General features: G+C 41.1%; 4 protein-coding genes and 1 long non-coding RNA gene across 6 annotated transcripts; 3 read left to right on the plus strand and 2 right to left on the minus strand.

Annotated features, from left to right (window-relative positions):
* Positions 1 to 14,627: 14,627 nt before the first annotated feature.
* Positions 14,628 to 28,231, plus strand: E2F8 (E2F transcription factor 8). Of its 2 annotated transcripts, none has more exons than XM_075188441.1 (13): positions 14,628 to 14,715; positions 17,719 to 17,792; positions 17,879 to 18,106; positions 19,401 to 19,557; positions 20,172 to 20,462; positions 20,894 to 21,055; positions 22,792 to 22,929; positions 23,713 to 23,910; positions 24,031 to 24,115; positions 24,613 to 25,003; positions 25,432 to 25,549; positions 25,841 to 26,127; positions 26,958 to 28,231. In XM_075188441.1, the coding sequence occupies exons 2-13, from the start codon at positions 17,775 to 17,777 to the stop codon at positions 27,114 to 27,116; spliced, it is 2,232 nt and encodes a 743-aa protein (XP_075044542.1). In that variant the 5' UTR covers positions 14,628 to 14,715; positions 17,719 to 17,774; the 3' UTR covers positions 27,117 to 28,231. The 2 variants fall into 2 exon arrangements, with proteins under 2 accessions (XP_075044542.1, XP_075044543.1); XM_075188442.1 differs by having other exon boundaries at positions 24,034 to 24,115.
* A 9,713-nt stretch (positions 28,232 to 37,944) lies between these two features.
* On the plus strand, positions 37,945 to 46,074 carry CSRP3 (cysteine and glycine rich protein 3). Its single transcript, XM_075188444.1, has 6 exons — positions 37,945 to 38,048; positions 40,794 to 40,921; positions 42,955 to 43,123; positions 43,888 to 44,017; positions 45,017 to 45,110; positions 45,746 to 46,074. The coding sequence occupies exons 2-6, from the start codon at positions 40,810 to 40,812 to the stop codon at positions 45,820 to 45,822; spliced, it is 582 nt and encodes a 193-aa protein (XP_075044545.1). The 5' UTR covers positions 37,945 to 38,048; positions 40,794 to 40,809; the 3' UTR covers positions 45,823 to 46,074.
* Positions 46,075 to 47,149: 1,075 nt separating this feature from the next.
* Positions 47,150 to 70,752, minus strand: ZDHHC13 (zDHHC palmitoyltransferase 13). Its single transcript, XM_075188443.1, has 17 exons — positions 70,662 to 70,752; positions 64,578 to 64,717; positions 62,227 to 62,349; positions 62,052 to 62,129; positions 58,664 to 58,808; positions 58,344 to 58,408; positions 57,656 to 57,818; positions 57,272 to 57,397; positions 54,197 to 54,330; positions 53,248 to 53,350; positions 52,769 to 52,891; positions 51,631 to 51,693; positions 51,450 to 51,543; positions 50,680 to 50,763; positions 50,436 to 50,593; positions 50,064 to 50,161; positions 47,150 to 48,642 (listed from the first exon to the last, which is right to left on the minus strand). The coding sequence occupies exons 1-17, from the start codon at positions 70,671 to 70,673 to the stop codon at positions 48,504 to 48,506; spliced, it is 1,848 nt and encodes a 615-aa protein (XP_075044544.1). The 5' UTR covers positions 70,674 to 70,752; the 3' UTR covers positions 47,150 to 48,503.
* A 3,122-nt stretch (positions 70,753 to 73,874) lies between these two features.
* On the plus strand, positions 73,875 to 120,854 carry LOC142104017 (uncharacterized). Its single transcript, XR_012679490.1, has 4 exons — positions 73,875 to 74,253; positions 80,734 to 80,802; positions 105,450 to 105,523; positions 120,782 to 120,854. It is a non-coding gene; the product is annotated as an uncharacterized LOC142104017 (long non-coding RNA).
* DHCR7 (7-dehydrocholesterol reductase) lies at positions 83,417 to 100,479 on the minus strand. Its single transcript, XM_075188445.1, has 8 exons — positions 100,384 to 100,479; positions 89,905 to 90,007; positions 89,447 to 89,669; positions 88,672 to 88,762; positions 87,550 to 87,763; positions 86,303 to 86,507; positions 85,677 to 85,808; positions 83,417 to 84,294 (listed from the first exon to the last, which is right to left on the minus strand). The coding sequence occupies exons 2-8, from the start codon at positions 89,997 to 89,999 to the stop codon at positions 83,830 to 83,832; spliced, it is 1,425 nt and encodes a 474-aa protein (XP_075044546.1). The 5' UTR covers positions 90,000 to 90,007; positions 100,384 to 100,479; the 3' UTR covers positions 83,417 to 83,829.
* Positions 120,855 to 121,896: the final 1,042 nt, after the last annotated feature.

The following is a 121,896-nucleotide window of genomic DNA, read 5'->3' on the forward strand; positions in this document are numbered from 1 at the left end:
GAAAGGATAAAATGTACAGTATTAAAGATTTCTTCACAATACATCCAGGTTAAGAGCAGACCGGTAAACAGTCTCCAGCTGCCAGTTTGGCTTAGTATACACGCACACATTTGAAGGCGTCAAAGGAGCTATTGAATAAAGATATCTGATACTACAAGTCTGGTGAGTGCGCTCAGTTTTTCGTTTGGCTGAAGAATTTAGAATGGACTTTCTCTTTTTTTGGAGGGGATGCCCCTGAGGCATCAGGAAAGGGTTTGCCTTTGATAAAATTATTATTGCTTACCTTCCAATTTATACTTTTGCAGTGGTCTCTTCTGTCTTCTTCCTTTTAGGGCATAAAACATTGTAATCAAAAATCATTCTAAGAATGTGAAATTGGCCTCATAATATTTTTTGGTTATTTTGCTACTCGTAACCTAGGCGTGCTCTACATGGATATAACAAGGTCCGTTTGAGAAAGCTATTTTACAAATATATATCATAACCAAACATGAGGCAGTGGAGAGCTCGCTTCCCTACAAGGATAATTGAGAATACGACTTGGCTGGGCAAACAAATGTTGATCGGCTGCAGGTCCAACTGAAGCCCCCCCCCCCCCTCACAATTATTAGACACATGTTGTGGACCTGTCCTGAGTATCGATCAACTTACAGCAGGTATTAAATGTGCAATTTTATCTTTATTTCCTGATCAATAAACTCACTTGTTCGATAGGAGTTTCCATTACTTTGTTGCTAGCGGCTTCTGATTATATACAAACATCACTATCATGTGTGTTGTAGCTGTCCTGACAGCTATAATGTAGGAAACCTCTACTTTGAGAATTGTTCATATTATTTCCATTTGAGGAGAGCAACAAAGTTTGTGGTCCGCACGAGGATTAGCAGTCTTCCCTATAAGATATGATCTGGATCAAAGCCAAGCCCCCCTGAAGCTCCATTGGTGCAGTTGGCCAATGACCGCGCACAGAGGCCAGCAGCCAACCGCATTATTAGCTGGGAAAGATAGAAATCCAGAACTTTTTCAACCAAACTTGTCCATCTTTCATGGTTGTGGAGCGACTAGTTTGGCTGACAAAATCTGTGGCTCGATTAAACGTTTGAGGAGACCATCAGCATCCGCTATTTATATAGCGCCACTACTTCCGCAGCGCTGCACAGAGAACTCAATCACATCAGTCCCTGCCCCATTGGAGCCTACAGTCTAAATTCCCTAACACACACACACACAGACCGGTAGAGACTAAGGGCAATTTAATAGTAGACAAGTAACCTACCAGTATGTTTTTGGAGTGTGGGAGGAAACCGGAGCACCTGGAGGAAACCCACGCAAACACAGGGAGAACGTACAAATTCCACACAGATAAGGCCATGGTTTGGAATCAAACTCATTACCTCAGGGCTGTGAGGCAGAAGTCCTAACCACTGAGCCACCATGCTGCCCAGACCAGAAGTTTAACTTCCATCCCTGGTAGTTATACTGGTCACATATGCACTTATTTTTCTTTTTGTTTCAGACTGGACATTTTAAATGATGATCAATTAGATCTATGAACAGTTTAGATAAACCTGGAATCCAATTTAGTTTCCCAAGAAACTAATGATCACCACACACATAATATTGATTCTCAAGGGGTGATTTAGGATAGTTTTTAGTTGAATCAAATGATACAATGTAAACTCTTCCCAATGGTCGCATTTAAATGAAATATTTTCCCTCCAGGACAGTCAGATTATTTTAGATTTGGTTTTCCAGATATCGTTGGTTCATTTGTCACATACAATGATCTTTTAACAATTCGATGAAAATAATTGTATTGCGCAACTAAATTGATTCCTGTGGCCAGATTTACTTAGTATCAGTAATCTAAGAATTAGATTATTGTCAGTCAAATGGAGTTGAAGCTTAAAAATAGACCTCTGCAATTACGTCTTACAAGCCCTGTATTCTTTTAGTGGTGTTCTCTTTAATTAAAGCTTTCAGACTGTCCCTTATCTGTAATTTGATTCTGTCTGGTGAGCAAAGTGTTTTCAATTGCTTTTTTTCTTCAGTGTCCCTCCAACATGAGAGGTCTCCATGCTGCATTCAGCGTTAGCTGGCTTAGTCACGCTCATTTCTCTTACTAGGTATTACAGGGATACTCACAGCTACATACAAGCTCTGAGATTTGATATATTGCAGCAGTGTGCAGATCACTGCTTTACAGAAGAATGTCGGAGCTGCAAACTCAAACTACATTCATTCATTTTGTTGTTTGGGAACCAATCCGTTTTTTAACTTGTCCCAAAAAATAATGGATGCATTTGTTACCCAGTATATGTTTATTAACTGCATATGGAAGATTGCAAATCATGTACAGGCCCAAGTACCGGATTTTGCATGGTGGGGGATTCCAATTGTTAAAACATTTTGTAGAATGGGAACTATCACATGAGAACACACAGGATTCCTCGTCAACTATTTTTGTTTTTCAAGCATGTGTATGCGTATCATACATAATATACAGTACAAAATACATTGCCTTGTATAGTATGTCTGAATCCTGCTCTTGTATAGTCTACAAACTGCACTCCACCATCTGGTCATAAGTGGAACTGCAGCTCTCTATTTTCTTTCTAATTATTTTTAGACCATATGTGTTCTCCATGAAGGTTATAGACTCCTGACGTCCCCCTAATTCTTGTGCTAGTGTCACAGACTGCTGTTACATTCACCCCTAGTACTTTGGTCCCTATTTATCTAAATGAAACGATAGGGCGGATAATAATTTAATTAAAAAGGTTGTCACTATTGTGAGTAGCAGAGTAATAAGTAGGTTTGGTCAGGGCCGGATTAACGGAATGGAGGCCCCTGGGCTAAGGGGGCCCCCATTTCCCCGTGAGCCCCCCCCCCCCCCCCCCCCCGTTAGCAGACTGGCCCCCCTGTTAGCCGACCGCCCCCCCTCCAAGCGCTTACCTTCTCCTGTCACTGCAGTCCTCCTTCCGCGGCGCGCTGTAAGCTGCTTACTGAGGAGATCTCGTGACACTCTCGCGAGATCTCCTCAGTAAGGAGATTACTGAGCGCCGGAGAAGGAGGACTGCAGTGACAGAGCTCAGCATTGATCGGGCCGGGGGCACCCCCGCCTCTGTCCCGATCAATAATTCTGCTGAGCTCTGTCAAGGGCCCCCTGGATGCCCGAGGCCCCTGGGCTGTAGCCCAGTTAGACCTCGGGTTAATCCGGCCCTGGGTTTGGTACATCGTTATATGTATTTATTATTTTGGTGAATTGATCAGTCTAATGCTAAGACTTTTTATGGGAAAGATGTACGTTAAATGTGTTAATTTTTGGTCACTTTAATAATGCACATCTCGCATAGTCTTGTTTTAAAATTATACATTTTTGCAATGAATGTTTCATTGACTGCAGATTTTGATTAAATTGGGTCTTGACTGAATCTTATAAGTCCTATTTATCCCACATCTATATGTAATGAAACGGTTTGCAAAACATAGAGCAGCAGGTGACTCACAGACCAGAGAAAGATCACAGGGACAAATGTCAACTAAAAAATGTTATTACCATGTGTGGGTTGTGTTGAAATAACTTGCGATCGTTGTTCTATATTGTGTAAATTATATATTTATGTTGAAGAGACTATATCTTTAACTGTAACTGTGGTTCATTATTTTAATTTAGTTGTAATTTTACAAAATATATGCTTTAGATAATGCAGTTAGTTTTTTTATTATTATTATTTTGATTCTCTAGGCCTAATACTTATCATAGGGAACTGTAAAATTCAACAAAGTGCATTATAATTAAGTAAACATGGCATGTTGGGAACTGTAGTAGATCCAGCGAGACAATATCACATGTTCTATGCTTAGTTGCATAAACTTCGTAAGTGTACCCGAAATGATTGTGGAACAAGAAAGCTTCAGCTTATTCCTTAGACTAGGGGAAGAGCCTGTGTGTTACATTGTACACATCAATCAGGTGACGGTAAAGTATTTTCTGTAATAAAATGTGAGCACTGTTTGTTTGCAATGCTGCCCAGTTATCCCAGGTATCAGTTGCCATGGTAACACTTGTCATATCAGCGAATACGTACAATTATATGAATATAACAATGCATGCTCCGTTCCTACTTCAGTGTGATTAATCCGCATGTTTTGAAATGAATATAAATATTACTACAGGCTCATAATGCATTGCTTGATATGAATACATCTTATCTGTACTATGTTTGCAGCCTAATTCACTGATGGAGTGTTTACATTACAGGAGCATCGTCTCAGATACATGAGCATGCTAAAACTCCAGGAAACATACGCACAGTATACAATTACTTCAACCTGACTGTGTCCAGAATACATTATTCCTAATCAGAAAGGAAATTAAAAATGCAAACAGTGTTTTCATTTACAAAACATGATCCACCTGTGAGAGCACCAATATTTACACATCAGACAGCACTGGAACGAAGGGGTTCCTGGGCACAGAACAATTTGGGGCAAGCACCAATCAATTTAATTATAATATACAATCGATTGTATGAGGTGATGCTTATAACTAAGTGGATCCATTTCTGAAGCACAAAAATGGTTGAATCTCAAAAAAATGACTTGTTTGGTATTATGCACTATAATTTTTGTAATCGCAAAGGTTTGTGTGCCCTGGCAGAGGAAGGGAAGACTGGGTAGAGTTGGGTGTTCCTCTCTAAGTGCTGAATAATTGCCAAAAAGAGATTTCATTTGGGGAGGTAGATTCTTGAAATAAGATAAAGAGATGGAGAGGGCACATTTTTAGGATGTTTCCTGTTTTGTAGAAGGGGCAAAGCTATTTTCATTATTGAAGCCCTTGAATTTTCAACAAGCTCTGAGATAGCGGTTTAATAGGATGTATTTTACTGGGCCTAATGTACAATTAAGTTTTGAAGTGTCACATGTAACAGTCCCGATGCCCCCTCACTCTTATGATTTATGTGTATGCAATAAATGTGCCTAAACTGTAGTTGAGGATAAAAACTGAAAAGATTAACTCAATGTGAATGGTTGGTCTAAAGGGGTCGGAGGTGTAAGTACCACCAGAGCAGCAACTATGGGACTCAGCATGGAGGGGGTCCTTGTAATGTGTCTCTTTGCTCTATTATTTGCCACGACTTTACGTGGCAAACACCGTCCTGTGAATAAAAATGTTGTTTTTGGAACTTAACTGACATTTTACCAACATGATTTCAACTCCTTCTCATGTAAATATGAAGAAACAAACATTGCAATGGGAAGTACTATAGTGTAATTGTTAATATATCATGCTAATTGTATATATACAAACAGAAATAATGGAGTAACAAACGTTATCATTCGTAGCCGCTTCCAGCTGCTCCGAGCTTTTTACTGCAATGTATGTTTTAACAGATGACAGATTAACGATTTGACTTCAGACGATAATTGTAATTAATGAAAACCATGTTCGCATTGATTGTCTTTGCCTGACACAACCCTTGACGTGCTCTACGTGAATAGTGTGGAGTTGAATTATGTTTTGTGCTTTAATTACACTCTAGCTGGAATTGACTGAACTGACGCCCTCTGGCACAAATTATATTAAATAAAACAACATCACTGTTTTTGCATTTAATGGAAGCATTGATAGATTCCATAGTGCCAGAAATCAGGAGGAAAACAATTTAGCATCTGTGACAGTATGAGCGATGACATGATGTATGAATATAAGACTATTACTATTGCTCTATCCTCAAATCACATTAACGTAGACCAGTGGTTTTCATTCCTGTCCTCGGGACCTCTTCATATGTTTCCAAATAATCACAGATAAAATCTAAATCGCACTTCTGCATGTTTTTGGAATATACAACCTGCGACTTGTAGAACTTCAGTCCCAGCCTTTGGCTTTCAGGTTACTACAGCTGGACAACCATGTGTTGATAAAACTAATTTTAGAAATACTTAAAGTCACCTTGCCCCAAATTGCCCACCTTTTCCAGTCTACCTCCAATGTGCAGGGATTCATAGAGAAGCTCTGCTGGAGAATCACGGTTTCCACTTACTACAAGTAAATCCATCGTTGCCTGGGGTCCAGTGAGCGAGTGATTGAACAGGGGACTGTATAAAATGTCGCTAACAAAGACATCTAACTTGTTTAGAAACAAACGTTTAAAGAAAAGAACCTGAGATAATCAGCCCATCACAACTGGGCAGCGGTGTATGCAGTCTCTGTAGTTTATTGTTGTGTATATTTGTGAGATACAGGCCCTACACACATTGACCATTGTTTAGTTACCTTAAATTGCAGGTTGTGACCTGATTTTGCTTTTTGTGTCCTTAATTTGCTTTTTAAAATGTTAATAGATTTGTTACATGTATCAGGTCCATGCACGTTATATTTAAATGTTGCCAACTATGCTCCAGGTGAAGGTGGATTCCTTTTCTAGTTTTCAGCTATTCACCATGAAGAGAGAGGGTGAGTGGCGAAATTGGTTGTCGCAGAGAAGTTGCAAGACAAGTTCTCTTTTCCTGTAGTGGTCTTTTAGTTTGTCTGTGCTGGTAAGATCTAAAAAACATGCACAGGTTAAAAAAACATCTACAAACCTTCCACAATGTATAATTTCAACACGTACAAAGCTGTCTATCTCTGCTTTTCCAACTTATTTTATAATTATAGTAAACTGGGTTGAAGTAATAAATCATAAAGATGTTTTAAACATCATAGTCTGACATGTTTGTGTGATGTATCAAGACAGATGCAAATATGCCTATATATAACATCAGCTTGGTTGACCCACTTACGTCTAAACGTTGTTAATGCTGCAGTATTTTGTGTATTGCGTATAACGTCACATAAATGTTTGTTGGCTTGTATTACAAGATGTGTCTTTAGCTAACTTGTGTCCAGATCTCTGCCTATTTATGTCATATTAAGGGTATAGTTAAAAAGCGAGTAAAGCCACTATGTATCATTGAAAACAACGTCTGGGCGTGCCAACATGGCCTGTGGTAGGCTCTGTATACTGGGTACCTGGGAGAGGCTGTCTGTGGCTCACTTGTACCTTCTGACCTTTGTCTGACTCATGATCTCACCTGATTACAGCTTACCATGACCTTTGCTTTGACTCTCTAGATTCTGGGTTGGTTCCTCGCTATTCATATTATAATGCACTCACCTGATCTTCAGTTCAGTTTTTAGTTTCAGTGAAATGCCGCAGATACTCAAATGTGTCTGAGTTCAGAGAGGGAGGCTGCAGAGAGCCAGGAGTGTTAACATACAGGGGTCTGTCAAATAGGGAAACGTGCTAAATTTAGGGCTTCTCTTCTCTGCCGGTAATAGCTTTCACTGGCTTTTGTAGAAAAGCCTATTTTACATAGACATGGGCAGCATGGTGGCTCAGTGTTTAGCACTTCTGCCTCACAGCACTGGTGTCATGAGTTCAATTCCCGACCATGGCCTTATCTGTGAGGAGTTTGTATGTTTTCCCCGTGTTTGTGTGGGGTTCCTCTGGGTGCTCCGGTTTCCTCCCACACTCCTAAAAAAAACATACTGGTAGGTTAATTGGTTGCTATCAAAATTAACCCTAGCCTCTGTGTGTGTGTGTGTGTGTGTGTGTGTGTTAGGGAATTTAGACTGTAAGCCCCAATGGGGCAGGGACTGATGTGAGTGAGTTCTCTGTACAACGCTGCGGAATTAGTGGCGCTAAATAAATACATGGTGATGATGATGTGTTACTGAGGATTGATACATGGTGCACTTAGATTGGCAGGGCACTGTATAATACATAATGCACACTGCAAACAGCATACATACAGAATTATGCATGTCTCGTCAGTAATAAACCAAATTTCTCCTTAGTCAGCAATAACAGACATGACAGGTTGTATAAACAGGCAAATGTACAGATTTGTTTCACAACTATTACTTATCGAAGATATCTGCAACACATACATAACATTATTTGGAAACTAGCACACGAACAGATAGAAATATTTTTATTTGACAAATTTGATTGGTTTGTCATTGGCATCCAGAATAGGCACACACCTTACAATTGTATTCAGTGCAGTTTAGGTTACATTTATTAAATATTAAATCATTTTGGAGAGCAGGACTAACATCAATTTAGAGAGCTGTACAAGCAACAGCATAGACTTGCAGGGTTTCCCAAACCCAGTCCTCAGGGCACCCTAACAGTGCAGATTTTCCGGATCACATGTGACATAATTAGGACCACCTGTGGATCTGTTACAATGTGTCAGTCAGTAATGAATACACCTGTGCTCCAGCAAGGAGGACTGGGTTTGGGAAACCCTGATAGAGGCAAGTGGTATGAAATATTTTTATTGAATTGCACTTCCTCCCTTAGCAACAAATTCCCCCCTTAAATAAAATCCCCCAGCCGTTCAAATGCTTCAGTTTCTCCACTAGCAGGCGCTTCCCGTCTCTGGCTGTTATGCAAGTGCATGCACATTCGTCAGTGCAAGGCAGGGGCAAATGCAGGATTTGTAGAGGGGTTTCCATGGCACACCGCCAGTGGGTGTGACCAGCGTGCATGGGGGCATGGCTATCATTTTAGACAGTTCTTGACTGCTCTCCAACTCTTCCTATCCCCATCATATACACTGGCAATGCTGCATGCACTACTGTTAGGGGCACACAGCTCTCCCTTTTCGAGCAGAGCTGTGTAAAGCAGGACATACCTCCCAATTGTCCCCACAATCAGGACAAAGTCCTGATTGAGTGTATCAGAACAGTTGACAGACTGTCCTGCTCTCTCCTACCTGTTCTTGCTGCTTTCAATCCTTGTTGGGGAGAGATGGCTGTGAACAGTGCAGACAGAAACAATTTGCACACAAGCTGCAAAGTGGCTGGTCCCGGGGCAGGGTCCAGCCACCTCAAGCATACAGTACCCCAGGCTGGGAGGGGGGTTTCAGGCACTAGGAAAACCCCACTCGGTTAGCCTATGCAAGCTGCCCACACCTCTTCCAGGCTGGAGACCACAGGGGAACAGCAGTGAACAGGACCTCATAGAGGAGTGTAATCCATTTGGGCTCTTGCATGTTTGAACAGCAGAAGCTAAGGAGAGCCAGTTTGTGGAGAAGCTGTGTTGAGACAGGGATACTTAGTTGGCAAGGGACTTGGGAATACATTTATTTCATATTTAGGATTACCGGTCCTTTCAAACTAATTTCGAACCTATGAAATGTGATGCAGGAATCAAAATGTAAGGTACAAAGATTAACCCCATCAACGGGCTTTTAGAAATTTGAAGGGACGTCTCATGGGAAGATCGTAAAGAACAGATAATTATTTCAGCGACTATCGGACAGATTACCACAGCTGGGTCCTGGAAACAGAGTAATAATGGAGAGAGGGAATTCCAAAGAGGTGCAAGACCTTCCATCATCATCTCCGCATGTAATCCTATCTGTAACAGCTCTGGAATCCAGGAAATAAACTGGTGTAATGGCCAACAGGGAGACGAGATGTTCCACGAATATATGATGAATGGAGGTCCCTCAAGGTTACTCTATCCCTCACCAAATGCCCTTATTAAATTGATTGAAAGTGACCCAGGGGGGCTTCTGTACACAGTAATATGAAGGAGTCTCAAAGATGCGCATTTATTATTAATGCAGCACTATCTGCTCATTGGTATCTAAACACATTATGGTAAAGTTAGATTGATGTAATGTCCTGTGTAACAACTTCACAATGCACTGGGCTTATAAATGATCTACTGAATCTACTTATTTCAAGGACAACTATATGGTACATAGAAAACTGGTTCTGAACAAAAGATTCCTTTGGTCCTCTAGGGTGTAGTGCAGACAGTGTTCATGTCTCTGGAGAGGTGTAAGAGCTCTAATAAGCAGGTCTGCCTTATAGCTAATGGCCAATTCTATCCCTCTACTTTACAGTCCGTATTCTAGAACACCACTGTCATCTTATTAAAAAATATATTTTTATTATATTTTTTTTCAGGTACCCATAATTTGCGGATTATGTATATATTAGCTTTTCTATAAATCTTTAAAACGTTGCCCTGTTCCTACCACCCAGTAATAAAAAACTGATGCGTTCTATATAATAAGAACAGATGGAAATAAACCTCAATATAATTTTTTATATTTATATACAAAGTCACATCTTATGTATGGTGGGGTTTTACTATAACATGAATGATCAATGAAATAAGCCGTTTTCTTTGGTTGGTCCCCCCCCCAATTACTATTATGGAGATCATGCAACTCTGGCAAACAATCTGATGAAGGTTTCCAGCCTGCAAATACTTCCCCAATACACATGAATTAAGCTGGGTACACACTACAGAAATTTCGACCAACTTTTTATGCTAAGCGATTTTACATGCGATCGATGGTCCGATCGCTCGGTCCATGGACTGCATACACACGAGCCTTGTTTAGGACAATAAAGGGAAGAGCGGACGTCCCTTTAGCGACTTTTTACAGGCATGTTGTCGTGAGCAATGACTGTAATTTCGTACTCACTGTTATGGATCGGTCGGAAGTTTATACACACTACACAGCGGAAACGAGATTGGAACTAAAATATTAAATGGTACGACCAACCAAATGAGGCGATAATCGTCTATTTGGGCAGACTTTCGACCATCGTGTCACTGCACACACTGACCCGACTTTTGAACAAGCGGTCGTATGTCGGCTGTTTGAGCAGATTATTGGACGAAAACATTGTAGTGTGTACCCAGCTTTAGTCAGCGTTATCAGGGGCATGTGATTGAGTCTGCAAGGTCACTTCTGCCCAACACAACAGACCTTTTTATGTTTAGATTGGTACTAGCAGTTCTGTTGTCCAACTGCAGAATCTCACAGTTCAATCTCCTGGAACCGAATGTGAAATGGCAACTGTGCCAAACATGTCGCTCTTACTCAAACAGGTTGGCACGCAGAGCTGTAACTTAGAATTCTAGCGCCTGGGGCGAGAAAGACAAATGCCGGCCCCCCTAGCACTTAATTTTAACCAAATGAATCTAAAATATTCCTAAACTGCGCCCCCTTTCAGCGTTGCGCCCTGGGCGATCGCCCCTGTCGCACAGCCCTAGTAACGGCCCTGTCGGCACGTTTTCTAACTTCTGCGTAGATTCGATGAACTGGTTTGAAAACTTTTCAAAATGGTTTGAGCATCTCTATTAATTTATGCATCGCCGACATACACTCAGGGTGGAGAGCAGCAGACCTTGCTCCAATGATGTACTTTCTGACTTCTACTGCTGGGGCCTGGGCCCCTGCTCTGCTACTTGCCAGAGCAGAGATGGACAGCAGGCAGCCCGCCCCGCGTTCCGCTTGTGGCCACCAACCGCCTGCTCCCGATTGGATTAGAACTTAGACTTTCGCATCATGTGACCTCTGCACAGTGCAGGGAGGTCACACGGCATACGTGGAAGAGGAGGGAGCGCACTGTGTAATTCCTCTGTGCGGCTCCTTTGAAGGCTGCAGAGCTGCCCATCACTGTGCTAGAGGGAAGCACTGTCATTAACCTGTATCTTTCAGATCCCAGCGCGCTGTTTTGAGGAGTCAGCATTAACAATCATAATAAAAAAACACAAAATTAAACAAGACAAAAGTATATTAAAAACTATTAATGATAAACTGATATGTGCAGACTTGATAGACCAATTTTTCATGGAATTCTGTTTCTGTTAGTTGACCGACGGTAGCCTGTATGTTGCTCTGCCTGAAAAGCAGCCTCCGTCACCCACTTTCATCAACAATATCCTGTTGTTTTTCTACCAGGTTTCCTGGATGTAAATTGGGTGGTGGCTCAATACACCCGTGACACGGTCATGCATGAAAGCCCAACAGTGTTGTTGTTTCTGATGCATCCAGGCCTCTGCATATTATGTCCACTACCATACTGCCCATACACCCAATCTGGCATGGGTTTTAAATAGCATTGTCTTTACATACCATTCTGTCACTGCCTGGGAAGGTAATTCCTTAATATAGTGAGCACTCATTGTATATACACAGATATGCTAGACACACATTGTCATGATACCCGTCTGTGTATGCAGCACTCACAGATTCTTGTGACATGGTCCAGCTGCTCAGCCTAAATATCAAATAATTGGGTTTTATCCAACATGGCCGAGCTAAAGGATTGGAAAGTAGTCTTGGTGTAGCCATTTTTGGAACAGCCGCCGGGGTACGTGAAGGCATAAACCCCTTGGCCTACACATGTTGCTTTGATAAAAGCAGATGATAAGCTCACTCGCGCAGGGCCCCCTTTCCTTGTGCCTACACAATGATATCCATCCGTGCTGTGACATCTTACCTGGACCTTAGCCTCAGTCCTCTGTGTTGGTCTATATGTAAGTTTGCTGTATCGGTTTGTATTTCTGTAATTCTGTTTGTTGTGCCTTAGAAATAAAAGGTAATAAAATAAGATGGGTGTGACCGCATGCACCAAAAGGAACCTGTGTGTCTGAAGTCACTTTGCTCAGCCTTTAATATGACTCAGGTGGTGTCAGGAATGGGACTGATTTTTTTGTGTCACCTCCTTACTGACTCATTAATATGTCTATTTTTAAACCATTTTTTTGTTAAAAAAAAAAAGCACAGGAACACTTTTATAATTGTACCTGACTATACTAATATAGGTATCCTGTACATGACTCTACTAACGTAGGTGCCCTGTATATGACTATACTAATGTAGGTATCCTGTACATGACTATACTAACGTAGGTGCCCTGTATATGATTATACTAATGTAGGTGCCCTGTACATGACTATACTAATGTAGGTGCCCTGTATATGATTATACGAATGTAGGTGACCTGTACATGATTATACGAATGTAGGTGCCCTGTATATGATTATACTAATGTAGGTGCCCTGTATATGATTATACTAATGTAGGTGAGCTGTACATGACTATACTAATGTAGGTGCCCTGTATATGATTATACTAATGTAGGTGCCCTGTATATGATTATACTAATGTAGGTGAGCTGTACATGATCATACTAATGTAGGTGAGCTGTACATGATCATACTAACGTAGGTGAGCTGTACATGATCATACTAACATAGGTGAGCTGTACATGATTATACTAACGTAGGTGAGCTGTACATGACTATACTAACGCAGGTGACCTGTACATGACTATACTAACGTAGGTGCCCTGTACATGACCATACTAATGTAGGTGAGCTGTACATGATTATACCGATGTAGGTGAGATGTACATGATCATACTGATGTAGGTGAGATGTACATGATCATACTGATGTAGGTGAGCTGTACATGATCATACTAACGTAGGTGAGCTGTACATGATCATACTAATGTAGGTGAGATGTACATGATCATACTAATGTAGGTGAGATGTACATGATCATACTAACGTAGGTGAGCTGTACATGATCATACTAACGTAGGTGAGCTGTACATGATCATACTAACGTAGGTGAGCTGTACATGATCATACTAACGTAGGCGAGCTGTACATGATCTTACTAACGTAGGTGACCTGTACATGATTATACTGATGTAGGTGACCTGTACATGACCATACTGATGTAGGTGACCTGTACATGACCATACTGATGTAGGTGACCTGTACATGATTATACTGATGTAGGTGAGATGTACACGATCATACTGATGTAGGTGAGCTGTACACGATCATACTAATGTAGGTGAGCTGTACACGATCATACTAATGTAGGTGAGCTGTACACAATTATACTAATGTAGGTGAGCTGTACACGATCATACTAATGTAGGTGAGCTGTACACGACCATACTAATGTAGGTGAGCTGTACACGATCATACTAATGTAGGTGAGCTGTACACGACCATACTAATGTAGGTGAGCTGTACACGATCATACTAATGTAGGGGAGCTGTACACGATCATACTAATGTAGGTGAGCTGTACACGATCATACTAATGTAGGTGAGCTGTAAACGACCATACTAATGTAGGTGAGCTGTACACGACCATACTAATGTAGGTGAGCTGTACACGATCATACTAATGTAGGTGAGCTGTACACGACCATACTAATGTAGGTGAGCTGTACACGACCATACTAATGTAGGTGAGCTGTACACGACCATACTAATGTAGGTGAGCTGTACACGATCATACTAATGTAGGTGAGCTGTACACGATTATACTAATGTAGGTGAGCTGTACATGATCATACTAATGTAGGTGAGCTGTACATGATCATACTAATGTAGGTAAGCTGTGGCTCTCAGAGACTTGTGATTTGGGGACTTGCACCATTACAGCTGGGATACTACAAGCTGTGTATGTGCAACTCTCACACTGCAAAGTACACACATAGGTCATAGTGCAGTACATTACGCCCCGCCCTCCGGTGACTTCGTCCTCTGATTGGTCGGCTTAGATGAGTCGCTGTTCTCTGATAGGCTCTCTCCCCTCCACGGAGAAGGGGCAAATTGAAAAAAAAAAAAAAAAAAAAGTATCTTCTGTTTGGCGCCCGAGAAACTTAGTGATCCCGATACACCCGCCGATCCCCACGTCACCCGGGACACCCCGAAGTCACCCGCCGGTCCAGAGACCCCACGTCACCCAGGACACCCCGAAGTCACCCGCCGATCCCCACGTCACCCGACGATCCAGAGACCCCCAGGTTACCCAAAAGTCCAGCCCTTCTCCCCGACTGACTTTGCCAGCACAGGATAGGGGTCACCGGGAGGAGGTGAGTGTCACTACCCGGATATCTCCGGGGATTATACAGCAGCTCAGTGATACAATATTCTATATATATATATATATATATATATATATATATATATATATATATTTATATATTTATAACATTGTATCACTGAGCCTCCATATACTGAGATATATAACATTGTATCACTGAGCCCCCATATACTGAGATATATAACATTGTATCACTGAGCCCCCATATACTGAGATATATAACATTGTATCACTGAGCCCCCATATACTGAGATATATAACATTGTATCACTGAGCCCCCGTATACTGAGATATATAACATTGTATCACTGAGCCCCTGTATACTGAGATATATAACATTGTATCACTGAGCCCCTGTATACTGAGATATATATATAGATATATATATAACATTGTATCACTAAGCCCCCATATACTGAGATATATATAACATTGTATCACTGAGCCCCCATATACTGATATATAACATTGTATCACTGAGCCCCCATATACTGAGATATATATAACATTGTATCACTGAGCCCCCATATACTGAGATATATATAACATTGTATCACTGAGCCCCCATATACTGAGATATATATAACATTGTATCACTGAGCCCCCATATACTGAGATATAACATTGTATCACTGAGCCCCCATATACTGAGATATAACATTGTATCACTGAGCCCCCATATACTGAGATATATAAAACATTGTATCACTAAGCCCCCATATACTGAGATATATAAAACATTGTATCACTAAGCCCCCATATACTGAGATATATATAACATTGTATCACTGATCCCCCGTATACTGAGATAGATAGAGATAGATATATATATATATATATATATATATATATATATATATATATATATATATATAATTAGGGCCGGATTAAAGTAAGGGAGGCCCCTGGGCTATGGGTACACTGTGAGGGCCCCCCCAGCCAGCATACCAGGAACACCCCACAAGACCTGCCATTTTGGAGATGCTGTGGCTCGGTAGTCTAGCAATCACAATTTGGCCCTTGTCAAAGTTGCTCAGATCCTTCCTGCTTCCAACACATCAATTTCAAGAACTGACTGTTCACTTGCTGCCTGATATAACCCACCCCTTTACAGGTGCCATGATAATGAGATAATCAATGTTAGTCACTTCACTTGTCAGTGGTTTTAATATTGCAGCTGATTTGGTGCCAGTGTTCTCCTCAGAAAATTTTGCCAGCCAGTTGGCATTTAGAAGTAGCTGGGTGGGGGAAGTGTAATACTTTGCAATAATGTTGAAAAATGTTGGCGGTTATTGCCCACACCTGCTAGGACTGGTGGTCAGTGGTGTAACACACTGCTGGCTGTAGTGTTTACATTGTGCCTGTTCTAATAGGAGAAACAATGGTGCATTCCATTAGAATAGGACTCCATTTGGCTCCAAGAGCCGGGTGGCAAATAAAACGGACGGGTGGAGCACCTGGGAAATAAGTGCTGGGGAGATCACTGGGTGTATATCTCAGTATACAGGGGCTCAGTGATACAGATATCTCAGTATACAGGTGCTATGATACACATATCTCTGTATACAGGGGCTCAGTGATACACATATCTCTATACAGGGGCTCAGTGATACACATAGCTCTGTACACAGGGGCTCAGTGATAAACATAGCTCTGTACACAGGGGCTCAGTGATACACATAGCTCTGTACACAGGGGCTCAGTGATATACATAGCTCTGTACACAGGGGCTCAGTGATGCACATAGCTCTGTACACTGGGGCTCAGTGATGCACATAGCTCTGTACACTGGGGCTCAGTGATGCACATAGCTCTGTACACTGGGGCTCAGTGATGCACATAGCTCTGTACACTGGGGCTCAGTGATGCACATAGCTCTGTACACTGGGGCTCAGTGATGCACATAGCTCTGTACACTGGGGCTCAGTGATGCACATAGCTCTGTACACTGGGGCTCAGTGATGCACAGGGGCTCAGTGATACACATAGCTCTGTACACTGGGGCTCAGTGATAGTGTTAAATATATCAGTACACAGGTGCGATGGTACAGATATCTCAGTACAGTGGCTTTGAGATATAGATATATATATATATATCTCAGTGTATACAGGGGTTCAGTGATAGATATCTCAGTGATAGATATCTCAGTGTACAGGGGCTCAGTGATAGTGTTATATGTATTTTAGTTTACGAGTGCTCAGTATATATATATATATATATATATATATATATATATATAAATATTATATTATATTGTGACTGTGTACACTGTCTGAGGGTGAGACTGAGGCCAGTAGTGTTCCTGGATCTGTAGCCGGTGTGTACATAGTATAATATAAGATCAGTGTCACTATTGCCCCCGGTTATACGGCACATACATACAACTGCTATAGCGGACATGTACCACACTGGTGGGGCCCCCGGCGGTGAGGGCCCCGTGGCCCCGGGGAGATCTCCGGTTCCCGCTCTATTTCCGGCGCCAATTTTTAAGCTGAGGAATCTTACAGTTTCTGCCAGATGGTGGCCACGCCCCGCACTGTGCTCGCCGGCTGATTGGTGCAGGGGTGACGTGGGCGGGGCGCTGAAGCTAAATAATTCGGTTGTCGCTCAGCTTCGCGAACAAGTTTGGTTGCACCGTGAGTCGGGATCACAGGCTGGAGGGTACACTGATGGCTGATACACAAGAGCTTACAGTCTAATAAATAACTGTCACAGTCCTATCACTTTAATATATAAATATATATTACTGACCCATCTCTTTTCAGGATTACATTATGCTATTAATATTGTATATTTAATTTATAACAATGAATCAGTGTTTCATTTATCCCTCCAAACTTTGTCTCCCTAAATCCTGCTGACTTGAGATAATTGTTTGAATGCAATGTTGCACAATGTATTAATAATATTATGATGATGATTCATACCATATTGTAACCCACCTCTCTGCCCAGATAGTGATTGTTTGTTTTTTTGTTTTTATTTCCCCAGGCCGCCTACATGACAAATATTACAGTTTGTGAGGAAATTCATTACACACATTCATCATGGAGGATGACCAGAAGGTCTGTAGGGAGAATTATTACTGATATATTTGGATTATTTGCATCGCATGTAATGTGTATGTGACTATTCATTTCTGGTGTTACAGGAAAATTCCATCTTGCATTTAATTAAAAGGATTGCACGTTCTCCCTCGAAGCTCCCTCAGTCTTCAGGTGCCGTATTAGCAGAAATACAACCTGCAGCTGCCAATTTAAAGACGCCCACAAAGCCTGGGGACAGCGACAGCGATCCATGGACGCCAACGGCGAACTTAAAAATGCTGATCAGCGCAGCTAGTCCTGACATCCGGAATAGGGAGCGTGAAATACTAGAGGTAAATAAAGGTCTTTGTGCACCTGTGTTTCTTTTTATGCGTTAATCAAGCCAGAAACTAGCAGTACAGAAATGTTGTTCATCCAAGGCTGCTTTATTATCAGTATTTCTGGTTTACATCCCACTAGCAGCTAATAATGCTACTCTGCTACCTAATGTATGAAGTGTGCCACACACCTAATTAGATTGTAAGCTCATATGGCCAAGGCCATCTGTGCCTTCTGTTTCATGTCATTCTATGTTTTATTTATTTGTATCATGATCCTGTCAATGTACAGTGCTGTGTAATTTGCCAGTGCTATATAATTAAAGATAAGAATTAGAAGTATATTGTTCCAAATAAGGTATATTCTTCAGTCTGTATGCACAGCGTGTTAACATCTGAATCCTTTAGGAACTGCATATTTTAGTCTCTCTCGGTCAGTGCGTGTGTATGTTAAGGGATTTAGATTGTAAGCTCCAACGAGGCAGGGACTGATGTGAGTGAGTTCTCTGTACAGCGCTGCGGAATTAGTGGCGCTATATAAACAGATGATGATGATTTTATCTAATTTGAGTCTAAACTTGATGATTGCCAGTCCTCTGTTGTGAAGTGGATTTTAAACCATTTTGGCCTGTTTAAAAACTGCCTTCTCATGTAGTCGTCTTGCATGTTCTAGTACTTACACTGACAGTAGCTTAATTATTAAGTGCGATATATAGTTTAAGGCTGGTGTCACACGGGCGCTTTCATGCTAACACTTTTCCACCGATTGACATGAATGGGTATCATTCATTTCCAGTCACATGAGTCTGATTAAGTTGGCGAAACCACTGCATCTTCAGAGTTTAATAATGTGATGTGGGGAGGGGGTGTACTGCCCTCACGGCACAACACCAGAACAGAGCAATGCTCTGCTTTTCTAACTGGAAATGCTTTAACATTGAAAGAGCTTGTGTGACACTAACCCAAGTGTGCTCATTTGTACAGCTGCAGGATGAGTAATTATTTGCTGAGACCACCTGCCTCCATCCATTGACATCATCTCGGTCACTTGTTGCAAATCACATGACTGCTCTCACATGGAGACCTTGCTTTTGTGCCTGTTTGTGTGTAATTAAATCTCCCTATTTCCTTCTTGTCCTCTGCATGATTCCTTTGTGCAAAAGGTGATGACAAACACCCTTGTGGTCTTATTTTCAGTGTCTATTTCCTGGTGAGAGGGAAGTCTGTAAATTGAGAAACCTGAAACCTTTATTTACTTTTTTTTGCATTTAAACTAAACCCATTACCAATTTACTTGTATTTTTAACAGGAACAATTTTCAGGTGACGAGCTTGAAAAAACTCTGCCGAGCCGCAAGGAGAAGAGTTTAGGATTGCTGTGTCATAAATTTTTAGCGCGTTACCCAGATTACCCTAATTCGGCCGTTAACAACAGTATATGCTTAGATGAAGTTGCGGGAGAGCTGCGTAAGTATATATTCTATATACCGTTCCTATTCTGTTCTATTATGGTGGTTATACATAATGGAAGACGCTTATGAAATCCGATGCACAGGTCACTTGCTACAAAATAAATCCACGGCAACCAATCGCGTTCTTGGTACAATAAAGTGCAATAGGCAGCTCCTTCCTGCTTTATTGTGTGATGTGTGTATTATAACGTGTAACACTTGTGTAAAACACACTTTGATATGTTATTACAGATAGGTGTCTCTTTAATTATATTGTTTTGATTTATTAGAGATTAAGGGTAATGTGGCCCTTTTGAAGGTTTGAGGGCCATCCATGGAAACTTTGACACTAGTGTTTGCCCAACAATCACGCTGCAGTAGTGTGAAATTCCTCAAAAGTAAAGCGAGGAGTGGGATGCTGTTCACACTATGAACTCCAGGTGGCGCTGCTGTTCCATGTTTATCTAGTCTGTGAAATACATTTTAAAAAAAAATGAGTCCCACAGAATATATAGGTATATTAATTGTTCAGGAGTCGCTAACACATTATCCTTGTTGCTATGTAACCTCTGTATAAAAACGTCACTTTTAACGTGACGGCGTCACTGATGACAAATTTGTTGTCCGTAGACGTGGAACGCAGACGGATATACGACATTGTCAACGTACTAGAGAGTTTGCACATGGTCAGCCGCTTCGCCAAGAACAAATACGTCTGGCATGGCCGCCATAACCTCAACAAAACCTTCGAGGCGCTGAGACAAGTCGGAGAGGACAGCAAATACGCAGAACAGATCCTCCAACTTAAGAAACGAGAGCAGGAAGAGATCGATCCCTTGGATGACACATGGATGGCGAAGACACTAATAAAAGCAGTTGAGATCAGCTTTGTGGAGCTTCCTGGACTGGAGTTTAGAGCCGGTAATTTCACCACTGATATATTTTGTGCTCTGCCTGGCTGCAAACGTTAATTTTTCCTTCCTCTGTTGATGTCTGATGTTGGCTAATCACATGGGTTTAAAGAGACTTCAGAGATGCTAAAAATATATATTGTAAACTATAAAGTATATTGTTGGAAAATTTAACACTAGGCCCATGTGGCTGTAAATAATACCCGTACTGATCCTAGTTGGCAGATTTACTTTCGGTTACAGCAGAATTCCCCCTCTTTACTGACATTATAGCGAGTGTGACAATGGGTCACATTAATATATGAATGTATTTCTGCACCGATAATACACCTGCTGGTACGTGAGGCTGTTATACAGAGAGAGCTCTATAGATGATATATATGAGCAGTGTCAGATTATATCGCACTTCCCAGTTGACCATTTTCATTGTTTTCTAAACAGCGTCTGTGAACAGTAGGAAGGAGAAGTCTTTAAGAGTGATGAGTCAGAGGTTCGTTATGCTCTTCCTGGTCTCCAGGCCGCAGATCGTCAGCCTGGACATCGCTGCTAAAATATTAATTGGAGAGGATCAACTTGATGATTTAGATAAAAGTAAATTTAAAAGTAAGTAACGGATCTACTAATATTTAAAAAAAAACAAAACAAAAATAACTATTTATTTTGCTGTACTATCAACAACACATTCAGTAATATTAAACACCTAAAAAAAAATAAACAACATCCAATGCAATATAAACTAAATCTTGCCAATAGTTTATCAGTTCGTGTAAAGATCCTGTGTGTCGCTGAAGCGTGGGCATCGAGTCTTGTTTCTTTGAGAGGAAGGAGATTCAGACTAGATCTTTATATATTAACAAGTTAACCCGTGCATGATACTCATGCATTCTAGTCAAATCAAGCTACTTAAGGTGTTAAAAAGGTTCTTGTCATGCATTTGGGCCATAGCCCAGGCCTCAACCACCAACCACTCCCCACTGTCACCCCCGGCAACCACCAACCACTCCCCACTGTCACCCCTGGCAACCACCAACCACTCCCAACTGTCACTTCTCCTTCAAGAAATATATATATATATATTTTTTAAATCTTTATAAACACTTAACAATTAACAAATTAAAAACATCTTAGTATACCAAATTTCAGCCCTTTCTGAATTTTTTTTTTACACACACACTAAGAATTTAGTAGGTCAGTGTATAACTCTGCCCAGCAGGTGGCGCTGCAGCTTGGTTTTATTTTTTCCACACACACACAGACAGACTAACACACGCCACTAGACATTTATATTATAGATAATACAACATCCTCTGAGCCATGGGGCCCCGTCAGAGTGAATGTGTCTAGAAGGAATCAAAAGAAATACAATGTACAGGTGTAAGAGGATGTTTAGGGGGGGGGCAGCAGAAGGGATAGTCCATATTTTGGTTATATATAATCAGAGGTTACCATTACCTTCCGAAGTGGTATTGCTGCTGTTGTGAAGTTTCCGGACAGATAATATAAAGCAGGCGATTGTGATTGTGTCGGAAGTTAGGTTGGTAACGGAGATAAAAATTGCCCGTCCGCCTGGATACTCCGCGTCATTAAACCTGATCCATTCTTGGTTAAAAGTGGGTTGTTTTATTAATTAGGTCGGAACCTGGCTTACATCACCTTTATTTAGCTGTACGTGACCGAAGTAGAATCATTGCTCTAAATTTTAATCCCTTCTTGTGTTCCTGATTCACATGCAGCACAGATTGGTCACCAGGCATAAAAAATGGGACATTGTATTATAAAAATATTTACCGCAGGTCCGCTTTCTGTTTCACATCTTCTATCTGTTAGCATTGTATAAAGCGCTGTAACAATTCAGTTACTTCACATCCAGTTCTTCTGATCGATGCATGTGGCCGCCATTATTATTTCGTTTTCCTGGTTCAGCGTATGGAGGATGAGATCCCTGATCTGCTGTCTGTGCAGCTTAGCGGCAGCGATTAGTACAATGATTTGTAACTGACTGTCCGATGCTGCATAGTTTTGTGACGACTCACAAACAAACACTGAGGATGATACTTTTTGTGTTTTATGTATTTAAAGAAAATAAATTAACATTTTACGTTCTGCTGTCCTTTTGATTTAACATTGGGATTATCAAACCTGCTGAAATGTTTCCTGTGACTGTAGAACAACACTGTGTCTGAGGGTGAGCGATGGTTAATGAGCCAAGAGTGAGGATTCAGAGCAGGGTCTGTGACTTGACTGCTATGTGCTTGCATTGGACATTATAAAACATAAGTCTTATAAAATACAGTTTTATTTACTCCATAGAAACTTTTTGTTCTGTTTGTTTCTCGCAGCAAAAATAAGACGTTTATACGACATCGCAAATGTCCTGAGCAGCCTGAACCTCATAAAGAAAGTCCACGTGACTGAAGAGAGAGGCCGTAAACCAGCGTTTCAGTGGACGGGACCCGAAACCGGTACAGAACTGCAAGGTGCGAAGTCTAGGGTGTATCTGACTTCGGATATAATGGCTCTGAAGAGAATCACAGTATTGTTACATTGTAACAATGTCCTATACTTATATTCATTCTCTAAATCTGTGTATTAAAAATATGTCCTAATTGCCCCTGTGCCCCAGCTTTGTGGTTATCCGGTGGGTCCACCGCAGGTGTTCTGTTGCTCCGCCCACTGACGCTGCCAGTATGGTGTTTTTATCTTAAATACCAGCTTAGCAGACTTCTCTAAACTGTCATTGGACGATGCGCTGGCAGCGTGAGTGGATGGAGCAGACGCCTGGAAATCGCGGGACCCCGGGTGAACAAGCTTTAGGACCAGGATATTTGGGTAGAATTGGCCTAAAGACCATTACACTTAAATAATAATGTCTAAGTCCTATGCTTTATTGTGTGGTTCCTGCTGGATAATACGGGGACCTTGTTGTATTGCAATGTGACCACTGTAGGCTCTTACATTGGCGAGAATCCATCATCTCTCAGCTGGACAAATAATGCAGCAATATACACACATGCAAATAAAATGTGCAAAATAAATCGGACCATGTAGAAAGTCACAATAATCAACAATTCTAAACATGACAATCTGCAGGTTCAATGTCACTTACTGCCCATATGATCTGCAGACACTGAAATAACACAATCACAGCTATCTCCTGTAATCTTGCAGAAAAGCAGCTTATTGTCTTCTGTTTGGTGGCCTGTATTGATTTCTACAGTATAATGCCATATCTAACGGTTATTGCGCGATTTGTTTTCCAGAGTCTACGCCCAATTCCACGTTGCACCCCTCTATAGCTCTGGACCTGCGATCCCCCAAGGAGAATTGTGCTAAGAATCTCTTTGCTCCCCGTGGAAAACAGAACTTCACTCGTCACCAGTCACTTATAAAGCTGGCAAAGAGCATCGAGAACGACAGACGGAAGATCAACTCTGCTCCCAGCAGCCCGGTGAAGAGTGGTATGTGTTACGTGTGATATAAACGTGGTACTCTCTCCAGTCTGTCCTTATTCCTTATCTGTGTATTATCTGCTCGGATCTTTCCTGTCCTTATTCTGACCACCTTTCTGTTTGGTGAAGTAGATTCCTGCGATGGTTCAGCTTTTATCCCCAGCAAGATGGCTCAGCTCGCCGCAATTTGCAAAGAGCAACTTGACCAGACCAAGTAAGTGATTTGTTTTACATGGAATGTGAGTGTTGGAAAAAATGATGTACTATATTGACACATCAATGATATCTGTAATCTCATGCATACAATAATCTTTTTGGTGCATACTTATGCATTGAAGATTACAACTGACGTTTATCTGTTGAATTTGAAAAAGATAGAAGCCTGCGCTCATCCCCTCCCGAGTCACTACAATAGCAGTGTAGATGCACCCAGCAAAACTTTAAATCCTTTTTGCCAATGAGTTCAGCTGGTAGGAGGAATAAGTCTAGACAGCTCCCCCCCCCCCTCATGGGGGTCAGAACATCATGACATTTCTCATTTGAACAGACCATTCCTGCATGAGGTTGGCAAATAGTTCCCAGGAACAGCTGAGCTTAGACTGTGAAAGGCATTTATGTTGCATATCATATAACACGTAATGACATATGTTATGTTATAGTGCACTGTCTTTAGCATTTATCGAAATTGTCTGCGTATTTTGTCACCTGTAGGGATGGAAAGAAGATTAAACTCAGTATGTCTAGAGGCGTCCTCAATGGGAACGCCAAGGTGATGCTGAAGCCTCAGAACCAGCGGTCCCCGTCCATCAGTCCTGTTATTTACCAGGCTCTGCCCATCGTTCAGCCCCACGCTAACTCCCCAGCCACTTACACGGTCTATTTACAGCCTCCACACCCCAGGGCAAACGCTTCGGGTCATCCCGTCCTGCTGGAAACTGCTCCGGGGGACAAGAATGTGTTACAGGACGACCGCAAGATACCGGCGACCAATCAAACTGCGGAGACAGAGTCAGCGCGCGGGAAGAACTCCAGGAAACTCCCAGAACATGATAACGGCGGCTTCAAGAGGATTAAAAGCTCCGGACAGGAGGATCTGCAAGAGGTTTGTCTCTTGTGGGGTGTGATTCTGCACCTTTCAATAAAAGACCAGGAGCTTACGAACTTGTCTATTGAATCCTTAAAATAAAACATAGAAGCAATTGAGTGTTTTATAGACTAGATGCGAAGGGAAGGACTTGGGAACTAGCAGACCTTAAGATGAGGAGCAGCAGTGTCAGACAGCTGTAGCAAAAGCTAATAAAAGCCCTTGATGCATAAAACTGGTCAGAAGTGCAGAGAAGAAAATGTCATGTTTCCATTGGGCACAGGATGACTAGAGAGGCTTCAGGGACCGAATATTTTATTGATACAAGGAATGCATTGGTGAAATTATGACGGAAAGCAGAGAATGTTTTTATTCTGCATTCTGAATGATCTCAGGCTCTTTGCCAGGGGTATTATTGCTTGATGTGTCTTTCCATCTTCTTACAGAGGTTGGTACCATCTGGATATCTAATCCCCATCCAGTTGGCACCGCTGGGACATGAATCTCGGAGTGATCACACAGCCTCCCCTCCAGATCAAAAAATATTCACTTCTCCTATTGCAGGTATGAAATTCACAGCTAGATGTATGTGATAAATGTAACACTGGAAAGTAGTTTGTGGTGTTCTGCACCAAAATATCATATTTATGTTTAATATTATTGTCTGTCGAGTCCCCCGTCCACTAGAGGATTATGATTGGGTTCCGGAGCACAGAGCTCCAGTGCTGCCCTCTAGTGGTTGAGGGAGGAGGTGACCTGCAGCTGCCCATGCAGAGATAAATCTTGTCGCTCATTCTGAGCAGCCGGATCTCGTCTAATTCTTCAATAAATAACCAATTCTAATTTCCTTTCTAGGGGTCATACCGCTAAAATTCATGTTTTCCCCTGTACTAAGCCCGGCCGGGCAGCCGGTGACTTCTACCAGCGTTTCCTGCCAGAATCCCAGCCCCGGAATATTCAACTTCACCCTGCAGAACAAAGACCTGATATCGCCGCCTTGCGGTAGCTCGCAGCATGTTACAATATCCCCCCGAAACGGGAAACCCCCCGAAGAGCTGACGGCGGCTCAAGTGTTAAACTTCAAACACCTGTCCCCCATCCCGTACCACGGGCAGCCCTTCACGCTGTATACTCTGCAGCAGGTATGTACTTCACTGACTGTTGCGTTAGGTTTGCAGAACATACTGGTCCGGATTCATGTTCCTATGTGAGTCAGAACAGGACTGGTGCTAATGAACGCAGTCGCGCGCAGTTGATGTCTGAACGCAAATGACACTGACGACTTGGAGCGGGTGAGGGGTGAATAAACGTAGGCAACGTACAGTGAGGGCGTGCCAACGCTGATGTGGCCGATTCAAGTCATGGGATCTCATAAGTACATTTTATTTAGCCGTATCATTTGCACCAGCTACGGGTCAGGTGTAAATGCCGACTGATAGTGAAGACTGACACGGTCTTTGTATTGAAACCGCATGTATACCTGCTACTAGATAACAATATATGTATACAAATAAGATTATAGAATAAGAGTATAAAAACGCAGTGGGTATGTGCAGCATGCTTTAAGAATCTCCTCCTCTCTTTCCCCCCCCCCCCCCCCCCCCTCCCTTTTTATTTATATATCCCGCGCTCAAAAATATTTTGGGACTTTGTACTGTACTTAAGACATGTGCGTATCCTGTAGTCTGACTGTATACGAGCAAGTAACGTTTAGGCAGTGGACTATTTACTTTTTTATTAATATGTTTTGAGTCCCTTTGACAGCGGAGTAAATTGCATTTTCGGATGTCGTGATTTAAATGTTTGTTGTAGTTCTATAAAATGTAATGAAACCTTTCTGCAGATTATAAAATTACTTTATAGAAATTTTTACATACCTGCTTTAGTGTCCAGGAGCCGCGTGTTACAAGCTGTGTAATGTTTCCTTTTTCTCCTGCGTGTGACTCTTGTGCTCCTCTTCTCCCACTCACAGCCTGGCGTTCCACTCACCCCGACGGGATCTCAACCACTAAAAGACAGTTTCTTCCACACCCCTGGGGGTCCGATAGATTCTACCGCTCCTGCTGGTGGCGGTTCTCAGGGAACAGTTCTTCTACCACAAAGGAAGCTTGACGTGGGTAGCGAAGATTAAGAAAGGGCCAACTTTCTAATTTTTATATTAAGTGTCTGGATTTATCAACCGTAACTACGGATCCCAGCTGTCAAATCAAAATGAAGATTTACCTGAGCCACAGACAGCCGGACTGAGAACAAAGGGGCCTTAGGATGGTTAGCCATTTTTGGGTTCCCCTCCTCTGAACTCCACAGTGTCGCCATTAATACCAGCGAGGTTCACGCACATTTATGCATCGCTTGCCCCCACGTTTGCTTACAGCAGTAGTGTGCACGTATTGAATGAACCAGTCCAACAACATTTAGCATATTCTATAAACCCCCATGTCATTTGCTATACCCCACCATGAACATAGAGAAACACAGAAACGGACACTGTTCTGAGCCTTGTTGCCGTCGCCTGATTCCGATCTATTGGCTAAGGGTCATGTCGTCAGTCTGGCTCCCATCATGCCTTGTGGCTGTGTCTTTCTATTGGTCTTTGGTTGGCTTATTGTACAGTACATTTTTGGGAGAAAGATCCAGATAAAGAAAGCAGCAGTGTCTTTCGTAGTATAGCTTTGTCTGCAGGTAATTCATCCCTGGCTACAGACAGTTTTTATATATAAATGAATTTAGACCCACCGCTTTCTGATGGTTGTGGCTTTTCTAAAAAGTCAAATGCTTTCAGCATTATTAATGCAATCCGCATCTGACCTTAGCATTCAACCTATGTCTAGAAATATATAAATATACCTTTTAAACCTAATTTGTAAACAAATCGAATCCGAATTTCATTACTTTTATACAACTTTGAAAATTATTTAAATTACTTTTTTTTTTTAAATCACCAGTTTTTGTAGCATTACTGGAATGTCTTGTGTCCTGTGTACAGATTGTACTGTGCACACACACAATATGAATTGTAGTGTACAGAAGTGCACAGTGTATTATGGATTTGCACATTGTCGTCTGTGTGTGTTTGTGTGCTATCGGAGTAATGGTATGACCGTTATATACACATTTGTGCAAAAATGACTTATGTATAGCCTGTATCAAATTTAAAATGAAATGATGAAAAACAAAGGAATTATTTATAACATTCAAAATGAATTTGAAATTTGTTTTAAAATAAATTTCTTTTTGCTATTTTAATCTTTGACTTTATTTTATTTTTTTTACACCTCTGGCCATGAATATTGTGATATCATCTAATCAGCCTTTTAGATAATCTATTTGCTTGTTTATGGAATGGTTATATAGTTTTGTTTTCTATCATAGTGTGATATCCGAATTCATTCTTACTCACGCAGCATTTACTAAACAGACTGATCCATGTGTTATTAGTAGGGCTTTAAAGAATAACTATTCTATTGGTTGGAAGATTTGATGGTGGTTACTGAAGAAACAGCCCTATGTCAGTCCCCCACTTTCTGCTTCCATCATCCAATCAAATTAGACCACCAATGCCAACAACAATGGCCAAAGTGAAGTGATGATGGGAGCAACGGACTCCACATCGAGCCCTCCTTTCTGTGGCCCAAATTCTTCAAGGATGGTGGGGATTACTTATTTAAATTATCCACTGAAAAGTTAGTCATCCTTTAAACTAACTACTAAACCTTTCCTTGCCTCGTGAGCCTGGCAGAAACTACGTTTATTTCTCATCCACCTGAAAGATTTCCCTGGATGTGGGGCTGATGATTGGAAAGTCGGGAAGATTAGTTACCTTATATGGCAGCTACCCGTAACATTCGCACATTCTATAAGGATTCCAGGTGCAATTGTGGAAGACCTTAATCTGTACAGAGCAGACTTTCTGCCTTTGGAAGGACACTGGATCATAGTTACACACTATAACAAACCTGACAATACAGCAGGAACGAGCTGTGGGCCGCAGGTAAAGGCTCGAAGGGCTGTCTATTGCCTATCACTGGTGTACGGTCATCATCTGATCACGCTGGTCCCAGTACATCTGGCTGCTGGTCCTGTGTGCTGAACGGTGAGACGTTATCCAAGATTCCTGTTACTGAGAGCGGAGTTTGGTCGCAGCATCTGTAATATAAGAATAACGACGGCTTAAGACATTTGTTATACAAGCCACACTGTGAATATGGTGACCTATTAGCATTAGTAGAATTGGAATACAACTTGTAATGCATCTGTTAGTGTCAATTAGGTTGATGCACTCACTGATTCTGCTACAATCATCTTATTTATTAAACTATAAGGGGAGAGATCACTGCCAGTATCCGCTGCTCTGTCTTTAGACCCTCACCGTTACTAAGATGTAGACCACCAACCATACAATTCTACAGGCTGTCTGACTCCCTGGCCTCAGGCAAACGCAAGGCAGAAAGTGGGGTCGACAGATGATAATTTAAGTAAAAAAAAGAAACCACAATTTTTTTTCCCCAAGAGAGAAGATATCTACATTTTTGTGCTCCCTCCACTTTTATTTCAATAAATTCTGAAATACTGTTTCCTAACTAAGAATCCCACAGATCATTAGGAATTCTAAAAGAGTGAAAAGACTGATTTGAATCTATTAACATTCATGTAATATGACGTACAGCAATGTTTCCATTACACATTGATCAGTTGTGTTTCTAGTATAAGCTCTTCATAGTACAAAGAGAATATTTCAGTGCAGCCCACCCATGCGTTTGAGAGATAAGAGAATAATTACGTGTAGGTGTGGACACTGGAATAAGAGAGGTGATAACACGTATAGTGGAATGTTTAGAACCCGTGGTGCGATAAGTTGACGGCTCCTTGTTAGATCGCCCTGTAGTTCGTGACGTCACATTTCATCACATCAATGGGCAGCCGGTTATCTGACGATAGACTGATAATATCACCGGAGCCCAATGATCTTTCCAAGAAAAATTAAAACTGTCGGATGTAAAATGACATTAAAGAGATGTCATCTAATCTTTCTCTGAGCGTTCAATCATTAAGGAATTAAACACATGTATCTTTACAGTATCACATAATGGATGAGCCAAGCAGAATAGACAGCCAAGATGTGTTGTAATATAGAGATTATTAAGAGTAAGTATATAATCCCCAGTGTAAGGAATATAGATATTAGAAACCACCACAGCGTTCATTTTCCTAATGTACATTGAAGAGATGACATCACAATTCACGTTCTACATCTATTATGTATTAATACGTCTATAAGGAGTTTATACATATATTATCATCGCTTCCATCGTTCTGATTGGTGAATAGCAGGGATGTTATCTCCGACTTACAGAAAAACGCACGTCTGTCTCTAGAACGTGATAGTAACTTCCTTATTATTCATCTCTCCTGAGCCACAATGGACTTCTGCTTTGCAACTACTGGAATAACTGCTGAGTCTCCCCTCCTCCGGTGGCATAGAGAGACTGACCAGTAAAATACAGATAATCATCACCATTTATTTATATAGCGCCACTAATTCCGCAGCGCTGTACAGAGAACTCATTTACATCAGTCCCTGTCCCATTGGAGCTTACAGTCTAAATTCCCTAACACACACACACGTCAATTTGATAGTAGTCAAGTAACCTACTAGTATGTTTTTGGAGTGTGGGAGGAAACCGGAGCACCCGGAGGAAACCCACGCAAACACGGGGAGAACATACAAACTCCACACAAATAAGGCCATGGTTGGGAATTGAATTTATGACCCCAGTGCTGTGAGCCAGAAGTGCTAACCACTGAGCCACCGTGCAGACAGATCTCATTTATCATCCATCCTGTGGCTACAACACACACAACATTGGAATTAAACAACCTAGAACGAATATTAACCAGATAATTCTAAAAAAAACACATTATATATATATATATATATATATATATATATATATATATATATATTTATATATTTGAAAACTAACATGGAAATGAGGCAGGCAAATTATGAGCAGAGTTTACTATAAATCACTAATAACGCACATGCTGGGCACATAGAGCCAGAGTACTGAACAACAGATCACGTGCCGGTTTGGTCATACATGTAGGCAGGGCCATTGTTGGGTTGTCCGTTGCCTCCCAGCCCAGGGTCAGTGTATAGCACTCCATGGGACGGCACGCACCAATCTGTCCGCACCTTAAAAATATATTTTTACGGAGCAGGCCGGCTGTCGGGGGCCCCCGGAAGCTAAGCACACTCTAGCAGCGCTTACCGTGGTCCACTGGCCCTGTGCGTAGGTTGCCAAATTGGACTGAATCAGGCCGCTTACGTTTGGATCGAGGGTCAAAATCACTTCCAGAGCACAGGTCCACAGTGGTCATCTTCTGATTGCATTTACTAAGATACAGAACCAGAGTTTGGGTTGGGGGGAATCTGCTCCCCGGGACAGTCCCATAGTGGGCTACCTTTGGCTGCATTTTTTTTTTTCTTTAAAATGTTCGTAATAGACTTCTGAGCTGAGTCTTGCTCCCACCCCAAAGGTCTAAAATTTCCCAGCCCTGACCTGTACCTGATCATCAAATTGATTATGCTCTGATTTTTCTTGGCCAGTGTGATTGGTGGTCCTGTGCTTGGTGCGTGAGGCTCAAGCCCACTGGTTCTTAGTGAATCTATGGGCTAATTACTGGTTCAGGCCACAGAACAGCTGCCTGCACTGTGAATAGGTGATGGGACCATGAACCAGCAAGTTCCAATCCTGAGCAGCACAGTGTGAAGTTTGTATGTTCTCCCCGTGTTTGTGTGGGCTTCCTCCGGGTGCTTTCTACCCACACTCCAAAAACATCCTGGTAGGTTAATTGGCTGCTATCAAAATTGACCCTAGTAGTGTGTATGTTAGGGAATTTAGATTGTAAGCTCCAATGGCGCAGGGATGTGAGTGACAATTATCCTCTGTACAGTGCTGCGGAATTAGCTATATAAATAAATGATGATGATGATGATGATTATAGAGACATCTTTTGCTTTCAATGACTGTAGAACGAAGGTCACGGAGTTGGTTGCAGACAATTGACACAGGGGACACTGAGGGAGGGGGACTATTTTAGCCGTGAGCTCAATCCCGTGTCTATTAATAGTGAGGGGAGATTGCGGCTCCATTCTCTGAAGATAATGAGTCATCTGACCAGACTTAGCTCGTTACTAAGTATCACACATAATAATCGCAGCCTGGGACTTTTTTCTTTTTATGATACCTGAACTATTCAGCTACTTGATCTTTCTCTAAGACAGAGTTGGAGTTTACTTAAATCCATAGGAATCTAGTCTATGTTCTGTTTCACTTCCTGCTGAACATTCAGTCAAAGTCAAACAGGTTTATATTAACGACAGTGATCAAATTATCATTTTTTTTTTACTGTCCCATTAAAGCCACTCCCCCCCCCCTCCCCTTCACTCTTACCACCCATAGCTAGGGGCTACAGTTATTTAAATGCAGTGTGAGTAGAGGGGCAGGGATTTGAGTGGGGCTAACAGTTAGGGCCTCTTAAATGTAGCTCCCCTTTCTCTGACTGCTATTTAGTAGACAAGCGCCCTGGTGACTAGCTTAATTAAGAGTGCCATCCTAGGGCTTTTGGGGTGATCTGTGATTTTTATCTCGAACCCCAAGCTGAACGCACTGCTGTTCCTATCAAAAAGGGTTAACATCTTCTTGAGTTTGTCATTGGGCAATCAATGTAAATACACCGACAGCTTAGGTCAAGGAACACCAACGTTACACTTGGGCACATATCGGGCCATTATTGTGGTCAGAAGAGGACCACACCCACAGCTAGATAGCGTTCATCCTCTAATCGCATTTTCCAACATGTACGATAATGGTCCAATTGAGATTTATAATCAGGAATGATTGTTTTGGGTCCAGCTTAATATTATTTGTAATGTTCAATTAAAAATATATTCTCCTATCTGTGCAAAATGGTTCATTGCAATGTTTTCTGACAAAGGGTATAATTGGGACAAAGTCCCCATTTTCCACCCAAATAAACCCAATATTTTTGAAGCTCTGCCCCTCCCGAGGTCTGCGCCAAAATTGGAACAGTTGGGAGTTATGCCGTGTTACTCTAGCAGAGGGGTGGCTGTAATTTAGTGATATGAAATCTACTTTTTGTCTTCCAATTGGTTAGGGACATAAAGCCTGGGGCAGCCAAAAAAGAATTAAGGAGGAGTAGCAAAGGTGAAAGGAGTCCCGCAATATATCAGTAGATTGTTATCAAACTTTCGGCCATCTCAGGTCTAGTGAAATCAGTTCTAGAAAGTCTTTTAGTTACTAAGTAAAGGAAAAGTGTCGGCTGGATGATGCAGACCTCAGTCTCAGACTTTCCTTGGCCGACGCACAAACTCTGGAATATCAATAAAAATTACAAGTGGAAAATTGAGAGTGCGGCTGAGATACAGCTGTTTGTTTCCATATTATCCCGATGAAGTGTGTAGTCTGATCTCATGTGCTGGTACGGAGGAGATGTACATTCATCTCATACAAAAAGAGAACCTGTTTACGTGACACAGATCACTGTATGGACAGAGTTTAGTAGCAGCATCAAACATAACTACACTCCTCCGTGCCTCCAAACAAACTTTATCCTAATCCCAGTCTGGCCAACCTGTAGCTCTCCAGCTGTTGTGAAACTACAAGCACCAGCATGCTTTGCCAGAAGATAGCCAGCCAGTTGCTAAAAAGGAGAGCCACAGATTGGCCAGGCCTGTAGTAAAGGATTTTCCTTCTGGAGTAGGTGAAAGCGAATGGCCGATGAGTGGAAGAAATATTTCAGTTTTTCCGTATAGGGCTGGAATTGAGGATTGTTGTTTGGCACTGGGAACTGAGATCTTCAGAATCAAAGTGAATGAAAAGCTGAATAAATAGATAGCTGATCAGATGCAAGACTAAAAGCCCAAAACAAAACCTGCATTTAGAAGATGATTTTACTCAAGACATACATTTTGCATCAGCCCCTGACGCTGGAAAATCATGAACGCATGTGAGCAGCGGGGCCTCCTACAGCCTTCAAATCTCTGCTTACCTTTATTAGAAGTTACCCGACTCACACCTATAGTACTCCCACTAATGCACCCTCACACCTACCCTACACCCACTAATGCACCCTCGCACCAATCCTACACCCACTAATGCACCCTCGCACCAACCCTACACCCACTAATGCACCCTCGCACCAACCCTACACTCACTAATGCACCCTCGCACAAACCCTACTCCCACTAATGCACCCTCACACCAACCCTACACCCACTAATGCACCCTCACACCTACCCTACACCCACTAATGCACCCTCAACCAACCCTACACCCACTAATGCACCCTCACACCTACCCTAATCACACTAATGCACCCTCACAACTACCCTACACCAACTGATGCACCCTCACACCTACCCTAATCACACTAATGCACCCTCACAACTACCCTACACCAACTGATGCACTCTCACAATTACCCTACTCCCACCGATACCACCCAAGCTAGTGTACCCTCACACCTACCTTATTCCCACCTATACCACCCACACTAATGCACTTTCACACCTACACTACTCCCGCCCATACCACCCACACACCTACCCTACTCCCGCCTATACTACCCACACTAAAGCACCCTCACACCTACCCTACTTGCATCTACTTGCATTTATTTTGTCTCCCTTGTATGTCCCTGTTTTATGTATCTCCTGTCTGACATGGCGGAGCACTGTGTTGCCTTATACAACAGTGACAATAATCAGACATTTATTTATATAGCGCCACCAGATTCCGTAGCGCTTTACAAACGGGAGCAAACAGTAATAAAACAATACTGGGTAATACATTCAGAGAGATAAGAGGGCCCTGCTCGCAAACTTACAATCTATAGGACAATGGTTTGATACAGAAGGGTAAGTGCTACATCATATTGAATTTTTGTCCAGCTAGAATGCAAAGGTAACAAAGTATTTAGTGGGCTGTGTGATCAATAATAATAATTATAACGGACACTGAGGGCGCCAACTTGTGGAAACAGCAGCAACGTGTGTCCACATACAACATATCTTATAATACATCTCAGGGCTCCTGTACTAAACCACGTAGGTGAGAAGGTACATTATGTACAGTATATTATAAATGTAATGTGGTTTTCAAGCACATTGGTGCAAATGACACATTAATGTTCTGTATAACTGACAGTATTTTAATAAGACTTTTGTCCAGTTTTAATAAAGGTAAATCTATTATATAAATTATGAAGTGTGTCTAATGCTCTTAATATCTTAATGCAACTTCGTTCTGCTCCAGAATACATAAAAGTCTGAAATTTCACACTGCAGCTGTTTCTGCCAATGGGCGGAACTCGGAATGTGCCAAAATATTTCTGCTTATTACTGTTTACAGTTTATTGTATCCTGCAATGAAAGTAACTCCGCCACACAGCGGTGCGGCGGTGACTGTGCTAATAACTAGAATTACAGTTGTCCAGAGATGGTGCCAGGATTATTTTTTTTTGTTATATTATTTTTACTTTATTTTTCTATTTATGTTCATGATAACATATAAACATGTATACACAGACATATTCTTGAGTGCAAACTATAATAATATTTGCTTAGTAGACATAAAATAAAATCTTACAGCGATAGAACGCTAGGATGTTTGTTAGGTTTTATTTAGCTAAAACCTTTAAAGAAAACAATCTCTTCGACAGTTTTCAGGAAGGGCCGGTACGAGGTGTCGGAGGGTAATTACCCCATGGTAATTTTGTGCTTACAGAGAAGAGCCGGCAGAGCAAGAGATGGGCAAGACCTTAACAGTGCGGGTGTAGTACAATATAATGATACTGACGACCCCGACAGTGATTAGAACGATGTATGAAATCCGAACACTGAAAGATCGGCTTACCGCTACCCAGATGCTGTTGTCGTCAAACTCCTCTTAAAGCGGCGATGCACGGATCCATCTGACATTCATCTCATGTAAGTACTATGTTAGGGTTGGGGGTTAACCCTAACCGCTTTAAGAGTTGTCGCGCTTTGAAGTACGTTATTTTCAACAGTCGCTAACACATCGGGTCGTGAAATGACAGCATCTGGGTAACGGTAAGTCGATCTCTCCTTCAGGTCGGGGTATCAGTGTTTGGATTTCATACGTCGTTCTAATCCCTGTCGGGGTACACAGTATCGTTAAGCTGACTACCACCGAACAGTGCAGTGTACAGTCGGACTGGAATAAACGGCCCATCTAGACAAGCAGTGGGCCACCTGAGCGGTCGGGGCCGGTCCATGGAGAGGTGGGATCAGCCAACAGAGGGTGAGCCTTACACTGAACTACTCTGCCCTCCAACCACCACCTCCCCTTCCATTATGCCATATAGGACATACAAGACTATCGGTTAATTTTTATAATCCCTTTAGTCTTTATGGGCCTGGTTTGCATGTGCCGTATCTTCCGTGAAATAGCTCTGCACATTCTCAGAAATAGCCAATGAACGCAGTTGCCAGCTATTTATATCTGAACACATCTGACACTTACAACTACCTATGACTTGAAGGGCGGAACGGCGGTAGGGAGGGGCAGATGAATGTAGGCAAAGTACAGTAACGTGTGCCGAGGGCTTCTCAACGCAGATGCAGCGGATTCACGTTTTGGGTTTCTCTAAAGTCCATATTTTTTAGCCATATAACTTGCGCCAGCTACAGCGCAGGTGTAAATGCCGACTGACAGTGATGACGTCATCTTTGTATTAAAAACTACAAGTATGCGTGCCACTAGATAGCGAAGAATATTTGTATGTAAGAGAGAACGTAAAAATGCATGGTGTATGGGCAGCACGGTGGCTCAGTGGTTAGCACTTCTGCCTCACAGCACTGGGGTCATGAGTTCAATTCCTGACCATGGCCTTATCTGTGTGGAGTTTGTATGTTCTCCCCGTGTTTGCATGGGTTTCCTCTGGGTGCTCCGGTTTCCTCCCACACTCCAAAAACATACTGGTAGGTTAATTGGCTGCTATCAAATTGACCCTAGTCTCTCTCAGAGAATTTAGACTGTAAGCTCTAATGGGGCAGGGACTGATGTGAGTGAGTTCTCTGTACAGCGCTGCGGAATCAGCGGCGCTATATAAACAGATGATGATGTATTACCTATTTAGAACTGATTTATGTATTTAATGTAAAAAAAAGTCAAACACATACTTTTATTAATGATTATAGTATTGATTTTTTTATTTATTTTATATATATTTTTTTTTGCATGTGTTCTGATGGGACTTTATATTGTATGTATACCTGTGCGCATCCTGTTCTGTCAGTCTACATAAAACAAGTAACGTTTAGGCAAAGTGTACTTCTACCAAGATTCAAATTGAAACATATCTTGAGATCTGCTTAGATTTGAATACAGTTTTAAATGGAACTGCGTCTGAAGATTAATCAAGATCAGTGTGTTACTATAATTAACAAGTAAAACACTAATACAACATTTATTCCTAAAAATTGTAGCTGCTCCGTATAACAAATGCTTGTGCCTTATCTTGATCCAAGTAGAGTACACTGTAAAAGACGAACATTGTCCCTTCAATCATTATTAGATCAACCAACAAGTTAGGAGCCAGCACTTTAGATTAACAGCAGAAAATAAACATTTTGTTGCCCCCCCAAAACCCACTGGCTCGTCATAGTCTGTCCCCTGTATAAACCCCATTTGTTTCATGTGTGTGTTAACAGTCTCCCTGCTGCGGGGATTCCCTGCCGTGCTGGGGAGGTTTGTGGGAGCAGCAAGGGTGAAATGAGATCCTGTCTGGAAATCTGCAATGCTGAGTGAAATTCCAGAATACATTGTTATCTAGCTCACACTCTCCCAGTATTAGGAAAAGATCCAGGGGCCGATCAGGAGCTATTTTCGGACCTCTGATTTCAGAGATGTTCCTCCTCATCCATCATCACCCGGGGAAAGCTCTTTCTGGGGAATTTAAAGGGTGCATGAAGCTGGCCAGACCTTACAGCCCCTGAGATACGTGTGCAGAGCTGGTGAGTGATTATTTACTGCTGCTTCAGGATGGTACTAGAGGATTTGTTGGTCTAAAAATATATATGTGGCTAAAATAATTTTTTGTATGCATTATTTTTCTATTTAGAATTATTATTTATATAATGACAAACTGCATTAGCTTACTTTTGTTTTACTTTTAGTCTCAGATTATACTGAAATATCGAATAATTGTCATTTATATCTTAGTTCTATTAAAATGTGTATTTCTTTCTGAATAATGTTTTACATGGTATTTATAACATTAAAAGTAGGGACATTATAGAAAAACAGTAAATATTAAAGGGTTTGTTCACATCTGTGTAAGTTTAATGTGCTTTTCACAAGTTGCTTAACATTAAGTACATTAAAAGGAAGAAATTACTTTCAGTGTTGCTGTTTTTAATACAATAATGCAGCATATTCTATATTTACCTCTAAAGTAAAGAAAACTTGCGTTAGTTTTCAAGTGTTTCTATAACATTTCACTACATGTATGTGAATGTGGTTGAAAGATCTGACCTCCATGCCGACATTATTACTAAAATAAATGTAACTGTGTATTGTGAAAGATATTTACAACAACTGAATAAAGATTCGTAACAGGAAAGTGTTCATACTATATTGCTATTAGCCTTGTTATCTGCTGATAAACCAGTGATCACATCTTACAAAATATTGTAGTAACTGGTATGACAACATAATAATATTATATTATTATTTATTATTATTTAACATTGCAAATATATGGATTTATATATCAAACCCTAATGAACAAGCTTTGTAACGATACAAATTCCTCTCTATTCTTTATAGCTCAAACCTAGATTTGTAATCGTTCATTGACACGAGTACACAGTGTATCTAGTTTTGGGATTACTTTGTGATACAGTGAATTCAGTTTAGTGGAGCAGTGAAGTGACTGTTGTGATGGTTCAGTAATGCAGTGAACTTAGCTTAGTGCCAGGATAGGCTTCATTTTGTGACATCGCAGTGACACAGTGAACTAAGTTAAGTAAAGTGAACTTTCTATTCTGATGGCTTAGTGACACAAATAAGCTAGCTTTGAGATGGCTCAGTGATCTAGGGATCTGTTAACACACACATGAAACTTTTAGTTTTTTGATGACACAGTAACACATAAAATTTAGTTTAGTAGCACTATGAATTTACTTCTACACCGTGAAGTTTTAGTGATTGAGCCTGCTTAGTTTTGCAATGGCTTAGTGACTTACTGATGTCTGTGATGGCTCTGTGATAACAGAGGGCTTACTTTTGAGATGGATCAGTGAACTTAAGTGTGACATGACAAACTCAGTTTTGTGATGGCTCAGTAAAACAGGGCATTTAGTTTTGTGATTGCTCAGTGACACAGTGAACTTAATCATGCAAATTAATTTTGTCTTGTGATGGCAGAGTGAGAGTTACATTTGTAACATTTTGTTATGGCTCAGTAAACAGTGACTTAGTGGTGTGATAGCATACTGATACAGAGAGCTTAGTGCTGTGATGGCTCAGTGATACAGAGAGCTTAGTGCTGTGATGGCTCAGTGATACAGAGAGCTTAGTGCTGTGATGGCTCAGTGATACAGAGAGCTTAGTGCTGTGATGGCTCAGTGATAGAGAGCTTAGTGCTGTGATGGCTCAGTGATACAGAGATCTTAGTGTTGTGATGGCTCAGTGATACAGAGAGCTTAGTGTTGTGATGGCTCAGTGATACGGTGAAATGTAGTATACAGTTTGAATACATGTAAAAAGGAATCGTCTAGTTATGTTTGCTGTATGGCATGGGTACCCAAGAAATACCAACAGGCAGGGCCGGATTTACCACTAGGCAACCTAGGCAATTGCCTAGGGCCCAGCGGTCCCCAGAGGGCCCTCACAGGGCCGGCGGTGAGACCACCCTTTAAAAATGGGCCTCTACTTATGGGCCAGTTCTATATGCTTGCCCCCCGGGCTAAAGTCTGCCAGCCAGCCCCTGAAAAGGGGTATATGTTATGCTAAAAAAAAACTATAGTGCTATGGAGTTTTTCAGGGAGGGGGCCCCAAACCAGTATCTTGCCTAGGGCCCCATGAGGTCTAAATCTGGCTCTGCCAACAGGTCATGTTTTCAGGATTTCTTTAATCATGTACAGGCAAGTTAATCTATTTTTCACGGTTAGTAATTGACCCACCTGTGTCTACAGACAGAAATCCTGAAAACATGGCCTGTTGGTAGCTTTTGCGGATTAAGTTTAAGCACCTCTGCTTTACGGTATATTTACAGGAAGATTTACAATTAACAAGTTATATTGGCTAACTAATTAATGTGATTTATTTGAATGCACCCCCTACTTTTCTTGAAGAAATGTTTACAATAGTGATTTAGTAATTTTAGGGAAGGATGGCGCAAAAAAAAATAAAAAAAAATCTCTTTTAAAACTGTAAAATAAAGCCCCTCTTACAAAATAGGCCCAACAACCGGATCATGACAAACATTCCAGGACAGATGTAACCCACCCAATGGGAGCCATCTGCTGTTCAACATTAGGAAAATGGTCCTTATAGAAATTTTGATTTACCATCATATCGGTGGGGGGGGGGGGGGGTTGATTGTTTTTGTTAAACATTTTTTTATTTTGGAGGATACTGATCACAGTTGGGGGGGGTTATTAATCCAGAAATGACTAAGTAGGAAACCGATAGGAGATAATATATTAGTCTTACTGTTTGTATCATTCAATAATAATCTCTGCATTATTTACCAGACTCATATTTTGAACAATGCCGAATTTGGGTGGTGGCGCCAAGTGTGGGGCTTGTGGGAAGACGGTTTACCACGCAGAGGAGATCCAGTGTAATGGGCGAAGCTTCCACAAAACATGTTTTACCTGCAGTAAGTAAATATTCCCATACCAATGTAACCCAATTCGTATTATGCAGCAATGAGTGTTCCTAACCAACAAATCGCCATGGGTTATAGCACCTTTTCCCTCTGCACCAGTATCCGTAAACGTTCCCCAATGTGTTATTTCCACTAATCTCCTCTTCGCTCCTGTTCACACATCGCATATCAGCTACAAAGCACAGACAAAGTTGATTCCCTGGGCAGCTACACTTCCATTAATGTCATTTATGTAAAATATTGCAATTTATTTTCTTTAGATTCAATAAATAACCATTCTACATTCAATGCACTAAAAGGTTATGAGAATTCATATTCACATCTTGCTAAAGAGCATTTGGATTTCTCAGCAAACTCTTTTTTATAAATCAGTAGAGGGAAGTTCTATCAGCAGAAGAGGCCTAGCAATATTACAAGATATTGCCACTTGCGGCTCCCCAAAATGAGGATAATGCCTGAGAAAAATCCATTCATCATCGATGGGATCATCTTCGGACATGCTTCTAAATCTAGTTGGCAGATGACATCTACCTGTGTGTTTGGCTATCTGCTAAGTACAAGGATTGTCCGTTGTAGGATCTGATCACACCATCTGGGTGCTGGACAGCTGGACTTTGCCCACCCACGAGTGTCACTAACTATAGTACATATAAAGCTTGCAATAAAATTTCCAGTACACTAATAACCTTGTGTTATATTTCTCACTCAATAATGCTTTATCTTTATCACACTATAATGATAGAATTACCACCCACTGGGTCGTGATTGTCCAATCATGTTCCCCTGACGTTTTCTTTGTGTATCACAGCTGAGCAAAACATTTGGCAGCCCCCCCTCCTCTCTTGCATATCTCAGCCCCTCCATGCACTTTGTAGGATCTTGCCGGTGTGATCTGACAACTCTCAGGGATATTTTGACAATATCACTTCAGTGTCTTTTCTCTCCATCTGTTGATGCAAATAGTCCCGGAGTTTCCAAGAATAACTGGGCTTTATCTGTCAAAGTTTCCATCCCTCCGGTCCCAGGTTGGCACCGAATTCTGATAACCGATGAGTCACAAAAAAGCTGGTTGTGAGGATAGATGTAATTACTGACCTATTAAGTCTCACGCTATTTACAGATCGCTGCATTTAGGGTTGAAAGAGTACAAAGACTTACAAAACTGGCAGATTATAATTATTATTAATTTTCTCATGTTGCATTAACTAAAAACAGTGCTATACAGTTCAAGGTTGAAATAAACTGGTACGGAAGAAACTGTTTAAAGGGATGCAGCCCATACTAACCGGACTGACGTTGCTCTAGAAGATTTTAGAAAATAAACCCATCATTGGTTCATATAAAAACAGCATTTTTTTTTCATAAACAGATTTCAGAAATGTGTCCCGGTCTTTTTTTTTGTTAAATAACTCATTATAGCACAAAACAAGGAGGTGTCCTAAAAATCCACAAATACATGCATCAAGAAAATGAGTGTATATAATTACCTTAATCACAAACGTGCCCTCTGACGATGTATATTTCAGTATCCCAATGGCCACCTGTTTTAAGTGGGGGAAAGGTTATAGAGATTTTGTTTAAGAAACATCTGAACTACAATGTGACAATGGCTTGAACTTACCTGACGATTGTAATAATATACAGTTTGGGATGTTACTGCCTCCCATTCTCCCAAAATGTGATGCCCAAATACTGAAATCAGCAGACATCGCTGCCTACAGACTGCATAGCGTGGTAGTCTGGTAAGCTGCCAATGCTGAGGTCGCCCATTCACCCACAGAAGAACAATCTGCAGACATGCTGCTGTTTGTCAGAGGAATAGAATAGTAAAACAGGTTTAGTGAACATGCTCTTTAACATCTACTATAGTATAGAAACTGTAAAATACATATTTGTGATTGGCACAATATTTCATATTTTTGAGCCTTACTGTATATTCTACCTGCAACAGGGTATACAGGTACCCAAAGTTTCCACTCCCTGGGCCTGCACACTGTATGCACACTATACGTTCTGTTTTGCAGTGGTTTGCAGAAAAGCTCTAGACAGCACCACGGTGGCGGCACACGAATCGGAGATCTACTGCAAGTCTTGTTATGGGAGGAAGTACGGCCCTAAGGGTTACGGATACGGACAAGGGGCCGGGTGTCTCAGCACAGACACAGGAGAGAGATTTGGCATTGAAGTGGCTCAGTGAGTACGGTTCCTAAAGTACACATTAAATACATTCAGTGTATGTAGCATACACATGTGTAGCCTTTCTTACCTATTATTCAAAGAGCTGGGGATTCGGGCTAATGAACAATCATATAATCACAGAGGATAGTGCAACCAGTAGAATCACAAGTGAAAGTTAGTACCTGCACGGAGAGAATTGTTGGACATCAAGGGGTAAATGTATCAAGCCGAGAGATTTCCGGCGGGTTTGAAAAGTGGAGATGTTGCATATAGCAACCAATCAGATTCTAGCTAGCATTTTGTAGAATGTACTAAATAAATGATAGCTAGAATTTTTCAAACCCGCCGGAAAAATCTCAGCTTGACACATTTATCCCCAAGAGTCCATAAATCTCTATTTATACAGAATTGAGCAAAAAATTGAGCACTTGACTTTTCTAGACAGCGTGACGTCCAAGCTGCCCACACACAGACCAATGTAGTCACTTCTCCTGACCTCCAAACAAATGTTTGAGTGGTCAGGCCAAGCGACTGTGGGCTCCAGTTAGTGCAGTCGGTCTATGACAGATCGCAATCAATGGCCGACCATGTATCCCATCCATCCTGACTGGCATGTCATTGATTCTAATCGGATGTTGACCAGCACTGGTGGTTGTTTTAGATCCACAAAGGCAGCGATCTGGGACTAAACTGACTGCCCTAATTGCGGTGCATATTGGTAGCACCAGTCATAGGTGTCTATAGTCTATTACTATAACCAATACAAGGTGTTTTCACAGAACCCACCCAGCCCGGAGCTCTCCCACCACCACGCACTCTTCCAAGTTCGCAAAGATTGGCTCCACCGAAAAATGCCCCAGATGTGGTAAATCTGTCTACGCTGCAGAGAAGGTGATGGGCGGTGGCAGGGTAAGTCTCATTAAGGCAATTGTAAATCGTTGCATAACGCCAATGATATACACAGTACGTGTCATAATCTGCCTCCTGCCTTTTGGTGAAGATGAAGTGTAGCCTTGTCCTAGGAGGGTATGGCAAGCCCCCCCCCACCCCACATAATGGACAGGCTACCTTGGTCTTCTGGCCAAATGGCTGGCAGCAAGAGAGCCCAGGACTAGGTGCCCCCTCAGAGTGATGACCCAGGGGTGCTTGAAAATCACATGGGGATTGGTTACCCTCACTGAGACTATACCACTTAGCACATTAAACCCACTTTTTTTGTTTGCAACATCGCTCCGGCCTTTTGACTGGGCGGGAAATTTTTTTTTACTTCCTGTTTGTCACTGCACTTTTTTTTTTTTTTTCATGGATAGCAGGTTGCGGGCGTCCTTTCCACCATCGATCCCCACCCTTAACCTCCTGACATTCCCTCCTTTTGGGCATTGGATTCCAGTGCCCCGAGTAAAGCTTCACGGGCAAAAGGGACCCCCAGCACCCCATCCTTGCAGCCCCTTGCCACACTAATGGACCTTACGGATCCATGGTGTCGGAGATAGAGGAGTCTTTCCTTCCGAAGGCCTGAAGTTGCCGCACCCCTGTCCATTTTTGGGGGTTTGACCTTTTGGCACTAGGGTGACAGAAAGCACCATCTCTGGCTGTAAAAAAAAAATAGAAATCTGCAAAAATGAAGGGAGCTCTATGTTCTCTTATAACGATTAGTTACATACAATATTTACGTGCGTCACTCTTTAGCCGTCCCAAGGTACTGTCACACTTCACCATCTGACTTACATTCTAGACAACCTGAGCACGTTTATTAAAAACACCAAACAAAAGGAACAGTTTCATTCTAACAAATCGATCAGACGATAGTTATGGTAATTGCCAGCAAGGAAACACTTCTAGGTAATTGTTGGATTATCTAGTCATTAAGAGGATACAGATTTGAACGAACGCTTTCTTCCCCCGCAGCCCTGGCATAAAACCTGTTTCAGATGCGCCTTCTGTGGAAAGAGCCTGGACTCCACCACTGTGACGGAGAAGGACGGAGAAATCTACTGCAAAGGTCCGAGAGGGAACAGAACAAGGAGGGGGGGCTTTTATTTATTGAATTATTTTCATGGTATGAAAGTACAAACCAGCCTTAAAACAGGTCAATGGGGGAGGTAGAAGAGGTAATCAAGGAAGTTTGGTGAGAAGAAACTGTAGACCGGTTAAAGGTGATCCAGTTGTCCTATGCAAATTTGGCTGCTGTACAGAAAATGAGGGATTGTGGGGTTATCAAGTGCTCAACAGAAGGGGATCGGAGCTGGCAATTTTCAGCACGACGTCCAATGTGTATAGAACATGGTGTCACATCCAGAATATATGCCTTCACCATCGTTTTGGCATATAGGGTAGCTGGGTTTGGTGCTTAAACCAGGATAATACAGGTAATTGGGGGGACACATAGGCCATAAGCCGTACTAAGACTTGGATGAAGTTTTAGTCTAGTGTACTAGAAAATGCAAGACGGAATGAGCCACAAAACAAGAGGTCTCCCACCCCTGCGAAACACTGGCACTTGTAGTTCCACAGCGGTTTAAGAGTCTACTTGTCTCTGCTGTACAGACAGTAATAACAGTTATAATTTGCATGTGCTTAAAACATGTATGGCGTTATTGAAGATCATATTAACAGCCGTTTCTCTTCCCTCTTCAGTTTGTTATGCCAAAAACTTTGGGCCAAAAGGAATTGGATTTGGAGGCCTCACGCAGGTGGAGCAGAAAGACGAATAATCCGCACGTCGATCCGGCAATATTAAAACTCGATCTGTTCTTATTTAAAGATGTCGTAGTCCGAAATTAATCTCAGTGATTGTCAATATCTCATTATCACTGATTGCTCTGGTCCATGGAATGGAATATAATAAAGCAATTTACTTTCACTATAAAACAGACTGCTTTGGACTAGATTAGCGATTGCGGCTCACTGCACAATATTGTCTTGCTGTATACATGACAAATCGAGGTCCTTATATGTTGGCGAGCAATACATATGTGCTTGTCACACCAATTTGTCAGAGGCTGCCAATAAACTGTAGTAACTCGTCAAAGGGAGGATTTTCATTGTCTGAACAAAGGATCTCTGTTGTACTTTCAAGAGGCCAACGTGTAAAAGGTCTGTTTGCAGAAGTGCAAAAATAGGATTCCTGCAGTGGTATTTTATACGAATGCGCCTGCATTTTTGCAACTTCCATCAATTTTGCATGTGAAAATGGCAGTATGTTGCAAATATAGCATATTCTTCAAAAGTAACCCCCCCCCCCCCCAAAATAAACCATTAGATGTAAAACAATGACTTATGTAATAAAGATAGCCCCCAACCATCATGATTCATTTAAAACTAAATATGGCTAAAACAAGCAGAAGAAAACAAAAAAGAAACTTTGTGGAAGGAGGCATCACAATATTGATGTTCTTTTAGGTGAGAGCACAAGTCTTTCCAGTTTAACCTACAATACCACAAGATGGTGGAGAGTTTCGTAGGACAAATAAAAAATGTGTGTATGGGCATGTACTTTTGAACAAATAGAGGAATCTAAGTATCAGAACAAAAGGGGGGAATGATGCTGAGAGGTTATTCTAACAATGAATCATAAACCTTTGTCGGAGCGGAGTTTCCTATCGCAGAGCTCGGTTTAGGGACAACCGAGGACAAAATGTAGCATTATAATGGGAATAGAATGAATACAGTGAGATAAGAGTACCTTGCAGAAAGCAAAATTGGCAGTCTAGTTTTTAGTAACATTTCTTAGCCAGCATAAAATATCTAAAATGCAATGTAAAAACAAGATATTTAGGAACCTGTTGCTTCTTCAACTCAGAATAAATCTTTGTATTCACTGTTCATTCATCAGATGACAAGTCTGCAATAACCCTATTCAATAACCTTCGTGTTTACTGACCAACAGAAAAGCAGCAATTACAGAATATATAAAAACAATCAATATTAGGTTAGTAATCGGTCTGCGCGGCTTGTGTCAAGTTGGTCAACGCCACTACAGGCAATTGCCAATGTAAGTAGTACAAGAGAAGCTAAATAGGAAGAAAGAATCAACAAATCAAAGTTTGAGAAATTATTTATTAAAATGACTCTTTTGTAAAATGTAATTTACATACTGCATACATTTAACACGGAAGAGAACACTTCCTCTTCTTTCAATGTGGTCTCCTGGTGTCCAAGAGATAGAACAAGTTTCACTTGTCAGAGACTAGAACTTTCTTTTTTTTTTAAAAAAAAGGGTAGCAACTGAATGGCAAAAAACGAATTCTCCGTTCCACAAAAAAAATAAGTAAAAATGTATCTCTGCAGTTTGAGAACTTATAAACGTGGCGTATCCCAGCAACCCTTCACCATTCTTAACTCATCGCTCTTTGCCAAATGTTTCACAGGTCGTTCCGTATCATATCTACCGTCGCTGTTGGAATAAGGTAGCGTATTGCTGCAGTCTTGATAAATTACTCTGTATTCTTATGGGAAGTGGAATCATCTGTCCATACCGAACATTTGTTTTGCTCCAAAATTGATCCAGTTTATCTCTCATACTAGTCACATTTCTCACTGTAATAGTGAAAATCCCTTTTCACCCCACACTTCTATATATGGGGCCCGCAGCCCCGAGGTACTTGCCCCGAGCTTCGGGTAGAAGCCACTACAGCAACAACTGGACGGAAGAAACGGGACCATTGGCTCCAAGGAATTTAAGCGGCGTCCGTGATTATGGACGTTGTGTAAACGCTGGTTTATAGCGGGCTCTCAAGGCACTTTGTTACGCAAAAACAAAAAACAACAAAAATACAAGTGATACATCTGAGGCACAAATAATCAGTGATGGGATGTAGGCGGTCCAAGCGGAGAGGAACAAATAGGACATTCTCCATGTGCTGCAAATCTTCAACGAATTCCAATGAGAAATATTTTAAGTCAAATAAACGTACCAAGCTCCGGAGTTAAACAAGATGCAAATTCATAAAGGTCTCTGAATCTGGCAGCGGTTTCTTTCAAACCACCCTCAACAATTTATTAAGGTTCAGATCTGAAAGAAACAGCTGTCAGCTTCTTGTCTTTATTATCGCTAGTTGTTGTTCTGTAATAAGCTTTTACAGACTCAGTTATAGAGCTAATGTGACTTTACGACACCATGATCCAAATGGCCTAGAAAGTGAGCGATTTCTTTAGGAGTTTATACAAAGTATATATTTCTTGTTTTGTTTTTTAAAGTATTAAAGCCTTTCCAAGTCAGCCAATCTGTAAACTAGTTTGTGCTGGAAAACTCCAGATTCTGCAGATCCCTCTAGACATATGATATTGCAGGTCTCTTGTGATACACCTAGGATGTTGGTAGATAACAGCCACCCAACGGTTTCTTCACTTAGCGGAGGTATTCTAGAAAAGCTGCCGCCATAACAGGTGTGGCCTAAACGGACTCGGCGTCCCGCATCTTAGCCATCTGGAACATGCCGTGGTATTGCTTTGTCCAGTCTACAGGATTGGTTTTTATCAGTCCAAAACATTGACATCGGAAGAAGTCTGCAAGATTCTGGATACAGCCCCGGCTGGGAAAACATCAATAGAAAACAGGGAATAGTTAGACTGGAGCTGTTCAACTGACAGATACAGTCTTACAAAGTTTTTTTGCTGTTGTTGTCATTAACCGTATCATGAGCCCTATAATGAGTTTTTCCCCAAACTACAGAGGAATTGTCCTCAAAATACCAGAGACCTGGTCCCACAACCCACTTATCACTTTCTGTGCTTTAGTCTTTGTAACAAGAGTTTATACATATATTAAACATCACTTATGTATTAAATTGCAATAATATATAATAGGACAGACAAATCCAATTAGCACATTTCTACAAGAAACAGCTCCACCTAGTGGAGGTAAGCTAGATGACAGTAGTGAAACTAGGCTTTCTGGATATATTATCATCATCATCTAAGGTGCCACAAAATGTCACAGCTCCAGACAGTCAGTATAACAAATCATACATATAAACAGAAGACGTACAGACAAGGCTGAAGAAGGAGCTGCAGATGTCATTACGGACAGAGGGCAGACAGGGCCCAGATCGTGAGAACTTAAAGTCTAAAGGCAAAGAGCAATGCTTAGACAAAAGGAGTCCATGGTACTGAAAAAAATTAATACCAGCTACAGCCCCAATATCCAATGAGAGAGAGCAGTACCAGGTGGGGTAAGATATATAGTGTATAGATGGGTTTTTAGAAAGCACATAAAAGCCTGAAATTTGAGTGAAAGTCTTTTGAGGCAGGGTAAGGAGTTCCATAAGTGGAGAGAGCAGCACGAGAGAAGTGCTGGCGGGACTCCCGTAGGAGATAGAGAAAGGGAAAACAGTGTCAGAGACAAGATTCAGTCATGCCAAGAAGGCTGAGGAAATTGGAAAGGAAGTCAGTTTATTGCAGACAGATCTAGTGTCGCAGAGTGCGCAGGAAGAGGGGCGGGAGGAAAGTGGAGACATAAAAACGAGATTGGAAGGGTTGGAGGTTCATGGATGGTGGAAAATTTTGGGGTAGAATGAGGATTTTAGGAGGGGATTTTGTGGGGTCAGGGGCTGGTGGAGATGTCGCCAAGAGGGAGGTGGGTGAAAAAGAGGAGGACACCCATACTGGGCGTGAAGAGAGTGCAGGGAGCAGAACATTTATGAAGTGCAGGCAGATGAGTAAGAGAGGAGTGGGGAGAAGTTATAAAGGAAAGGACAGAGCTGGGATGTTAGCGAGAGGGGTAGGTAAAGGTACAGAGCATAGTCAATAAAGGTAAGAATAATGTAGAGAAGCAGTTTTAGGAAGTATGGGATGTAAACCGCTCATTAAGGAGCAGCCAGGTTGTGCACAAAGCGGGTCCTGGGGATGGATGGTAATAGGAACTCACAAGAGAGTGTTGGATTGTGGCACCTCTTGGAGTAGTGATCCCACAGGTCACCCTCACCAGGACATCGCCAAGGCAACGGTCACTTACTTGAAGGGAGATTTCCGCAGCGACACTTTGTGTTTACTGAATCTGTTCTGCATTTGGAGATTGAATCTTTCTTGACTAGTTAGACCAAGAAATGCAATCTGTATGAACAAACATTTTATAGTCATAATTACAGTATATATCAGATCATCTCAGTGCTTTAATAAACCACTACATTACAGATAGCTTTCATAGAGATACCAAAAATGACATTAGCTTGTGACAATAAGTTGCTCTTCCTTTAAAAGTGCAGGTCAATACAATACAGTCTGGAGCCAGTTGCTTCTACTAAAAACAAAACACGCGCCCCTTCAGAAATGCAGCAGAGGTACGGTTCTCACCCCTGGAAGAAGCTACAGGAATTGGTTCAGTTACCTGATAGATCTGCAGTATAAGCATAAGCGTAGACCAGACCGTAAGAGAACAGACAAGAAGGAAAATATACAGGACCCATGGGGAACACGCTACAATCTCTGCCAGAAATCCTCCAATGCCGTCCTTCTGTACGTTTGTAGAGCACTGACTGACCCAGACTACGAGGAAGGGAAATATCACAGATTATTCCTGGGTGGCCACCACAAAACAGGAGGTGCAGCTATGTCCGCTGAGATCTACTTACACAGAGAGGAGGCGTAGATCATCCAGTGACCCATGACTGCCATAGCACAGAGGAACAGCACAAAGTAATGGTGGTTCCCTGCACCTGTGGGGGTCAAGACACATGATAATAAGACTGACATGTATTCATGCATATACTAAACATATGTATGTGGGTTCTCGGTCCATTTTCAGAAGGCTGCACACTGGAGCGAAGGTCAAAACCAGCAAGAACACCCCCAACCAAAAAATTTTCACTCAGTCACTGTAATAATGTATCATGTATAGGCTCTATTCTGATTAAAATTAGAAAATATTGGAAAAAGCAGAGAGAAACGGACATTAGATAACAGTTTGATAATGACCAGACCATTGAAATGAAAGTGAAAGTTGCTTTACATGCAGTAATACTCACAATATACAAATAAAAAGTAACAGAAACTTGTTACCAATAAAAGTTATCAGAGGGTAAAGTGCTGACTCAAAGCGCTGCAGAGTCACTGACATTTCCCAGAAACCTGTTCTCCTGAATGGCTCGTTTGAATGCAGACGTACATAATCCTCCCTTGTAATAATAACCCTTGTCCTGGTCGCAGTGTGACCGACAGAAATGTGTTTCACAGTGAAACATTTTAACACACTCCAAATTCCCTCTCTGCTAGTGGCTGATACCAGAAAACAATAGCTCACATTTATCTAGTTCTCCAGCTACAATCTCCAACTTCTCTAGTCTTGTCATGGTATCAGTATAATCTCCTTACATGTAAATATATAAGATTTACAGAATCTCACCAATACAACGCCCTGTCCATATACAGTGCTGATCAAATTTGGCCACACAGGAGTCGCATGCGTGACAGTGCATGGACCTCAGCGGTTTCTTCACCTGCCAGATTACGTAAAGGGTTAATGATATATTATATAATATTAGCTTTTAAAAAAAAAAAAAAAATTATTAGATGGAGAAACGTACCAGACAGGACGTACAGAACAGTCTGGCATCCAGGCACCCGGCTTCAGCAAGTGTGATGATTGTCTATAATACAAAACTTCTACTTAACAAGTCGCTGAAATACTTTCTGCTGTTATCCCTCATTACATGACATTTAAAGACATAAGTACCATACTGCAATTAAATACAACTTAAATAAAATCTATGCCATATTTACTGCAAACACAAATCTTATTTGTGTCATTATGATAAATATCATCATCACCATTTATTTATATAGCGCCACTAATTCCGCAGCGCTGTATAGAGAATAATTGTCATTCACATCAGTCCCTGTACAATCGGAACTTACAGTTTAAATTCCCTAACACACACACAGACTAGGGTTAATTTTGATAGCAGCCAATTAACCGACCAGTATGTTTTTGGAGTGTCGGAAGAAACTGGAGCACCCAGAGGAAACCCACGCAAACACGGGGAGAACATACAAACACTACACAGATAAGGCCATGGTCGGGAATCGAACCCAGCTCTGTGAAGCACAAGTGCTAATCACTGAGCCACCGTGCTGCCCCAAATATACGATGAATATGCCTTAATTACATTGCTAAAGTAGTTAAACAGCATTCGTCTTTCAAAAAATTGATCGCCTAGGATCTTCCATAATGACCCTGCACTTCTCTCGTAATAGAAAGTTTAAGTTTATCTTTAATAATGTTTAACACATCTCTTGCACTTGTTACTTTACTACAAACGATGGTACTCCCGATAACCTGCTTCACTCTTTAGCGATATGTGACCAACACCCACTTTCTTCTTCCATCTCACTCTAATTTCCCTCCTGGTTTCTACAGATTATTTATTTAGTCATACACACGCAATTTTAAAATCAGACAAGTATCTAAAAGATTGTAAGGTAATACGTATCTGTTTATTTGTATAAAAAACAATAATGAAAGAATACATATTTAAAGAAAAAAAGAAAAGCTTCTGTCCAATACACAGGGTGGAGGCAGATGTTTTGTGAACTTAAACTTCAGTATATTAATTTATCAAAAGAATTTTTTGGTTTCCTAGTGAACTTACAGGCTGCGTTGCACTAATTCAGTCCTACTCTCACAGGAAATAGAATGTAAGATCTTTCTACGATTAACCATACCTGCTTCCTCTCCTCCTCCGAGGACCTGACGTACCCGGGATCCGTCCTCCATGTCTTGTAGAAATAATAAAATACAAGGAAGGCGCTGAGCACAAACGGGATCTGGACTGTCGCTCGCGCCAAATGTGAGCAAACAAGAATTAGTTAAGGAAAATTCATAACTAACCAACAGAAAATAAAAATATTTACAGATGTGTGTAATTTACTATATATGGAAAAGTAGAGATGCAAGTTTAAATTCGAACAAACCTGGACAATCAGGAATTAATCCCACTAATCATCTGACAGCCTTATACATCGAACTCTTGGTCCTAGTACATCAGAGACATGAGACATTGACAGGACATCATAAAAACTTCACCTTTCATGGAAAAACATTACACCAATGACTGTTTTACAAACACTCGTCTTCAAGAGATGGTGACAATAGTGGTCTCCAATCAGATAAGAAACAAGCTTTAAAAACTAGCGAGAAGGATATCGGGAAGGAAGCAGATGAACCACGTCATGAACATCCAGAAAACGGAGCTGATGAAGAAGATAGCGGGCAGGTGCTTCTGACTGTTTGGACCAACAACACGTCTGGAAAAATAAATGGCATGTTTACGTGGCAGAGGAAAACCAGTTTAAATCACCTCCCTGACCAATTCTTGGCTAAACATCGACCGTTCCTGACCTCCAGAGGTGGACAACAACCATGTAGTGGACCTAAGCTCTCTTACTTCTCAGGGATGAAACAGATATCCCTAAGTTCCAAGTCCGGTAATTACAGAACTTCATGGCAGGAAAGATCCAACCATCCCATCTAGTCTTCATGATGTTTCTCATGAGGAATTAGCTAATCATTTTCACAGCAGTCTTAGATTGGCCCCAGGCATTTTCTTTCTTTCTTAGAGGCCGATTCACAGTGTTATTTGTAGAAATCAGTTAACAAGCAGTGCGATTATGTATGTAAGACACGTTAACCTAAGCATCATGGTAGGCTCTAGCGTTATAGTTAGAAGGAGGAAAGCTTGGGGACCATAATACTCAATAATCCCTATGCTCTGTACAAGTGGCGGACATGAGGCAACACTAAGGGTCGTATTCAATTGCAAGCAATGTGCTGACACCACAGCGTGATATCAGCACATCTGAATATCAGAATATCTACAGCATAAGAAATTGGAGTTAATCTTATGCTGTAGATATATTTTTTCAAGTAGGCCTTGCAAAAAATAATACTTTAAATAAAAGTCTTTATTAGACGTAAAAAAAAAAAAAAAAAAAAAAAAAAAAAAGGTGTTCCCTGTAAACAGGAAGTAACCAGGAAACAAGCACTGTGCACATTTGAAGGACCTTAAGATTTCGGTACGAGAGGCTAGACCCTGCATAAATGTAACGCGAGAAACATTCTGTATTTGATTAATTGTTTCAGTAGCTACAAACCTGGTGAACAGCTGAGACCCGGCAGTGACCAAAGCGAGGAGCGTTCCCTTTACCAGCCAGGAGTCTGTATTCATATTCAGGATATATCCAACGCCCCCCAGGAGAGACAAGCAGACCAGCACCACCAGGGAAATCTGCCGGGGAACCAAAGAGTTACGTTACAGAGAGGATAACGAGGATAAACTGGTCGCTTTAAAACGGACATTTATTTGGGATGTGTGAGCAGAAATATTGTTTAGAATAACAAATGTGCCAAAAACACCAGTCTGGCCAGTTGCCACCACCATGTCTAAAGGGCAAGAGAGACAGGGTATCGTAAGCAAAATTATCTTGTAATAATGGTTCTGTAAATCTGTAACAGGAGACTGATGAGCAGACATCGGTTTAGTCACAATAACGGAAAAGCAGAGTATGAACATCTCCATGTTTGCTCTTAGCAGCTGTCACAATTCAGGAACAGCAGGTTTGGGAGCTGCATAGTTTGCTAAATATTCTCAGCACCTACATTCTACATTCTATTAATACATAGCACTGTGTGCTATATCTGGGATTAGTTGGCCGTCGGATCTGGTGAAGATGAAGATAAAGCCTATGTAAGGAGGAATCTAATTTGGCTAGTGGGAATATTACACACCGTTATGTTGTCCTGGCATTCCTGATGCCTGATTCTCAAGGTCATTTCTCTTTTAAGGAGAACACTTTCCGCTTTATATAGTCCAATTCTTTGTTGTCCTCTGACTGGAAATTACGTAATCCTCCGATTGTTACTACCAAGTACTGGTGTGTGATCACAAGGTATTATTACAGCACTTTACAATGGAGTTGCATAAAGCGATCATTAATATAAAGAGGAGAAGAATTTGAGCTTTCCAGCATGGTGTAGGTCGTAGCCGCGGCCTCAAGTAGTTCTCCCAATTAGAGGCTCCAGGAGGCTTTGCACGGCCATAAAGCTGCAATTTAGAGAATGCCTCAGTAGTTGGGTTTGTATTTATGTGCAGGAGGCCCAGACTTGATCAAAGCCATATCCTTGATTTCCGGGGTTAAACTCTGGAAGAAATTTGTGCTCCCGGAGTTTAGGGACATTTTGGTTGGGTTTACTCTACTCATCGGCCTGCAAGGTGTTATATACTGGGCTTAAGCAGTGACCTCATCCAGCCACACCACCATGCGCCTGCTTACAGTGGACCTGTACCCCTACAGGAAGTGGAGGCAGCCATCTGATCTACGTTGTAGCCTATCCATTTACTTGGAACAAGTGACCACATTAAAGCAGTGCCTGACTTATACTGAGGCCTGAATAAAATATAATATAATATATATATATATATATATATATATATATATATATATCCCGTATTTTTCGCTCCATAAAAGACGCCCTTTTTTTCCCCCAAAAAAAGCGGGGAAAAAAGTGTGTGCGTCTTATGGAGCGAATACTGCAAAAACTCTCCGTTGAAACACTATTTTGATTCAATCCGGCACCCTTACACCGGAAGTGGAGAGATTTGGGTTCCACTGTGGAACGCAGTGTATCCGCAGATCTCCGTTTAGACGCGCTTGAATGCTGCGATCATCCCGCCCGTTCTGAAGGAGGACACTCGATCCCGGTCTTCTTTTGCCAGGCTGCATTCTCACGCATCTACAATCATATTTAGCGTGAGTCCATGTTTGACATTTACACCCGGAACAAGGTCTTATTTTCTGAGTGCTTTTGTATGTGTATCTCTGGTCTGTATGGCCATTTTGCTTAGCCATTGAATTTTAGATTATTACCTTTCCCTATTTCCAGTCATTTATGGGACATTTCCATTATCCTCCACTCTGTTACTATTCTAGTATGATTTTCATTCGTGTTGCATTTTTGATTATTGCATCCTTTCCATCCGATTTAGTTTATAGTTTTTTTCATATTGCAAATCCGCTGACTGCCACCCCCCAACCCCCTCCATTTTCTCTTTCCCTTTCCTTGTTTTATCCCAAGCAAGTGTGGACATATTGAGACTTTCTGATTTGAGCTCCAACTGCCATTTGAGAGACCTATTCACATTCATGTGAACCACCAGCTTATATATTGCTATATGTGTGTGTAATCATATGAAAGCTTTATAATCATCCTTTTTTGTGCCAATACCCACTGTCAATATATATTTATTAAATATTTTATTACACTATTTGGTTCAGAATACTAGGTGAGTCTTATGGTCAGGTGCGTCTTATAGAGCGAAAATTACGGTATAAATATATATATATAATAAAAAAAAGGTACTGGCTCCACAAGACGGCTGACCTCGCTGTGAGGCCAATTATACCTAAAATAAATACCAATACAAGTGGTTCCATTTTTTAGCACTGGCAACATATGTAAAAGCTCCCAAAACCCGATAGTAGATAATGATTTTTATTGTATCTAACCTTGTTATCTGTCCCATCACTGCATTTTATGGCTCAGAATGGCTCCATGCAAAATTATTTGGTAGAGTTACAGACAGGAAGTGTGTATATTAAAAAAAAAAAAAAAAGTACCCCCCCAACCCCAATATTAAATCTTCATCTTCAATATCATAAGTTCTCACAAGTTTCTGAAATCTTTATCTATATTTTAAAATTTTAGCATTAGCTAGTTTAGTAGAAAAACAACTTGTCAAAGTCAGAAGTGTAAATTAGGCCTGGACAACCTGTGGCTCTCCGTGTGTTGTGAAACTACAAGTCCCAGCAAAGACTGCTAGCTATCGGTTGGTAAAGAGAGCCACAGGTTGTCAAGGCCTGGTCTAAAGTCATCTGTACACCAGAAATACTGTTCTGCATAAACCTCTAGGTGGCGCTATGTTGTGAAATGGAATTGCTCTGACAAATAATAGACAAGACTTAGCAGCCAATGTTTTCAGAGCATCTCTGCTTCAAAAACCTCCCAGACCTGATGCAGTAATGAAAGTCTAGGAGCTAAAAATATAGCTGGAAAGAATGTAGTAAATATTCCACTGAGGGTTCATTAACTTAAATACATTAGAATGTCTAATTCAAACATCTAGAACAAAGGGGATATATTTAGACATGGGAGAGAGAAAATGTACTCACCTCATACTTCTGTAACGTCTTTAAGGCTCTAGAGTTCTTGCTGGCCCGAGTCTTGGCTTCACTCATTAAAATATGGACAATTAGCCGATTTCTGGTTTGCTGGCCGATATCAAGTGGAGTTTCTCCCTGCAGAACATGAAAAATAAAAATATTAAAAACAAAAAATATTTGAGGTGTGTATGTGTCCTGGAGTAGAAAACGTGACCCTCAGAGAAGCGTGTTCTGGAGCAAACAAAGGGAATAATCTCAAGGAATGTATTAGATACAATATAAGGACACAACACATACATAGACTTGAAGGCCACAGGGCATAGTACAGAAAATGGACAGCACCTCTAAAACATTTATTTCTCAATAAACCCAAAACAGGCAGATTTGTATCACCTTGCTGTTCTCCATGTCCAAACTGCATCCTGCCTCTAACAGTAAATCCACAGCATTAACGTTGCCGGACAGGACCGCCCAGTGAAGGGCTGTGTTACGGTGAACCTTGTCCGCAAGATTTAAAGACGGGTTCAGCTTCAACAGGAAATTGGTCGGCTCCATTCTGAAAACACAGAAATCTCGCTAGCACAATGAACATCACTGCACTTTATGAGTAACAAAGTTGCGAGGGGGGTGGGGGGTGATGTATATACAACAGAAGCATACATTTAGGCAATGTTTTAACTATATAAAACAAACATACAATAGTACACAGTAATGTAAATTCTGCTTTCCAGGTTACAATTTTTTTAACCTAATTTATTCATTGAGTATGTACAGTTTGCGTAAAGGGATAGGTTTGTTTAAATTAAAGCCCAACATACTGGACCACACAGCCATTTTCTGGGCAGAACCAACATTTTGTAATGAATACACCTGTGCTCCAGCAAGAAGATATGGAAACCATGTACTGCTAGGGATCCTTGAGGACCAGTTTTGGGGAAACACTGCTCTATGAAGAAGATTCTATACCACAGTGTTCTAGTATAAGGACAGAAAGATTTTACCCCACAAAGAGCAAACTGTCACCATCAAATCAATGTAGACAAAGCCCTGTACAGTGACTGATAGAATATTTTCTTGTTACCCAATTATTTTCTGAGCAGACAACATCAGAGGGGTCATTCCGTTCATATCTGCGACATCAATGCTCTGCAAATAGAAAAACGGAGACAGTTAAACTAGTCTGGTTGGCAGTGATTTTACTTCCTGAAGTACATGGTCTCCCTGCTACCTATTATATAGAATTAATGAGGGCCATAGAAGACGAGAGAAGGGGGTATCAACCCCGACTCGATCCACAAATTCACCCCCTTCCAAAAAAGACTTATAGCAGATGGACATTTTGCAGTAATACATGGGAAAGGTGAAATAATCCACGAGGTGGTGAGAGATAGTTGTACTCACCTCTCCTTTGGCGATCAGATAGGCTATAATTGGCATGTGCTGGAACAGAACAGCCAGATGAACGCTGTTATAACCTTCTCCGTCTATCAGACTCGGCTCACCACCAAACTTCATCAGCAGTATAACTGTCTGGAGGTGTCCTTGTCTAAAATTAACCACATAATAAACATATAACTGAACACCTCCAATAAATTAATACCCAGAAGAGGGGGAACATATTTGTGGACTATTAAACCTTTGAGAGGATGAATACTTCTTATCGATGGATCTTTTGGCAAACAAATATTTAACTAGACTGAAAACTCAAATCTTTGTTTATTTCCACTTAATGTAATTTACACATGAAAAATAAGAATATACCAGCACAGAAATAAAGTATTACCCCACAAACAATTGTAGAATCATAAATGTATATATTATTTGTCATGTGATGGGTGCTATACTGAATACAAATCATTCACACAAAGGGAGAGAGAAAAGGAATATTCTTAGTACTAAGCACTGAGATTCTTAAATCAATATACAATACACAATTACAAGTTCTATAATTTATTATTTGTTACAAATACTGAGCACATCAATGATTCTTATAAATCCTCATTAAATATCTTTGCGAAATATTGGAAAATGAATTGCTTAAACCAGTGGTTCCCAAACTGTGTGCCTAGGCTCCCTGAGGTGCCTTGGAGATCTCACAGGGGTGCCTCAGTCAGGGCCAGTGGTAAGCAAGGCGGGGGACTACTTGTAATTATTGTGGCTTAGGGGTGCCTTGAACTCTGATTGATATATATATATATATATATATATATATATATATATATATATATATATATATATATAAAACTAAAAATGTGGTTCAATGATGGAACAATGGTTTCCATCCTGCAGCGTGTGCGCACTCAGGACCGGCAGTGTCCATAGATCTCTATGGAGTGTGCGTCCCGCTCTTTCAGTAGATGGGTTAGGGCAGATCTGAAGGTGTGGTCTCTATGGAGTGTGCAGAGTCCCGCTCTTTCAGTAGATGGGTTAGGGCAGATCTGAAGGTAAATCTTGTAAGAATGGGTTTAGTATGTACACATGAATCGACATGCCGAGCTGGATTTTTTTTTTTACAGTCATTGGTAAAATTGTTAACTATATCGCATCGGGAGTAATTTTGTGTAGTGTGTACTCAGACTAACTTCCTTCAGTCCACACTGATTGGGCAGTTTGCTGTCTATACACTGCTTGTGGCTCACTATCTATTATGCTGCATTTTAAGAGATCAGTGAAATGAGTATAATTTGGTCATTACTTGTATTCACTGTGACACACCCTAGGCTGGAGCTAGAATGAAAGACCCATTGTCTGCTGGATATAGATAGGTTCATATGGGGCTATGAGCAGTATATAAACAATACACACACACACACACACAATACATATTCATACACAAATGCATACACACACATGAATTATAGAATGTATTCACGTAAAATAGCAAATTACTAAAAAGTAACAGGGGAGAGGAAAGGAGATTTACTATTCAGAGGCTCAGGATTCTAAATCAATATCCAATACGCAATTAAAAGTCCTACTTTATGGCCATTTGTTACAAATGCTGAACACAATCATTCTTATGAATCCTCATTAAAACCAAATTGCTTAAAATATGGTAAGTGTGCTTGTGAAAAAAAAAATAAGTGCGTGTTTATTTATTTTTCCTGTATGAATCCTTTTGGTGCCAAATATAAACCTTGCTGTAGAGACAAAAATATATTTTATAATCATGGCTTCCGGCACTTGCGCCAAATCAGGTAAAGTAACCCTTTAAGAACCCTTCTGAAGCACCGGTGGGACTCATTACTGCGGTTACGAGAACCCTGACAACAATTACAGCGACATGGTAATCGCAAAGCTGTAATTACTGTACTCACTGCAGGATTAACAATCTGTCTAGAAAAGGTTTAATTCCGTCCGACAGTATGGCCCGATGGGACAGCGGAAAAAACTGCATCTGGAAAAGTGTCAATGTGTACCCTCAGTGCTTTCACTATAAGGGTCAACTAATTGTGTTTTAGCAGCCGGTCAGCCTTTGGTGAAGGCAGAGGGAGCAGAGCACACTGCCTCTTGTTAGCACACTAAGAGATTAAAACAGGTTACTCCATGCAGATGTCAAAATGTGAACATCTTATTTACATGTGGCCTGGTGTAGAAATAGCTTTTAGAATTACAACACATTAACCGACAAGAAACCAGGTGAAATCAGCCTGAAATGCTCCCCGCAGAGACATTCATCCAGGAAATAGCCGGCAGAGAAGCTGGTTCCCCTGGTCTGTGACTCACTGAATAACTGGTCTTTCACTAATTCCACTGACTGCCTCGTCATTTATAGAGATATATATCCTCACCTGTCATACAACCTAGCCACAGCAACCAGATGACAAGTGTAGACACTTCCCGGAGTGATGCCGATATAGGGTTACAGAAAGCAAATACAGATTTAATGTTTACCATCTTGTCTAATGTATGCCTGCGATATTAGTAACAGTAGATTTTGGAAGTCTGAGGAAGAACGACCAAACAGGTCATTAAAAGAAAAACACTTAAATTATATATTGTAATTTTTTTTTTCCCATTTGCATAAAATTATTAACAATTTGATATTGCAATTTATGCAATCAGAAGCACAGTTTTGATAATGTTATGTTTGCTTTTTACGTCTCCCTGGTTATTGTATCTGAGAAGAACATTTAGTCAGCGGCTAAACCTCTTTATCAGGATGACAGGAAACAGTGCCCCCTGTGGGCTGTTATCATTTACAAGACATTACAGAAAAGGTAGGGGATCACTATATTTCTAGGCCAATCAATGTGCGCATCTTAATTTATACACGTCATCCCCTAATCAGCGTACCCATCGCCTCTTCCCCAAAACAACAACCACATTTATTAATGATGCTAGTATTACTAGTAAATAAGTTGGTCAGTGCAGACAGCAGATGAGTGTGATCAGATGAGTGAGTGCTCATCTTCCAATAAAAGGCTACCATATAATCCAAAAGTGATCCAGACCCCACCAGGTCGATCCCATAGTGGGCAACCTTTGGCTGGGTCATTGGCCACCTGCATTTTTTTTCCATTTAAAATAGGCTGCTGATTCGAGTCTTGGCCCCCCATGCTAAAATATAACAGCCCTCCCAGTCCAGACCACTGGGAAAAGTTGTGTAATATTACATGTAGTAAAATCAACTGTGTAGTGCAACCCAATCCCTGCAGACTGGGCTGTCTGCCATTACCTTTACTAAGTTTCTTCCTGCCTTGATTTAAAGTGCTGTGAAAACTAAAGACACTGGATATGTAAATAATTATCCGAGCAATTAATTCAACAGTCAGTACAGCTCCACTACCTGACGGCCCAGTGAAGAGGCGTGGAATTCAAGGTGCCTCCGAGCTGATCCACAACGGCCCCTTTGGAGATGAAATATCTGTGTGAGATGGGAGGATACGGTCAGTGAAATCATCACAGTCACCTGCGTAGTCATGCTGTATCAGCACCGAGTACATGCATACACAGGTACGTACCTTACAAGCTCCTGTCTGTTGTTGATGGCCGCCCAGTGCAGGAGAGTCACATTCTCACTGTCTGGTTGCCGGACGTCGTAACCGGCCTCCACCAGCTCCCTGCATCGATCTAACAGACCGTGTCTGAAATAAACAGATCAATAATGTTATTACAAATATACAGGAAACCTAACAACTATAACTGAGTTTGTGCCCTCGGTCCCTTTAATAATATCACATGGACAGGCCGGGCATCCAGGACTACTGATGGCAAATCTAACACAATCAGTAATATACAGATGGAGTAGAGTTTATTGCAATGAACAGCAGTTTAGGAAATGGTTGCTCTGCCAATACCATACACGTTCCCCACTGTGTACATTGTTTTGGATGCCTGTTAACGTCAATAAACGCTATTTTAATGAAAAAAAAATGTAAACATGAAGTTTATCCTGATCACCTTGTTTTAGAGGTCAAGAAAATACTTTTTGGCTGTGTAGACCCAGCCTCTCTTACAAACCACCAAACTCTTTTATTACATTTAAAACTAGTTTAATTTTAACCTGCATATAGCAGACCTTAACAAATTTCTTCAAGACCTAGGAGGTGGTACCAAAAAATTAGGAGCTGGGAAAATTGAAGCGAGCAATTACCCACTTGTGCTGCCTGTGAGGTGGATTCCATGGCTGACCAGTCACCAGCATTGAGTATGACAATGATGATACAGAATAGGCTTAGATAGCTCTACAATGCTGCAGTGCTAAGCATGGCCTCATCAGATGAGCCTTTAATCATGTCCCTCTCAGAAGACGTAGAGCTCCGCAGTACTGTAAGTGAGACAGTCTGATAGCTAAACAGAGAGCAGCCGATTGATTCTGATCCGCTGTCAGACTGTCTCACCGATGCCGTTACCTCCGCAGAGACTAGATCTGGGCATGCAATGCCTGTAGCAGGGACTGAAGAGACAGAGGGATCCAGAACAACTGGGTGCTCATTATAGACCGGTTTATTTTCTAGCTGCATCCCGGCATATATCCGTGTCTTATCAAGTAATGTATATACAGGGCACAGCACAAGACAGAATAATCAATGGGGTAATGTGGGTACAAAGGATTTATCAAATGCAGCCGGAATCATTACTGTAATATAAACAGAGAGACGTGAGAACAAACAGGACCGCACAGTGTAGTCCAATAACGGAGAACCACGCCAAAACAAACAGAATAGTGAAGAGAAATAGGAGAGAAAGACACTGAGACTAACAGAGCGCGGGAATTCATGAGGAGATTTGTCTCCTCTAAGAAACTTAATACGCACACATATTGTACCTTCTTATTAGCAAATAAAACACACAGTTGACGGATAAAGAAAAGCATTTATAGATGGGTTGGTCAGTGGCGGATCCAGGTGATGGGGGGGGGCGATCAGGGCGATTCCCGGGGCGATTCCCCCCCCCCCCCAGCAGCAGTAGCAGCTCACAATACTGATGGTCCCGGTGGCTGACAGACAGGCAGAGAATCCTATCCGGCCACTCTGATTGTGTTTTAACACAATCAGCGTGGCCGAGCTGCAATATCTGCTTACCTGTCAGCCGCCGTGAACATCAGTATAGTGCGCTGCCGCTGGAAGCCCCATCATCATCATCATTTATTTATATAGCGCCACTGATTCCGCAGCGCTGTACAGAGAACTCACTCACATCAGTCCCTGCCCCATTGGAGCTTACAGTCTAAATTCCGTAACATACATACACACAGACAGAGAGAGACAGAGACTAGGGTCAATTTTGATAGCAGCCAATTAACCTACTTCTTTGTTTTTGGTAGTAAGCCCCATGCTTCTATTAGGAAAAAGGGGCACAATTCGCCCCTCCCCCCTAAAAAATTCTAGGTCCGCCCCTGGTCATGGCGGGTCTACAAATCCTGTTTCACTTCTTCATTCATACAGATACAGAAGAAGGTGGGAGACACACTGTTCACTGATTGGCTGATGTCACAGAACTCGCATCTAAATTAAACAGAAGACCTCAACCCCACCTATTTACATGGTTAAGCTGTAAGTCTCTGAACATATACACTTTTCTGTCTGCCTACCAAGATATAAATCTAGTTTAAGCCTGATACTATAGGAAAGAAAAAGTCACCTTGTTTATATAATGGTAACATATACAAAATATTTTACGGTTTGTTATTGATCAACATTAAAATGCTCCAGTAAACCATGGCTGAACTAGCAACAGAACTGAGGCACTTTAGGTCTCAGCGTTGTCACTAATTCCAGGTGAATTGATGGGTATTGGCTGACAGCACCACTATAACAAAGCCACCAGTCACTCCCATTGGTCCACACTTTATTCCCAATATTCCACTTACTGTGTGGCTTTAACAATGTCCCAGCTGCTGTAATCCTCAACCTCTTGCTGGCTGGGCACTGCCTTGTCTTCCCCGGGCACACCGTGTTGCCCCGCATGGTGGTGGCTGTGCTGGTGACTGTGTCCATGGGGCAATTTGCACTGTCAAGAAAAACAGAACATATTACAGTGACAAAATAAAACATATTTTTGCCTTGTAAGATTGAAATATATACTGTTGTCCAGTAATCAAAATGAACATGTGATTTTATCTTAACGTGTGTGCAGACCCCCTGTATAAGCCTTCTATGGCGGTCAGGTCTTTCTTGAGATATGTTTGGCTCTATTCACTCAATGCGCCTGTCAAGACTGCCCAAGATAAATACACACGCTATCAGCTAATAAAAAAAGATTCAATATCCTGGATTAGAATCCCAACATGAAGATAAATGATGCCAGATATGTTTTGTCACGGATTTTGTATTGTTATTTGGATAGAAGTGTGTTACTTATATGCATTGATTATCACTTTCTAGTACTGCTCCTCTCACTAATGCGCAGAATACAAAAATAAAATGTTGTGCAATATTTATAAAGAAGATAACTATTTATATAACACACCAAGAAACTGTGACTCTGATGTGGAACAGAAACGCCAATATGTAAGACTGTATGAAGCGCTAGTCTTCTCATTTCTGTAGACCGAATATTGCCACCTTCAAAAACCATCCTTCTCTCGAGATAAAACGGACAACGTGTCCAATGTACATAGGGGCAGAATGTTTCACAAGAGAATGTTCAGTAATGTACAGTTATTTCATTTTTATTTGTTTGTTGATAAAAAAAAAATAATAATAATAATTGACCAGTTCCTGCCCCTGCACTGGACAACAAAAACTACAGGGGATTATGGGTATTATAAACTGTGTAATTTAGTGCTTGCAAGAAAATAGAACAATAACACTGATGAGAACAAGGAGGGTTGAATCTCCAAGCAATTATCAGCCCTGCTATCTTCCATAAACAAACACAGATGTCTGTGAGTAAATAGTGAGGGACACAAATTAACTAGACAATCTATGCAGTGACCAGAGCTGAGCTGGAGGATATGTAGCTAAACTGATTAAGATCCAACTGCTTGGTGTTTGTGGGAGCACAAACGAAATTACCAAACTGGGGGGCATTTGTGCAGCCGGATAATAACCATTCAAATAGGCTACGAGATCTATACAGCCTCCAACTAAGATCTATACAACCTCCGACTACATTTACGAACAAAAAAATCCAACTGAAATCAAAATGATCATTATCAGTGATTGCAGTTGTTTACATGCAATTTCTACCTGTGATATTGGAACCAGCAAGATTTCTGCATGGTATAGGGATTATTTATTATTATTTATAAAAAGCTCCAAGAAATAAGCAGTGTTAAAGCAAGAGACAAAATAATGAAAAAATCATAGCTTAAACAATAAATGTGCTTTGTATAGGATAAGGCTACCAGTCTGAGACATTTCCAAACTATCATCATCATTTATTTATATAGCGCCACTAATTCCGCAGCGCTGTACAGAGAACTCATTCACATCAGTCCCTGCCCCATTTGAGCTTACAGTCTAAATTCCATAATATAGACACACACTCACACACAGACAAACAGGGAGAGACTATGGTAAATTTTGATAGCAGCCAATTAACCTACCAGTATGTTTTTGGAGTGTGGGAGGAAACCGGAGCACACGGAGGAAACCCACGCAAACACAGGGAGAACATACAAACTCCACACAGGTAAGGCCATGGTCGGGAATCGAACTCATGACCTCAGTGCTGTGAGGCAGAAGTGCTAACCACTAGGCCACTGTGCTTGCTGACTGCAACTAAATCCAAAAAGCACACCCTACCCACGTCTGCCACATGACCAGGGGCGGAAAGGTGCATAGCCAATCACTGTAGCCTCCGGGGCCCTATGCTCTTCGCTGTCTCATTTTTACAGCGTTAAACAGTAGAAAACTATAAGATGCAACATTTAAAATCAACTTGTTCATAATAATTTGCCGCTAAGGGGGCACCTCTAAGGGGTGTGAGGAGAAATCTACAATGTTACATTGGCGCGGAGTCACTCCGCAGTTAACCGAATTTCCCTCTAAGTATCCCATTGGAGACTTTCATCATCATCATTTATTTATACAGTGCCAGCAAATTCCGTAGCGCTTTACAACTCTACACAACAAACGATACAGCTTCCATCTATATTATTAAATACAAATATTTATTTATACAATAAATAGTAATAACGACTTGGTCACTGCCCAGCGAGAAACTTATTAGCAGACTTTCACCACTTTTTATTACAATTCAACATCTGTATGATTTGATCTATGCATGTCGCTGCAGCCAGACAGATTACATGTGTTTTTTCACGCTAAGGGGGCATATTCAATTAGCTTGGCGGTTTGCGTCTACGTGCCGGAACAGCCAGCAACAGTAATACGCGGTACCGCAATAAGAAGGATTTTCCTTTGCAGCCCTATCCACGATATTGCGGTACCGTATTACTTTGAGTAAAGCACAGTGGCAGCGTAATCGCGAACCGCCAAGCTAATTGAGTATGCCCCTAAGGCTGGTATCAGAAAAGTGCTTTTATAATAAGTATTATCAGATATGATTTCACTGGTATAACTCCAAGGAGTAGATTCAATTAGCCGCAAAGCATTTCGCGAACATTCCGGCGACAATTTTGCAGCGGAAATTTTTATTTATACAAGTGCGCAGTCGAAATGTTCTCAGGATTGCAGCTAATTGAATCTGCCCCCTAGTATAGAATACATTCTGGAGACGAGGAAGTTTATGTGCCCCCTGACTAGAATATCTGCAGGCTTCTCTTTCTTGTGCCCTGGTCGTCATTGTCCTGCGCATTCACCCGTTTTTGTGTTGTCCTGAGCTATGTTATTTTTCTACAGGTATTCTGTTTTAAATGATTTGTTCATTTGTCCGCTGACACAGCTATATATGTTCCAAATCTCTGTACTGGAACAAAGCTATTATGTCAGCCCTTTCATCAATGATTGTTAATATCCTATGGTTAACCATTCACCTAACTTATTACTCTAATTTTCCTTGTGAACTTAGATAACTAATATGCCAATTCATTGATTAAATTAGCAACTGCTTGTTAGCATAATATATATCAGGTTGTTTTTTTTGGTTTTTTTAACTTACTGTTTGTGTAATAAAAATCTTCCAATAAAAAACACATGATAAAAAAAAAAACAAAGGTGCTTTTCACTCCACATTAAAGTGCAGCATCAAATTGCTCCAAATTTAAATCAATGTGTAAAAAGATCAGGATATCACAAAAGCAAATTAATCGCTTGAGTGCTTTTTTTTTTTTAGAACAGACGCACATTGGACTAGTGCCCAATACAAATGCTGTGAGATGTCAAAGTGCTGCATTTTCCCACTAACACTGTAAAAATAAGACATGGCATTTAAGTCCCCATTCTGCCCACTTCACAAGGGAAGCTGCCGTGATCGGGCGATTCTGAAGCCGGAAAAGTACAAACGCTAAAAGTGCTTATATGACATGAACCTAATGCTGTTTTCACTTATCTTATCGGTCCTATTGAATGTGATTGGTTGTTAAATATTTGTTTTAGTGCAGGAATTAAATTGTACACTTGATACTTTTCTGTTTTACTAATATATAGACTAAAGCTTCGGTGGAGAGGGAAAACCTGAAGAGCTTGCAAATTTTCATGCACGATACTTCCTCCGGGATCATGAAATAGATGTGATTGGTTATTAACAATAGAGAAAGTTTAGGTATCAAAGGCCCAACATGCAAAGCACTAGCACTTAAAGCTGTTCGATATTTAAACAAGCACCAGTCCAGGCTGAAAATGTAACACATCTTCAAATCTATGTAACAGGTGTTAAGTTAACATAACTAACATCAAAGTCATTTACCAAATAATTTTATTATCTAGAACTTGGGTAAAGTATGGAATCACACAAAGTGTAAATTTAAATAGCAAGTAATAACTTGGTTCCTATACCAAAATATTTGTTCTTCTAAAGCAGCGACGGCCAACAGGTGGCCCTCCGAACGTTCACCTGTGGCCCCCAGCATCTTTATTCTTTATTGTCAGATTTGTTTGTTGTAGACTAACAGTTGTTTAAAATACCTGCTGGCATGTTATTACAGATAGGTGTCTCTTTCTTTGAACAAATGTATTTTTTTGTAACTTATTACCGAGTTTCAGGGTGATGTCGGCCCTTCTAAAGGTTAGAGGGACACTTTTGTGGCCCCAAAAGTTTATCAGGTAGCCCATCGCTGTTCTAAAGTTTTTGACAGATAATCTCAACTTTACGAACAACGCAAAACTAAATACATATATAAAGGTAATGTACCATTATATAATAAACAGTCACAGCAGCTGTTGCTATAGGGATGGCATTGTAAATGTATAACAAAAACAGTATAATGTTATATGAATTGGCAAACATGGGCCTAAGCCTGGAAAGCTTGCATAGTTGGCTTGCCATTGTTTGTAAAGAAGCAAAGTCCTGCCCTTTACCGTAACATATATTCTTAACTTTCAGTTTATGCATATCGTGCAAACATGCAGTTACCATAGCAAGCAGCATTTACTTTCTTTAGCTAACTTGCACTAGACAAATTACAGCTAACAGCTAAGATTAGAAGGGTCTTTTGTACAATGGTATAAACCCCTAGATTTACAAAGGAAAAGGGGCTACCTGCTGTATCTACCACTAAAATAAAGTTAACAGACTAATATGTCCGATCAACTCGGACTCATTATAAGGTTTGCATTTTATTCCATTTAACTAGAATGCAATGGCATATATTTTGTATTACTCTAATGTATCACAAATTTAAGTAAATAGACAACAGTAACTGCTGCAGTTTTATAGAGACCCAAAACCCTCCTGTGGGACTTGAGATTATAAAGCCCAGAAGATGATTTATAATGCTGCTTGTGATACTATATGACAAACGGGAAGCTAACCAGGCCACTTGTGGTGATATATGATAACTGGGAAGGGGGGGGGGGGGGGCACACTTACTGGGGAGCTTGTCATAATATATATATTAAATTACCTGACATTTACAAGGGGTTGACGTGATAAAGAATATTAAGGGGAGACTTGACTGGGAGCTCATAATGCTAATCAATAAAAGGGGAAAACTTCCTGGGGGCTCATGATGATAAGTTATATATGATAAATGTGGGGAACGCTTGTCGTGGGGCTAACAACAATACAGATACAAAAGAGCTAATAGCATTTTTGTGATAACTAGGAGGGGTGGGAGAGGTCATAGGGGAATTATGTGACAGAATATTGAGGAGACTTAATGGGGAGCTTTGTGAAATATATGGTGAATGGTGACACTCACCTGCAAGTTTTTTTATTTATAATATATATATATATATATATATATATATATATAGTGAGGGGTTTGCACTTACCGGGGAACTCCCAGTGGTATATAATATATAGGGGGGGGGGGGGGGGGGTTTACACTTACCGGGGAGCTCGCGGTGACATATAAGGGGGAGGTGGAGAGGGTTACACATATCGGAGAGCTCGCGGTGACATATATTGGGGGGGGTTACACATATCGGAGAGCTCGCGGTGACATATATTTAGGGGGAGGTCACACTTACCGTGGAGCTCGCGGTGACATATATTGGGGGGGGGGGGGGGTTACACATATCGGAGAGCTCGCGGTGACATATATTGGGGGGGGTTACACATATCGGAGAGCTCGCGGTGACATATATTTAGGGGGAGGTCACACTTACCGTGGAGCTCGCGGTGACATATATTGGGGGGGGGGGGGGGTTACACATATCGGAGAGCTCGCGGTGACATATATTGGGGGGGGTTACACATATCGGAGAGCTCGCGGTGACATATATTTAGGGGGAGGTCACACTTACCGTGGAGCTCGCGGTGACATATATTGGGGGGGGGGGGGGGGTTACACATATCGGAGAGCTCACGGTGACATATATTAGGGGGGAGGTTCCACTTACCGGGGAGCTCGCGGTAACATATATCAGGGGGTGGTTCCACTTACCGGGGAGCTCATGATGTCGCTGTGCTCCGGCCGCTCCCCTCTGTCACCACACGCAGTAACTTCCTGGTTACTAGACACTCCTCCTTTCTGATTGGTGGAGAAGCGAATGGGACCCACCCCTCCACATCATCACATCAATCAAAGCTTGGCGACCAATAAGAGAGAGCCTGAGCTTACGGGGCGTGGCCATAATAGGGGGAGTAATGAGACCTCGGAAAGGGCGGGAAAAAGAGACGACCATGTAACTGCAGATTTCTGTAGTTTTTGACTGTATAGCAGCAGCAGCATATAACATGGGGGGCTGAGGTGATAAACTGTATATAACATGGGGGGCTGAGGTGATTTACTGTATATAACATGGGGGGCTGAGGTGATATACTGTATATAACATGGGAGTGCAGAGTCTGAGGTGATATACTGTATATAACATGGGGTCTGAGGTAATATACTGTATATAACATGGGGGGTCTGAGGTGATATAATGTATATAACATGGGAGTGCAGAGTCTGAGGTAATATACTGTATATAACATGGGAGTGCAGAGTCTGAGGTAATATACTGTATATAACATGGGAGTGCAGAGTCTGAGGTAATATACTGTATATAACATGGGAGTGCAGAGTCTGAGGTAATATACTGTATATAACATGGGAGTGCAGAATCTGAGGTAATATACTGTATATAACATGGGGGGTCTGAGGTGATATACTGTATATAACATGGGAGTGCAGAATCTGAGGTGATATACTGTATATAACATGGGAGTGCAGAGTCAGAGGGAAAATGCAGCATATAACATGGGAGTCTGAGAAAATACACAATATAGAAATTGGGAGTCTGAGGAAATATACAGTTTATAACATGGTATTCTGAGGGAATATATGGTGTATAACATGGAAGTCTGAGGAAAATATACAGAATATAACGAGTCTGAGGAAATATGCAGCATAGAAAATGGGAGTCTGAGGAAATATACAGTTTATAACATGGTATTCAGGGCCGGATTAAGGGAATGGAGGCCCCCGGGCTAAGGGGGCCTCCATTCCCCCGTGAGGGTAATCCTCCCCCCCCCCCCCCCGTGATCCGAGCTGCCCGCGCCCCCCCCCCCCGGCACTTACCTCCTTCTCCGGCGCGCTGTACGCTCTTTACTGAGGAGTGAGACTCACAAAATCTCCTCAGTAAGGAGACTACAGCGCGCCGGAGAAGGACTGCAGAGAAAGTGCTCAGCAGCACTGATCGCGCCGGGGGCGACCCCGACCGATCAATACTGCTGCTGAGCACTTTCAAGGGCCCCCTGGATGCCATAGGCCCCTGGGCTGTAGCCCAGTTAGCCCTATGGTTAATCCGGCCCTGATGGTATTCTGAGGCAATATACAGTATGTAACATGGGAATGAGATAATATGCATTATATAGCACAAAGGTACAGGGAAGACACTTACAGAGCGTAGAGTACTCTATATAATTTTAGGGGAGTTCATACTAAGGGGCATATTCAATTAGCTTTTGGATTCGCGGTAACGCGCGTTGCCGCGAAAAGTGCGCGTTCTTGCGGGTATTACGGTACCGCATTAACGCGGATTTTCGTTCAAAACCCTATGGGCTGCGAACGAAAAGCCACGTTATTGCGGTACCGTGTATTACGTTTCACGGCTGTTCCGGCGCGTTACCGCGAATCCAAAAGCTAATTGAATATGCCCCCTAGAGTAAATTGGTCAAGGACAATCAGAAGTGAATAGTGGCTTTTAGATTTAGCAGTGGTCAGGTCATTGATCACTTTAGCCAGAGTAGTCTCTGTTGAGTTTTGGGAACAAAAGCCTGTTGGCTTTGTGAGGAAATAGTATGTTAGGCAAGTGCAGGCAAGCCTCTTAAGAAGCCTAGACCGGCATGGGAGTTAAGAGATGGGACCGTAATCTGAAAGATTTTTGGTCAGGATTTGTTCATTTTCATAATATAATCAATTACCATTTGTTTGAAATATGATGGAAACATACCAGTAGAGAAAGAGGGATTAAAGATGTTTGGATAAGATTAGAGATGAGCGGGCTCAGATTCCGCTAATCCGAGTCCACCCGAACAGTGCGGATCCGGGCACTGTTCGGATATTTCCGGCAGGCAAAAAATTGAAAACGAGGCTCTGTCGTCCAAGTCTCGCGTCGAATCTTGCGAGGGGTGGGAGGGAGGGCCCAGAACAATTCCATCTTGTACCTCTTTTTTTGGCATTATGTGCTCAAGCTACCTCGATGCAACCTTTTGGCCTAAAAACAATATTGTGAGGTGTTCAGAATAGACTGGAAATTAGTGGAAATTATTGTTATTGAATGTTATTGAGGTTAATAATAGCGTAGGAGTGGAAAAAAAAAAACTGGTTTTTAGCACTTTTTATGTTTTTTTTCAAAATAAATCCGAATCCAAAACCTTAAATCCGAACCAAAACCTTTCGTCAGGTGTTTTGCAAAACAAATCTGAACCCAAAACCTCAAGCAAATCCGAATACAAAACACGAGACACCAAAAGTGGCCGGTGCACATCCCTAGATAAGATTACTATAAGCAGCGGAGATAGTGATCAACTGATTTCTGAGGAGACATCAAGTGGTCATGTAGGAAAGTGGGGAGAAGAAGAAGAGACATCAAATGAAAAGAAGGTACCAAAGGATACAGGAATTAAGCAGGTTGATGCTTGTGGAAATGTATACCATTTAATATTGGATCTTGTACTCGGGGGCGGATCTAGAATTCCGATTTTACGGGGAGGGGGATTTAGTCCCCGCCACCTTTTTGACAGCTAAGCATGCCTGCGGCTGCACACTGTGTGCAGGTCCGTTTGGCAGGGACAGAATGCTCCCCGGCGACTCTGATTGTATTTAAAACACAATCAGAGCAGCCAGACAGGACTCTCTGTCTGCCTGTATCTGCCGAACAGACCTCCATATAATGTGCAGCCGCAAGCTTTTGCTAGGGGGTGGCGGTGATTGCCCCGACCACCCTCCCCTCCCTGTATCCGCCAGTGCTTGTACATCAACTAGGAAACTAAATCTTGGGCAGCGATGGTAGTCAGAGGGCTTGGTGTGGGAAGATTGCAAAGAGACTTCAATTTACTAAAGTTGTTGAACTTTAATAGAATTGAGATTTCTACTGATATGGGGACGTTAGATTGAGTTAGAGTGGAAAGGCAAAGTGGTGGATGAGAGATTGCAGTTGATCAGGTGATAAGTTCAGAAGCTGTACAATATTTGGAGAAAAGATCAAAGCTATGGCTATCACAATGAGTAGAAACACCGGTCCACTGGTAGAGGCCAAGTGAGGAGGTTAGAGAGAGTAATTTGGAGGAAAGAATGTATATGAAATCACTCAAGATGATGGTGGGGATGACAGAGGATAAGAAATTAAGTAAAGAAATGTTCAAGGAATTGTTGGGGTGTTCCAGGGGGACGATAGATTTCAACAACATCAAAAAGATGAGTGATGAAACAGTTGGTAGAACTGTTAATGTGCAGCATGAGAAGAGGAGGAGTCCAAACCCAACTCCTAGTCTACCACAAGGCCTGGAGGTGTAGATGAAGTAGAGACCACAGTGTGGAAGGGCTGCAGGTGAGATAGTGTGAAATGCGTGAAGTTGTTTGTGTGAAAGAGGTCACAAATGGGGGTTAGTTTTTACAAAGGGCGTACATTCCATAGAGCACATTTTAAGGATTCTGAAGGCGATGAAAAACATGGATTTTTAGTATCTTAAATTACAATGAAATGTTAGGTGGGCCTGGATTTGATGATATATTGCCAGCTATTAGAAGCAGGACTGAGAGGCTGAAAAGATGAAAGTAAGGGTTAAAAGGTCATATTTTGTGGCGACAGGCTGAAGAGATTGGGCCTCATTCATCATCACCATTTATTTATATAGCGCCGCTGATTCCGCAGCGCTGTACAGAGAACTCATTCACATTAGCTTACAGTCTAAACTCCCTAACATGCACACACACAGATAGAGAGAGAGGGACTAGGGTCAATTTTGATAGACGCCAATTAACCTACTAGTATGTTTTTGGAGTGTGGGAGGACACCGGAGCACCTGGAGGAAACCCACGCTAACACGGGGAGAACATACTCTACACAGATAAGGCCATGGTTGGGAATTGAACTCATGACCCCAGCGTTGTGAGGCAGAAGTGCTAACCATTTAGCCCCCGTTCTGCCTCATTTACTGTTATGCGTAAATCCAGCTGCTATGTGCATTTTCACTCCTTGGCAAAACCTTACTGGCTGCAAGGAGGCAAGTTTAAAATGTGCAGACCAATTTAGAGTTGGGAGGGGGCGTGTCCTAGCTCAACTCTAAATCACAGTGTTAAAATAAATCTGCCCATTATTTGTGTACTACATGAAAAATCAGGTTGCGTCAGGGATAGCAAGACGGTGATCAGATTTAGCAGTGGAGACCAGGTTGGAACGTGATTGCTGGACCGGACTGGAAACTGATTGGACCGGACTGGGACGGGCATGCTGATTGTACTGTATGGGCGGAAATAACTGAGCAGACTGCTAGAAACCAGGTTGGCATCTAAGGAATCAACGTTGCACTGGCAACAGGTCAGGGCTCCAGGAAGTCCTTTTATAGTAACTGCTATCCCCTGATTGGAGGCTGCAGTAGTTGAGTTGAAGCAGCATCCTGACTGGCTGAGAGGGATCAGGTGACTGGATCCAAGATGGTGGCACCCAGGTACTGGTTTTGGTGGGAACTCCGGAGTGGAGACTGCTATCCCCTGATTGGAAGCTGCGATCAGTGAGTTGGAGCGTCACTCTGACTGGCTGAGAAGGAACAGGTGGCTAAATACAAGATGGTAACACCCAGGCACTGGTCTTGGAGGAAACCCTGGAATTAAGACAGACTAGGCAGCATCCTGCAGGGAGACTTGAGACCAGCAGAGTCTGCTGACTGCACGGACAGCTTAGAAAGACAGAAGAGGGGTAAGTAACAGGACCTTAAGAGCCGGGTGCATGACAGAACCCCACATTTGTGGATGGACCCTGCACACATGGGCTCTGAAAGTAATCTTGCATGGAAGATACGGATCAAACACGGAGCATATACATCAGTGGATTTAATCCAGGCTCGTTCTTCTTGGCCGTATTCTCTCCAATCGAAAAGAAATTGAAGATGTCTGTGACAAAATCCGTGAATCATATTCAACTCGCTGAGTTTTAATTTTAGGAGTCTTAAGGAGTGTAGAATGAAACCTATTCAAGATCAAAGGTTTCAACAAGGATATATGAAAGAACTTTGGTATTTGTAGGAATGGAGGGAGTTTGAGTATCTAAGCCACTGGGTTGATGACACCCTCTATGAAAAATGGACCAATGTAGCAAGGGGCAAACTTCATGGAAGGTACTTTAAGCCTCAGGTTGCAAGTGGAAATCCAGACTCAATCCCCCTGTTTGAGACAGGGTATTGCTCAATGTTTGCAACCTATATTTTTGTGAACTGAGGTAAAATACTATCAGCAGCAGGTACAATGGCAGAAGGAAGAGGCTGGAACTTCGATATTCTAGGATGAAGTCTATAGACCGTGAAAAAAGGGTGTAAACCAAGAGGAGGATTATTGTGGGAGAATTCTGCCCAAGTTAAAGTTCTTCCCAATTATCTTGTGAAGATGAGACAAATTTATGAAGAAAAGTTTCTGTCCTGATTCATTCTTTCGGTTTGACAGATTGTTTGGGGTAATAGGCAGATGTAAACTTCTTCATCATCACCATTTATTTATATAGCACCACTAATTTCACAGCGCTGTACACTTAAGCCTTACTTGGAGAGCCGAAAATAAAGATCGCCAGAACTTTGGCACAAACTGGACCCCGCGATCGCAGAGTATCTCTGAAAGCAAGCAATGGAGACTGAAAATCTCCAGAATAAATTGTGGGCCCATTTTGGAGCAGAGGGTTGTCCAGTGAGGGGAATAAAATGGGCCATCTTGGAGAATCTGTCAACTACAACCCAATTGGTGTTTAACCTATTAGACACTGGGAGATCTGTAATAAAGTCCATAGACAGAGGAGTCCAGGGTTGGTGAGGAATAGACAATGGTTGAAGTTGCCCAGCAGGTGTCTGACGAGAATTTTTTGCTGGACACACTTTGAACAGGAAGCCATGAATTCTTGGATGTCCTGCTTGAGGATAGACCACCAATAGGATGCTTGAACGAATTTGAGAGTTTTTTTGAACTCCAGAAAGTCTAGAGAATAGGGAAGCGTGAGCACATTGAAACAATTCTTTTCAAAGTGCTGGAACTACGAAACATTCCCTGGAGGCGGAGTAGAAACAATATTGGTGGTAGAAAAGAAGACAGAATCGATGATGGGACTTTTTTTGGTGAAGCAAAGATCTTCATCTTGAGCCATAGAACGAGAGAGGGCATCAGACTTACAATTATGGGATCCTGGCCGGTAGGTAACCTTGAAGTCAAACCTAGATAAAAAGAAGGCCCATCTTGCTTGTCTTGGGTTGATTTATAACACATTTTCTGTAATAGTTTGCAAAGCCCAGAAAGCATTGGACGGCCTTGAGAGTGTTTGGAAGGGGCCAGTTAAGAATCACCTTGAGCTTCTCCAGGTCCATCTGTAGATCAGCACCAGATATAATGTAACTTGAGAAGGAGATGGATGGTACTTATAAGGTGCATTTCTCCAGTTTGCAAAAGAGCCGGTTCGTGCGGAGTGGTGCAGGAACTGAATCCAGATTGTTGGAAAAGATAAGAATATCGTCCAAGTAGACAACAACTGTTTTGTAGAGGAGGTAACAAAAAATTTCATTGACATAATGCTGGAATACTGCTGGGGCATTACTCAGTGCGAATGGCATGACAAGGTACTCGGAGTGCCTGTCATGAATGGTAAAAGCTGTCTTCCATTCATTCCCTTCGCGTATACAAATTAAATTGTAAGCCCCTCTCAAATCTAGTTTGGTGAAGATGGTGGCACCTCTGACACGATCGAACAGTTTGATGATAAGCAGCAAAGGATAATGATTTCTAATGGTGATATCGTTCAAACCTCTTAAGTCAATGCAGGGGTGGAGTCCTCTATTTTTCTTCTTTACAAAAAAAAGAAACCTGCTCTGACAGGTGAAGAAGACTACTGGATAAACCCCTTCTCAAGGTTTTCCTGGATATATTTTGACATGGACTTGGTCTCAGGGAGAGAGCGGGTAGGTATGCCCCTTAAGTGGGGTGTTTTCCCTGGCATCAAATCTATAGGACAATCCCACTCTCCATTTGGTGATAATGAGTCAGCACCAGCTTTACTGAAGACATCAGAGAAGTCCCTGTAAGGTAAGGGTGGAAGCTCTTGACCAGAGGAAACTGTAGTCCGAAGTGGTATAACACGCTGAAGGCAGGAGTGCAAGATACACCCTAGAATGTAATCTGAGATGTAGTCCAATCAATTCGGGGGTTATGTAACCGGAAAAAAGGTAAACCTAGATCTAAATAATGTGAAGCTTTGGGAAGTATGAGAAGCTGCGCAATTCTGAGTGCAGAGCCCCCACTCTAATCATGAGAGTGTGAGTCTGGAGGGTGATAATACTATCGGAAATGCAACTTCCATCCACTGCCATTATTATTATTATTATTAGGATGTAGAAGGGTCGGGGTAACGGCTCCGTGGGTAGCTGTAAATTTTGAACAACTGTGGCGATAATGAAGTTTTCCAGCGGCACCAGATTCATGAAGAGCTGTTAAGTTCTTGGTTTGCTGAGCATGTTCTGGAGTAATTGGTAGTACACAATTGCACTTGGAACTGAACCAGATATTGGCCCACCGGACGAGAGCCTTAATGAAGGCACAGAATATCTAAGGATGCTGAAGTAGTTTTGCCTGGCTCATCCAAGATCCGACAGTAGGCTGCTATATATCCAGAACATAAGGAAAGCAGGGGATCTGCTTTTTCCCATAATAACCATGCCCAAGCTAATGCATGTCCCGATAGGAGGGAGATAATGTACACAACTTTTGCTTCCTCCATAGGGAGAATACTGGGCAGTAGCTCAAACTGGATCTCACACTGATTCAGAAACCCTCTGCACAGTTTTGGATCTCCATTGAACTTGGCAGGAGTTGGCAGATGAAGATAAGAAGCCGAGGCTGGAACTTGAACAGGTAGAGCTTGTGCAGGAACTGAAGAGTCACCATACCACTAAGAGTAGTTTGAATGCTATTCAGACAGGAGGACTCTTGAAGGAATTTAATGATTTCTCTTAGATTCCTGGCTCATGAGCCAATTCACCAGGCTATGCTTTGAGCCCGCTCCTTGGCAAAGAGCACCAGTGGAATCCATTAGACCAGTGCAAACTGTCACGCTTCAGGATTTTTCTGTAGCTGGTCTGGGTTGTGACTCTTGAACAGGACTGGTGCATTAAAGTGGTTGTTGAAAGTTCAGGAGGCTACTGAATATGAATGACACTGGAGACTGGCAAGAAGTCAGGGATAGCAAGACAGTGATCAGATGTAGCAGTGGAGACCAGGTTGGAAGCGGAATTGTCTGGGTGGAAATAACTGAGCAGACTGCTAGAAACCAGGTTGGCTTCTAATGAATCAATGTTGCACTCACAACAGGTTAGGGCTCCTGGAAGTCCTTTTATAGTAACTGCTAACCCCTGATTGGAGGCTGCGGTCAGCTGAGCTGAAGCAGCACTCTGATTGGCTGAGAGGGATCAGGTGACTGAATCCTAGATGGCGGCGTCCAGGCACTCGCTGGTCTTGGAGGGAACTTGAGAGCCTGGGGCGTGACACTTGTATTGCAAGATTTTATTTAACAGAACAAGATATTTAAATGAGCGGTCAGAAATTGTGACTTAAGACGTGAGGTTTCAGTGATTCTTTTCGGGAAATAACAGTAAGCAGCACTGCAGTGATGTTTTTTTTCTTTTTCCACTATTCTCATTCCCATTTGATCCCACAATTACACAAATAGTTGCGCATCTCATTTACACACAGAACAATCTGACAAGCAGAATGTGGGTGTGCGCCTTGTTATGTGTGGGGCTGTCACATAGATGCAATTATCTATTTCTGTTGACAACATTAACATATATCCCACCCAGCAAGCTGGCCGCTAGGTGTGACTTAGAACTATCCTTCGTTCCCCACATTGACTATATATTTAATTCATGTTTCATACATTTAAAAAAACATTTCCAGAATACGCACATATTTTACACAAGACATTGCAAAAACACTTAATTCATGCACTCATCATCTCCCGCATTGACTTTTGCAATTCCCTCCTTGCAGCATCAGAGTCTCACCTCTACAATCTATTTTGCATGTAGTGGCTAGATTGATTTTCTTTGCAAATCGTTCTTCGTCTGCTGAACCACTCTCAGTCATTGGTTGCCTGTTTTTTACCAAATCCAATATAAAATATTTCTACTAACTTAAAAGTCCATCAACAAAATTGCACCAACATACATCTCCTCACTTGTCTCAGAATATCTCCCAGCTAGAGACTGCCATTCTGCGCAAGCTTATAATATTCCTCAACCACCATCTTAACCTCACTAGTCTACCCTATTACCACTCTTTACACAATTCACACTAGACGACAACCGAATGACCCCGTGACCAACATTGCTGTGTGACTGGATCATATAGCATATTAACAACTTTTTACCTTTGCACTCTGGCTGGACGGAAAAGCAATATGTAGGTTTAACTTAATGTATCCAGCTCCCATTGTCCCATAGATTGTAAGCTTGTGAGCAGGGCCCTCTTACCTCTTTGTCTGTATTACCCAGTATTGTTTTATTGCTGTGTTTTACTCCAATTGTACAGCGCTATGGAATTTGTTGCCGATATATGAATAAATGTTGATAATGAATTGTGTAAAATTCTATGCACTGCTTGTCTGCATTGTCTGGATGCACATTTCTCCCCAAACATATAATTTTACTAATTATTTATATCCTTTTGATTTGTACAGTATATACATTGCACAGTCCCAATATAATGTCTTGTTTTCCATGCATATCCCTATTATGTCCTTCGGCAAAGTAGAGGTTATACAATTTGACTTTTCTTTTCCTTGTAGCCAGAATGATTTTGAAGTCATTGTTGAGAGATTCCAAGGTGTTTATGGAGCAACCCCGTAATTCTTTGTGTGAGTATTCGCTTTATATATAAGAAACACATGTGATTATTTAAAATAGCTAGTCTCAAGATACTTGTCAAAGCACAAAATCTTCTGTTAAATGCTCTGTAAGAAATTTAGCTTTTAAGAGAAAGTGTGTTGCACATTTTATCATACAGAATGAGCAGTGTACATTCCTTCTCATGACTGGGAAATATTTCTGTGAATCTTCAACAATATGGGTTATTAAATAACGACATATCCATATGTTGCTTTTGTCTTCACAGCAAATAGCAATTATATTGTGCAAAACCCTTTTGCTATATACACTAAATACCACCTCCTGATTTTCCATGAATTGAAGTCTAGGTAGGGTACATAGTCACGAGTGGTTTACATCTAGCTGTGATACATTGCCCAGATGGTGACTGCAGCTTAAACCATTTTGCAGGTCTAGACTTTTTTTGTTTTGGATGTTAGTTTCCAAACCCCTCCCAACATAGCTGGTCACGTGACCTGGCTCACCGGTCACTCAAAATTCTTCTCTACATAACTTCTTTCCCAGCAGTGAGAGGGATTTTACAGCAACACACTCTGGGCCTGATTCATCTTCGGACATAACCTGCACGCTACTTGCGTTTTAAAAAACTATATTGATATGTTGAGGTACTCCTATGTTCCTTCACATCATCTTTCTCCACATAGGCAATCTAAAGTGAGGATCAAAATGTCTTTAAGCTAAAATCACTTATACCAATGTTACCTGTTACCCACAATGCACCTTTGTAGATTCTCCTGCTACCTGTTGTAATGGAAGGGATAGTGACTCTTCAGTAAAATGCTCGTTGCCCAGCTCTGTAAATATCAGATTGCACTGCTTCAGTAAATTTCATGAATTAATATTAATATATAACACCATGAAAACCTATTTCATTCCTCATGAAATGGATAAAATATGTTAACTAACCTGTATATCCTATTCTCGTATAGATACTGCATATATAGTTCAAACCTGAGTGAGTGAGCATTAACACGATTTACCCCTAGCCGTCCCTGCTGTGTACATGAATTGTGCTCTATGGCTAGATGGCTTTGCCCTGTTCTGTGAATATAAAATAGCATTGTTTTAGTGTTTCTAAATGTGTTGAGGTACTATATCAGGCTCTGGTGGCCTTATATCGACACTCCTCATACATCTGCCAACCACTAAGAATACCTCACTTCATCCAACATTCTCACTATTAAAACACTCTGAAAACAAATCAGTGATGTGAAGAGTGTGTTACCTCTATCTGTCCCTGCTAGCAACGTGGGATGAACTCCGCCGTTAAGGCAGCCATCTCCTGTGATGTGTAGGATTTGCTACCTTGTAGCCTTGTTTTCACTCCCGTACGGGTATTCTCAGTATCGTCTCCTGTCCCATATGTACAGATTACAAGTTTGCATGGGTAATAAAAGTCCTGCTGTGGCCACAGCTCATATAGTCCAATCACAAAATGAATATTATCAATAATTATATGTCTCTGATCCTTCCAAGTTTAAAAAGTGGTGTTGTGTTCTAGTCCACCAACGCGTTTCATCCTATCTATAGGACTTTCTCAAGGAGTTATATATATATATATATATATATATATATATATATATATATATATATATATATATATATATATATTCTTTGTATTAATGATTATAGTATTGTGTTGTTTATTTATTTGTTAAAATATTTTCTTTTTGGCATGTGTCCTGATGTGACTTTACATTGCACATGTGCATGTGTTTATCTTGCACTCTCTTGTGTCTGTAACATACAGTACGTAAAGTTTAGAAGGAACGTGCTTACACCCAGATTCAAATAGAAACGCATCTCGAGATCCACACAGACTTAAATACAGGCGGAATTACGGTCAAGTTCCGTGCTCTTTTTTCTTAACCTCAAATCGCGCACAAATTGCATTTGCACATGAATCAGGTCCACAGTTATACGGAAATTCAGAGAATTCACAAATTGTCTAGCAACACTGTGTGTGTGAGATATAGATAGATTATATATATATATATATATATATATATATATATATTATATATATATATACACACTGTATATAAGAATGCAGTTATGTACTGCCTACATTATGTCAGTCAAAATCCACTGTATTCTGACAAGTTGTTTCACACGGTCTTGCAGTAGTGTGTACATTTCTCACAGTGTATGTTATGCTAAACCCACAAATAAGTGCCTTTCTCTCAGCCTTGGTTTGTCCACCCCAGCCTATGTATATTATTCAGATCAGCAATAGACATCCTTTGATATATACAGTATTTATATCTATTACTGATGTTTTGATAAAGATGTGTTGATTTAAAGTGAACATTGTTATCTTGTTGATCAATCAACACGTTTTTCCCAAAACAAGACACCCTTGAAGTATGTCTCTGGTGTCTTGTATTCATTCTACTTATTTACATGTAAGAAACTGCTGCACTGAGCGCTCTGCAGGTCACACAATAAGTGTACACGCTACATCCATCGTTTGCCATTTCGGTTAGTATGACTCCCTCATAAATCTGTCATTGGTAATATCACCCTCTCTTAGAAACCCCTACCAACATCTACGTAATTGACAATGATCAAAACAAAACAGAATAAACATTGGACATTTTATTCAGAAGTCTCAGAATAGCTGTGGAGAAAATTTAACTGTACAAGAGGCGTATGTGACACAACAAATGATCCCAAATCTCTCTGGGACAGAGCTGTGCATGTATTGAGGGGGTCTGTAAATACGTTGTAAGACCACACCCGTGGGGCAGGGGCTCTTAAAGTTTTCATAAAAACAAAAGGTCACTTGTAAGCCCTTGTTTCCCAGAGTTGGCTTCCTTACTGTATGACGATGTAATTTCTGAAACATGTTGAACGACTGGTCCCCAAAGTAGCATGCTTTGTTTTTCAAGCAGCGATTGTCCAAGTGAGAAAAAAAATCACTTGCTTCTTAAACTGTATTGGTCACAGTTCCAACAAACGTTGACATGTGTTTAACCTGAAATATGTTGCGGCTCCTAAAACACGCCTGGCAGTAATCTGTACGGCACTGCATCCATGTAATACTTCCAGTCTTTCCCGTACTTGCTAGAGCATCGATGTTCGTCACGTATGCAGCGGTGAACAAGCAACATGGTCATGTATATAATGTAGAAATAAGGCAGGAGGTGCTGAAATCCGCATGCCAGGCAGTACGACAGAGATCCCATCAAATCTCCAGTGTAGTTAAAATGCCGTGCAACCCCCCAGAATCCAGAAATCATTAGTTTGCTGGAATGCCTCTTGCCATCCACCGACGTGTAAGAACATTCAATATATTTGGGCTTTTTGCCCCAAATCTCACAGTTACCATTGGTGCGTCTAAACAGATCCTTTTGATGGTTGGTCATCCTGAAGATGTAGTATCCAATCAGACCTAGCACAAGAATACCTACTGCGGCTGTTGTAGAGAGGTGGACTGGGTTATACACCAAATATAGACCCTGGAATAAAAAATAAATAAAATTTCTTGCCATTGTGCTATAATAAAGAGGTACAAATAGCATTCAGAAATATAGGTAAAAGATTCCATACCTTGACAGAACCTGAGATGTTTTACATTCTATTTATATTTACTATCAAGCTATGTGCAACTGTTATCTGAAATTCCAGCCAAAAATATGCTAAATACAGTGTCCTTACATAGGTTTATAGGCAGGAAGTCTGCTAAGCATAGGGATAAAATCAACGCCCTCAATTACAAGTTTGATGGAATGTCATACATTCTGCTAAGCTCCAGAAACTGTTGCATTTACTTGCTCTATGAGGAAAAAGCATTTTAACAAACATTTTTAGGGGATAATTCAATTGGGCGCGTTACGGGTAAAAGTAATGTGCCCTGTGCACCGTTATTACGGTAATAATGCGCTTAATTACTGTTATTACGGTAGTTCCAACGCCGGCTTTCTGCTCGCAGCTCAGAGGCGCTGCGAGCAGAAAGCCGGGTTAAAACTACAGTAATAATGGTAATAGTTTTACCGCCGCGCTATTTCAGGGGGAATTGTATTGAATTCCCCCCATAGTATACTTTTTTTAGTTAGTTAGAAGTTAGATTTACGAATCTGTATTTTTGTCTGGAATGAGAGCCAGCTCATGCCGCACTTTCGCCCTGGGAAGAGACTATTTAAAATAGATGTGCATAGAGGAATAAATGATAAAAGCTAAGTAACCATAGAACGTAATTTAGTATTAGGCATTTTAGCGCCCCACACATTCAAGTGCCCCGGACCATTGCTTGGCCAGGCAGCATACTGCTTGGGCAGGACACCTCACAGTGGTTAAATATACAGATTATTAAAACAATAACATCGAGGTATTGGTTGGAAACCTTGGTCTATATCTCAGTGTAGGCTCCTTGTAATATTGGACAAATTATATTACCTCCCTGACAACCAGGAACCAGATTGAAAACTTAATGGGTATGTGCTAGAGTAAGATTATTGCTATTAAGTTAGGTTAGAGAATTGTCTTTCGTTAAATAATACTCTAGGGAGTGTCATTATGAATGGTTAACTCTGCTTAGCGATAACAAGACAGGAATGAAAAGCACATAAGGAACACAGTAAGATCATTAAACGTATACATTTATTAAAAATCTAAGTAGGATACGTACAAGACATTACAATTACAAGCACTGTAAGACAATAAATCTATCAATCAATCAGTCAATGTATGCATCAATTTTGATGTGAGACCAGATTGGACCCAAATCTGACCAGAAGTCACCAGATAAGATGTCTACTTACTGGACCCCATGTGATTCAATTGCTTGACCTGGGTGCATTGCAATTGGATCCAATTTGGTTGCCCACTTGGGTGCCATTACCTGTAATGTGTAGAGAAAGGGCAGCCAGACACAGTCTCCCCATCCAAGGTACCAGCCAAAGTGGTCGTGGCAGATGTCTATTGTTTTCAGGTACCAAGCTTCATTCCAAAAGAAATCCACTACATAAATGGCCTGTGGATACAAATCATGATCAAATAACAATAAAATCAAGATAGTAATTGATATTTTTTTCTGGATACAATAAAATCTGTAATGTAAAGAAAGGCATTATTTGTTCTGCCCCAAGTTAAGATTTTGAAAAAAAAAAACAATTTAATGAACAAAAGGAAACAGAGCTGCTGTGACAGGCTGAGAGAGAAGTATAAATAGAATAAAACAATGAAGAGTATACAATAAGCTGCTATGATGCATCTGTCAGTAATCTTATGGCCAGTACACTAGCTGTGATTTCTTAGTGGTTATCTGGTGCAAAACTATCATAAAACGGAACAAGAATTATGTTGCTACAATATATATTTTGCCAGAGATAAGCATTCTGTAGCAACTACTGGATAATATACAGTACATATGGGGATCCTCAGAGCCACATAAAATTCCCTAAAGGACTAAAATTAGACCGCCTTGATTAGGGTAGTAGGGCATAAGTGATTCGCAGTGAGACTTACCTGCAGGACATTGACGAGAATCATTGAGTTGGTGACCTGGCCGTATAACTCTTTCTGCTTTGCTGCATATGACAGATTTATGAGAGTCCAGGCAACAATGCCAGGTCTTCCATTAAAGAAAAGCTTGAAATCGAACCACTTTCCAATACGAGGGTTAAATTCAATCCCCATCATGTAGTCGTAGATTATATTGCCAGTGAATTTGCTGCCAAAATCAGAGATATACGAAAATGACATTAATTATGTATACATTGTGGCTGTTGTTTTTGTTTTGCAATATAGTATATAACTTTAGTATATAGATGTTGTATCTTTCATCGAGATGTATTTATTTGTAGTTGCAGCTGGGTTGAAAATAGGAATCTATAGGTTATGTCCATTGTATTCATCCCTTATGTAAAATACTAGAGGGTTGTTTACAAACCACAAACAATGTGGGGGACAGACAGTTTCTTTATGTACACAAGTTATTCATCTGGCAAATACATAGCTAAGTGCAAGCCCACTTCCTGATCTTTGCAACTGCCTTTGAAAAATGTGTGCCTAGCTTAGTGTGTATTCTGCATTGGAAACCGTGGTGGATCCAGAGCAGGGGCTGGCTGCTTGCGGCCGCACACTATGTATATATGCCTGATAGACAGAGATGCACCTTCCCCCCTCCCAAGCAAAAGTCTAGGTCCGCTCCTGAGTGAAAAGTCACTTCACAGTCTAACATACTTGGGTCCAGTATTCATTTAAATGTTTCCGTTTTGCTCCTAAAATACTGCTCGATTATGCATTTATGTCTTAAACTAATCCTGGGCATCGGGCTGTTCTTATTACTCGTTACTTTGTGTGTTTGAAGGCTTTTGTAACATTGATTGCAATGTGCCTAGAGTTTCTCTTTCCTGCAAAAGTGCAATCGAATGGTGTAAATTGCATTTCATTCTAAGTATCCTGTCTCTGGGACTCCAAGGTGGCAGAAAATTTTATGTCTATTTTTGTGGGGAATACAAAGCTGCACAGGCCAAATATCAAGACCCCATAAGCTGCAAGTTGTTTAATTAAACTACCAGGTTAAGCATAAAAAGCAAAAACCTGCAACCCTGGATAGTCACATATTTTAATAGGCTTTTACTAAGACTCCTATCTGGTATGCGCATACATTAAAAATAGTGGGAACCTTATATTCAACATACTTGGCCCTTCCACATTTCTTTTTACACATTGTCCCCTATATATTACAGGGAAGACTGTTGCTATCTTACCAGTCTTTGGCGTTTGTTGGGAAGAGGTAAGCTTTGATCATTGCAAATGTGGAGACGGCATAGCCCAGTATGTTGGTACACCACAACAGCGGGATCCAGTTGTCGATGATGATGGTGGGAGAGAACCAGTGGAAATAATAGGCGTTGGCAAACCAGAGAATTTGGGTTATGATCCAGGCCTGGAGTCCATTGACCTGGTACTTGTTGATAATGCCTGGAAAATGGAGAGTGCATGGTCTTTAGTACAGGATTACAATCATTCATACTGTATGTCTCCCAGACAGACATCAATATAAACAATGCCCTAGTTGTTAGGTCTGTGTCTAGTACATCCACAGATAAGTGTAAGAAAACATAATGTTAAAGAAAACTATTCTAGCTGCACAGAATAAATAAGTTGATACTATTTTTGTAAGATTCTGCTGGGGTTTGAGCTTGCATTTCACTGCCTGTCAGTTAGTATTTAGGCTATTGGACATGGTGCTGTAATAGATAAATAAATTAAAAAAACAACAGTGCAAGGGATTTGTCGACCAAAAATAAACTTGTTAAGAAACATTTTTCCGTTTAATTAATGAATTTATTTATTTGGTTGACAAAGGCCTTTAGAATTGTATGGTGCTGCACTATATCTGTCTCCGTGCCCTTTTATATGTGTTTTCAGTCTATTATGAATCTTCACTTCCTTAATGAGCCCAGCCGTAATGAGCTCCGAGCACACACCAGAAGTATACAAGATATGCTAAAATACTGCTGGTTTGTATGCTTGGATCTGAACTTGCTGCATCCTTGTCTCAGTCTTTGTTTCCGGTTCCCCCTTCTTTCTCTGTCCTGGGTCTGCGGACTTTGATGTACGCTGGGCAGATCCACCCAGATACACTGGTGCAAAACCAATGCACAAGAAACCGGGGAAATTACTGAAACACAAAGTGCCTCAGTGATGTTACTGGTTCCTGGAGCACTAATAGTTGTCATTTTCAATATTGGTTCAGCTCACATAATGGGGCTGCGTGCTCTTTATTAACTAAAACTTTGAAGCCTACAAAGGAACGAAACTTGGAAATGACTGAAATGCGGCAGTGTTTAAAGCTTTGTGCAGCAGAGATAATTATACACACTCACCAGCTGGTGTTCGAGCCCCTTCCTGGACACCTCCAGCGTAGCCAGGGAGAAATTTATGGCAAATATCAGGAACTAACATGTAGAGGAATACCTACAACATAAATGCATGATTAGGACTATGGCCAAATCCAACTGGAATCTCTACATAGTTGATGTACTTGCAATTCAAATGGGAAAGTATATTAATCTCTCATGGAAGTAAATCAAACTGTTAGTTAAAAAGCAATCCACTATTTGAAAATTATATGTCAGCAGAGTATTAGTGAGCTAAATACTATAGGTGAAATAACCGGTGTGGTTATACTTAACTAAACAGGTCCACCATGCTTTCTTACTGCAGCCAATGGCCATGTTAGTAGAAGCATTGGCCGATAATGTGGCAGTAGCACATCTGTTTACTTATACCATCATGTGAAGAAATAAGGCTGCTGATTCAGGTACCGTTAGACACTACTACAGAGTTATCTAAGCAGCGATGAAAGTTGGGTAACATTTAGTTGCAAAATAGAACCAATGGGTTTATTATATATATTAATAAAACAGGTTGTGAAACCCCTAGTTCAGTTGTGAATGACGTAATATTACATCACATTGCATCACATGAAATTTAAGAACTTGAAACAAAATGATATTAAATAAGTTTAGTTATTGGACACAACAGATTTGCAAAAACACAAATACTAGGACACAAGTAGATGACAAAACTTTGACTGTCAAACCACCTTAAGCAGTTCTTATTATACAAGGCCCAGATTGAAAAGAGATTTGTAATTACCTGAAAAGAGACCCAAACCGCGTAGATGTTAGCAGCTCTCCAGGTGATGAGCGGAGTCTTGCTCCATATATCAGACAACTGAGTTTTTCCCGAATATAGGTCAAGGATGGGAGCAGTGAGGGCGCACTGGTATTGGTCACATGACATGACAAAATAATATACTATAAGTGGTGCAAACATAAGTAGGAAGATGACACCGCCCAAAGAGAACCAGTCCACTTCCCTGCAAACAATATAACATAATATTATAGTACACAGAATATTTTATTCTTTGCCATAGTGTTCAACTAATACTTATTGTTATTTGATTAATTATAACCTGTGATTGCATGCCCACAATACCATTATATTGTAGAGAACCATTATTTTCCTCAGAAATAAAGCAAAGTCTGTTACAGTAAGTAAATTCATCTATGATATGTATGACTAGAAGAATAGGATAATAGCGGTTTTCTCACCAGGCTCGTCCCCATTGACCATCTTCTTCTTTTGCTCCGTTAACAATTTTCTTGTACTCTCCTCTGGCTGTATTCTGTTTCCGGCGCTCTCCCATTTTATTATCTGCAAGACAGAAGGATTATAATCTGCAGGATCCTTCCCAGAAAGTTACAGTTTACCACTATGATTGCTCGGCTTAGACGGAGCAACATTACTTAGTCTACTGCCCGAGTAGAAGCTATGTCTAGGTGAAGAGTTCATATTAGTTTGTCTTGGAACACGTAAGTTCACGTAACATTTCAACTTGTTTGGAAAAAATGGATGCACAACTTCACTCTATAATGAGAACTCGTTTGTTTTATTCACAAACTACGTACTTCTGCTGCACTGAGAAGCATGAACCATATATGGAAAACATTATTTCATAACAGTGTTATTACATATTTTAACACACAGGTGGCACTGTTTGATTTCTTTTCAGATGGACATTAATTGGACATTAACTGCGTAAAGCTAGGAGCAGATTGTGCAAGAGGCAAAAGTTTATTTTTGCATGCAGGGCAAATGCAAATTTTGCATTAAATAGCTGGTTTTGTTTCCAACTGCAAATCAACCCCTTAGTTTGTACAGGGCTGTACATGTTAGCTACAACCAATCCACACTGAGCATCGTTGCAAAGCAAGTCTGCCAGTTTGTTCACTCTGTCTGCTCTGTTGGAGAAGCTCGTCCCCCGCCCGACATGGCAGCCTGCTGCACAAGAGTGGGAGAGCACGGTGGACATATTAACTCATACACACTATGGTTCTTTAATGTATATTATTCAGCTCAGTAATACATAGTCAATTAATGTGGCCAAGTGTATTCTGATATCAGCAGTACAAAGTAATATCGTGTACTGGAATATTTACTGCATTAATATTAATCTTTATAAGGAGCCACAAAGGGTCTTGAGTGCCGTACAGGATAGATAGATAGATACATACATGTAAGTAATGCATACATGGACAGTAGCTGTCACTCACCTCTGTTTCACTGCTAATCAGTCTTTTAAACTATATTTCTAACCACTAACGTGATATGTGTGGAGTGCAGCATCCAATCACTCCTAATTGAAACTAGTTATGAAGAAATTATTTATTTCTGTTAATAAAATCTAGAGGATGTCACATGGATGCTTTGAATGCATGAACATTTTTTTAAACGCTGACAGCAGCATTTTAGACAAGTGTCCAATAAAAACACTCTTCAATTGAAATACAAAGTTTAGCAGACCCAGCCACACAGCGCTTTATAAGCGCTCATTATAAGCTGTAAGATTTTAAGGCAATGTGTTTGCCCAGCTGCAATAAAATGCTAAAAAAATTATCCATGAGCACCTCTGGGAAAAAGCTTGTGTGATACCTCCCTAAGAGGATAAATGTATTTGTCACACAACTGACTATAGTTTTATGTCATCAAGATGCAGGGGAAAGTTTCTAACCTTGTATTTTTAATCTTTGCACTAGATTATGTGTTATCATCTACAATGATAGTTCTTATCAGCTGCTGGAGCTGCCCAGAGATTAGGCCTGTCCTGTACATGGGAATATGCTGTATATCAGCAAACTTCCATGGCTGCAGATATTTGCATCCAAGATCTGGGTCCAATTTGCTGCCACATACATACAGTATACAGTATAAAGAGCTATGGAATTTGCTGGCTCTATATAAATAAATGTTGATGATGATAAATGCCTCTGCACAACCTAACATGACAGAATTATAATACAACTCTAGTGTATTTAACAAACCACTGACCTTAAAGTATAAGTTACTTTATATAAACTAGTATTATTACCATTCACAGACCCAATGATGAAAGTTTAAGATATTTAATATTAGGCTGTGTTTTTTGGAAGGGAATCATTCGTTCAATAGCATAGCAGACTTCCTGTCTGTTATGCTGGCCAAACACGTCCAGATCTAATCATTAGGATCACTCACCAAATTACTAGATCTGTGGCTGCAAATCACACTGATCTGTACTATTGAGGAGGAGCTTGAGGGGGGGGGGGTCAGAATGGCATATTTAATAAAAGATGATTTAAGATTTTATTTTTTGTGCGTTAGAACTTCTCAGCTGCTCAACAAACTAATAATCTAATTTCCAGTTTATTTAACTATTTTCTCTAAATGTTAAAACATAAAACAATGAACCTGCATGTTTGTAATTTCTATGGTGAGCTGGTACTGCAACAAGGCTTTCCCTGCCAGTGTATGATTAAACAACAGCCACAAACCACAGAGGACATCCGCCCTCTTGGCCAAAATTATCATTAACTAAGAAAATCACTTGATTGGTTTACCAAGTTATAGCATTTGAATAAAGCACGTCTTTGTGGCTATCCATGTTCTACTCTGCAAGAAAATCTCTAGGAAGCAGACACTGTAGTGTTATAGTCATATCTTTTACAGCTTTTTGTTTATTCTGTGTTTGGCCTTCTACAGTGGTTTTATCCTCTAAACGGTATCTAGCTTAGAAATGTCCTTCAAGAACTCCACTCTGTCTTATCAGCTGCTCTTTGTCTCCATGTACTAAGTTCAGTGGGTTATTCATGAGATACCAGCAGGTATTCAGCCTCTGAGAACCTGTGTAGAAGATAGTCAGGTGAAAGAGTTGTATTTGAAGTGATTATATATATATATATATATATATATATATATATATATATATATATATATGTCATTTGCTAACTGCTTTCTGTACAGCTGGAGTAGTTGCAACATATGAAGTGTTTGTAGGAGATGTACTAAATGGACCTGATTCATTAAGGAAAGTGAAGCAGAAAAAGGAGTAACTTTGCACCATGCTGCATTGGAGGTGGATGTAAATTTAAAATGTGATGGTAGATTTATATTCGGGGTAGGGCATGTCCTAGATCAACCGTCAATATCAATGTAAAAATAAAGCTATTGTTAAATATGATTTTTTGTTAAGGCCTCATAAAGCCTCTGTTCAGCCATTTTTGTAACTCGCATAGATATATTATTTGCTAAAAGAGATTATTAATTTTTCTGCTGAAATGCAGTTTTGCAAGATGTAAGCCCATCATGGCCTTGAGGTTAAGCTGACATAGAACTCCTGTAAGAATGTAGCAAGATTTGTGAACAATAGGTGGTTTCATTTTCAGCTTTTAGTGTGGGAGCTGTGCCCATGACTTTGGATATGGCAGACAGGATATAAACCTCCAGCCCCCCTTGGGAAAAGAATAATTGACACATCTGTCCTGAGAAGGGGGAGAAAGTTAAACACCTCAAGAATATGTGAGATCAGGGCCGGATTAAGGGAATGGAGGCCCCTGGGCCAAGGGGGCCTCCATTCCCCCTGTGAGGGCCCCCCCCGTGATCGAGACGCCCCAAACCCCCCCCCCCCCCCCCCCCGGTGAGCCGAGCCTCCCCCAAGGCACTTACCTCCTCCTGGCATTGCAGTCCTTCCCCGGCGCGCTGTACACTCTTTACTGAGGAGATCTCGTGAGAGTGAGACTCACGAGATCTCCTCAGTAAGGAGACTACAGTGCGCCGGTGAAGGACTGCAGTTAAAGTGCTCAGCAGCATTGATCGTACCAAGAGCGCCCCCGACCGATCAATACTGCTGCTGAGCACTTTCAAGGGCCCCCTGGATGCCCGAGGCCCCTGGGCTGTAGCCCAGTTAGCCCTATGGTTAATCCGGCCCTGCGTGAGATAGTTATTCCACAGCGCATCCCATAGACTATTGCATGCTTATGACGTAGGATTCATATATTCAGTAGGCTATAAAGACTTGTATCTTGATATCAATAAACAGAGAATATTCCTTGTATACAGAACATGGTCTGTGTCTATTCTCTCCAGCTGATTGAAGTGCTTCCAGATATACTTGACACCACAGGCAAACTTGGATCAGATTTCAGATCTAACACTATCAAGTATTTGTGTGCTACATGAAAAAACAGACAGTATTTTCCTTATGTGCAAAATAATAAACTAATTTGCACACCTTGCATTGCAACATGGTTTTGTCCAGAAAACTTGAGTAAGAAAATGTACTCAATTGTTGGCTTAACTTTCCTTAATGAATCAGGCCCAATATTTTTAAATTATGTAATCTCAATTAGGCTATTAAAAATGGCAAGTGGATCTAGACTGATTTATCATATAATACAATTCTGAATGTAAATCTGTTTTTGTTCCCATAACAATTATGGTCCTGATTCATGGAGAATCCAGGAGAGTATTGAAACAAGCCAAGGTCGCAGGAACAAAGTGGGGCACGCAGAAAGGAGGGTGGTCGACAAGCCGGGTCACAACATTAGAGCAAATACACAGGAGGATGGTCTAGGAAGCCGGGTCACAACACTCACTTGGAAAACTAGAGGCAGAAACCTGTTACTCTGGCACCGTAATGGCGCCAGAGCCAGGTTTAAATAGGGGCAGGAAGGCATGGATAGGAGGAGAGTGATTCAGGCACACAGAGTGCCGATAATAGCGTCCCGTTGCAGCGCATGCGCCCGACGGAGCTGGGGGCGCAGCATCCCTGTTGCTAGGCAGCAGGGCGCCCCGAGCGGCTTTCACAGGCGTCCGTCCCTGCCAAGCGGAAGAAAAGCGGGGACGGTGCCTGACAGCCTGTTTGCATAGCGTACTTTGCGTTATTCCGCAATGTTCATGCCCAGAAATTAACATTACACCAATGTGCACAATTGAAGGAAATTCATATCCACATGCCTCTGACACTTGCAACTCTCTACGACTTAAGAGGCGGAACAGAGGGGGGAAAGGGGCGAACTACTGTAGGCCATGTACAGTAAGGGGTATATTTACTAACCTGCGGGTTTGAAAAAGTGGAGAGGTTGCCTGTAGCAACCAATCAAAATCTAGCTGTCATTTTGTAGAATGTACCAAATGATAACTAAAATCTGATTGGTTGCCATAGGCAACATCTCCACTTTTTCAAACCTGCAGTTTAGGAAATCTAGCCCTAAGGGCGTTTCAACAGAGATGCGACCAATTCAAGCCCTGTGTTTGTCGTAAGTAATCCTGTTTCCAGGCAAACCTTTTACACCCGCTACAGAGCAGGTGTAAATGCCTGCTAATAGCGATGACTGACAAGGCATAGTCTTTGAATTAGAAATTACACGTATGCGTGTCAGTTGCTGTCACAGAACAACTGTGTGCAACTAAGATATACTATATAAACGCATTGTATGAACTCTACCAAGTAGCCAAGTGGTTTCTAAAGGTTTAGCAATACTGAGCACATGACACATTGCTCGCAGAGCATAAACACAGAACTACAGAGGATGTTACTGTACATGAGAAACATCCTGGTTTCAGAAGTTTAACCTGAGTAACATTTTTCAAACATTTTCTGTACACTGAGATCTGTGCTGCTCTGCACATGAGCAAGATACCGTATCCTATATTAAAGCCGGTCATGTAAACACAATGAGGTTATATTCATCACCATCATCACCATTTATTTATATAGCGCCACTGATTCCACAGCGCTGTACAGAGAACTCATTCACACCAGTCCCTGCTCCATTGGAGCTTAGTCTAAATTCCCTAACACACATACGTACTCAGACAGACAGACATTAGGGTCAATTTTGATAGCATCCAATTAACCTACTAGTATGTTTTTGGAGTGTGGGAGGAAACCGGAGCACCCGGAGGAAATCCACGCAAACACAGGGAGAACATACAAACTCCACACAGATAAGGCCATGGTCGGGAATTGAACTCATGACCCCAGCGCTGTGAGGCAGAAGTGCTAACCACTTAGCCACCATGCTGCCCATATTCAATAATTTTAAAAGATAAGACCATTTTACACTTTAAAGTGTGTGTTTTATTTTTCACATTTACATAAGTCATTGCTTTATGTGCAAGTTGTATCTACTTGTATTTTTTACCCATATTGTATCTTTATCACTTGTGTTATGTTTACCCTTGTTGTACCACCAGGGCCACCATCAAGGGGGCTCAAGGAGGGTAGTACGGCTGTATAGCGCCTAACATTACATGGGGGCCCGCTGTGACCTGCAGCTCAAGCCATGCTTCGCTCACATGATGTCATGACGTCGCAACGCTGTGAAGAGGAGCCGACAGGAGCTGTCAGCACCCACAGGAAAAAGGAGAGGAGTCTGTAAGGAGGCTGCTGCTAGTTACTAGTAGAGCCACTATCAGTCCACAATTATGCTGTTTGATTGGTTTTTATATGGGAATAATATTAATTTACTATTGGGAGGGATATATATGTACATATTAAAAAGGGATGCTTTTAGAGTTGGGGCTGGTTGTGGGGACAGAGGCTTATTTATTAAACGTAAACACTTAACTTTATATTGGGCTGGTTGGACGGAAGGAGGGCTAGTTATTAATTTCGGGCGCTATTAATTTAATAATGTCTGGCTCATTGGGGTTATGGTGGCCTAGTGTTTGCTCTGCTTTCCAGCATCTATCTAGTTTCCAAACAGGGCACCAACATTCCAGTATCTATTCAAACAGCAACTAACCTGAAGACACCGATGGCAGCTCCAGATAGTCAACTCTGCAAGATTATAGGAGAGTGCAGCACATGGTTGGAGAACAGTCTAGCGCTTGTAAAGGTCAGCATCTACTCACACCAAGATATGGGGCAGGGGGGGGGGGGGTGGAAGCCCTGCCGTTTTCATCTATACTGGGCCCAACAATCTCTGATGACTGCCCTATGTACCGCCACTCTGTACGGTGCTGTGGAATTAGGTGTCATCAGATAAATCATCAATAATAATGAATAATATTTGAGGATAAACTCATACAAATAACTTTTTTCACTATTTTGTTTTGGGTGTAATTTGGTGGGCCAAAATAAAATACAGAGTTTTACTCACCGGCACTCGGGATCAGGATATTTGGTGGATCTCTGATTGAAGTAAAGTTCTGAGCAGGGGAAGTCCACTGCATGGGAAGTAACATAGTCTGCTCGGGACCATTAGATTTATAAGGGGACTCGCTGAATTGACCGAAAGCTGGTAAAACTTTGTATTTTATTTTACGTAATCTAATTCCACTCGAAACAACATTACAATTACAAATCAGACAATGAGATTCATTATTAAAAACTTACATGGGGGCAGCGCATCTACATTTTTGCAAAGTAAGGGGCATTCCACCCCTTCTGCAGCTTGAGGTAGCACTTGTACAGTGTCCTCCATCTTGGGAAAACCTGCATCTAGACTGCCCAGTGCAAATCAAGGTACATTCCTAATCACCGCTCTTGGCAGACACCTCTGCAAACTAGCAGTGTGCGAAGAAACAGAAAAGTCTGAAGAGGCGCACCGTGCAAAGTGTAACCTCCGACCCCTTTACAACCTCCCCTCTCATTAAATACAAACGTTACCATTATTTTGGGCAATACTACCCACGATAGCCTCATATACAGCATAAATTAATTGAGAGTGAGGGGACATCGTTACTGCCTTCATTATGTGTGTTGTCACTGTTTGGGTGTTTTAAACTTTTTTTTTTTAACATTGGGCAAACTACCTAGAACTGTGCGTCTGCCGAAGTGGTGCTGAAAGGCGCAAGATGCATCCTATAAAAGTATAAGACACACCCAAATCTCCTCCAACTCAGAGCTATCGCACAAATCAGGTTCTTCTGTGTAGTGAAAACGGCTGCTCACCCCTCAACACAGCAAAGAACTCCCCTACAAATGTGTTCTCTCCACACATTTATCTTAGTTCAATAATTTTGCTCTGTAAACTGAAGTCTTGATTTTGCCCCGTTCCGTAAAACTAGGCTCACCAGTGTGCCTACCCCGTAGTTTACCAAGGATACCCTCGCTACATCCAACTCCTTGTATCGGATAGCGTCAACTTCTGTTCCTCTACAAATCATGCTCACTAAATCTATGCACTGTGGTGGAAATTCACTAGCGACCAGTGACATCTCTGAGACATCTGTAAGGAATTCTCAGTGACGACACTAGTTCCAAATGAATATTGCTTCAGCTGTACATCAAGCTGGAAAATAATGCATTTGGGACAGAAAAATCCAAAGGCAGAAAACAAAATGACTGGTGATGTAATGTCAACTACAATAGAGAGAATGCTCCATAGCTGGGAACCACAGGTATATAATGAGATTCATAGCTTTGTCACTTTAGGTTTGATTCCATCACTAGCGTACAATGGACCACATTCCTGTGTGAGCCTCACAACCACAGGAAGCCAATATGCGAGGAATGTGTCACAGAGACACCGACTGAGATTATATCCCCACAAGAAAGACCTTTAATTGACATAAGACCAGCTGGACTGTCTGTAAGATCTGACTGATGGAGGTCACATGTGACTGAGGTCACGTGTGACTGTTTTGACACTGTTATGTTTGTGAAGATACAAGGATAGTCTTTTACTTCTGTGCAATAAGTTTTGGAAACTTTATAGCACAGATCTCCCCTGCTGGGACACTTTTATTTCCCCAAATGGGACACATTTATTTCATCAAAAAGTAGCTTAGTTTTGGTGGAACTAGTTGATCCAAAAATAAAATAAAAAAAATTCTACTTAACCAGAGATCGGTTAATTCAGTGATTCGGCGGGTCCGATTAGTCTATACAGTAGTCCAATTAGGAGATCCCCCCCCCCTTGCTCCAATGAACCTTTTTTTGTCAACGCCACTCCATGAACTTCTCATATAGATGAATGAGAGATTCATAGATGAGGAGTTTTGATAACTTGAACAAAGCGGATTTGAGCAAAAAAAAGGATCTCCACTGGGGGACCCATCAAATTCACCAATCACGGTTAAGTGAAACATTTTATTTTCACGTTTCCCATCTGTGTAATTTGGCCTTGTCACACTGCTGGTAAACAAAAGTCGTTTTACAAAAATATTTCATTTTTGGGCCATTATAGGTAACCAGCAACAGTGTATGTTGTGTCGATTCTCCTCTGCATGTCTTCTTTACAGTATGAGGTAGTTGTAAGCTCCCCAGGGCTGCCCTTGGGGTATGTAATTTTTTTTGTTTTAAACCCCTTACCCATTCCATTTCAAAAGCAGAAGCAGAAGCTGACTGCAGGTACCGATAGGGATCTTTAATCCCTATGCACATGTGTGTCCCAGGCAGGAAACCTGTGTGTATAGGATGCCTATTACTCAATACTTGTATCTTGTGCTTAATGTAATTCTTTTTTTTATGTATGTGATATTTTAAATCCCTGTCAAACTTCACACAAATCTTGTAGCACTTAATAAGTTCATACAATCTTGTATTTAACTGTTGCCAGACACGGAGGGTTATAGGTTAGCTAAGTAAACTTAATGCCTGTAGTTATCATTGCTTATCTACACACAATTACTGCTCATTAATGTGACTGAAAGTTTAGATAACAGCAGCTCAATAAAAAAAACAAAAACCTCACAACACTACTTACTATCAGACAAGTCTGTGCGTTACAGAGGTCACAATATATGCACAAATACTTGTACTCTAGCAACGAGCCGCGCTGGTACAAAATGGCATCACGATTCTGCCTTTAACATCCGTTTCTAGCGAAAGTTAAGTGCGTCTCATTGGATGTGGAAAAGACAAAGCCCTACATATTTGGGTTTTTAACGAGCATTTAACCTGCATTGCGTTGCAGTGTGGGGTTTTTTCAGGGCATCACTAAAAACTGCTATTCGTCTCAATGGGAGTGTATTGTAAACGCGACGAGATGCGGTTACGAAGCGTCTCAACGTATATTTGGCTTGAACAAAATAACAACTTCCTGGTTTGTCACAGACACTTAAAACAACAGTTTGAATGTATATTAAACACAATGGGCCTGATTCATTAAGGAAAGTAAGGCAAAAAAAATGAGTAAGTTTTCTCCTGGACAAAACCATGTTACAATGCAAGGGGTGCAAATTAGTTTTTTATTTTGCACATTTAAGATAAGTTAAGATACTGTCTGATTTTTCATGTAGCACAAAAGTACTTGATAGCTTTATTTTTACACTGACATTTTAAGTTGATCTAGGACATGCCTTACTCCAAATATAAATCTTACTTTAAAATTTACCTCCCCCCTCCAATGCAACATGGTTTTGCCAAGGTGAAAAGTTACTAATTGTTTTTGCTTTGCTTTCCTTAATGAATCAGGGCCAATGTGGTTTATATACATCTTTGCATAACAGTCCAAAAAAACATATTGCATAACGTATCCCAGCATGCCCTCTGCTAATATGTTTATCAAGCATCATCCTCTCTTCTTTAGTAGATTGCTAAAGGTTAACCCTTTACATTAATGGACAAATAAACCTTTTTCTGCACGATTCTATCAAGATTCCAAGTGCCTGGGAATAGGGATTATTCTCTCATTTGTTTCTTATCCTTATCCTTGGCAGTTATTACATTTTCTTAAATATATAGTTTGTCTCTAGAACCATAGACCTCTACAAACATGAAAGTCTGCGATTACAGATCAATAGTGTACAGGAGGTTTCTTTACCTGCTTTGTGTCTCTGGGGCTGGATACATGCAGATCCTTTGTGCACTAGGGATGATATCTGCAAGTAGATCCCTGCCTCCCACCCTCCTGCCCTATCTCCTCCCCTCGTGTGACACACACAGCCAGCTCACCAATAACATACACTCAGAATAACACATCATCTACTGACACACAGTTGGATTGGTGCAGCCGTCTCAAACCACCATCTGAGACCAGTGTGTTACCATAACAATATCTCTACACATACTGAAGAGGAAGTATCCTAGATATGTAACTCACTATTAAGCTGCAGGCTAGGTGGAATACATGGGTGCTTCGCATACATTTACTTCAAAATACATTACATTAATATAAATTCACAATTCTTTGGAGGGCCAATTTTTACGATGTCAAACATGCTGCTTCGTCATCAATCATTCCCTGCAGAGATATCTCTGAAAAGCAGCAAGGCTGAAGTTAGCTTCTTATTCACTCCTTAGGCTGGGTACACTCTACAGAACATTTCTCCCGTTGCAATATCGTTAATGATTTTACCAACGACTGACAGTCCCGATCAGCAGCTGATTCCTGTGTACACACTATACACGATTTACACGATTTACCGTCATATCTGTGCTCTTAATCTGCCATAACCATCGGCTGAAAGGATTGTGACTCTGCACACTCCATAGAGATTTGTGGACACTGCTGGTCGTGAGCGCAGACAGACTGCAGAATTTGCCTCACATTGTTCCATCGTTTATAGAGATTTTCAGTCCGTTTATAAAATTAAATCAAAATATATAAAGTGCTTTGGAACGATAAAGCTCGATCATGGGAGCGTACACATTAATGCGATATCAGACCTAACAATCATTTATTGTGCGATTGGCACACTAATCGGGTGAAAGCCCTGTAAGTGTGTACCCAGCTTAATTCATGTTCCAGATTCTTATTCATGCTCCAGATTTTTACTTTATTTTGAAAGGTTTATATCAAGTTTGATCATTGATCTAACATTAGATTAACACAAAAGGCTGTCCCTTACACCAATTGCAATTGTATGTAGCCTGACCCAACATGGGTTAGGGCATGAATTCAGTTGGCAAAGTGGGCACAGTCACCATATTTTATCATTTTGAATAAGTAGCGGTGGTTTTGCAAGGGTTAAATCCTGTTGGGCCACAAATTTGATAGCGGCAATCCAGCTCTGTTCTTCTGTCTTTCGGTTCCTCTGTAATAATCTGACATCGGTGAGACCAGGCAGTGGCCATATAGCTGGATATATAATAAGCAAACTGTGGCTGGTACTTCTCACATTTACATCTTGTCATGTGAATAATTAAATATTTTCTGTAAAACGCTACATAATATGTTGGCACCACTATATAAGTAAAGGTTAATAATAATAATGCGCTGAGACTCCCAGTAATTAAATCAGAAATATTTCCTTAAAAAACATCATTTACTAACGAGACTGAAGAGTGTACAAATAAATAAATAATCTTTTGTTTCTGACCTCTGTGCATTAACACATTGCAGCACATCTCCCAATACCTGTACAACCAATCGAATAGGGCAGATGCGATCTGCCTCTAAATTGGCTACAAAGCCACTGTCCAAGCACCTAAGCAGCTGGGTCCCATAGAGCACAACCTGAGCTGAAGGATAAAAAACGCACACATTGGTGAGATTGCACCTACTCATCCCTAGTTATTAATTGGAGATGAAAAATACAAGTGTAATGATGCATCATTCAGTGTGAGATGTCAGTGATTGTGATACCTTCTGATTAATCCGGCCCCGAGCAGCATTACATATTTAGTGCTCTGTATTTTCTTTGTTCGTTCCTCTTTGTACAAATGTTTAACTTGTCTATTACTCATAAGACGGAATGCTGAACACCCAACACCCAGTTTGTGTCGTTGGTGCTGCCGTGTACATTGTGAGTGAATACAAGGTACAGCAGCAATTATACTCCCTTCATGCCTACGCCCTCCTCAGTCAGTAATTTTATGGTGGGAAATGGGTGGTTGCTAAAGTAAAAGGACAGGGGGATGAGTTTCTGTGTTACCTCTTGCCAACATCTCTGAAATGTCATTAAAATCGGCTCATAATATGCTTACTAATTAATAATGGCTAATGATGTCCTGGCTGCTGTCCAACCAGTTATTTAGGTGTGGTGTAAAACCCAGCCTTTTTGTCACATTTTAGCCTCCTAGAAGTGAGGTCAGTGCTCATAATTTTAACTGTATTTTAATGATGTTTAAAGCATAGAAGTGAGTGTAAGGCTTTGCAAAAATGAGGACCCTTGTTGTTAGACTTAAGGGGGAGATTCAATTAATTGTGAGGTGCCGCCAAATATTGCCTTGATGTTCGGATGCATATATTAACACTAATGAAAAGCACATTTTAAAAACAAAAACGCATTTGATATGTATTTGTAGGCTGTCAGATGCATCTAAACTCAGAACCAAACGGAAATGGAACTAGTAGATCATTAATATGACTGAAAGTTTAGATAACAGCATTTGTGGTTCGTTTGTGAAAAACAAACCACAAATGCAAGAAAAACTCCAATATGTATCGAAATATTATAATGAATGGTTTTTATTGTCAGACTCATTCACAAGAGTTTCACAAAAAAATAAGCAAAAAAACAGATGAAAAACAAATGAAGAAAATGCTAATGTGTATGAGGACTAAGGCACTTTATCAAAGACAGTGAAAAGTAGTTTGACAGCATGGGGAACAATGGGGTAATTTGTCGAAAACATGCACCTAATTTCCAGGGGGGAAATCAAATTACACATATAAATTACATGTACAACGAAGAGGGGAAAACCTCTAATAACAAATCACCTAAGCAATAGGTCACAAAAAAATGTAATTACATTTACAACATCATAGATCAGTCATCGGTTGCAGAGAGAGAGAGAGAGAATAATTGCACACAATTTTGTGCAATGAAGTTAGTTTGGCGAAATACTTTAATAAATATGCCTTGCATGATTAGTCTCTCTTTATTTATTTTTTTACCCTATCCACCCTCACCATAATTTGTCACTACCAGGTCCCCAAAAGAGGCCTGCTTCCCCCTACAGCCCACTCTAGGCATTCCTGGATGCGTTATGTAACGTGTAATTCAACAAAAATACAGCGAACTGTGCCACACTCCGACTGTTTCAAAGTACAGCAACAGTCAACCACCGGTGTAACCAGCTCCACAGAACACCATATACTACAGACAAATCTCTTGTGTATTTTAGCCCGACCTTTGAAATCAATTAGTTCATTGAGCCGAGTTAATGTCAGTCAGAAATTGTTTACATCAGAGCGTTAATTATGTTGATATCTCTGATATAGGGATATGAAATTGAGATTAGACATCTCCATAATTTGCCTGCCTTCAATGTCATTTGACTGTTACAGCACACAGACCACAGGCAGATCCGGCTATACAGACACAGACACTGCAATGTATTACAAAACAGTCTTTTGTTTACTACATCACATCTCAAGTCGTGTCAAATTGATAATGTATGTAAAACTTGTAAGTAGGTCAAATTTAGAAACTACACTGCATTGACAATTGGTTAGAGCTGCTGGGGCAGTTCTATCTGTATTTTAGTAGCTGTGACTGACAGGGCATGGCAGGCAACTTTTAGCCTGGGATTGGGGGGGGTCAGACTCGGCTCAGTAGCCTATTAAAAACATTTTAAGAACCCACAACCCAGCCAGTCCCTGGTGACTGAGATGAAATCTGGACCAATTTGCTGAGTGGGCTGGGATACTATCAATTTGGAAAACATGATAGAATCTTAGTTTACCCTTAAATACCATTTTAGAACGTTGCAGTTTCTGCCTGTATATTCCCCCCTTGAGCAGTTTTTTTCTTTTTTAAAGTCCCTGTATAGGTTTTGTTTGTTATGAAAACAAATATACTTATTATGTAAGAAATGTTAGTTGTTTGGCATTCCACGGTAAAAACATACTTGTATTCTGCCATGTTTGTGATAATATAACTATTTTATCATCATCATCATCATCATCATTTATTTATATAGCGCCAACATATTCCGTAGCGCTTTACAATTGGGGACAAACGTAATAAACTAATAAACAAACTGGGTAAAACAGACAAAGAGGTGAGAAGGCCCTGCTCGCAAGCTTACAATCTATGGGACAATGGGAGATTGACACATGAGGTTAAGTATACATTTTGCATCTTGGCCCAGCCAGACTGCAAAGGTAGGGTGACTCATAAGCTAAGTGATCCTGTCACACAACAATGTTGGTCCGGGGGTAGTTGTCTTGTGTGAAATTGTGTAACAGGCTAAAGGTAGTGAGGTTAAGATGGTGGTTGAGGAATATTATAAGCTTGTCTGAATAGGTAGGTTTTCAGAGAACGCTTGAAAGTTTGTAGAACAGAGGAGAGTCTTATTGTGCGAGGGAGAGAGTTCCATAGAGTGGGTGCAGCCCGAAAAAAGTCCTGTAACCGGGAATGGGAGGATGTAATGAGGGTGGATGAGAGACGCAGATCTTTTGCAGAACGGAGTTGCCGAGTTGGGAGATATTTTGAGACAAGAGAGGAGATGTATATTGGTGCAGCTTTGTTGATGGCCTTGTAGGTTAGTAAAAGTATTTTATATTGGATTCGGTAGAAGACAGGCAGCCAGTGTAGAGACATACAGAGTGATTCATATTTTATATCGACATTCAGCAGGGAAAGGATATTGGATCACTGGGAGGGGACCTTAGCCTCCTTCTGTATAACCATGATGTGAGCCTCAAGGGATTGAGCAGAAAAATGGGACGTGTCTGATATGTTGTTGAAAGCCTGTAAAAAGAGTGGGCCTAATTTGTCTTTAAATGTCTTATAATATGTGATTTGGAATCCATCAGGACCTGGTCTTATACAATTTGAGGTGGATCATATAGCAAAGTCTAATTCCAAGAAGGTAAAATTTTGCTTCAGTGCGTGAGCGGTCTCTGGGGCCTATTAGGGGAATTCAATTAGGTTAAGGTTATCCGTTATGTGCGATCGGTGGGAAGCTATTTCATCTACATATCCTTTTTCCAAACAGGGACTCAACATTCCAGGATCCGGACAAGCAGCAACTGAGATTAAGACACCGGCAACAGCAGGTGTCAAGAACAGGTAGGAGAGACCAGGACAGTCTGACAACTGTTCTGATTCTGAAAAGGCAGTTCCAATTTTGGGTAGCTGTCTCGCTCAGTCAGGACTTCCCAAGGCAAGGGCAGTTGGAAGGTAGGTCCTGCTTCACAATGCTCTACTCATAAAGGGAGTGAACTGCGTAGTGTACGCAGCATTGCATGTGTATTTGAAGGGGATAGGAAGTGGCTAGAGAGCAGTCTAGCACTGTTTAAAATTATATCTACTCCTCTTGAACGATGGTCCTGCTCAGTTTGGAAACCCCTCTCTAGAAATCTTGCATTTGTTCCTGAATAATAAATGCAGAATTTGTATTAATTTATTTTCTAAAGTCAAGTGTGCGTGTAAGAGGGTCTGAGAAGAGGGAATGGAAGAAGTAAGGGCTGAAGTTTTGCCTAGGCCACCGGGAAACTTTGCACCAGCTCTGTTTACCGTTGCCTGTAAATTAAACCACCGTACTTCTCTTCTACCAAAACATGGTGCTACATCTCCATTTGTGATAACTAAATCTAGCTTCCTTTCGTGTTGGTTCATAACCTAATTGATTAAGAGATGCCCCGTGCAAGCAAAACAGAACGTCACTACTACTGGTTGGTTTAGTTATTGACTGATTTCAGTTCACATCAGAATATTGAAATAATGATCACTTTAACTTTCATTGACATTTCAGTGATTTACTAATCAATCTATTTCCTCATCTCGACATCAGTTGAAGGAGCTTATTTCCTAAGCTTTGAGCAATTATAAGCATAACATTTAAAATTACTGCTACTGTTACTTGTTTCTTTTTTAAGTTTAAAAAAAAAACCACAAAAAAACTGTATATCACTTATAGGGGAAAGTGGGCAGATAGGACTATTTTTTAACCCCCCTTAACCTTAACATGATGAAATGCATCTAGATGGTCATACATTGTAATCTATCTCCTTTTTTGCATTAATCAGCATAAATTGTAGCAGCAACAGCCTATTAGATAACAATAGTGGTTTCAACCTTGGATAGAAGTATTAGCCCTTACATTGGCTAGAATTTCAGGGACTCTGAGTAAACATTGCTGTTTTCAAGGCTATCCAAACACAAGAAAGTAGCTCCAAAGTCATACCCTGCATTATCAGTTTTTTAAACACATTAAAGCAACTTTATTAGAAGGAAAGTTTTTAAACAACTTTGACAATTCACAGTGCGAAGTTCAGAGCAGTACTGCAGCCCATGGTCACCCTCTAGTGGCAGATATACAGTATTTGCCATTTTAATTGAACAATATTGCAACAATAACAAATATCATATTAGCAATACTACATTGATGAAATGCAGTTGCATGATTTATCATATTATTACTATTCAATGTGGAGAACAAGGCTAATTGAAATGAGGTGATACACTAAATACAAAAACTTTATATAGGTTCCTAATACATTATTTAACACAAATATTGAGGTCTATATTCCCATCAAACTCTATCCACTACCTAATATAGTGGCTAGCCTGCTCATATAAACGTCGCTACAGACAGTGGAACAGTAAATACCAATCTAGCTGCATTGCACTCGGCTAATCTGGGCTTGATACCCAGGACCCTTGAATTCCCAGTCCTGACCACTGTATATGGCATAATAACGTGCACTATTTTCAATCTGCTGAACTGCCTGCCTGGCAAACTATAGATACACTCTAGGGGCGATCCGCAATGTACCAGCTTTCACATAAGGGTTCCGCTAGCAACACTTAGTCCTATCCCAAACCTTGTACTGCTTTCCACTTGCTTCCTCATTAATGCTTTGTGCGTCTTTGTGCAAAGTATATTATTGGAAGCACTCCGTTTTGCAGTCCCCTTTAACCCCCTTCTCCAGACTCCTTATACTTTGACATTACTACGGTGGCACTCAGTATAAGTTACTCCCTTTGGTGTGCTATGGCTTCTATCAACAGACTCCTTGTTACACGTACACTGTAGCCCAGTGGATCCCAAACTTTTTCAGTTCAAGGCACCCTTAGGGTCTCAATAATTTTTTCAAGGCACCCCTAAGCCAAAGTAGTTATTACCAAGTAGTCCCCCGCCTTGCTTACTACTGATCCAGGCGGAGGCACCCCTGTGAGATCGCCGAGGCACCCCAGGGAGCCTAGGCGCACAGTTTGGGAACCATTGCTGTAGCCACATACTATGCAATGAACTCTCACTTTGTGAAAGGGTGGACTTCTTCGTTGCAGCCTTGTGGTGACTCTTCGTACTGCTCCCTGAGATTCTACACCAGAACCGGTCACCCTAGTACTCCTGTTTTCTTAGCCTGTGACAAGGACATCATCCCTTTCAAATTGCATATTAAAAGCCAACATGCACATTTATTTGTTGAGGCAATATGTATATACATCAGTTTCTACTGCCAGATACACATAGTCTCTTGTATACTCACTCACCTGTCCACTGAGCCTGATTTATTGTGCTCTAACTCCAGGCTATAGTCAGCATGTAACCCAGTTGCATATTGTTAATTTGGTTCTAGCCCTACTTGCAAACGCTTTTCAAACAACTACTTCCGGTCGCCTCCACAGAGGAGCTCATGCTCGACAGAGCACATAGAATACTTCCACTTACAGAATACGATGATCAACCACTGTGACACATTCCTGTGAGGTACCAATGCTTCAGTGTGAAGAGGAAACTCATTTCTACCCTTCAAAATGTATAACAATTTCCATTTCAAGGGATGAATCTGCAGTTCTTGACAGACCTCAAGAAAACAAGGGATATGATTTTGTTAACAAAGACTCTCCATAACCACAATATTCACTGCGCTGTTTCCTCTACTAACTTCTAGTTATGAAAGATGGCATAACTTTGTCAGCAAACTCTCCTGAACAAGGGCAAAAGATCCACATCCTTCTTGGCGTTTGCAACACATCTCTGCTAGAATCTCCTTCTGATAATAACACTCATCCAAGGCCAAAATACCCTCCCCAGCTTGTCTGGAAGAAATGTTCCTATCTTCCCCTTGGAAATTGTAGTATTTTATTTAATACATTCGTTCCCACTTGTTTAAAATGGATGACCTACCTACATCTGTTAAAATAACACTGCTTTAGCAATCTTTGAGTATGGCTCACACTTATGTGCTTATTTAAGAAGCCCCATGATAGTGCTGCATTCACTATGCACAGGGCCAGGCTGAGAGGTTTGGAACTTGTGGTGTAACTGAAACCAATATTATGTCTACAGAGGGCGGGAGCGTGTGTATGGTCAGGCTTTGGTCGTACCGATTGGAGATCCATCTATGGTTTCCAATGGATTTATTTTTCTTTAGGGACAGTTGCAATTAGTGGACAAATTTGACATCAATAATATTGAGCATTGAGTCAATTAGAGCTGTCATTCTGAAGCTCTGGTTAGGGAGTTGTAATTGTGTATGAACATAACAACTAGGAGTCGGTGGAAGAGTCCATAATTTTTTAAGCATTAGAGGGTCTGGATAGGGTGGACTCAAACACTGCCCCTTTATTGTGTCTGGGCCTGAGTGTTTCCCATTGTACATTGTCCTATTCCTTAATGGGCAAGGCTGCAAAAATTGTGTTGACACAGTTGATGCATAGACTGTTACTCCTTTGACCTCCTTCCTGGATGGTTATCTTTCATAATGGAGGCCAAAGGTTATCTGCATGGGTTCCAAGTCCTGTGAGAGGAACTGGCTCTTTTTGAGGAAGTCTGTCAGAAATGGAATATGAAGATTTTTTTGCGGAACTTAGACGCTGACCCCTACACATCACCATTACATTACACAGGAATCAACAGTTATATAGGGGGCTTTAAGTGCCTCATCACCATCATCACCATCACCATTTATTTATATAGCGCCACAAATTCCGCAGCGCTGTACAGAGAACTCACTCACATCAGTCCCTGCCCCATTGGAGCTTACAGTCTAAATTCCCTAACATACACACAGAGAGAGAGAGAGACTAGGGTCAATTTGATAGCAGCCAATTAACCTGCCAGTATGTTTTTGGAGTGTGCCTCCAAATCTTCTGGGGGAAACATCTGGACCAGCTCATCTGTAAAGTCTCTAACGAAACTGATGTCATTATGCAGCATTAATCCATTCACTGGCATCAATCTGATGAAATTCAATAGAGTACTCTAACCACTGATGCTGATGAAGGTTGACGTGGCCAGCTAAGCCACATTTCTTCTATTCAGGTCATCTAAGGTTGCAGCAAAACCCTCAGAAATCAGGACAGCAACTTCAGGATTTTATCACCCCTCTCTCTCGGAATGGAGTGGCCAAGGCTTAAGCATCTCCTTTCAGGAGGGTAATATTCCCGCCTTCAGAGGATCCCAGGTATAAGTCTGTGGTTTGAGATGAAAAATAAGTCAACAATACTGAGCAATAAAATGCCAGGATTATTGTTTATCGACCGCAAATTTAATAATATGGTAATAATAGTAATATGGCAATCAGGAATAGGGAGGATGTCAAATAGCAACCCAATGTCAAATACTAAGATACAGGTCAGGAAGACTCAAGTACTGGTTTAAGGGCAAGAGCTTAATAATCTGGCCAGGGTGTCAGTGTTCCTATAAAGTGCCTCTAGAACCGACTGCTTGGCTCTTACATCTGTGGGTGCAGCTTTACACGCCAGGGCTAGAGTAAGGAAAGCTTGAGACTGACAATTTCTTGTGGGAGAATGGCTCTGCATCCCTCATGCACAATTCCACACTCAAGGCTGTGGTGTATACAAGCCATGCGGACCATAAGTGGTGGCCCAAAGCCCTTTTAAGTGACTATATTGGAGTTTCCAATTGTTTTACTAACTAGTTGTATATAGTAAAGCAGACACAGCATAAAATACACAGCCCACACACACACATAACATTTGTAAAAATGCTTTCCGTTAAAACAGAGACCACAGTTAAAAACTCATAAACATGACACAGGATAATAAAATACCAGATATACAAAGCCATGTAAAGACTATTAATTACACACAACTGTCTGGACTCTTTGCTCTCCTATTAAAAAAGAGCAATAAATAGTATCTGTAGTTGTATTATTACATCTAAGAAAGGGTTCAAAAACAAAAATCTATATTTAGGTTTCCTACTGGCTTTTTTTAAAATTTTATTACAGAACGCTTAATATAATGCCTTGAGCAATCTCTTATGACTAATACGTGTGAAAACTACAGATCTAAAAATAGCAGCTCATTGTTTTGTTATGGCTCCCCTAATAACTACCAGAAAATGACTTGCTGAATATTTGGAATGTCTCTTCAGAAGCAGACATTGAGCTAGTTTTAAAAGGAAATTCTAAGGATACAATTTTTGGATAGGTTGTATTAGGTTCAATAGCATTGAACGTTGCAAATAAATACAAAGAGTTATTTACGAATGTGCAAACCCCCCCCCCCCCCCTCTCGCAGAGCATACGCCATTTTGTAATGTCATGCGCCTACAAGGTTTCGTTTTGTAGGGTGCTATATTTAAGAGGTGTAGGTGGAGTGCATTTACAGGAGTGCAGAGACTCTTTCTCATCCTACAATGATTCTCAGGAAGTGGTGGTAATTTAGGGTTGTTCTTTGCTTTAAATGGAACGCTTTTGTTCCAAGCAGACACATATGATACAGGGAAGATCATTTATATCCACTGGGAAGTGCAAAACACAGCAGACTATCCGTCCTGCGCTAAAACCCGCTGGGGCTCATTTTGGCTCTCCTGGACTGTGGGCATCGGGGAAACGAGGAATACTAGGTCTGTTGAAGTGGCAAGTTGACGATGATGACTGCTGTATCTTTACTCTCGCCGCATCAAGACACACTTAGGTCCCGATTTAGAGTTAAGAGCAAATCCACCTGGAAGATACAATTTTGCACCTTGGCAAAAGCATGTTGTGCTGCACAGAAGTAAATGGAGGAGGAGGGGGACTTTAAAATGCACAGACAGATTTAGAGTTGGGAGGGGGTTGTGTCTTAGCTCAACTCTAAATTGCAGACTTAAAATAAAGCACAGTAGAAAACCGGCAGTGTTTTTCTGGCATTCTAAAATACAAATTGCATTTGCACCCCTTGGATGGCAACATGTTTTGTCCAAGTGCAAATTTACACCCATTAGCTGGAACTGAGTGTCAAAATTGCCGCCTACTCTAACTGATTCACTGTGAGAACATTTCTTTCTCAGTTATGACTATCTAGGTGGCGCTGTTGCAACAGCTCTGTTTGGTCCTGGAATGATTCAGCGGATAACTATACAGATAAAGCCACAGCAGAATGTAGTTACTTCCCTGCTTAATCTTGTTAAGAATGTCAGATGTAAGGTGCTGGGGAGCCAGTAGAATTGGAATGACTGTGTGTGGGATGAATACAAAGACATTAAAATATATTATTCTTTGCAGAGAGACAGATGTCAGAGGTCTGTCTGATGCATCATCCCTGGCCTTTCACTAGGACGTGCAGAACAATTTAACTGAAGCAGATGGTAATAATTAAATCTGCATTGAAGCTTTTTTCTCACCTGTCTGTAGCCAGTGTTGTGTTTTCATGAACGGATTGTAGGGACCGGGATGATAGATCATGCCGCTGTTGGATTTAAAGGCTAGCCACTTTTTCATAAACTTTAATATCACTTTAATATAACCTAGCTTCACGTACTTTTCAAGACATGGGTACCACTTGGTGCCTGTAAAAGCCTAACCTATTTTAAAATGTCCAAGTGGTTTTCCCAGACAGCAAGTGGCAGTCGTATAACTTGCCAAAGAGATACCAAACTAAGATTGCTGAGGTCCCATTGTATATATAAGTAGAGCCTAGAAATTCTGTAGGTTGCAACTATGTGCCCCTGTTAGGTAACTGGGTAAGGTGGATGGGGGAGACAGTGGGGGAGATCAGGCAAATAAACGATGGGGAAGGACATGGGCAAACATTAGCAAAGAGGGGAACAGACATAGAAAACAAAGGGTCATACAGAGGGCACATTATACATGATTTGTAAGGTCATTGCACAACCTAACTTGTTGCAATACCATGGTCCTGCCACCTAGGCAACCTGACAGCCCAGATTGGTGAGACAAAATCTGGAGGATGGCAGAGGACAGGCAGAGACATAGGGCAGAATAATCATTGTGTTCTCTGCATTGTATTGTTAATTTGAGGTTTGTATTGTATTGCCATCAGATCTTGGGTCTGTATTTGATCGCCACTAGAGATTTTAAATCTACATTGTTTTGCCTCTGGAGTCTTCGTCGGAACTCTGTTGTATAACCATGAATAAAGCCACTACAGATCTGCAGTGGACATTGTATAACAACCAGAGATTTGGCGGTCTGCATTGTAAAGACATCAGAGATTTGTGGTGTGTATTGTATAATAGTGTCTAAAATAGGGAATTATTGTATAGTGTATGGTACTAACTTGGCTCTGCTACCATGTATGTATGACCTAGCCGGGCAAGCTCAAACAAATAGAAAGTGACAACATCCCCTAGTATCTAGCAAGGGATAAATCATGTGGATACAGGAGGAATGTGCCTGGGACCTTATTCCTTAAAATACAGATGACATGCAAGTGTCCATCACATTGAGTGGGCGAGGAAAAGGAATGATCAGAATCCGCAGCCCTGCAACTATACTTATCCAACGGCCGTGGGATGAAAGAAAGTGCAACGGCCAGGAAATGTACATACTTCACGAACCTGTGTACTGTATTGGAGGCGACAACTCTTTCTCTCATATAATTTGCTCTTGCATCTATATACAGCTGATTTAGTGGGGACTGTATTGTGAATGTTTATAAACTGTTCCCTGTATAGACACAGTTTTTGTTTGTAAATAATTTTAGCAATCTCAATAAACTTTATAGATAATGCAGTTATAGGTGTTGGACTTAGTAACTGATGAATATAAGAAGGGTCACCCCCCCCCCCCCCCCCGCCCCTCACTACCCCCCCACGATCTGATGATGAGTTAGGAGAGTAGATCCAAAGAAAGAAACGTATAATGTTCTTTATATATAGATCTGAAATATTTTAAATTAAATGACTACTATACGTGACACTAAGAATGCTTTATATAAAGCAGGCACTGGTAAAGTTTATAAGTATATAAGTACATTTCAGGAGCTTTCAGTAGCTTCAAATATTTTGGATTTACAGGCTTGGCCGGTCAGCTGAAGATGGTCTCCCTATTATATGGGTAACAGGGTCACCCTGGCAGAGCATCTCACTCAAGCTCTCGCTAACTGGAGCAGAGAAGGCAGGGTAAGTAGTTTATGATGGAGGGTAAATACAGTTAGTTGTTTTTTATTTCACATATGGATTGTAATGTCTCATAAGGCGGTGATGGTTGTCTAGGCCTCCTGCCAAAATAAATGAGATCCACACCTAAACTGAGGTGCTTCAAATGCCCTGCATGGCTATCCAGACTGATGACCAGTATATATATAGCTAAGGAAGTTCACCTCCGCTACAAAATAGCATAAGTCTGACCCTCGTCTTCCCTAATACATCAAATGTATCTGTCTGTCACCTAATGGCTGAACCGAACAAGCAAAATATTTCCTAAAAATGTTCTGCGGATTATTCGCCTCATTAAGTATTTAACTGTGGAATTTAGCGCGTTTCTCTAGTGGAATTTCATGTGGATTTCCCTTATTATATCCCAACCACGCCACACAAAGATTGACAGAACTCCGCACCTCTGCGAAGTGACCTTTTCCACCGTGAAATCTGGTTCGCGCAAAGTTTCCCCATAACTTTGATAATCTCTAACCCTGGCCTTTTCTGTGTGGCATAGACCTGAGGCTAGACATACATGCTACTGGTTTCAATATACAGAAAACAAAGCCAACAGAGTTGCTAACATTTTAAAGTAAGTGGAAGTCAGGGAGTCAATATGTCGTTACCTAACGGCTTGTAAAATAAATGTGTGAAACCGTAAATAAAATGTGAAGTCATAAATGTTCTCGTTCAATTGTAAGTCGAGAGAAAAACATACAACAATGCTTGCAAATCGTTTCATTAATAATTGAAGGAACAGAAAAAAAAAAGAAGTTAAAATAGTTTTTCTTGAGATGACCACAAATACATTGGCCAATTATGAATTCTTCCAGTGAAATCTTTACTGAGAAGCCCCTTAGCTTAATATTTTCCCATGTCCTTGCTGTTGGTCAAGGTACCATGGGGCACATTTATCAATATTCACATAAAGTGAAAAGTAGTTTTCAATCCTTATCGCAATGATAAGGATTGAACTACTTCTCACATTTATGTACAACCCTGCACAGAAACAGCAGTTCCAAAAAACTGCTGTTTCTGTGATGTAAAAAAACATACTTACCCTCCTCTTCGGAAGCGCTGTCTCCGGGTCTTCTCCTCCTTCTTTTCATTCTTCAATTGCGCATGTCCAGTTCCAAGAACTGGACATGCGCACAAAGATCCCCTCTCTGTCTCTGCAACTATCGTTGCAGAGAGAGAGCGCTGAGTGACAGGGAGGGATCATGTGATCCCTCCACACATGCGCTGTCCAGCTCTGCTCTTCGGAGCAGAGCTGACAGCATTGGATTTCTTCAATTCTGATAATGTACGCCAGCTTCAGCTAACACAACAAGTTCCCGGAAAAAAAGATTTTTTCGGGACTTGTTAGATTGCGGCCAGAGCAGTCACCATACTGTTGTATGGTGACTGCTCGCAAAAACGATAAGGAGTGCAAAGCAGCAGATAGCCATGATATCTGCTGCGATGCACCTTTAATAAATTTGAGTAGGAGACATCGTGGACTAATTTACACGGTAAGTGCACGATAGTGCACTACCGTTATTTCTTAAATATACCCCCATGTGAGAGAATGCAGAAATATGGCTGAAATCGTCTATTTTAAATTTGACCACGAGCGGCACTTCTATACATAGAAACCAGGATGTTCAAGTTGTCCTAACACAGAACTGTAAATAGAGGAGACAACTGATCTGATTGCTGAAAAAGAAAAGGAATCCGAACACATTTACTATAAGCAGTAAACAAATGCTGGACCAAGAATTCTGTGAAACCAATACGACAGGTTTTATTTTAGTAATATTGGTGTAATCCAAACTATAACCTACTTTGTAATGAGAGGTTTGAGTGACATTTATTTGTATAATTACTTGTTCAAAAATACTACAATCAACAGACAACCTCAACTGAGATCTGCAGTCAAGCACAATGGATGCTCTCTACAGAATTGACAATGTGCATTCATAGACTTGGAAAATACAATTGGAGATGTTATTCCTATCACAAGGCAATTTAAAATAACATTTCTGGGTACAATTGGTTTTAATTATTGTGTCTCACATATGAACTTATTGAACTACTGCTAGTCACTAGTTCTGTTATATATACATTTGAAAGCTTTACTAATTCCCAGGTTCTGAGGTTTTGTCAGTGGAATTTGTATCTGGTTTTCATTATTGCACAATGCTACTTCCATTGTTCTGCATATTGCACTTAGTTCTTAAGGGGCTATTTATGAACCACTGGGACATAATGAAAGACTGTTTCTGGACTGTGCACGTATGTTATGGAACTGCGCACAGATGTGTACATCACAATTTGTAGCAGGTACAATTTGATGGGCAGACCTGGCTTTCCTTAGTGTTGTTTGATAGTTACGAGATGCGTCTAAGGTTAGAGACACGTGGGCGTTGTGAGACTTACCTCCTGCCTCTGAAGCCCAGTGCTTACACACAGCATATAGCTGGAAGTGTAAACTGTCAGTACCTGGCAGACTAAGGCTGATATGCTTGTAAGGAATTGTTACAGACAGTGTACAATTCAATGCTTGTTTCAGTACCAGTGTGTGTTCAGCAGAGACTGGGATGGAGGCACAGGTGCTATGTGGAAGAGAGAGGGTTTTTACAAGCTGGGGGCTACAGCCAGGACTCCCAGCTGCACCTGAGCAAGGCTTCCCGGTGTGTAAGCAATATCTCCATGTTTCCTCCTCTAGAAGAACTTGTTATATGTTTACTTGCAAAAAATGATGAGCTATTAAGTCTTCATCATATGCGTTTAATATGTTCTGTAGTTCTACTTTATAATCATATTGTTGTGTCCAAATGGCATACCTTGAAAAATGCCTTTCCTGTCTGTACATGTTTGTTGGTGTGATCTCATACTGCCAAACGCAGGTTTATTGTCCTTGGACTTGTTTCTCTTAAATGCAAACAAAGGAGGTAACTGAAATAGAGACTGTGGCACATCGCTGCCTCACAGCAGTGGGGGCTGTATGAAGCTTCTATGTTCTACCCGTCTTTCCATGGTTTTCATCCAGTTGCTCCAGTTTCCACCCACACTCCAAAAACATACTGATAGATTAATTGACTGCTGAGAAAAATTACCCCTAATGTGTGTGCTTGTGTGTTAGAGAAATTAGACTGGGACTGATGTGGATAACTAAATATTCTTGGTATAGCGTGGTACAATTTGGTGGCACTATATACATAAAAATGTGTTCTATATTTCTGGACAATGCCCCAATATTTTAAAATAATTGTATCACGCATTTCACCAGTTTTGCTCCATATGGTTCATTGTGTGCTTTGGTTTCCCTTGGTTACCACTATCTGCTGTTCGGCCTGGCGTTCCTCTATCATTCGACACCAACTTGCCTAGTGGTCTGCGCATGCGTTTCCCTGGAAACCTTCAAAACCTCTGCTCCGCAGTGATTGGATCATTTGCAGCCAGTTCCCTTTATAAGGGCCCTCCTCCCTTTAATGGGTGTCAGATCATCAGGTCTCTCTACTTGATAGGTAGCATTTCCTCTGACTCTTGTTGTTCCTGACATCGTGGATGTTGTAGCTAATTGCTACTCAGAATTCCTGTGCAGCTCATCGCTTCTCAGCAACACCTGTACAGCTCACTGATTCTCAGCATTACCTGTGCTGCTCACTGATTCTCAGAATTACCTGTGCAGCTCATCACTACTCAGTAATACATGTACTGCTTACTGCTTCCCAGCAATTACCTGTGCAACTCATTGCAACTCAGCATTACCTGTGCAGCTCATCGCTTCCCAGTAGTACCTGTGCAGCTCATCGCTTCCCAGTAGTACCTGTGCAGCTCATCGCTTCCCAGTAGTACCTGTGCAGCTCATCGCTTCCCAGTAGTACCTGTGCAGCTCATCGCTTCTCAGCAGTTACCTGTGCAGCTCATTGCTTCCCAGCATTATCGCCGCAGAGCATCGCTCATCATTGGTCCTGTTCCAGCGTTAGAACACCTGTGTGGATCTCAGTGCTATTGTTCTCTGCAGCTCATCGCTTCACCACCTTATTGTTTCAGCTTGCCTCACAGTCAAGGCCTGTAGATTCACTGCAGAGCGTCGCTCATCATCGGTCCTGTTCCAGAGTTATACACCTGTGTGAACCTCAGTGCTCCTGCTCTCTGCTGTGCATTTCTTCACTACTACTACTGTTCTGCCTAACAACTACTTGGTGGTTGTGCGCATTCTCTGCTCTGCGCCCCCTAGAGGTCCGCGACCTGCGGTGGTTTAGCAGCCAAATCCATATTCCATTGCCTAAATCCCTGGTGAACACTTCTCTATCGTTACACTCCGCACCTCTCTGGGGGTAAGCTGTCACTCTGGCAGCGATCAGGCTATTGTGACAAATTGATTTCATTCTGTTAGAGTTATTATGATATTTCATCACACAAGGGTTTCTATTCACAACCCTTTTATTCTTGGATTTCAGAAGGTTTTATCTTGGCATCATCCTCCCTTATTCAATATCTGATCACTTTTAACCCTTTAAATGTATTTATTATTAAGTGACCAGTTCAATTAGCCACAAGGGGCCATAGTAACCTAGCGGCTATGCGTACATACAATTACGGTAATGACAACATCGCTCATTGGAGCAAATATTATTGCCTAGAACATTAACAACATCATGTGGTAACAATGCTATTTGAATCAACCCCTAAGTCTACATTACTGATATACTTTAACTTATTATCTGAAATATGAGATTCCCTGAAGGGTAAGTTCTTGATACTTTTGATGACATGACGACTGTCAAAGTAAACATTACCTATCTATATGTTTCTTGAATAAATTGGTTGTCAAATTATTCAGAGTTTTTTTTTTTTGTTATTCTCAAATTCATAAAGTTACTTACCACCTAATACTTATCTTCCTTTGAATAATGTTTCCCTCCAGTACCATATATATATATATATATATATATATTTATTTATTACAGTGTATATTGACAAAGTTACTGGATTAGTGTATGAGGGCAGGTATATTTCACCTAGGTCCCTAACTTACTTGTTTTAAAACCCCTGGACAATGTATGCTTTATGTAAGCTGCTTGCTGAAGAGCTATTGGCCTATTGAAAGGCCAGAAAAGTGTCCTGGGTTTTATGGATGGAGAGAGAGGATGGGCTCCACCCATTAGGCCAGGGTTTCCCAAACCCAGTCCTCAGGGCTCCCTAACAGTGCAGGTTTTCCATATCTCCTTGCTGGAGCACAGGTGTATTCATTACTGACTGACACATTGTAACAGATCCACAGGTGGTCCTAATTATGTCACATGTGATCCAGAAAACCTGCATTGTTGGGGAGCCCTGAGGACTGGGTTTGGGAAACCCTGGGTTTGGGACCCTGTCATGCAGGCTGTTTTTGTTTTCGTGTATGGTGGGATGATAGTACCTAGCTTGAGAGGACTGTCCCAGCACTTTTGTTGGTGGATGTCCCTTCATTATATGAACATAGTTTTACAGTGAACATTACACTTCAAGCTTAGGCCCATTAACCGGGACTTCCAAGTTACCAGTGATCCTGCTGTTGCACCTGAGTGGTGCAGGTAAAAGGCTGCAGCTTAGTCACTGCCTGGGGACAGGGGCTGCAGAGTCCATGTGAGAGAGCCTGTAAGTTACTGTGCTGAAACTTCTTTTTGTTTTGTCTTAATTTGTTAATCAGGAGTGACCAGTGTTTAGTTAGAACCAGACTGCAAGATGTTATTTTTGTTTTCTTACTGAATAAAACTGTCTGGGGCCAGTTGCATGGATCCTTTGGACCTGTGTGAAATCTCTTGGCTGCTATGAACACCATCTACCCCAGGAGACAGTATCGGGCCCCCTACTTATATATCGATATATAGATAGATGGATAACACAAATAGTAGTGCAATAATCATTAAGCAAGGAAATCTCCAAAAAGCAGAACGTTTCCATTCTCTACCAAGATGATTTTTTTTTCACTTTCTCTGTTGTAATTAATTATTTCAGCAGTTCGTGCACTAATTACTCTGTCCTTGAATTACACATGGACATGAGCATCTGATAAAAGGAGCAGTGTGTGCCCTGAGACTTTACACTACACACTTTTCTCACTATAAATCAGCTTAGATGTAAGTGTTGGACAAGCATATTACTTACTATTATCATTTTGTTTTTGTCTTAACGTTCATGTGAGTAACCTTTACCTGCTTAATAAAACCAGTTGTCACCTGGTTACATCAGCATTTCTAAACTGTGCTGTAGAAGTTAATCTGTAGATCCCAGGAAACAGCAATCACGCATTCTAGGAACTGTCTGTGTAAATGTGTGTTTCAGAGTGCGGAAATAAAATAAAAAAAAACGCTTGTGTGTCACTTGCTTTACTGAACATGTTGTATATCTAGAGAGCGCTGCACATTCTAAGAATGATTTAGTGTTGCACATAAGTGCATTTGTGGAAGGCGAAGGAGCGCTATGAGTGTATCAGCCTAGGGTGGCCTGAACCCTTAATCAGGTCCTGAGTAGAGTATGACCTACACAAGATGTTTACAATTTTCACAATGATGATGATTGCCGTATAATTGCTCCTGACACGTCTTTACTCTAGATTTAAAGTTTCACATATCTTAAGAAGTGTATAACTAAAAATACAATCACGGAAACATATGTTTGCAGATGCATATTGGCATCTTTTACGTTCAGCTGTAATCCATTCCTATGTGTGTAGCTTAGCTCATAGCAGAACATTCATAGAAATTTGCCCATTATCGATATACAGTGTGCTGCTTTTATGTGCTGTGACACAGGGAGTGGTTTGCTGCAGAGAGGAGTTAGGTATTCAGCTGACAGTCTGCAGGGCAAGGCTGCAAACAGGGTTACACATTTGTACAGCAGTGCACCTAGTTTAAAGATATACAAGTGGGGGACATATGTGTGACAAAATAATACTATAGAGTGTGATTTAACTTACATATTTTGTAGTGGTTTAGATGTATCTTTTTCCACAGCTGACAGGGTGTGCCTGCAGTGAGACTAATCAAGCAGAGCACCTGAAGAGAACTCCTCTATAAATATCAGGTAGGAATGTCACCTGTCAATTAAGCTGGGGCTGTGGAGTAGTGTGATTGATGCCAAACAAGTTGGCCAGTGACTAATGAGATGGTCTCTTTTAACTTACCATTAGAGTCACAAGAAAGTGTGTGGAACTTTGCGATATCAGCAACTTTGCCATCCTGACAATAAAAGCAAAGTACAAGCAAGAAGTTGTCGTGTGTGCATCATCTGAAGGGTGCACGTGTCACAGTGCATATATAATTATAAACCTGTATATGAGTTATTAAATCATTTATAAAGTGCTTGCACTGTAGAGCTCACACTCAGGTAGTGACCAGCTACTGGGTACACAGGTCACCTTTATGTAATTAAACATACTGTAATCTGCACAAGATGAAAATATGGGTCACTGACCTGAATCATCCTGTTGAAGCATTGTTAATATGTAAACCATTAGCCTAATCTCTGGCAAGGTGATTATTATGTCCCATCCGGAGCTTTGATGACATATGGGGATTCCGTGGCTCATCTGTTAGGAGAATCCCTTTTATAAGTCTGTGACACGCAGGAGGGCTCTGCTCAAGGCTGTAACAGAGATGCCGCGGAGACCCTTCAAATATTTTCCTGTATCCATCACAAACACATCTTGCTCATTGATGGTAGCAGAATGATTAAAGCATATTTATATGTGAGTCCTGGGATGATAAACGTTCACAAGATGAGTAAGAACATATAAAACACGATTTCTACCATATGTCAAAAAGGGAAAACATGCAAAACCATAAATAAGACTAAAGACATTTTGGGTTGCATCCAGATGGGGAATCCCAGTGGTACATAAGAATACCTCTCGATAATGTTTGTACAGATTACTTGCCTGATAATGTAACCCTTACGTGCACTGAAATTCTAATATCAACAAAAAACAATAAGAGACTATTGCATTAATACAGCAGCCAAGATATGGCACATCTAGGCATGGCGGCATGACGGTGCAGTCCTTATTGGCTCCCAGTCCATGATTGCTACTCAGCGATTTTCAGTGTTCTCACTATACTTGCTGCTGACA

The sequence above is a fragment of the Mixophyes fleayi genome, chromosome 10, assembly GCF_038048845.1.
Source record: "Mixophyes fleayi isolate aMixFle1 chromosome 10, aMixFle1.hap1, whole genome shotgun sequence".
Lineage (NCBI taxonomy): Eukaryota > Metazoa > Chordata > Amphibia > Anura > Limnodynastidae > Mixophyes > Mixophyes fleayi.

Bases quoted from the DNA above. Each gene is read 5' to 3' on its own strand.
- DHCR7 (XM_075188445.1), bottom strand. From the start codon at position 89,999: ATGGGAGAGCGCCGGAAACAGAATACAGCCAGAGGAGAGTACAAGAAA. The intron at 89,670-89,904 runs GTGAGAAAACCG...TATTGTTTGCAG, and splicing joins GGTCAATGGGGACGAGCCTG to GGAAGTGGACTGGTTCTCTT. The intron at 88,763-89,446 runs GTAATTACAAAT...TTTATGTTGTAG, and splicing joins CGGTTTGGGTCTCTTTTCAG to GTATTCCTCTACATGTTAGT.
- E2F8 (XM_075188441.1), top strand. The intron at 19,558-20,171 runs GTAAGTATATAT...TGTTGTCCGTAG, and splicing joins TGAAGTTGCGGGAGAGCTGC to ACGTGGAACGCAGACGGATA. The intron at 24,116-24,612 runs GTAAGTGATTTG...TGTCACCTGTAG, and splicing joins GAGCAACTTGACCAGACCAA to GGATGGAAAGAAGATTAAAC.
- CSRP3 (XM_075188444.1), top strand. From the start codon at position 40,810: ATGCCGAATTTGGGTGGTGGCGCCAAGTGTGGGGCTTGTGGGAAGACG. The intron at 43,124-43,887 runs GTGAGTACGGTT...GTGTTTTCACAG, and splicing joins TTTGGCATTGAAGTGGCTCA to AACCCACCCAGCCCGGAGCT. The intron at 45,111-45,745 runs GTCCGAGAGGGA...TTCCCTCTTCAG, and splicing joins CGGAGAAATCTACTGCAAAG to TTTGTTATGCCAAAAACTTT.
- ZDHHC13 (XM_075188443.1), bottom strand. The intron at 57,819-58,343 runs GTAACAAGAAAA...CTGTGTTTTCAG, and splicing joins TCTGCTCAGAAAATAATTGG to AATGGAGCCGACCAATTTCC. The intron at 50,764-51,449 runs GTGAGATTCTGT...TGACCCCCACAG, and splicing joins ATGGACAGGGCGTTGTATTG to GTGCAGGGAACCACCATTAC.